General features: G+C 38.4%; 1 protein-coding gene and 1 pseudogene across 2 annotated transcripts; both read left to right on the plus strand.

The window, feature by feature from the left end:
• Positions 1–4,908: 4,908 nt before the first annotated feature.
• On the plus strand, positions 4,909–65,171 carry LOC149812574 (uncharacterized). 2 transcript variants are annotated; one of them, XM_089991449.1, is made up of 5 exons: positions 4,909–5,017; positions 5,185–5,498; positions 5,628–5,751; positions 63,400–63,567; positions 63,649–65,171. In XM_089991449.1, the coding sequence occupies exons 2-5, from the start codon at positions 5,311–5,313 to the stop codon at positions 64,555–64,557; spliced, it is 1,389 nt and encodes a 462-aa protein (XP_089847575.1). In that variant the 5' UTR covers positions 4,909–5,017; positions 5,185–5,310; the 3' UTR covers positions 64,558–65,171. The 2 variants fall into 2 exon arrangements, with proteins under 2 accessions (XP_089847575.1, XP_089847576.1); XM_089991450.1 differs by having other exon boundaries at positions 4,982–5,050.
• Positions 65,172–104,141: 38,970 nt separating this feature from the next.
• On the plus strand, positions 104,142–105,449 carry LOC149812575 (scarecrow-like protein 18 pseudogene; annotated as a pseudogene).
• The last annotated feature ends 30,520 nt before the right edge of the window (positions 105,450–135,969 follow it).

Consider the following 135,969-nt stretch of genomic DNA (forward strand, 5'->3'; position numbering starts at 1 on the left):
AACCCTAAACCCTAAACCCTAAACCCTAAACCCTAAACCCTAAACCCTAAACCCTAAACCCTAAACCCTAAACCCTAAACCCTAAACCCTAAACCCTAAACCCTAAACCCTAAACCCTAAACCCTAAACCCTAAACCCTAAACCCTAAACCCTAAACCCTAAACCCTAAACCCTAAACCCTAAACCCTAAACCCTAAACCCTAAAACCTAAACCCTAAACCCTAAACCCTAAACCCTAAACCCTAAACCCTAAACCCTAAACCCTAAACCCTAAACCCTAAACCCTAAACCCTAAACCCTAAACCCTAAACCCTAAACCCTAAACCCTAAAACCTAAACCCTAAACCCTAAAACCCTAAACCCTAAACCCTAAACCCTAAACCCTAAACCCTAAACCCTAAACCCTAAACCCTAAACCCTAAACCCTAAACCCTAAACCCTAAACCCTAAACCCTAAACCCTAAACCCTAAACCCTAAACCCTAAACCCTAAACCCTAAACCCTAAACCCTAAACCCTAAACCCTAAACCCTAAACCCTAAACCCTAAAAACCCGAATAACCCTAAAAACCCGAATAACCATAACCCCTAATAACCCTAAACCCTAATAACCCTAAACCCTAAACCCTAAAAACCCGAATAACCCTAAAAACCCGAATAACCCTAAACCCGAATAACCCTAAACCCGAATAACCCTAAACCCTAATAACCCTAAACCCTAATAACCTTAAACCCTAATAACCCTAAACCCTAATAACCCTAAGCCCTAAACCCTAAGCCCTAAACCCGAAACCCTAATAACCCTAAACCCTAATAACGCTAAACCCTAAACCCTAAACCCTATGCCCTAAGCCCTATGCCCTAAGCCCTAAGCCCTAAGCCCTAAGCCCTAAACCCTAAGCCCTAAACCCTAAGCCCTATACCCTAAACCACAAACCACAAACCCTAAACCCTAAACCCTGAAGCCTAAAAACCCTAAACCCTAAAAACCCGAATAACCCTAAACCCGAATAACCCTAAACCCCAATAACCTAAACCCCAATAACCCTGAACCCTAATTACCCTAAACCCTAAAAACGCTAAACCCCAAAAACCCTAAACCCTAAAAACCCGTATAACCCTAAACCCGAATAACCCTAAACCCGAATAACCCTAAACCCGAATAACCCAAAACCCTAATAACCCAAAACCCTAATAACCCTAAACCCTAAACCCTAAACCCTAATAACCCTAAACCCAAAGCCCTAAACCCAAAGCCCTAATAACCCTAAGCCCTAATAACCCTAAACCCTAATAACCCTAAACCCTAACAACCCTAAACCCTAACAACCCTAAACCCTAAACCCTAATCCCTAAACCCTAAACCCTAAACCCTAAACCCTGAACACTGAAACCCTGAACCCTGAAACCCTGAACCCTGAACCCTAAACCCTAAACCCTAAACCCTAAACCCTAAACCCTAAACCCTAAACCCTAAACCCTTAAACCCTAAACCCTAAACCCTAAACCCTAAACCCTAAACCCTAAAACCCTAAAACCCTAAAACCCTAAACCCTGAAACCCTAAAACCCTAAACCCTAAACCCTAAACCCCAAACCCTAAACCCTAAACCCTAAACCCTAAACCCTAAAACCCTAAAACCCTAAAACCCGACACCTTAAACCCTACATCCTAAACCCTAAAACCTAAACCCTAAATCGTAAAACCTAAAACCAAAACCCTAAGCCCTAAAACCCAAACCATAAGCCCTATAGCGTAAATGCTAAAGCCTTAGCCCTAAAACTCTAAACCCTAAACCCATAACCCTAAAGATCTAAACCCTTAACCCTAAATTCCCGAAACCTTAAAACCCTAAATCCCTAAACCCTAAACCCTGAAACCCTAAAACCCAACACCTTAAACCCTACATCCTAAACCCTAAACCCCAAACCCTGAATCCCTAAACCCTAAACCCAAAACCCCTAACCCTAAAGCCCTAACCCTAAAACCCAAAACCCAAAACCCAAAACCCAAAACCCTAAAACCCAAAATCTAAACCCTAAACCTCAAACTCTAAAACCCAAAACCCCAAACTCGTAACACTAAACCCTAAATCCCAAAACCAAAAACCTACAACCTAAACCCTAAACCCTAAAACCCTAAACCCTAAACCCTAAACCCTAAACCCCAAACCCTAAACCCTAAACCCTAAAACCATAAAGCCTAAAACCAAGAACCATAAACCCTAAATCCCAAAACCCAAAACCTACAACCTAAACCCTAAACCCTAAAACCCTAAACCCTAAAACCCTAAACCCTATACCCTAAACCCTAAACCCCAAACCCTAAACCCTAAAACCCTAAAGCCTAAAACCTAGAACCCTAAACCCTAAAACCCTAAACCCTAAACCCTAAAACCCCCAACCCTAAACCCTAAAACCCTAAACCTTAAACCCTAAACCCGAAACCCTAAACCCTAAGCGCTAAACCCACTACCTAAACCCTAAACCCTAAAAATCGTAAACCCTAAACCCTAAGCCTTAAACCTTAATCCTTAAACCTTAAACCTTAAACCTTAAACCTTAAACTCTAAAACCCTAAAACCCTAAAACCCTGGACCCTTAACCTTGAACCCTGCACCCTAAACCCTAAACCCTAAAAATCGTAAACTCTAAACCTTAATCCTTAAACCTTAAACCTTAAACCTTAAACTCTAAAACCCTAAAACCCTAAAACCCTAAAACCCTGGACCCTTAACCTTGAACCCTGCACCCTAAACCCATAAACCTTATACCCTAAATCCTGAACCGTGAACCCTGAATGTAAACCCTAAACCCTCAAACCTGAAACCCTAAATCTCTAAACCGTAATTCCTAAGCCCCAAAACCCCTAAACCCTAAACCCTAAATATATATATATTTTATCGTAAAACTTGCAACACGAACAATTTGTGAAACTATATATATGACTAGGTAAATGTGAAAATCTAAAGATTTCAAGTAACCTAAAACTACGCAAGTTATTGCAAACCTTCCTCAATAAGCTTGACATGGATAATACTTTGCCGACGATCTAAATACGAGTGAGGATGTGTGTGCTCACCTTAGGTTCTAGTCTGATAACGATGATGATGCCGATGGCGGTGACTGTAAAGGGGGCAGGAGCCGAGCTCTGGCTGGGGCAACAAGGGCTGGGCGAGTCGCTGGTGGCGTCGAGGCTTGGTTGACCCGAGTTTTGCTCGATCGGGCTAAGCTTTGCTCAGAACAGTTGGCTCATACTTTCATCCTATTGTGATGAATTGACCCACTCTTTTTGACCAACTTATCAACAGCTTGCAGAAGAGACAAAGCTTGTTGAATCATAATTTTGCAATTGCCTAAAGTTGATCATCATCACAGTCATGCTTTGTCTCCATTACCAACTGTCTGGGTAGGGGGGTCAAAATCTGACCCGACCCGCCAACCCGCTTCTTAGTCGGGTTAGGGTTTGGCTTAAACGGGTTCGTATCATAAATGGGTCGACCCGCTTAACCTATTTATTAAATGGGTCGTGTTAGGGGTATGCCAACCCGCCAACCCGTTTGACCCGTTTAATAAACGGGTTAGGCGGGCGGGTCAACCTGTTTACACGAACCCGTCAACCCGCAACCTATTTTTATATATATATATATATATATATTAACTTATCTAACCCTAACTCCTAACTTTACACTTTAGTCACCCACCTAACTCCTTCCTACCCATCCACTGTCGAGAGCCCGAGACCTCCCCTCTCCAGTGGTGGTGTGCGCCTGTGTGGTTATCGTGTTGAACCATTTAATAAATGGGTCGCCGTGTCGTGTAATCGTGTCATGTCGATCCGACCCATTTATTAAACATGCTAACCGTGTCGTGTCGGGTTACCCGTTTAATAAATGGGTCACGTTCGTATTTGCCATATCCGACCCGTTTAATAAATGTGTCGTGTTCACGTTGAGGTATTCTGACCCGCCAACCCGACCCGATTGCCACCCCTATGTATGGGTATGGAATTCGGAATCCTGCGTGCATCTCCAAAGTCCTTATTCTTGATTTGACTTTGCACGAACAATGTGAAAACAAACATGTTGCTGTAGAATAGTGTATAAAATAGTGGCAAAAGTTAAAGATGACAATTATTAGGCTGTGAGTTTCACGTCAATTTTTGTAGTTTTTGTGTTTTCACAACAAAAATTTGGAAAATATAAAACATTCAAATCTAAAGAATTAAACAAAAAATGTAAATGTGAAGAAGTAAAATGATAGTTTCATTTGAACCATAATATGATAATGTTTACCAACGGGGGCTCCACCAGATCGTGCACGTCACCTTGTCATAGGAACTGGTAGGGGTCTGCCTAACCCCAGCTTGCCTTTCAAAAAAAAAAATGATAATGTTTTGAAAATATCGCTATACTCTAAACATTTAAAAAGCATGTTGAAATATGACGCCTGAGAGAAATCTTTTGTGGGTGAAAAGTGAAACCGTGAAATTTCTGGAACGATGAATGATCGAGGAGGGCCCTCTTTGTTTTCATTTGCTGCCACACAACACAATGTTTAGTGATGGCGTGTGAGATAAGGATCCCTTCTTTTACTCACTTGTTTAGTGATGGCGTGTGAGCTTGAAACTTGAAAAGAAAAAAGGGAAGGAGAAAATTCCGGAAGCAATTGTAGCCTTTACTCACTTGTTTAGTCAGGTTTGTATTAAATATTCAATCGGAATCAGAATTTTTAGATATGAGCATGGAAAGTGCTGAACCTATATATATATATATATATATATATATATATATATATAATAAAAATAAAAATTTAAAATTCTAAAGACTGGGGTTTGAGATAATTATCGTCGTTGACCTGGCAAAACCATGCCAAGTAATTTATTATTTGTGGATGCATCCTGATGGATCGGGTACCGGAACCGTCCAGCCTTGCCCCTCCTCCCCACGACCCTTTATTTTCCTTCTTATAGCCTCTCTCTCTCTCTCACGCACACAGACAGCAAGGGCTTTCCGGCAGGTGAGCATCTCCTGCATTCTGGTGGTCAGAGGGGTCTCTCTCTCTCTCTCAGTGTGTTTTTTGTTTTTCTGGGATTCATCACTCGTGGATTCAAAACAAGGGGTTAAAACCATTCGGTTGCTTGTAGTTTCAGTTATTTACGGTCGGCTCATCAATTGACTCTGCAGGGCGGCGATCGACCCTTTCACCATCTCTTTCTCGGCTCCCGTTGTTCAGCCCTATCATATTCATATCAATCGGGAAACACGTGGAGGCGGGTGGAAGGAGAAGGAGGGCATCTTTGATCTGCGGTCATGGCTCTCAAGTTTCTGAACAAGAAGGGATGGCACACGGGGAGCCTCAGGAACATCGAGAACGTTTGGAAGGCGGAGCAGAAACAGCAGGCGGAGGAGAAGAAGTTGGAGGAGTTCAGGAAGCAGATCCAGGAAGAAAGGGAGCGGCACGAGTTCCGCCTCTTGCAGGAGCAGGCCGGCCTTGTCCCGTATGTCCTTCCTTCTTTGCCCCTCTTGCCCTAGCCCAATCTCTCTCTCTCTCTCTCTCATATGGCTAAACATCCTCCTGGTCAAATGCTAATGATTGTCCTTTCCATCACTGTTTGAGAATCGAGCAGCAAGCAAGAGAGGCTGGAATTCCTTTATGACTCGGGATTGGCTGTGGGAAAGAGCGGTTCTGATGGGTTCAAAGCGCTCGAAACCCTTCCTTCTGCTGCCGAAACTTCAAACGATGCTTCCGCGGTAAGTTCTCTCTTCTTTCCTTCTTTTTCTTCCTTGCTTCCTCATGTCGTTTCTCTCCTTCATGTTTTTGTTGCTGAAGGCATCTGTTTGACCAGGGAAGATCTGGTGCAGATCTCTCTAAATTCTAAAATGTTGTTGAGTAAATCCTGACTTTAACTACGTCTTGCCTCAGAGTTCATTGTCATCCGTAGAACTAAATGCCCCTCCTAACCGATTGGAGTTCCTTATTATTTTTCCTCTTCCGTTTTTAATACCAAAGAACATACATAAATTGAGAGCTTGGGGCTTGTGAAACCAAACAAATAAGACACAAAAGAGAAAACAAGAAAAAGAAATCTTAGATGTCTTTGTTTGTAGAGATACATAAGTTTTATCTAATAGTGGCAAATGTTGTTCTATCTGACTTTTTTTTTTCTGTTCAAAAATTGTTTTGAGAGACACTTTGTCCTTGTGAATAAATTGTGGGGCGATGTATCACGTTTGTTCTGGAGAACCTATTTTTGTGTTACTCCTCATCTGAGGATAATCATAATCTATGAAGTACAGATGGTTCTCCCATTCCAATTGCAAATAAAGCGGATCATCACTCCCTTCAATTCATTCATGTTTCTAACCTTAGTTCCATCATGTGAGCATCAAGCTTCCTGTGTGGCCGTTCATATTCTCTAACTGCTTCCATGGTTACTCCCTCTTATCTGAATATCAGACTTCTAATAATGACACCACCTTTCGTCTACCACCTTCAGTCAGTTCCAATCTTACTCTACCTATTGCTACTTGGAGGAAAAAGAACCATTTATTGCTAGGCAGGGAAAATGTAGAGAGAGAGAGAGCCAATTCCTAACTCTAGATGCACTAGAGAGAGGCCCAAAGACTACTAGGAGTCAATTCATTAAGCAAATGATAGATGTATGATACAATAAGTATATGAGCCTATTTATAAGCTCCGTGGCTCTATTACAATGACCATTATACCTTTCACCCGTAGGCTAGTGTCTCTCATGTACATTTGACCCAATACCCTTTCCAATTGTTGACCCAAACCCATAAAAAGTATAGTCAACCCTCTCAATGAGCCTTAGGCTTAGTTGTTAAAAGCGATGCTTAGCCGCTGCCTAGGCGCGTTAGGCATAGGGCTATCACCTAGACTTATGGTTCTAGGCGCCAGGGTCCTATTTTCCCGCCTAAGAAACGCCTAGGCTTTAGGGACATGGTTAATTTTTCTTTTTTTTTGTCTTTCTTTTTCCTTTTCTTCTTCCTCTCGCTCCAAATGCTCTATTTTTTCTTATCTCCTTTTCTTCTTCTCCTTTTCCTTTTCACCTTATTTTCTTCTTCCTCCTCCTTTCACCCCGTAGCTTCTCTTCTTCTTTTTCTTTCTTTCCTTTTTTCTTTTTTTTCCTCCTCTCGCCCCCTCCACTATCTTCCTAAGTCACATGGGTACATGTGCGGGTATGGAGGGTATGACACGACAATTCCAAAAATTGTGGGTATGGGGACATGGCAGTATATATATTAAATATTACATAAATATAAAATAAATTCCAAAAATCAAAATCTATTATTCCAACAAGACAACGTAAATTAATTTAACTTTTAAACAATTAACATTTAACAACCAACTAAACTAGTAACAAAACAAGCCGATGTTGTTAAAAGCACGCCTCAAGGCGCCAATCTAAGGCGTGATAGTAATAATAATAATAGTAATAAGAGGAGGAGGAAAAAAAATTGAGGCTTATGCTTTACGCCTCGAGGCTTACCCCTCACCTCAGTTTTTGGTGGAGCCCTCAACGCTTTTCATAACATTGGAACAAGCTAAAAACTTTTATTCAAAGAATCAAAATTCAATAACAAGTAAAGCTACAACTACACCAAGTGATTACTGTTTAGAACATCATCAAGAGTAACCCCTCTCTACATGAGGGACAATCCGTTGATAGGAATATGATCTCTGTCAAGAGGGAGATAGAGAGGCGAGAGGCGAATTGAGTGTAATGAAATGGTGGTCTTTAACAAATGCACAAATAACTCACAAACAAGTGTCTATTGGAGACACTACAAGCATGACCCTTGAAAGGGTATAAAAGGAAGAACACTTGAAAAATAAATAATACTTTATTCATGAACAAAATGCTTAAGAAGCATGGTAATTTACATTGAAGGGGTTCACCCCTATATATACAAAAAAGTGGGAGAGAGGAGAGCTCATTTTGAGCTCTCCAAAAGAGACGTTGGATTCCAACGTCTCTTAATATAGCTGTTGGACTACAGTCCAACAACATTTATTATTATAGCTGTTGGACTATAGTCCAACAACATTTATTATAGCTGTTGGACTACAGTCCAACAGCTATTTGCACAGTCAAGTTCCAACAAGAACTTGACTGGATCAAATATCTAGTTTCTATTGAACTAGATGCTAAAAAAGAAAATAAATAAAAATAAAAAAAGAAAATAATAAAAGAAAATATAATAATATTAAATAATATATATATATATATATATATATATATATATATATATATATATATATATATATATATATATTACAGTTTACATTTTAACACTCCCCCTCAAACTTACGGTACAATGAGTGAAAGTTTGTCTAAGAGGAAGTGAAATCTGGGAGCAGCGAGAGGCTTGGTGAAGAAGTCTGCTAATTGATATTCTGATGTAACATATGGCAGATCAATGGTTCCATGTAAATATTCCTCTCTGACATAGTGACAGTCTATCTCAATGTGTTTAGTGCGCTCATGGAATGGCCGGTTGCTTGCAATGTAGATCGCACTTTTGTTGTTACAACACATCTTTGAAGCTTGCGTTGCTTTAGCTCCCATATCCGCTAGCAATCGTCTGAGCTCAACAACCTCCATAGTGGTGGTTGCCATGGCTCTGTATTCAGCTTCGGTGGAGGAAAGAGAGACTTTTTGCTGCTTCTTGCACCTCCACGAAATTAAGGTTTCACCTAGGAACACACAAAAACCAGTAGTTGAGTGTCTATTATTGGGATCACCTCCCCAGTCAGCATCAGTATATGCAATTAAATTTAATGAAGATGAAGCAGACAAGAAGAGTCCTCGTGAAAGAGAGGATTTTAAGTATCTAATAATACGCAAAATCGCTTCCATGTGCACGGAGGTGGGAGCATGCTGAAACTGACTGACTGTATGAACCGCATGAGTTATATCTGGCCTAGTAATGGAAAGATAAGAAAGAGCTCCAACAAGCTGTCTATAAGGAGTAGGATCATCAAGAAGTTCTCCATCGTCAATTTTCATTTTAACATTGACAACTTCTGGAGTGTCTACTTTCTTATCATCTGTAATTCCAGACCTGAAAACGATATCAAGAGCAAATTTAGATTGAGATATCAAATACCCCCGAGGGGAATAAGCAACTTCAATGCCTAAAAAATATCTTAATAAACCTAAGTCAGTCATTTCAAAGTGAGTTTTAAGAAGAGATTTGATATTTGCAACTCCCTGTTTGTCGCCTCCGGTGATGATCATATCGTCCACATAGAGAAGAAGAATAATGATGCCTGCATCAGATTTCTTAACAAACAAAGCAGTGTCAGATAATTTTTGCATGCCCTATCCTCCATTCTTTCCATTTCTTTTCATAAGTGGCTAATGCCTTACTCTTCTCTTCTTCCGTTAGAAGAACCTCTTTATCACCCTCTTTCTTGGTAAGAGATAGTTTAGGTTCCAAATCGGAACCATCCACTATACCCCATAAACCTTTTCCCCAAATGTGGTGCTTCATAATCGAAGCCCACATTACATAATTAGTATCATTTAGCTTCATAGGAATGATGGTGATCTTATCATTGTCATCCATCTTTTACAAGGGTAAGAGAGGAATAAATAGGAGGAGAGAGAGAGAGAGAAAAATAAAAAGAAAAGAAAAAGAGTAGACAAAGGAATAAGAGAGGATACAAAACCAAAATTTTTTGTAGCACAAGTTCGCCTTTCTTCAAACAAATATTCTTGAGCCAAGAACAAGGTGATGAAACACCTTTTGTAAATGTGGCACAAAAATCAAGGCGGAAGCACTTCAAGATCTAAGGATTTCGTAGCTCTGATACCATGTAATGAAATGGTGGTCTTCAACAAATGCACAAATAACTCACAAACAAATGTCTATTGGAGACACTACAAGCATGACCCTTGAAAGGGTATAAAAGGAAGAACACTTGAAAAATAAACAATACTTTATTCATGAACAAAATGCTTAAGAAGCATGGTAATTTACATTGAAGGGGTTCACCCCTATATATACAAAAAAGTGGGAGAGAGGAGAGCTCATTTTGAGCTCTCCAAAAGAGACGTTGGATTCCAACGTCTCTTAATATAGCTGTTGGACTACAGTCCAACAACATTTATTATTATAGCTGTTGGACTATAGTCCAACAACATTTATTATAGCTGTTGGACTACAGTCCAATATAAACTAGATATTTGATCCAGTCAAGTTCCTGTTGGAACTTGATTGGATCAAATATCTAGTTTATATTGAACTATATGCTAAAAAAGAAAATAAATAAAAATAGAAAAAGAAAATAATAAAAGAAAATATAATAATATTAAATAATATATATATATATATTACAGTTTACATTTTAACATTGAGAGGGAGACCGAGAGAGGGACATAGATGAGAGGGGTATCTGAGCTGCGTAGAGAGGGCGACACTGCGAGGGGCTGAGAGAGGCGATGCTGCGAGGGGTTGAGCGAGGCGGCGCTGTGAGGGCGGAGGCGGCATTGCCAGGGGCAGAGAGAGCCAAGAGAGAGCGAGTCGGGGGTTTGGGCAAAGAGAGCCAAGAGAGAGAGAGAGAGAGAGAGAGAGAGAGAGAGAGAGAGAGAGAGAGAGAGAGAGAGAGAGAGAGTTGGGGGGTTAGGACAAAGAGAGCCGAGAGAGGGAAAGGGAGTAGGGGGGGTTCTTTAAAAAAACATGGGTTGGTTTTTCTGGACTCGACCCGATGCAGTGCGAGACCTAATCTGCGGCGTACCCGCACTGTGTTTGGTGGCAATACCCTTGTCGACACTGGTGCGACACCCCAAATGGAGTGTTGTGTTACATAGCTTTCTTCTTTTTTTTTCTTCTTCCTTTTTTTTCTTTTTTCCTTTTCTATTTTTGTTCTTTACATGTATGCCTGCATTTTTTGTATATATATATATATATATATATATATATATATATATATATATATATATATATATATAATGGGGTAATGTTTGCTACCCTCGTGGGTAAGAAATCCCTTAGTGAAAAGTCTAATATTTTATTTTTCTATGTTTTTTTTTTCACATTTGACCCTTCAGTTGTGATCTATATATTTAGTAGAAATTGACCTTTAGATCAGAGTTACCAGAAGCATCACATGGAGTGGGGAAGTGCGCTTCCCCAAAGCGCAAAAAAAAAATTTTGGGAAGCAACTTTCTCCTTTTTTTCATTTTTTTGTATTTTTATTTATTATTTATTTTTTTCTCTTTTTTTTGCTTACCCTCGCTTCCTAGGTCGCTTTTGGTTCGCTCCCTAGGTTGATTCCAGGACGATTCCTGGTTCGCTTCTAAGTCGTTCCATGCTTCCCGCTTCTTAAAATTTTGAAAGTGCCTAACTTCCCGCTTCTGCTTCCTCAACTGGCAACTCTGCTTTAGATCATGTTTTTCTGATCCATATGTCAGATTTTATGAGGGTTTAGGGTTATGATGCACCAAATTTCAAACCTAAAAAAATATATATATTTTACGCTAAAAAACTATGATCTAAAGTTCTATTCCTACTATTTTGACCATGTTGAACACATCCATGAGGTCAGATTTGGTGAAAACAACTTTCCCCTATGAGTGGTAACTAAGGGGTTCCTTAGTGACGAGGGTAGCAAATGCTCTCTCTCTCTGCATATATATATATATATATATATATATATATATATATATATATATATATATATATATATATATATATATATATATATATATATATATATATATATATATATATATATATAGTGCTTTATGTTCAATGTTATGCAGTTTTATGAACTTTAAAATATGCTACATTGAATTACACACTTTATTCATAGTTACATTCATTTGTTTGTTATTAAATCTAACTAGTTATTGTAATATTTTTATTTTTCTTGATGTTTTATTTTTTGATCCCGCCTAGACCGACTAGTCTTGCTTAAGCCCTGACTAGTCCTTTTAGGGGTCTTCCGCCTAGGCTCCGACTAGCTCTTTTGACAACTAAGGCCTTAGGTGAACTAGGCTAGCATAGTGAGCTTCTCCTGTCACGGGTTGCTATCATTCCACCATGCTTCCAATAGCCTTGTCCTCAAGGCTAGTGTAGTGGTAGTAGGAGGAGGTTGTGTTTAGCTGGTCCTTTATCTTATCTTCACCTTCTTTTGGGTTCACTTTGGCATCTTTTCCTCATGTACAACTTGAGATCCTTCCAATTACATGAGAATTTCCCCCATTATAATATTTTCCCTAATTACAAGGAATTGCCTCAATTTAATTTCATGAATAACTCTTAACTCATAATCTTTTGTATAGGATATGCGACTTTAAAGTCATTAGATTATTTCATATACATGATCTTTTATTTCTTTGAGAGTATTCATGATTAGTTGTACTTGTGTATGCTCTTGGTTTTCTTCATAGTTCTTCGAAAAATCTCTATATATGTTTTGATCCATTTAATGTTAAAAATCACCATTGTCTCATAGATAGACTTATAATCTAGATTGAGCTATCTCTCTATATAGCTTGCTTATATAGGCCATGCTAATCCTTCATTGTTATTGATGTAATCTTGTTTCTTGAAAAATTATCAATTGACATCTTGTTGTGCACATGATTGCACTATATTCATTCTAACTTTTTCATCCATCGTTATTTGATTTGATTTGAAACTTTATTTTTTCAAATCGGTTCTTATATATGAACTCACTTATTTGAAAATTGATTTTCGTGAGTATTTATTGCCTTATAGCATTTGGTTGTCCATCGCAAAATTTTATATGATGCATTATTTTCTTTTGGCCTTTTTGTTGGGGTGAGTTTGTTAAATAATACCAAATCATTGTAATTCTATATATATTTTATATATATAGGAAGATACATGCACATATATATTTCATATATATGTACATACCTACGTATATATATGTATAATATTTATTTCTTGTAATAGTTGTGGGGGTATTTTAATCATTTTATGCATATTCATATTATTGAATATGTTGTAATTATTTTCCTTTTTCTTATTTTATTTTTATCTTATTTTCTTTTTAATTTTAGGATATCGTGTACCTTGGGGGGTCCACCTTCTAGTCGTTGGGCCCCTCCAACGACTAGAAGTGGAGCCCCTCCAAGGTCTCCACTTCTTTATTTAAGGGGGCTCTCTCCTTGTGTATTTTTATGGCTTTGAGACAAAGCCAAAGTATTATCTAATAAAGTTTTTCCATTCTTTTTATGCCTTAGTGCATTTGTGAGATATTGGGGGTTGTGCCTTTGTGCACAAGTGTTCTAAGAGTTCTTATTGTGCATTTGTGTACACGTTTTTCATCAAGAACTTTGTGTCTTGATCGTAGTGTCGTTTTTGAAGACACTTTTACATGGTATCAGAGCAAGGTTGAAGAAAGAAGATCATGTGGTTCCTCACATTTTTTGAGTGCCTCGTAAAACATGCCCTCAAATTTTTTGGTGATTGGCGTAGATTCTTCTCTTCATCCAATATTTTAGAAGCCTCTTTTACCAAGAAAGATCTAAAATTCTTTTGTGGTACGTATCTTTTTCTTTCATTTCTCCTCTCTAATGGGTGAAAAAGACTCCCATTTCTCTCTTGATTTTAAACTTACTGGCTCCAATTATCATGTTTGAGCTAGAAACATGGAGGCCCATATTAAAGAAAAAGGGCTTTTGGGCTATGTCCAAGGCTCGACTCTGGAACCGGAGCCTAAAATCACGTTGATGGAAAAAGGAGAAAGAAAGATCCTTGAAGGAGAAGAAAGAGCCAAGGCTCTTGAAGACTATAGTAAGAGACATGAAGAGTGAGAGATGAAGAATTTCAAAATCCTATCATGGATCTTCTCATTCGTTGAGATAAGGATTAATGCTAACATCATCAAGTTCAATAAAGCTTCTCAAGCGTGGGAATACCTTGAGAAGATGTACACCTCAAGGGATTTGTCCCACAAGTATTATCTTAAAAAAGGGCCTTGACCCTTCAACAAAACAAAATGACTATTAGAGAGTATTTCGCGAAATTATCTTCTACTTGAGCCCAAATGGAGTGGAGAGGCTATTGAACTTAGGCATAAACAATTAGAGGATGATCATTTTTTTTAACTTTTTGAATGGGCTTAGACCCAAATTCGATCCTCACTTCTATCCTCTTTCACTTCCCCCCTCTCTTGAAGATGTAATTACAAAACTAAGTGGGGAAGAGACTCGTATGGGTATAAGCAAAAATAACCCAAGTGTTCTACCAACACCTTCCAACCATGAAGAAAGTGAAGGTGTTAATGCCGTCTCAAGACCGGGAAACAACTTGAGAACAGACAAACCTCCCCACTTCAAGAATCAAAGCCAATGAGCAAGTGGTCAAGGCGGAAAAAGAGATTATAGCAAGCTTGTGTGCCACTTTTGTAAGGAACCGAGGCACATCAAACCGATTTGTCCAAAATGGAAGAAGTTGTTAGCTATGGCTACCACATCTCAACCTCAAAAGGAAGAGTGCTCGTCATCTTCAAATTGAGCTCTCTCATTACAACAAATTGTGGATGCACTTCAACATTTTCTTAAGGGGGCAATTTTCGGAGCCGCCATGACAACCTCTTGGCTCTTAGATTCGGGTGCTTCATTTCATATGTCCCCAAGTATTAGTACCTTTTTCGAATACTCAAACAATCTCTTTCTATCCTTTGTTTCAATCGCGGATGAAACTTCTCTTGAAGTAAAAGGAATTAGAAATTTCGAAAAACAAGGGTTCTTTATCTCAAAAATTAGGTTTATAACAAAACTAAACTTAAACTTGCTTTCAATTTCTCAACTTTCGGATCATGGGTGTGATATAAATTTTTCATCGGGAGGTTGATTGAGGAAGGCTCTAGGAAGTGAGATCTATACTATGTCGATTCCCTTCAAATCAAGGTTTTAAAACCTGTGACTTGGAACTCGACTCGTTCTTTATTGACTCGTGACTCGGCGGGTCAACTCGGTGACTCGGACCGGGTTTTGTTAACTTTTGATTTTAAAAGAAAAGCAATATATAAATTATCATTTAAACATATAAAAGTTTGTAGAATGACTTAATTACTAGTGTAATTGATTAATAAGTAAAATAACATCAAGTAAAACTATATCTAACTTATAATTACTCATCTAATAGCAAGAAATCGAACAACCAGGCAAAACAATAATTCAATATTTCAATATTTCAATAGAAACAAACCCTAAAGTAAAGTTAAGTTAAAAACTTACAAGAGTAAGAGTAAAAACTAAAGTAAAGATAATCATACTTGAGCAATCTGCCAATGCATCTCAACAATCAACTTTCGCATCTCAGCAATAACCATACTAGACCCATGGCCATATAACAAAATTATAAAGTTCATAAGTATAAAGTTAACGATCATAACACAATGACAAAATCAAATTTCAAACATCCAAAATTCATCCACTTTTACAAAATATGATATCTCAATTCTCAAGTCAAGAGTCAATGACTCAAATCTCAAATAGAGGCGAAGTGCTATTATTTGGAACTTCATTTGAATAAATTCTTGAGTTGGAAGTAGAAATTAATGGCTGAATTGGAGTACTAGTGGTTGCATTTTCCCTTGCATCTTCATCTTCAATTCCATTACCACCTTCGTCATCAATAAGATTAGTTTCTTCAATGTTTTCAACTTCCATCTCCAAGTCTCTTAAGAAATCCTTCATTCAATAAAATATGACACATTTGAGTTAACATGCAATAGAGAAAGACAAAAGACTAAATTAAATTTTTTTTAATCAAGTTAAAATATCAAACAAACTTTTACGGTTTTACCTCATCTCCATCTAAAACTCCTTCTTGCATGACCCATTCATCCATTGGTGTTTGCAAATATATATTGTCCAAAGAAATTGGGTCAAGACGTGTTCTCTTTAATTGCTTTTCTCTCATACATAAATTATAATGGACAAACACTAAGTCATTAAGTTTCTTTTGAGCTAATCTATTTCTTCTCTTAGTGTGAATTTGATCAAAGGTACTCCAATTTCGTTCACATCCAAATGAAGAACATGTTTGACTAAGTATACGAATAACAATTTTTTGAAGATCGGGGGCACATATTCCATGCATTTTCCACCACATTGCTGTATAAAGCCAAAACACAAAAAAATGAAAAGTTGATTAAATAAATATTCTTTTGCACAAGACAACAATAATGTTAAAGATAAATCACCTGACTTATGCTCATCTCTAGTCATAACAACTATAGAAGTACCAAAATCTGAACTTGCGTTTTCAAATAACTCAAGTTGCTTGCATGCTCTTACTCTAGCTGAAATATTTGGCTCCAACTTCTCAATGCATTTAATTAAACCACGCCTTACTTCAGGATGTTTTGTGAATTACATGAAATAGTGCAAATAGTCAAATACATTAAATTGATAATTGATAAAAAAAAGTTCATATTCAAATTTTAAAATAATTAATAAAAAGATATAAACAAATACATACCTTAGAAAATTGTGGACTATAGTGGTATTTGGGATTGAGATAGTATGCTGCTGCATGAACAGGGTGATGAAGTTGATTTTCCCAACTATTGTCAATTATTTTCCAATAAGGTTTATACTTTTTCTCCTCATTGTCATGAATTTCTTTTATAGCCTCTTTGGCTCTATCCATAGCTTCATAAAGATAACCCATTGTAGGATTTTCTTCTCCATCGACCATTCTCAAAACTTTGACCAGAGGTTCTATAGTTTTAACAGTTGATTCTACGACTCTCTAAAAATTACTATTCAATATAATATCCTCCATCTCTTTCCCCTCAGCAAATGATGAATATTTTGAATTGTTCCATTCATCTGATGCCATCATTTTTCTAAGACCACTTCGATGTTCTAGCAAAGATTGAAGCATGATAAATGTTGAAAGACGCACCCAACCCTAGGTAGAGAGATAGATAGAGGGAAAGATAGAAGAGAGAGTGAGTGAGAGGGAGAGACGGCTGCACAGAGAAAACACTCCTTACATTATTAGGGCTTCTCTCTATGCTAAATAGAGAGAGGCTAAAAAGAATAATTACATCTTAGCCCATCATGAAAACATATTTTCAAATAGCCTCTAATATAAAAAGACTTAACTTAAAACCACATATTCTCAACAATATCAAATAAACTTAAAACTTAAAACCTCTTAATCTCAACACTCCCCCTCAAGCTGGAGCATAGATATCAATCATGCTCAGCTTGTCACAACATTTTGAGAAATTTGGTCTCGCCAGGGATTTGGTAAAAACATCCGCTACTTGATCTTCGGAAGATACATGATCGGTGCAGATAAACCCAGCTTGAACCAGGTCACGAACATAGTGACAGTCAACTTCAATATGTTTAGTCCTTTAATGAAACACTGGGTTGTTGGCAATATATGTAGCAGCCCTATTGTCACACATTATCAACATAGGCATGGGTACTTTCTCCTGAAGCTTGATCAAGACTGATTTTACCCACATAATCTCATCTGCAGTCTAGGCCATTGCTCGATATTCAGATTCAGCACTCGACCTGGCTACAACGGTTTGTTTCTTACTCCTCCAGGTAACAAGATTTCCTCCCACAAACACACAAAATCCAGATGTTGACTTCCTATCTTCGACAGATCCTGCGTAATCTGCGTCAGTTTAAGCAACCACATCCAAAGATGGATTTCGTTTAAACAACAGACCTTTACCAGGAGATGACTTTAAATACCGAAGAACCATCATAGCTGCATCCCAGTGAACTTTTGTAGGTTTGTCCATGAACTGACTGATTTTACTCACGGCTAATGAAATGTCAGGTCTAGTAACAGTCACATATAGCAACTTACCCACCAAGGATCTAAAGCTGACACTATCCACATAGTCAGACTTCTCATCGAACATGTGAGTTTTGGGATCCATTGGAATATTAGCTGGCTTAGCTCCTAGCATTCCAGTCTCTTTTAATAGGTCCAACACATACTTTCTTTGAGACAACACTAAGCCCTCTCTTTTTCTTGCAACCTCGATACCCAGAAAATATCGAAGGTGACCAAGATCTTTAGTAACAAAGTGCTTCTGAAGATGATCTTTTGTTGCAGAAATATCTTGGGCACTGCTTCCTGTTAATATGATGTCATCGACATATACCACCATAACAACAATTCCAGTACTGGTTTTCTTGATAAACAAGGAATGATCTGAAGCTGACCTGACAAATCCAAAGCTCGACATTACCTCAAATAATTTGTGAAACCATGCCCGTGGACTCTGCTTCATGCCATAAATGACCTTCTTAAACTTACACACCTTCTGACACTCCCCCTGAACCTCGAAGCCTGGGGGTTGTTGCATGTAGACAATTTCATGCAAATCCCAATACAAAAAGGCATTCTTGACATCCAACTGAAATAAGGGCCATCCATGGTGCACATCAACAGAAAGAACGAGACAAATAGTGTCAAGACGAGCAACTGGGGAGAAAGTTTCAAAAAAGTCAATCCCGTAAGTCTGAGTGTAGCCTTTTGCAACCAACCGGGCTTTGTACCGTTCAATCGACCCATCCGAGTTATATTTAATGCTATATACCCATTTGCAACCTACAATATCTGCATCTGCGGGAGGATCAACCAAGTTCCAGGTGCCTCGAGACCATAGGGCATCCATCTCATCACGCATAGCCTGCATCCAGTTGGAGTCGACTAGAGCTTGACTGTGATGAAGCGGAACAGACAAGACAGACAGAGCAGAAATAAAATTCTTCATAGATGCCCCAAGATTAGCTTCTGATACAAATTGCGTGATGGGGTAAAGAGTGCACTGTCTCTTTCCCTTGCGCAGAACAATGGGAAGATCAACATCAGATGTAGGGGCAACAATTTGCTCAGAAATACTTACCTGAGGAGTAGGAGGTGATGGCGGCATGGAGGTAGGAGGCACCCTGTGCGTGTATACTATGGGAGGGTTTCGGACGCGAGACACACCTGACACTGGAACCAAGGACTGAGTAGGAGGCGACTCTAACGGAAACGGAGGAATCGGCAGAGGAAGGATATCACCAAGGCTCTCCTGTAGTCTGGGAGTAGAGCTTGAAAAATAAGGAATAAACTCAAAGAAGGTAACGTCCGCACTAACATACTCTTTATGAGATATAGGGTCGTAGCAACGATATCCTTTTTGGTTCTTAGGATACCCAAGGAAAACACATTTAATAGACTGAGCAACAAGTTTATCTCGATCCGGACCCAGCTTATGCACAAAACACACACATCCAAAAACTTTAGGGGGATAGGGAAGAGAGGAGCCTCTGGATGGAGAATTTGAATAGGGATCTGGTCTTCTATAGAGCTTGACGACATGCGATTTATCAGAAAACCAGCTGTCAGAACCGCATCGCCCAAGTATGAAGCAAGCATATTGGATTGAATCATAAGGCACCGAGCAACATTAAGGATTTGTCTATGTTTCCTCTCAGCCACCCCATTTTGCTGGGAGGTATGGGGGCATGTAAATTGAGGTTGAATCCCATTACCAGAATAAAATTGAAGTAAGTCTTTGGATTTGAACTCAAGAGCATTATCAGTGCGAACAATTTTAACACATACATCAAATTGAGTTTTTATCTCGGCAATTAAAGATTTAAGAATGACAGGACCTTGAGACCGATCTTTTAACAGGAACACCCACGATAACCTTGAGAAGTCATCAACAATAGCTAGATAATAACGACACTGAGACCTATTCGGAATCCTACTCGGACCCCACACATCGACATGAAGAAGATCAAACAATCCTTGACTTGACAGACTCTGACTAGAAGGGAAAGAGCTTCAACAATGTTTTCCCAATTGACATGTTTCACACTGAAAAGAAACTGAGGGAGGTATATCAAGAATGACATGACGAAGTTTTGTCACTGGAAGGTGACCCAAACGATGATGCCACAATAGAGGACTTGAGGATGATGTACCAGCAGAATAGGCCGAAACTTCTGGTTGGTGTAGCTAATACAGACCACCTTCCTCATAGCCCCCACCAATCTTTCTTCCCGTCAGCAAGTCCTGAAAGGTGCACCCCATACGATAAAAAATCACTCTACAATTCAAATCTTTTGTCATTCGACTGACAGATAGTAAATTTTGTGGAAACGAAGGAGCATGAAGAACATGCGACAATTGAAGAGTAGGGTTAATAGACATGCTTCCTTGCCCTACAATTGGGGAAGAACTACCATTAGCAAGACGTACCCCTTTTTGACCAGTCACAGGTTTTAAACTCAGAAAATTACTCGAATTTTCGCACAAGTGACCAGAGGCTCCAGAATCAATGATCCACCTATCACCTTGACTAGATAGGCCATCACCTGCTGAGCACACAACCTCCGCAACAGAAGACTTCGAAGTGGATGATCGTAAAGCAAGGAACTTGTGATATTCAGCCCTGCTAAGAGTTACACAATCATTGGAGGAATCTGCATCTGATTTAACCACTTGAGCCATAATATAAACTAATTGGCTGGATTCACAAAATGAAGAAGCAACCACACGCGCACACCCACAATCAACTACGAACACGACTGTATCAAGTTTTGACTTCACCACTGAAATCTGAGAAACACGACCTGCGACTATTCAGATCCAAACTTATTTTTTTTTAAAGAAACTTGATCAGCACCTTCCACCTCAACTGCGAATGGCTATAGGTTGCAAATCAAGATCACACATCCAACACGATAAAGATTTGTTTGGTTTTCAGACTATCACACATCAGTTTTCCGCGACTACACAGTTTTCATACCAGAGATAAAATTTGGACAAGTTTCAAGCGACATAGGGAATAGCGTGTGTTATCACCACGCATCAGCCTCTAAGACAACCAGTAGCAGTACTCAACACAGAATCCCTCGACAAAAAAATTCCCACAAACAAAATATTTTCCCACACTGCAGGGAATCATGCCTGCTGCCAAAAAAAAAATTAACATGCTGCTTTCACAGTACACACGTTCCAAAGATATTTCTGTAATAAATTAACATGCTGTTTTCACAACACACACTTTCCAGCCAAACAAATCACGACACAGCAGGGAATCACGGTAGCTAATATTCATCTTCTGAACTCGAACAACAAAATAGAATCTGAGACGAACTCAACACTCAGATTCACAACCAACTATAGTATGAGCACACATAAACATAGAACTTCAACACACTCGGCAACAATACAGTGCAGGAACCACGATACTCCCAACCATATAATCACAGAAACCACGACAATAAAGAACTCGACAACAATACAATGCAGAAAATCACGACATCACGGCAGAGATAAACTCACAAGAATCACGACAGGGAATCACAACAAGGTTTACGTGGCGCTGATCAGATCTGATTTAAGAAAAGGGCTGCGACATGCAGCTTGAAACCCACAACCGTAACAAGAAGTTTATAACCACCCAAAACTGAACACAGACTTACCAAATCGACTCCAAGCAGCGACTGCAATCTTGGTTTACATACCCAATGATACCAAGTCACAGCTTCATATCACTGGTTCACGAGCAGCAGCCTCAGCACAACATAGTCACGGTCACAAACAGATCACGATACACAGGTTGCAGGCTGATCACGATCCAGCGCCACCACTCCTGCTTCACACTTCACTACCAACATCATCCTTGAGCAACCTCAGCAGCAATGTCATCCCATAAGGGAGACCCGCTCTGATACCATGTTGAAAGACACACCCAACCCTAGGTAGAGAGAGAGAGAGATAGAGGGAAAGATAGAAGAGAGAGAGAGAGAGAGTGAGAGAGCTGCACAGAGAAAACACTCCTTACATTATTAGGGCTTCTCTCTATGTTAAATAGAGAGAGGCTAAAAAGAATAATTACATCTTAGCCCATCATGAAAACATATTTTCAAATAGCCTCTAATATAAAAAGACTTAACTTAAAACCACCTATTCTCAACAATATCAAATAAACTTAAAACTTAAAACCTCTTAATCTCAACAATAAAATTAGTGGCAAATCTTGTAGTAACCGGTCTTAGAATTTCTTTCTTATTAGAAAATTGAGTCCTCATTAGGTTCAAAACAAAAATATGATTGTAGATGAACTTCGTGATCCTTTTTTCTTTTTCCACACATCCAACTATGCTTTTTATCTTAGACAAATCTTCAAGCATGAGATCTATGCAATGAGCTGCACAAGGAGTCCAAAATATGGTTTTCCTCCTATCCTCCAACATCTTTCCAGCTGCTTGATAGTTGACTGCATTATCTGTGATTATCTGCCATTTTTTAATTTCAAAACATTATTAACATACTAGACAAATTATAAATATCAATGTTTAATAGAAAATTACAAAAGAACAGAATAATATACCTGAACAACATTCTCTGCACCTACTGTTTCCACCACTTCATCAAATAATTTTAATAAAGTTTCTCGATTCTTCACGATACTTGTTGCATCAACTGATTTCAAGAAGTAAATACCCCTTGGACAATGAACCAAAAAATTTATCAATGTCCTTTGTGTTGCATCTTTCCAACCATCAGCCATAATAGATTAACCCATTTCAGCCCAAGACTCCTTATATTCTTTGAAATAATCATCAAATTTTTTAATTTCTTCTTGTAACAATCTTCCAAAAATCTCAGATGAAGAAGGCGGCTTCAATCCCATTCCTACTGAGGAACAAACTTCCATCATCTTCGTAAAGTAAGGAGAATTGGCTGCGTTGAAAGGAATGGCTGAATGATAAAAAAATCTCGCAATAGCTGACCATAACCTATCTCTAGCTTTTTTATCCAAAGCTGCTTTTATTCCAAGTTGTTTCATTGATGAAGACCCTGCCTTCACTTGAACAAAAACATCAAGATTATGCTTTTGGGCATCATTCATAATTTTTTTTCCCTTTATATATCTTTTCTCAGAAGACTCATCACTTTCATCTGACAAGTACATATCATTATCATTTACTTCAACAAAGGAACCAATCTCATTTACAATATTTCTCTTATATAATTTGTGTTCCTTAAATGACTCCAAATTCTTACGAATTTTTTTTCTTACAGATTCTTCGACTTTGTCACATGGTTCCACCTCTCCTTTAATACCAACAAGATGATACTTAAGTCTATTAATGCCACCACTCATTTGTTTTGTACTCCAAGTACATTGTACCCTCTTTTTTTTCTTATCAAGTGTTAAACCAAAATCCCACACAGGGTCCTTTCCTTTAGTGAATGTTGTTGGAGTCCTTGAAGATCCTTCTTTTGACATTTCATCAATTTTTATGCTTTTGGGCATTATTCATCAATTTTTTTCCCTTTATATATCTTTTCTCAGAAGACTCATCACTTTCATCTGACAAGTACATATCATTATCATTTACTTCAACAAAGGAACCAATCTCATTTACAATATTTCTCTTATATAATTTGTGTTCCTTAAATGACTCCAAATTTTTACGATTTTTTTTTCTTACAGATTCTTCGACTTTGTCACATGGTTCCACCTCTCCTTTAATACCAGCAAGATGATACTTAAGTCTATTAATGCCACCACTCATTTGTTTTGTACGCCAAGTACATTGTACCCTCTTCTTTTTCTTATCAAGTGGTAAACCAAAATCCCACACATGGTCCTTTCCTTTAGTGAATGTTGTTGGAGTCCTTGAAGATCCTTCTTCTGACATTTCTTTGATAATTTGATAAATCTAAAACTGTTAAATTTGAAAAGTTAAAAACATACGTACGGTTAGTAGATTAAGCACAAACCCACCAAGGAAAGTTAAAAACATAGTGTCATACAAGTATAAAACTAAAACTATACATGGTACACTACATAATGCACACAAACTGAACATTGTATATGCTAATCAGCATAAGCAACTTATCATTTTTTTTACTATTAACACTAGCAGGATCAAGTTATCAACAAAAAAAAACCATTAGTGCATACTTCGTTGCCAAAAAAATAAATTATACGAGGAGAATCCAAAATCTAAACCAAATCAGAATCCTAAAAACCTGTACCCGTTACCCAAAACCGACAGATTTGGACTTTTCAGAAATCATGCCCCTTGGTCTCTAATATTCTTCATTAATTGTTTTTGTGTTCCTTGGTCTCTGAAGAGAAAAACGACCTAAACAAAAAAAAAATCTTAGTGATGCATATAAATATTTTTTTCTTGGACATATCAAATGCATACATGCAATAGAACTATCATGAAACTATAGTTTTTCAGCAATGCACTTTTGGGCACATCTCTTACTTATATACAAGTATATGTAAATTTAAGTTAGTTATACTAATGCAAGATTTTTAGTGGTTTACCACCACACAATTAATCGGGAGCTATTAATGCTATTGAAACTTGCATCAAACATTTAGCTGAAATCATAGTGAGGGCAATCCAAACAGTGATATATTTGAAATTATTTTAGATAATTATGTATTCAAAGCAATTCCAGAACGCTTCAGGTACCGAGGGTGCGCCTCGCCTGTGAGGCGTGCGCTTCAAGTACTGAGGCGTACACTTCTCACAACACTGGTCGCAGCAGTCGAAGGACCATCTTGAATCCTTGAATCATTTACAAAACTCGCTGGAAAATCTTGCCGAAAATTATCGCAGCGGCAGAAAGAAACACAAAAGGGGAAAAATTGAAAAAACATACCTGGTGGTGTCGAAAAATCTTGCCGATGCACTATTTTTGCTGGAGAAGACACGTCGGAGCTGCGACAATGCCTTACTATTCAGTATTCACCGTCGATGTGCCTTCGTCGGCGTCACTGTTCACGCCAGAGTTATTGTTCGCGATGCAAATACAAAACGCAAAAAAATAAACACTGTTCACGCCGGCGTCACTGTTCACGTCGGCGTCACTGTTCACGTCGGCGTCACTGTTCACGCCGGAAACTCCTTTCCGGCGTCGCTTTTCTCGCCGGAGTTCTCGTTGGATGGCTGGAGCTGCAGCCGCACCTTCTCGGCTTTTCCTCTCTTCAGTAGAGGGTTGAACACAATGAACAATGAAAACCTTAAGGGTTTTCGACTTTTCGTTAACAACTTAAAGGGTAAAAGAAACAATATTGCAAAAATGCCATTAACACAAACCATCCGAGTTGTCCGATTCTATATGACCCATGACTCGTCCCGAGTCGCGCGAGTCCAAGCGATCCCTCCAGCGAGTTTTATAAATCCGAAAACGACAGAACTCGCCCAAGTTCTACGTGACTCGTGACTCGGCTGAGTCAAGCCGAGTCATGCCCGAGTCTTGGCAACCCGAGTATGCCTTACCGGGTTGACTCGTTGGAGGGCCGAGCCGAGACGAGTCAGCCGAGTCAACGAGTTGACTCGGCGAGTTTTTAAACGTTGCTTCAAATTCCAAAGAACCCTTTTTATAATGTTGTCCAACAAAAAGATATTAATGTATCACACAAGAGACTTGGGCATCCAAATGTTGTAAAAATTTCCTATTTACCTTTTGTTAAACACCTATGTAAAAGTGATTTCACTTGTAACAATTGTATTCTTGGGAAAATGGAAAAATTACCTTTTTGTCAAAGATCTATGTTTACAACAAGACCTTTTGAAATTGTCAATTCGGATGTATGGGTACCGACACCAGTTTTATCAAAAGGGGGTTTTGCGTATTATGTAATCTTTGTTGACGATTACACAAGATATTGTTGGATATTTTTTCTTAAGCACAAATATAAAGTTTTTTCGACTTTCAAAACCTATCATATGATGATTAAAAATCAATTTAATTGGAACTTAAAAATCTTTAGAACTGACTATGGGGGAGAATATCTTTTAAGTGAATTAAAAAATTATCTTGAAAGTCATGGTATTCTTCACCAAAGATCTTGTCTGAAAACTCCTCAATAAAATGGATTAGCCGAAAGAAAGCATAGACATATCATAGAGACAACTCAAACCCTTCTCAACTCGAACCCTTCTTATTTCTCAAAACATCCCGAAAGGTTTTTGAGCCGAAGCTGCTTTAACATTTGTCTACCTTATAAATCAGCTACCATATAAAAATTTGAACAAAATCTCGCCTTTCGAAATGTTGTATACCAAAGAACCTGACTATAGTCGGTTGAGAATTTTCGGTTGCAAATGCTTTGTTCTTACTGACAAGAACGACAAACTCTCACCAAAAGCCATTACATGTGCTTTCCTTGGATACTCCGAAACCCAAGGGTTATGATGTTATGAATGACAAGTTATATGTTTCTAGAAATGTGAGTTTTTTGGAAAATGTTAATGGTTTTAAAGGAAGTGAACCTTATAAAGAAAATATGGATTATTCTTTTTTATTTGAGTTGTTAGCTAAAAATGATGATAGTGATGATGGACTCACTCATAATGAGGCTAGTGATAATGAAGATGAGAAAAATATTTCCTTCCATCCATCTACCTACTAACACAGTGATGAAGGAGCATCGAGAGATCCTATAACATATACTCAGAGATAAAAGCAATTTTAGAAGTGCAATTGAAAAATACAGGGAACCTAGTAGCTCCACTTCAACAAATGAAGAATACCTATGAAGAACTGAGAGAAATAGAAAGGTACCTTCTAGGTTCATCTCATACGATCTTTTACACCTAAACATAGAGCTTTGTCTCAGTGCCATTCACTCCTACGTAGAATCTAGAAACTTCGAAAAAGCTAAAAAGGGTGATGAATGGTTAAAAGCGATGGATTGTGAACTTAGAGCCCTCAATAAGGTGAAAACTTGGGAATTCCAAGATCTTCTCAAAGGTAAGAAAACAATAAGGTGTCGATGGGTATTTAAGGTAAAAACTAAGTGCGACAGATCTCTTGAGAGATATAAAGCTCGACTAGTTGCTAAGGGATATAGTCAAGAATACAGGATTGACTATGAAGAAATATTTGCCCTGTGGCTCGAATGGTCACTCTCAGATGCTTTATCATTGTTACTTTAATTAACAAATGAAACATCTATCAAATGGATGTTAAAAATGCCTTTTTAAATGGTGATCTAAATGAAAAAGTATATATGGATGCTCCGCCAGGAATGAACTCTCAAGAGAAAGGTGCTTCGTCTTCGAAAAATATTTTATGGTCTAAAACAAGCTCCCAAAGCTTGGTATGATAGATTTAATTCTGTAATGTTAGAAAATGGATTCTCATCCCGTTTCACTGACACTACTTTGTTTGTTAGAAAAACCAACGCAAGGATAATAATACTCTTTTATATGTGGATGATATGCTAATAACTGAAAGTGATACTAAAGGAGTTAAAAGCATAGAATCAATTTTAAAGGATAAATTTGAGATGTCTGACTTGGGATTTCTAACCTATTTTTTTGGGTATTGAAGTGACATACTCTCATTGAGGGTATTTTTTATCTCAAACTAAGCTTGCTTTTATGATTCTTGACAGGTCATGTATTACATATGATAAAGTTTGTGAAACTCCTGCTACAGTTGGAGCCAAAATGAAAATTGATGATGGCATTCCCCTCACAGATCCCACTCCCTACAGACAACTTGTGGGATCGTTGATGTATCTAAGTATTACTAGACCAAATATTTCTCATGCAGTTCATGCTGCAAGCCAGTTTCAACATGCACAAACATCTGTTCACATGAGTATCATTTTGCGGATCATCAGATACATAAAGGGTACATTAAATAAGGGAGTATTCTTATCCTCTTCATCTGAATTAAAATTAATTGCTTATACTGATTCTGACTGGGGAGGTGACCCAAATAACCGTCACTTCACCACTGGTTTTTATGTGTTTTTAGGAGACTCGCTGATCTCATGGAGATGTAAGAAGCAACAAAAAGTGTCTTTATCTTTTACCGAAGCTGAATATCGAGCCATGTGAACTACTACCATGAAAATTGTATGGATTCATCAGCTATTAGAAGACATGTGGATCAATGTAGAAGGGCCCACCAAGCTATGCTGTGATAACAAGACTGCAATTTATATTGCCAAAAATCATACATTTCATGAGCGGACTAAACACATTGAGATAAACTGTCACTATGTTCGAGAAGCATATCTGAAAGGAGTCATAGATCTTCTGTATGTAACTTCAAAATATCAGTTGGCAAATTTCTTCACCAAAACACTGTGTTCTCTGCGGTTCAACTTCCTTGGCAAACTTTCGGTCATCATGCCCTAAGTTTGAGAGGGGGTGTTAAATAATACAAAATCATTGTAATTCTATATATATTTTATATATATATAGGAAGATATATTCACATATATTGTAACACCCCAAATATTTAACTCAAAAATTTTGGAATAATTTTTTTTTTAAAACTACAACGGGAATATTTTATTAATCCCTCGGTCAAATAATTTGAGTGGGTTATAAGTGAGAACACAAATTCAAAATCATTAGGCGAATTTAAGCTTTGCCTTGAAATTTTACAAGTCATAAATAATACAATTAATGAATCTAAAGTCAGAGTTCCTCAGAACATTCACAGAAGATATGGTCTCATGGCACTGACCGCTGTAATTGCCCCAATATCTTTATTTGTTTTCTGAAAAATAATAATTCAGATGGGGTCAGACTACACCCCGTCTGAGTAAGAAACATAATATCAATATGTATGTACTCAGTACAAGTATATATGTGCAACACATTGATATAAGCAATGCCAACCATTCAAACAAATTCTGAATGTATAGTTCACTCAATACAAACATTTCATGATTTATTTCATAAAGGAAAATATCAATGAATGACACATCATATGAATGAATCACATTTAGGTTATCACATTTTGAATGTAAAGGAAAACATTGCTAAGCTATGCATCACACGAGTGAATCATAATCATACTATAACAAATGCAACATCAAGCATTGTGTGTATACTTGAAGACTTTCAAAAGTGTACTGACTTTATATTTCTCTTGTTAATTACCCAGTGGGTACACACAGACATTCGACATCGTAGCGGGCCGAGACCATACAGGAGTCTATTATGCTTTTCAAATTAATACCCCATATGACTAGCCGTACGGATATCCAAAGGAGACGGTTCACGACCGAGAGAGTACTCCCCAATGGCTAGAACTAGAATTAGGATGCACAATGTAATTTCTGCAGAAGACTTGAATCTACCACCTAGGGCGTATTGGTAGTCCTGGCCACCTAACTCTGAGGACTGGGGACTGGGTGAGACACCTCGCTCTCACAAAACAAAATTGTCCCACGGAGTTTATACCATCTACCCTCTCTAAGGTAGACCATGGGTCCGGTAACATACACCGTTTTTCAGGTGTACCCAGAGCTCTGGGAAACCAATAACATATACTGTTTTCAGGTATACCCAGTATCCCAAGAAACCTGTAACATATACCATCTTTCAAGTATACCCAAAATCCACACTTATATTATGTGTGCATATTTTTTTTTCTTGTTTGTTTTTGTGTGCAAGTCATAGGAAATTTCCAAAATCCCGACCCACACTCGGGGTGATCTCAGTGTATGCACATTTCTCAACTTAGTGTGCAATAGGCACCAATACAGTTTTTCAGAATTACGATTCAAACTCAAGCCAATTACTTGTATACACATCATCTTAGCTTTTATTTTTGAGCTAGGGTGTACGTATAGTACCCCACCCATTTATGCCCCCACATGGCATATCACAAGTTCAACATTTCATAAGGGCATGTATAGCACCATAAGAATTCTGCGAAACCGCAAGCTCAATTTTTAAGCTTTCACTTAGTCATGGCATGTCAAATGTCTTTTATTTAGCTATTTTTTTGCAAAACAAGCATATATAAACGGGCACTGGTCATGGTAATAACATTTGCATGCAGCCACAATTTAATTTATACGCAAATCAATTAGTATTGTAAGTGCCCACATGGCACCCCAAGGGTTTTGCATGCAAATGTATCACCATGTTACTGTAGTTTTTCTTAATTGAGCAATTATAACCAACACATGCATTTAACAACAGGCGGTTCATGCATTGCACATGGGTCATAACATTCATATATCAACCACATACAAAACCATAGTCAATATGACTACATCATTGTTATCTCAATCATTTACCATATTCATCAATACGTAACCTTCTTTCCCTAAGTAGACAATAAAATCATTATGTTGTTTAAACACGTGCACTGCAGTGAGGTGTGCCATAACCAATGTAGATCTACCTTAGTGACTTTCAGACCTACTATGAGTATGTGCATAGTAGTGAACTTCCAATGTAATACATATATCATTTAAAGGGGAAGTAACATGTGAAATTGCCATTTTTATTTATTTTACAAACTCAAAAATGAGAGAAACATTCATTTTAGGGAAAAGTATGTACATTGTACACGATGATAGTCAAAACCATTCAATTTCTATATTTCTTTAGATTGTCGAATAAAACGAGGGTATGTATAAAATTTGAGGTTTTGCGAATTCGAGCATTTAACATTTAAAAATCATGCCAACCCTTTGTCTCTAAAAAGGTTTTAATATATATATATATATATATATATATATATATATATATATATATATATATATATATATATATATATATATATCCTCTTGAGACTATAGTCGGGTCGCGATGAGTCATTGACCTGCTGCAAATCCGCTGCAGCGCCAACTGGGCATAGGCAGATTTCTGGAAGCCTTGCTGCTGCATCTGCTAAGACTACACCAAACCGCGGGTGGAGTCAATGTGACCCATCTGACGGTGCACAACAGAGTGCAAAATATTCTGCTGTGCAAAATGGCTTTTAGCCACTGTAGTGCACAACCAGCATGTTGGGCTGCGACAAGTCAGTGACGACCTTGCGGCCGCTGTAGCCATGAAATTTGCATACCAGTGGAATTGTGCACCTTGCTGGCCGCCTTGGTACCGAGGAGGAAGGAGGCTGATATATAGCAGCGCTGCACCCAGTCGCTAGCTCCCAGCAGGGTACAGTGCACCGTGCAACACCCTATGGAATTCAAATCAGGGTCAAACAGACCCTGCCCCTGCGGGAACAGTCGGGACTGACAACCAGTGAATATAATCAGACATGGTGAGTGGGCTAGGATCAGACAGACCCCTACCCGTTTCCAAACACAACCCCACATCATGCATATATATATATATATAACAGAAAATAAATGAGCAATATCAATCGTATGGTTGTCAATGCATTTCTCTCTCTCTCTCTATATATATATATTAACTAATACAAGGAAAAATCTTTCCGAACCGTGCAAGGTGAACAAGTGTCCGTGTAATCAATATGACATAAGAAGTACATGGATGTGAAATCATGTATTCATTCTTTTGAATCTAAATACAAAAAGATTGAATCATGTAAAATACATGAACATGGTTTTTTTCAAACTCATAACCTGTATACATAGATTTACATAATATATATTTCATATATATGTACATGTATCTACCTACGTATATATATATATATAAAATATATATATTTATTTCTTGTAATAGTCGTAGGGGTATTTTAATCGTTTTGCGCATATTCATATTATTGAATACGTTTGTAATTATTTTTCTTTTTCTTATTTTATTTTTATCTTATTTTCTTCTTAATTTTAGGATATCGTGTATCTTGGGGGGGCCACCTTCTAGTCGTTGGGACCCTCCAACGGTCACATTTGTGACCATTGGAGGGTCTCCAACGACTAGAAGTGGAGCCTCTCCAAGGTCTCCACTTCTCTATTTAAAGGGGCTCTCCCCTTGTATATTTTTATGGCTTTGTGAGACAAAGCCCAAGTATTATCTAATAAAGTTTTTCCATTCTTTTTATGCCTTAGTGCATTTGTGAGATATTGTAGGTTGTGCCTTTGTGCACAAGTGTTCTAAGAGTTTTTATTGTGCATTTGTTCACACGTTTTTCATCAAGAACTTTGTGTCTTGATCGTAGTGTCGTTTTTGAAGACACTTTTACAAAGTTATGTGCACCTCAGTTTGTGTCAGTTTAGATTGTCAGTTTGTAGTTTGTAGTTTGGCTCTAACTGATGATTGTTTGATCTCTGGTTCTATGAGTGTATTTTATCACTCATTTGTTTATTTGCTCATTGTTATTATGAATGCTTATAATTATGATTATCTGACTTTCTATTTTTGAAACTACGGTGTTTTGAAAGATTATTAAAATTGATATCCTTGTTTTTCTTGGTGACATTAGTTTGTTTTCATTACAAGCTCTCCTTACCTCGTATGTTCTTTCCCATTATGCCTCTTATTTAAGTGTCATTATATATAGACAATAGATGTTTATTCACACTTTTGCGTGTTTTGTTTAGCCCATAAGTGACATGATTATTACTCTTGTTCTTGTAGCTGATACACTCATTTTGCGTGTTATTATACGTAGACAAGAGATTTTGTTTTCAATGTGATGAGTTATATGCACCCATTGATTATTCCACTTTTTGTGTGTTTGTTTAGCCCATAAGTGGCATTGTGATTATACTCTTGTTCTAGTAGCTTATACACTTATTTTGAGTGTCATTATATGTAGACAAAAGATGTTTTCAATGTGGTGAATTATGTGCACCCATTGATTATTCTCACTTTTTGTGTGTTTGTTTAGCTCATAAGTGACATTGTGATTATACTCTTGTTCTAGTAGCTGATGTACTTGATTTTTGAGGATTGGAGGTCTAGTGAGGGGATTGCTTGTGGTGGTTGAACTATTGTTGAGATTTGTAAATATCATTCATTGTGTTACGTGGGATTTGTAAATCCCTCCATAAAATTTTAAAATTTTTACTACTCATTTATCCTTGGGAAATGGTTATTGAAATATTTTTATGCATTTTGCATTAAATATGCTTTAATTACATGATTAAGGATTGATTGCCGTGCATGTTTTGCATATATATTGATATTTGCAAACTATCATTTCTTGATATTTGTGGGATTTTAAATCTCTTCATATTTTCTGTAAGGTGTCGTGTCTTGAAAGTTTTTTTGCTTCCCCCTTGCTTCTTAGGTCATTTCTGGTTCGCTTCTCTTTGCAAAACTTGATACAAGTTGTATGAATAAATGATTTCATTCATAATGAACAAAAATACATAAAAATAAATAAATGCATAAGGGCCTCACAATATTAAGTTCACATCATACTAAATTGTCATAAGTCATAATTAAATTTTGGAAGTGCCTCGCTTCCCTCTTCTGCTTTTTGAATCGCTGACAACTGTGGTATTGACTTTGAATAATGCATGTTTTCATAAAATTTTAAAATAATTAATGATTTATAAGCTTATTATCTTTGAGATATTTTATGCATGCATTTCTCTTTTTGATAATATGCAATTATGTTCTCTTATGAATTAAGAACTGTGATTTCTTAAAATTATCTATTGAAGTGAGTCTCTCAATGACTATTGTGTTTAAAAAATTAATGAATTTTCAAAATTATTTTTTAAAATGATTTTGAAAAAGATTAAATTGTCTTATTAAATATTTTCTATATATTGTATTTTTGGTGTGTTTGACCATCCTCTTTCTATAATATATAACTGATACAGTTTATTTTTGAAATCTTTTATGTTTTATGATATATATGTGTATAGTTGAGATGTTTTATTAACTTTATTTACAGGTTCTCAAATATTGATGATATAGAAGGTTCCAAAGACCCTTTTTATAATAGAGCATTCTTTAAGGAAGCAACACATGGAAGAACTTGATGAAGTCAATGAAGACATTTTATGTTTTAAGTTATCATAAGTCATAATTAAATATATAGACACTTCACTTTGCATGTGTATCCTGTGTGATGACATGACACAACACAGACACACCATGACACATCATGGACATAGTCAAGTCACTGTCAGACAATCAATATTGTGCCATTAACTATATCTATTTCCTTTTATGGTCTTGAGTGTTTATTTTCTATTCATGTGCATCTCTTCTTTTAAAATTTGTTCTCAATCTTATTACATTTCAATATTTGATGTTTTAATTATAATGATGTAGAATTATTGCTCAAGAGTTTGCACTTGAGATGATATTCTTGTATCATTGCTTTAGGTAAGATATTATTGCTTTAGGTAAGATATAAATATGCATGCATCTATATGTGTTTATGTGTGTATATGGTTGTGTCCTCGTGTAACATACCACCCTATTTCCTTATTTATAGGCCTTAATATTACTTCAAATATAATGATTTATATAAAAGTCAAACCTAGGTCCTTATTTGTCCAAGTACTGTGAAAGGTGCCCATAACCGGAAAATATTTTTAATAATTAAATTATGAAAGCTTTTTTCTAGGTTTTTTATCACAAATTCACAATATGCAAAGATAATTTTTTTTTATAAATATAAGAGCAAAGAAATACTTAAGATTTTAAGAGACAATTTTGGACCCATATGTAAAATTTTGAATTTTTACTGAAACCTGAAGTTGACGTTTTATTCTTTAGGAAGTTGAATTTTTAACTATTTTTAATGGATTCAAATAAGGGGGTATTCACTTATTTACATGTTAGATCTTAAGTGGAGAATAAAAAGAAAATAAAAATAAATGAGGACATTTACTTAAATGGTATTACTTGTAAATAAGATAGAAGTTGGGGAAAAATGCTAATTTTACCCCATGGCTCACCCCCTTTGCTGCTTTAGCCTCTCTGTAAATACGCCTAGGGTGTATGGAAAAGGAGAAAGAAAGAAAGGGAGAATGGGGCCAAGGAATGGAGGTGAGAGGATGACATGAGCAGTTCATGTAACTAGGTAAGTGATTAATTATAGTGTTAGTAATGAAAAGGTTTTTTAAGTGATTAGTTATGATTTTAGTAATTGGATTTTCTTAATTTAATTTTATAAATAATTAATTATGGTTTTGATAATTAAGATTAGCTTTATTTTCATAGTTAAAGTTAGGTTTTCTTAAAATTAGTTTTGTAGCTAGGTAACTATGACTTTCTAATATTAGATTTATTCTCCTATGAGTGATTAGTCATAGCTTTCCATAATTAGACAGATTCTAAGAGTTAGTTTTTTGCTTAAGTAGATTTTAGTAATTAGTCTGGTAAATTCAATAACTGATTTTCAACTTTCATATCTTTTTCCAAATTACCGTTTTTCATAAATCACAAAGTTTTATTGTTATTAAATGTGGTTTAACAATCTCTTTTAAGTTAAATTATTTTTCCAAAATTGTTTTAAAAAGCCATCAGATTTCCTAAATTGCTTCAAAAGTGGTTAGATATATCTTTTATGAACTTAATTATTGTTTTAAGTGTCATTCTAATTTTACTTTACCGTCTTTAAGTTGATTTGAAACCGTGTTATCCGAAAAATCAGATTTGACATTAAAAATCAAATGAAAATTCCATTTCAAATGATTTCAAAATTCTTTTATCCTAAAAGAACATTGTTCTTATTGATTTTAATTGTTTTGAATTTAAATGTTTATGTTAAGACGTGATATGGATCTGGACCCACATCCAGTCCATATCCAGTTGCACCTTTGTATCGTAATTTGTATCCTTATTCAAGGACATTATTGTCCATCATGATATTTTATAAAGTGTTGAATACAAATTTAAGCTTCTAGGTCACGATTCTATAGATTAGATGTGATCTTTGTGCAGCCCCTTAGTCTCCTTTCTTCTACCTTCTTGCTGGAACATATTGACGTGTGTCTGGAACCCTAAAACTATCATGGTATCAGAGCAAGCGATCCATGGCCCTTGCTATCTTCAGTGCTGAGTAAAGGTGAGTTTGTCTTTTCCTATTCATCTCTTCCTACTGATATTCTTCTATTCTCATCTCCTGTTCTTCTCCTCTTCTACCGATATTTCTTCTCCTTCCACAAATCTCTATCCTGCTATTATCCTCTCATTCACCAACTTTTCTCCTTTTAAATATTGGGCGATCTAACTTGCCCCATATTGCTCTTCTCTTCCTCTTTTTGCTTCTTTTCTCTAGATTGTTATATCATCTCTCAATTTCTCTCAAAATAATCTTTTTTTTTTCTGCATCTTCTTGTTGATGGGTTGCTTTTCTGTTTGACGTTACCTTCTTGGGAATCATGTCATATATTACTTTGACATTTTGGACTATTATAAAAATATGTGCTGCAGTTCTGGTACACAACCAGAACTAATATCTCAAAGTCTGTGCTGCGATTCTGGTGCATAACCATAACTAATATTTAAAAAAAAGGGATCGATCCCTCCCTCTTCAGCACGATTGAATCTTCATTACTTCTTTGCTGTCTTCTGTTTTATTGACAGCTGAACGCTCTCTTTCTCTTGAAATCCATAATTAAAGGCATGGATACGTCTTCCACTCATTCAGGTATTTCCTTTAGTTTTCTAAGTCAACTTGTGTCTGAAAAACTCAATCATTCAAATTTTTTGACTTGGAAAAGACAAATAATTCCTTTCATACGAAGCCAAGATCTCTTTGGGAATTTGGATGGATCAACTCTAGGCCCACCTCAATTTATCGCGCAGGAAGCACATGACGATAAAGGGGTTGTCTCATCTAGGGTTGTTCAAGATCCTGATTTCACGACATAGATGGAAAGAGACCAAGCATTAATCACATACATCACTTTCACCCTATCTCAGGAGGTATTAATTGCAATCTCAGATGATTGTTCAGCTGCCGAACTACGGAATATGTTGGCTCAGATTTATTCTCAAATGTCGGAAGCACGAGTTTTGTATCTCAAGTGGGAATTTCAGTCATTAAAGAAGAGTACCATGTCAGTCATGGAATATATGAACAAAGTGAAGAGCGTTTCAGATCAGTTCGCTCTTGTATGTGAGGTCTCAGACAGAGATAAAGTGCAGCAAGTTCTAAGTGGATTGGGGCAGACTATCATGTTCTTGCCATGTCCCTAACATGTTTACCCATTTTACCCTCTTTTGAAGATTTATGGGCCAAACTTTTACACTATGAGATTAGTTTGAAGAGCCTTTCTGAAGATGACAATGGACGGTCTGATTCACAAAATGTTCTGGTTACCAGATTGGCTTATGGACAAGGTCGTGGTGGAGGAAACAATTATCAAGGAGGTAGAGGCCGTGGACGATATGGACAAGGGGGGCGTGGGCTGCTTCCTACCCCCAAACATGTCTCCTATTTCTAATGCAGGAAATCCAAGAAATGTTCCCACATGCTTCTTATGCAATAGGAAGGGGCATATTAAAGCCGATTGTTGGTTCAATCCTCAGAACAAAGGAAATAACCCTAATATTCAGTCAAAAAGAGAGACTGAGGGAGGTAAATCTAGTGGAGATGTGCAACAACTCTTATTGGCAAGTCTCAAAGATAACAATAACACAAAATGATAGGAGTGTGGTATACAGAAGATGCAGGTAAACTCTTGAACTTATCTCCTTATTTTGATAAAGGCAGTATTGTCACTGGAGATGGAATTCATCATTCCATTTCTCACATTAGAAGTGCTATACTACCCCTCTTAAATTCATCCATAAGGTTGTCTCATGTTTTACTTGCTCCTAACATCAAAATGAATATTGTTTCTGTATCTAAACTTGTTGATGATACACATTCTTCTGTCGAGGGAAGCGATGAGGAAATATGTATATTTTCAAGATCCTTTTGTTCATGTTCCTGTCGTCTTGAAGCCTTCATTCGAGTTCGATGAACCTTCTTCATCTAAATGTCTTCTTAGTTTGACTAAATGTAATAAGTCAACTCTTTGGCATGGTCGACTTGGTCACTGTAGTCCTTTTATTGAAAGACTTGTAAGAGATAATCTTATCTCCTCATCAGGTTTGAGTCCTACTTTTGACAATAAGAAATGTGCAAGTTGTCAATTGTGCAAGAGTCATTTTCTTTCTTTTAATTCAATTAATAAAAGAGCTTCAAGACCCTTTGAGATTATCTATTCTGATGTATGGGGCTCTGCACCTATTTGTTCATTTTCGGAAAGTCGATATTATGTTGTTTTCATTGACGGCTCGTTACACCTAGATATATTTTATGAAACACAAATTTGAAGTATTTCAATTATTTAAAACCTTTCGTGCCTTTGTCAAAACTCATTTTTCATCCAATATTATGAATTTTCAATGTGATGGGGGAGGTGAGTACTCTTCAAATGATTTTATTGACTTTCTTCATAATAATGGGATACGTCACAAAGTTTCATGCTTGTACACACCACAACAAATTGATGTGGTTGAACGAAAACATCGTCACATTGTTGAGAGTGCGATGAGCATGTTGCATGACAACCATATTCCCATTGAATTATTGACAGAGGCTTTTCATTCTACGGTCTATGTTATAAATCGTTTGTGGATGGTTATTTTAGCGAACAAATCTCCTTATTACACTCTTTTTGGACAACACTTAGATTATGATGTTTTGCGAGTTTTTGGCTGTGTTTGTTATGTGCATATTGACAAATCCTTGAGAAACAAGTTTCAGGATAAAGCCTCTAAGTGCAGATTTGTAGGATATGCGGATGATCACAAAGGCTATCAGTGCTATGAACCTGTGTCCAAGCGTGTTAAGATCTCCAAAAATGTTGTATTTGATGAGCAGGATTTCAAAAATGAGCACACATTTTTCCTAGAATACGCCTCACAACTTTGAAGTTTATCCTCCATGGTTGAATGCCGGTTTGTTCACTAACTCAAATGGAGAGTGCTTGTCAGGTTGTAGTGCTGCTCCCATGTCTGCCGTTGTGCCAAACAAAACATCTTGTATAACTCAGACTAAAGTTGACATTTTGCCGTCTAAGAAGATTAAGAAGTTTTCAAGACCAGTTTATGTGAGAAAAGCAACAGAAGTTATTCCCACCATTACAGTTGAATCTGAGAATCAATTGTCCGTCAGGAGATAAAAAAGAATTCAGCATCCAATTCAGAGATGGGTTAGTTATGATAATTTCACTTTGGATTTTCAATTATTTCTGTCGCAGGTTAAAAAGATGAACCTACTACCTTCTATCAGGCAGGCAAGTCACACAAGTGGACAAAGGCCATGAATGACGAAATGGAAGCACTACATGAATATGGGCACGAGGTTTCACTCAAGAATATGGGCAAGATTATGATGAGACATTCAGCCTTGTGGTTAAAATAGGAACAATTCACATCATATTATCTCTGACCATTCATCACAAGTGGACGTTAAGTCGGATGGATGTGAAGAATGCTTTTCTTCATGGAACCTTAAAGAAGAAGTATATATTGAGCAACCATCTGGATATGCAGAAGGAGATCCTAGGGCATATGTATGCAAATTAAAGAGAGCTCTTTATGGCCTAAAGCAAGCATCATAGTCCTGGTTTGATAGTTTTTCTCTCAAAATTCTAGATCTTGGTTTTCGCAGGTTCACCCTTGATCACTCACTATTTGTCTTCAAAGATGAGCATACCACCACATTGGTATTGATCTATGTAGATGACATAATTATCACGGGCAACTCTTGCAACCATATTCAGGAAGTCAAAGAATTCGTAAGTCAGAGTTTTAAGATGAAGGACCTTGGAAAATTGATGTATTTTCTTGGCATAGAAGTTGACAGAAAAGATGATATCTTGACTCTAACCCAACATAAATATACCCTTGACTTATTGGGCAGAGCAGGAATGAAGGATTGCAAGCCCTTGGCCACTCCAAGTGTTTTACATCAGGAGTTGAGTTTTCAAGATGGAGACTTGTATGACGATCCCACCAGATATCGGAGTATAATCGGAATGCTTCAGTATCTATACTTTTACTAGACCAGACATTGTTTATTTTGTAATTCAAGTGTCTCAATTTATGCATGAACCTAGAGTTGGGCACATGAATGCAGTTAAGCGAATATTGAGATACTTGAAAGGCACGGTAGGAGATGGACTTGTTTACAAGAGGAATCTTACAGATAATGGAGCTCATAAAATTCTTATCTATATAGATGCGGGCTGGGCATGAGAAGAGGTCAATTTCTGGCTATTGTATATTCCTTTGGCGACAACATTGTGTCTTGGAGCAATAGAAAACAAAAGGCAGTTGCTAGATCCTGTACTGAGGTTGAATATCGTTCAATGGCAGCTGCCACAACAGAAGTTACATGGGTTAGATACTTGCTAAGACAATTGGGAGAGTCTATCTCGAGATCATTGTTACTCTGTGACAATCAGAGTGCTATAAATATTTCCTTTAATCCCATTAACATAGTCGCACAAAGCATATTGAGATCAACATTTTGACTATCAGTTTATTCACATAAGTATAAGTTGACCGTCAGTCGGATGGTGTATCGACCCTTGATAACCTTATCGAGTTTACACGCCCCCTTTCTCAAAGAGTGATCAGCCTATTTGGCTTGTAATTGAGATTCATCATTCTAGTTGACTTAGTCTTGAGCTATGTCACATAGGTGCGGGTGTGGTGATGCAGCACTTTAAAAAAACTTGGGTGCGGAAGGGTGTATATATATATAATTTTTAACAGTTAACAGTAACATTAATGAAATAAAAAACAATTATCATAATATCATCAAAACCAAATTTCATTTTTCTATAAAAACGACATCAGTAAAGAAAATGACAAAACCTGTACAAATTAAATTTCCTGTAAATATCAGCAAAATCCACTCCTAGGTGGTTCTCTTCTTCAAGAGAGGTCTCCTCTAGCATCCATGTTGCTGGATTATAATTTATATGTATGTGTGTGCTCTTTGACCATAACCATCCTTTATCTTAGGCACACCTTCAATGACCTAATTTCATATAAGATCTCCTGTTAATACCATAAAGATCTTTTTCTTGCAAGTCATGTATTATGGACAGTAATCCACAGAAACATCGGTGTGCTCTTTTAACCATACATTATGTGTGTTATGGACAACCATGTTTTTCACCCTTTTGCTCTGATGTATATACCTCTTTGTCACTCTAGAGTGCCCCACAAGGCCTTACGACCTAAGAACTCCGTGTATTCGGACCCTCTCTCCCCTTCTTGATGTACTTTGCTTTCAAGTATCTATAAAGAAGCTTTTTGCATCCTTGTCTCTTTGCTCTCTTTGGGCATACCTGTACTCTTGCTTCCGCTCGTGTGCGTGTGCTGTGTGTTCTTGTGCGCCTAAAAGGCCTGCCTTCGGTGTTTGTGATTGCCCGAAGCTGCGTCACGAGGGCCTTCGCTTCTAAGCCCGTCACAAGTTGGTACCAGAGCCTTGTCGACATTGGGAGTGACAATGGCGCCAAAGAAGATTGCCATGACTCCTTCAAGCAGTATGGTTCCTGCTGAAGAGGACTTCATGGCCGATGATTGGGTGTCAGCCATCTCGCGTGATGTGGCGGAGCTGACTGGGTCAGTGACCAACATAGAGAAGTTGGTTAATGGAACTTGTGTTGCTTTTAATGATCTCAATGCAGAGATCAAGACAACAGTAGAGGGAGTGGAAGACTCGGTGAAAAGTTTTGCCACTAAACTTAACTATTCAGTGAAGAATTTTTCCACCAAGTTTGATGATTTGTTGGGTCGGTTCAATATCATGGCTACGGAATTAGATGTTGTTCGACGAAGGAATGAACAATTAGAGTGACAATTGAGATCTGCCTCGGCTGGCGGTGTTGCGACATATGTGGATAGACCACGTTACAGGCTACCTGAGCCCGCAAAGTATAAAGGTACGCGGGACTCAAAGGATCTCGAAAATTTTATCTACGAGATGGACCAGTTTTTAGAAGCTGCGAGGATAGAAGAGGACGCAGATCGGCTGCGGATCGTAACAATGTACTTTACGGATGAAGCGACCCTCTGGTGGAGACGTCGCTTGGGTGATGTTCGACGGAGATTAGTTGCTATAGTCTCATGAGAGGATCTCCAGAAGGAAATGCGAGACTACTTTCTACCTAAAAATCAAGAGAAAATGGGCCGCAAAAGATTGTTGGCATTGAAACAGACAGGGTCAGTGCATGACTATGTCAAGGCATTCTCTTCGATAATGTTGGAAGTAGAGAGAATGGATGATGAGGATCGGTTGTTTTACTTTGGCAACGGGTTGCAAGGATGGGCAAACCAAGAACTCATTCGGCATGACCCTGCAACACTAGCTGAGGTGCTTGCGGTTGCAGAGAAACTTGTTGAGCTGGATAGGAATGACCCTGCATTTCAAGGCAGACAACAGGGAAATGATCACAACAATCGAAGGGACAATTGAAGGAACGACCAAGGACAAAATGCTGGTCGGGAAAACCAGCAGAATCATTGCCGGCAAGATGGCCAAAATAATAATCAGAATTGGAATAACTTTCAAGATGGTAATTATCGTTGCCGTGACTGTCGCATCTGCCATGGGGATCATTGGCAGGATACATGTCCCAATAGAAACCTCGATCAGGGAATGAAGATAACCGCGCACCCTGAGTTGCGAATGCTGTTCAGGGTGAGGAAGATGATCAACCTGCAGAGGCGCCAACGGTTGACGCAATGCAGATGATGAATGCAGTAAAGGTCACAACCGTTGTGGAACCGATAGTTTGCAAAGAATTGATGTATTTGGAACTTCTGCTCAACGAAAGACTTACCAAGGCATTGGTAGACACTGGTGCCATGCACAACTTTATCTCGCGTGAAGAAACAAAACAGTTGGGATTACAATGGAAACAGAAAGAGAGCCACATGAAAGCGGTTAATTCAGAGGCTAAGGCCATCTACGGCGTCGTTCGGGATGTACCAGTGCAGATCCATAACTGGTCGGGAAGGATCGCATTATCAGTCGCACCCATGGATGATTTTAAAGTCATTCTCGGGATGAAATTCTTGAGAAGCAATAAGGCAGTGCCGATGCCCCACCTTAACGTTGTCAGCTTCGAGAGTGAGAGTCAGCCCTGCATGGTTACTGCGATGACAGGGAAGCCTTGTGAGCGCTTGGTGTCTGCGCTCCAGTTGAAGAGAGGCATGAAAAGCGGTGATGAGACTTTCTTTGTCACAATCTGCACCACGGATGAGGCAGAAGAAGTCGCAGATGTCTCAGAGGCCTTAGCGCCAGTATTGAAGGAGTTTGGCGATGTTATGCCCGCCGAGATGCCGAAGAAGCTACCTTCGAAGCGTAAGGTAGATCATCAGATTGAATTAATACCGGGTGCACGATCACCCGCAATGGCTCCTTATCGCATGACAATTCCTGAGCTGCAGGAATTACGCAGACAATTGGATGATATGCTTGAAGCATGAATCATCCAACCATCCAAACTTCCCTTTGGAGCGCCCGTGCTCTTTCAAGCAAAGCACGATGGGTCGAAGCGGTTGTGCGTCGACTATAGGGCACTAAACAAAATGACGGTGAAGACTAGGTGCCCGCTTCCTTTGATCGCAGACTTGTTTGATCAACTTGGAAAGGCTAAGGTCTTCTCTAAGTTGGATTTAAGATCTGGCTACGGGCAAGTCAGAGTTGCAGAAGGTGATGAGCCAAAAACTACCTGTGTAACACGATATGAGGCATTCGAATTCCTGGTCATGCCCTTTGGCTTGACAAACGCGCCCACTACCTTTTCGACCTTAATGAATAAGATCTTCTATCCGCACCTTGACAAGTTTGTCGTCGTGTACTTAGATGACATAGTGGTGTATAGTTACTCGATGGAGCAACATGTTCAGCACCTTCCGATTGTGTTTCAGACTCTGAAGGATCACGAGCTATATGTCAAGCGAGAGAAGTGTCTATTCGGCAAGAAGGAAGTCCATTTTTTGGGGCATATTGTGGGAGAAGGCACTCTCAAAATGGATCATAAGAAGATTGAAGCTATTAAAGCATGAAAGCCACCCTCTAAGGTTCCCGAGTCGCGCTCTTTCTTGGGACTTGTAAATTATTACCGACGCTTCATCAAGGGATACTCACAGATTGCGGCTGTGCTCACAGATCTGTTGAAGAAAGACAAACCATGGCTATGGTCTGATGCTTGCCAGAAGGCTTTTGATGAGTTAAAACATGCCTTGACAGAGGAGCCAGTGTTGAAGTTGCCTGACTGTCGGCAACCCTTTGAAGTGCAGACCGATGCGTTTGACTTTGCTATTAGTGGGGTGTTGCTCCAAGAAGGACATCCTATCACATTTGAAAGCAGAAAGTTGATCGACGCTGAACGTCGATACACGGTGCAGGAGCGCGAGATGCTGACGGTCGTGCATTGTCTCCGCACATGGAGACACTATCTCTTGGGATCACAATTTGTTGTGCGCACTAACAATGTTGCGACAAGCTACTTCCAAACTTAGAAGAAGTTGAGTCCAAGGCAAGCACGTTGGCAGGATTTCTTGGCAGAATTTGATATGGTCCTTGAGTATAAACCAGATAGGACCAATGTTGTGGCCGATGCCTTGAGTCGAAAGGCGGAACTTGCAGTTTGCTCACCTGGGATGACATTGTGAGCCAACCGACGAGCGATCTTCTTGAACAAGTGCGCGAAGCTTCAAAAAGTGACCCAATAGCTCAACAATTGATCACATTGGTGAAGGAAGAAAAGACATAGAGATTCTGGCTAGAGAATGGTTTGCTCCGCGCCGCGGGCGATCGTCTATATATTCTGCGACAAGATACCTTGAGGAGACTCTTGATACACGAGTGCCATGATACTACTTGGGTGGGTCACCCAGGACAACAGAGGACCTTGGCATTGTTGGAACGTGCATTCTACTGGCCGCAGATGCGCGATGACGTAGATGCCTATGTGCGGACTTGCTTGATTTGCCAACAAGACAAGCCCATCAATCAGAGACCCGGTGGATTACTGGAGCCCCTACCTGTGCCTAGTCACCCGTGGGAGTGCATAACCATGGACTTCATTGTAAGCTTGCCGAAAGCACAAGGTTGCTGTTCGATTTATGCGGTTGTGGATAGGTTCTCGAAGTATGCTATCTTCGTGCCTGCCCCTGCCACCTGCTCAGCCGCAGATACTACAAAGTTATTCGTGCGGAACGTAATTATGCATTGGGGAATTCCAGAGAGCATCGTCAGTGATCGTGATGCACGCTTCACTGGCAAGTTTTGGCAAGAAGTGTTTCGCTTAATGGGGACGAACTTGCATTTCAGCACAAGTTGCCACCCCCAAACCGACATACAGAAAGAATAAATGGCATGCTGGAGGAATACCTGCGACACTTTGTCAGTGCCAACCAAAGGGATTTGGTTGATTTACTTGATGCGGCTCAATTCTGTTACAACCTTCAAAAGAGCGAGTCATTCGGCTATAGTCCATTTAAAGTCGCAACTGGACAACAACCGCAGATTCCGCACTCCCTTGCTGCGCGAGGACGTGGAAAAGCACCTTATGCATACCAGTTTGTCAGGAACTGGCAAGATCACACAGAGTTGGCGAAGGCATATCTAAACATGACAACCAAGCACATGAAGAAATGGGCAGATGAGAAGCGTCGCCCAACAAAATTTCGAGTTGGAGACAAAGTGTTGGCCAAGCTCTTTCTTGACCGCACAACTATCTTTCGGGGCCACCACCGAGGCCTTATTCGCAAGTATGATGGCCCCTTCACCATTATTAAACATGTGGGAAACTTGGCGTATCGGTTGGACTTGCCAGCAAACTTTCAAGTGCACCCGGTATTTCATATATGCAACCTAAAGCCATTTCACGAAGATGAAGGTGATCCTCAACGAAGCATGCCTCAACGTGCCCCGATCCCGCAGCGAGCTCCTTCAACAGTTAGTGTACCAGGTAGAGATCCAAATATCATCCTCAACCATTCCAACAACTATCTAGGGGAAGTCAAAAAGTACTTAGTGTAGTGGAAGGGATTGCCAGAATGTGAAGCCACCTGGGAGAAAGCCAGCAACATGTTTCAGCATCGACAACTTGTAGAAGGCTACCATGAACAATTGGCGTCGAGGACGGCGCCAACTTAGGCGGGGGAGCGTGTTTCGGACCGCCATGTTTTTCACCTTTTTGCTCTGATGTATATACCTCTTTGGCACTCTAGAGTGCCCCACAAGGCCTTACGGCCTAAGAACTCCGTGTATTTGGACCCTCTCTCCGTCTCTTGATGTACTTTGCTTTCAAGTATCTATAAAGAAGCTTTTTGCATCCTTGTCTCTTTGCTCTCTTTGTGTTTGGGCATACGCGTACTCTTGCTTCCGCTCGTGTGCGTGTGTTGTGTGTTCTTGTTCGCTCAAAAGGCCTGCCTTCGGTGTTTGTGATTGCCCGAAGCTGCGTCACGGGGGCCTTCGCTTTTAAGCCCGTGACAATGTGTATGTGTGTGCTCTTTGATCATTTTCCAACAGAAACATCTCTGTGCACACACATCTATGTTTCCCTTTTCTGTCGTTTACTGTGCAGAAACATCTGTGTGCTCTTTTCATATAAGATTCATTTTTCTGTATTATACACACGTAATGTTAACTTAAAACATCATGTATTATGCACAGTAAGCAACATAAACATATACCACAAAGATCTTTTTTCTTGCAAGTCATATATAAAGGAGATCCTTTTGCCTTTTCTATCTTTCTTCTTACCACAACAATGCTGAGAATATGTTATCACTTATCAGGTCCTTCCATAAATCTATTCTTTTACATCATCAATACCAGTAATGCGTCCCCACTTCATACTTCTTCAATGGTGCACAGGGGAGAGAGATACGCAGAGGGGAGAGAGAGAGTGGTATGCAGAGAGAGGCGGGTGGGGGTTTAGTCGAGAAGAGCGAGAGAGATGGGGGGAGAGAGATTGAGAGAGAGAGATTGAAGGAGACATACCTAGAGTGGCCACGTCTGAGATGGCTCAGAGAAAAGGAGGCGTCGGGGTTGGGAGGGGGCGGGATTTTTTTGCCCTAATCCCCCTCCCAGCCCTATTTCATTAGTTTTTTTTAAAGTCCAGAATTGGACTGTTAAGACCCTGCGTGTGTTGACCGCACCCAGGGTCGGTTTGACTGCACCGGGTGCCACACCCGCACCCGCGTCGCGTCTCGTCAACGCGGGTGCGGCACCCTTCTGGCTGAATCCCTGTGACTTAGGTCTTGATAAATTAAGTGACCCTTTGACGTAGTCAATGGGAAAGGTGGAGTCTCCCATCACTGAGTGGCTCATTGGAGTTTTTGAAAGGGATAAAAGATTTTTGGCCCAATCGGATAATCTAATGGGTGGCGGAGCCCACCACTGGTAGTGTTATCAGCCCATTTGAAGTATAGAGGGATTTTATCGGCCCAAGTAAAATTGAGATTTATAAGTCTGTTGAGACTAAGAGGTTTTTAGTTAAAAGCTTTTCTAAACTAGAGGTTATTTGAATTTTAATATTTAATGAGGGACCTGGGTGTAATTTTGTTCTTTGGACTATCTCTATTTAATATAGAGATTAGCCCTAATCCAAGAGTAACGAGTTCTCTTTTCATTCAGCCGTCTCTCTCTCTCTGCCTCGGTTTCTGTATTTGTTTTCATGTCATCAACATGGTATCAAAGCAGTAGATCTCGGGAGCGTGATCGATCTACACCAACCAAGAAAAAAAACCCAAATAAAACTGAAAGAGGTGGAAACAGGTGTGCTGCTCTTTCTTCTCTCTGATGACAGACCTTTGACACGATGAGTGTGTGCCATTAAGATATGGATATGAAAAGTTTTTTTTGGTTGCTTGAAAGAAAAAAACAAACAAACGAAAGTTTCTGGCTGTCGTGATTTTTTATGGGAGCAGCTGCCGTGATTTCTATGCTTCTGCGTGCACCTGTTATCGTGGGTCGTGAATCTGGGTGCCGAGTTCTCCTTAAAATATATTTGGGTGTTTGATTTCAGATGTGATTCCTTGTTGAGTCGTGAAAATTTTCTTCCAGCAATAACATGCTGTCATTGGTCGTGAATCTAGGTGCCGAGTTTTTCTCGGATCTTATTTGGTTGTTCATTTTCAGAACATGAATATCAACAATCGTGATTCCTGCTGTGTCGTGAATTTTTTTTCAGTCGTAGCATGAGTGCTGTGAAAAACAAAATGTTGATAGCAATTTCTATTCGTGGAAGCAACATGCGTGAGCAGCAGGCTGTGTCGTAAATTTTTTTTTTCAGTTGAAGCAGTAGGCTGTGTCGTAAAAATTTGCGTGATTCCCTGTTGTGTGGAAACATATGTTGCTTGTGGAAAGTTTTTTTAATTAGTATTGCTGCTGGTCGTAGTATTGGCCGGTGTGTGAGTGTACCACACACTATTGTTTGGGCCATTTGTCATCTGTCAAGACTTCATTTCTGGTGTGACAGCTTGTGTAGTCGTGGACTTGCCTGACGTGGGGTTATAACACACGCTGTTCACGTGAGTAAGTCTGATTTTTTTTTGAAGCTGAAATAGGATTCAATATTCAGTATGGGTGAATCTTCGAAATGTGACTCCAAAATTGAACATATTGGGGAATATAAGGCTTTTGCAAATCCCTTCTCGTATGGTTCCTCTGTAAGGTTGGATGAAACTAACTATGCCAGGTGGTCCAGAACTTTTATGATGTCGGTATCTGGACATCGTAGAAAACATATTTTGTTGGAAGATGAACTTAATGAAAAGGTTGGAAAATATGTTACTTGGGATGAAGATAATGACATAGTTATGTCATGGATCATGAATAGTGTCGAACCCCATATTGCAGATGGTTTAATTTACTATCATACAACCAAACAGATGTGAGATAATCTTCGAGATGCGTATTCACAAGAGACTAATGTGAGCCGTATCCTGCAAGTCGAACATGAGATATATAATTTGCAGCAGAGAGATCAGACCTTGGCTCAGTACTATGCCTCTGTCAAAGTTGCGTTTGAAAGACTCAATGCTCACATGCATCTTTGTTGCTCGAAGCAAAAGGATCATCAAGAACAAACTATGCTTGCTCGGTTTCTTACAGGGCTCTCTTCAAAATTTTCTGTTGTAAAAGTCCAAATGTTGACTGGATCAGATGTACCTACTCTTGCTGATGTATACAATCGTCTGAGTAGACTTGCGATCTCTCTTCCACAATCTCAGCCTGTGACTCAGTCATCTGCTCTTGTTGTCTCGTCTGGTTATGGCGTGGAAATATTCAGAATATCAGAGGACGAGGTCGTGGACGAGGTATGGGAGGCAGAAAAAAACTTCAATGTACATTCTGTGGAAAATCTGGACATTTAGAAGATCGTTGCTGGGATAAGCATGGTCGACCAACCTCTTCTTCATCAAAGTCTTATGCTCCTAAAGCAAATGTTACTACTCTCGAGACAACAAATGTACATGATAATATCTCTGCAAGTGACAATAGTATCACCCTCAGTCGTGCTGAATATGATGAACTGATAGCTCTTCGCCCCTTGAGTTCAACTCCTCCTGTAGCTGGTGTAGCCTACTCAACAGGAAATCATCTTCATCCGACTGACAGTAAGTGGATTATTGACTCTGGTGCATCCCGACACATGTGTGGAAATTCACTTGTTTTTTCAGATCTAAAGGATATTACTGTTCATCGAGGAGTCTCATTAGCTGATGGGAGTTCCTCCCCGGTTGTTGGTCAGGGAAATATTTCTATATACTCCTCCTTACAGTTGAAAAATGTTCTTTATGCTCCAAATTTTTCTCAAAGTCTACTCTCTGTTAGTTGCCTTACAAAAGAACAAAACTGTAGAATAATATTTGATCCGATGGGTTGTCATTTTCAGGATTTGCTGACGGGGAAAAAGATTGGTGGAGGCTATGAAGAAAATGGAGTCTACTACCTACATCATCCAGTGGGCAATGTTCATGCTGCAGTGGAACACTCATTCAGTCCTGTTCAGTGGCATCGTCGTCTTGGTCATCCTTCATTGTCAAAGCTTCAGTCTGTCTTTCCTTAAATTCCTTCCACTACATCCTTTCAGTGTGAAGCATATCAGTTGGACAAGCATCATCAAAGTTCGTTTCCTTCGAGTCAGAGTCAGTCTAGTAATAAAGTTTTTGAACTTCTTCATGCAGATGTATGGGGTCCTAGTAAGATTCCTACTAGGATTCAGTGTCGATATTATCTTGTTATTGTTGATGATTTCTCTAAGTTGTCATGGGTGTTTTTAATAAAAGAACGACCTGAAGTTCCAAGTATTATCAAATCCTTAATTCTTGAAATAAAAACTCAGTTTGAATCTATTGTCAAGATTGTTCGCACTGATAATGCTCTTGAGTTTAAATCAAAAGTTCTGTTACAATTTTACCAAGATCATGGCATCCAACCCCAAACTTCCTGTGCCTATTCATCTCAACAAAATGGGGTGGCTGAGCGAAAACATCGGCACCTGCTTGATGTTGCTCGGACCATTATGATTCAATCCAATGTTCCTGCGTTACACTGGGGTGATGCGATTACCACTACTTGTTATCTAATCAACCACATGCCTTCATCTTCTGTGGGTGATCAAATTCCATTACATATCCTAAAACCTAATGCCGCGCTCTTCTCTTTCTCGCCAAAAATATTTGGATGTGTTTGTTTTGTACACAAACTTGGAGGACCTGACCGTGATAAATTAGCTGCTCAAGCTACAAAATGCATATTTATAGGTTATCCTAAAAATCAAAAGGGATATCGATGTTATGATCCTATTTCTCGCCGAGAGTATGTCAGTGCGGATGTATCTTTCTTGGAATCCACTCCATATTACTCTAGTACCGGTTCCCCGCTGCAGGTTGATCCAGCTGAGTCTTTTCCATTACCTATACCTCCTTTTCCTTTGGAGTCTGTGCCCTCATTATCGAACCAAACTTCATCCTCTTCAAGATTTAATGATCCTCCATTGGTATATGTGCGTAGAGCTCCACCTCTGCAAGTGCCTTCATCTTCTTCTTTCCCTGAGGTAAGTTCTACTGACAATAGTGATCTTCATGATGATGATAAGAGGCCTATTGCTCTACGTAAGGGGACACGACAATGTACCTTATATCCCATATCTCATTTTGTCTCTGATGTCAGAATTGGAAATCAGATGAAAACGTTTATTTCAGCCTTATCTGCTGAAACTATTCCTCTGAACTATTAACAGGCAGAGCTTGATAACCGCTGGAAGCTGGCTATGCATGAACAAATGAATGCTTTAGTATCTCAGCATACATGGGATCTAGTTGATTCCCCAGCAGATGCTGACATTGTTGGATGTAAATGGGTATATACAATAAAGTACAAATCTGATGGTTCTATTGAAAGGTACAAGGCCAGATTAGTAGCAAAAGGGTATACTCAGACATATGGTATTGATTTCTTTGAAACCTTTTCTCCTGTTGCACGGATGGGTACCATTCGTCTTGTTCTCTCAGTAGCTGTTCAGCATGGTTGGAGCTTGTGCCAATTAGATGTGAAAAATGCATTTCTATATGGGGATCTATCTGAGACTGTTTACATGCAACAACCTCCAGGATTCGAGGTTGAGGGGGAGTGTCAGAAGGTGTGTAGATTGAGGAATGCGATTTATGGTTTGAAACAAAGTCCTCGTGCATGGTTTCAGAAGTTGTTTGAAGTGATGTCACGCTTTGGCTTTAATAGGTCAGCGGCAGATCATACACTGTTTATCAAGAAAACTAATTCAGGCATAGTTGTTATGGTGGTATATGTGGATGACATCATTCTTACAGCAGACAATGTGAAAGATATTGAAGCCACAAAGGCTCATCTTCAAAAACACTTTGTTACAAAAGACCTTGGTTCACTTAGATATTTCCTGGGTATAGAAGTTGCTAGGAGCCATGAAGGGATGGTTTTGTCTCAACGGAAGTATCCTCTTGACTTATTAAAGGAAACTGGAATGTTAGGAGCTAAACCAGCAAATATTCCCATAGACCAGAAAGTTCCGTTGTTTGAAGAAGGGTCAAAACCGGTTGATAGCAAAAGCTATCGCTCCCTAGTAGGGAAGCTACTGTATGTAACTGTGACCAGGCCGAATATTGCTTTAGCAGTAAGCAAAGTTAGCTAGTTTATGGACAAACCAACTGAGGTACACTGGAATGCAGCTATAATGATTCTCAGATATCTAAAATCTTCTCCTGGAAATGGATTATTGTTCTGGAAAAGTGAAACTCTGGAGATAGTGGCCTATTCTGATGCTAACTATGCAGGATCTGTAGTGGATAAAAAATCTACCATAGGATTCTGTGTGTTTCTGGGAGATAACTTGATTTCTTGGAGAAGTAAGAAACAAAATGTGGTTTCTAGGCGAGTGCAGAATCAGAATATCCGGCTATGGCCCAAACAACTGCTGAATTGATGTGGGTTCGTACTGTTCTTCATGATCTTCAAGTGAAGGTTTCCTCTCCTATGACCATGATGTGTGATAACAAGGCTGCCACATATATAGCAAACAATCCTGTCTTTCATGAGAGAACAAAGCATATTGAAGTTGATTGCCACTATATAAGAGATATAGTGCAAGCAGGTCATATCACTACCAAATATCTAAAGTCAAAAGATCAAGTTGCAGATATGTTTACAAAGCCTCTTGCTAGACCAAATTTCTCAAAATGTTGTGACAAGCTGAGCATGATTGATATCTATGCTCCAGCTTGAGGGGGAGTGTTGAGACTAAGAGGTTTTTAGTTAAAAGTTTTTCTAAACTAGAGGTTATTTGAATTTTAATATTTAATGAGGGACTTGGGTGTAATTTCGTTCTTTGGACTATCTCTATTTAATATAGAGATTAGCCCTAATCCAAGAGTAATGAGTTCTCTTTTCATTCAGTCGTCTCTCTCTCTCTCTGCCTCGGTTTCTGTATTTGTTTTCAGGTCATCAACACAGTCATTCAAACCTTCAATGGGAATGTGAACCAAATATAAATGAAATTGTTTTCTAAAGGTTTAATAAAATAAAAAATCATATAATTGTATTGGATTTGAAAAGCAAGTTTTTCTGAAGTTGTATAGAGAGGTGTTTGTGATCTATTTTATTGTGCTTTATATGTACTATATTTTGAAAAGAAAGTTTCATGAATTCATAAAATGGTTTATAAAGTGTTTTAGAATCAGTTTATTGTCTTTTATATATGTACAACATTTTGAAAAGCTGGTTTTGTTGTTCAAATGAAGTTTTCAAAGGTGTCTTAAGATCTATTGTGTTGTCTTTTCAAAAATATTCTTTTTCAAATGTCTATTTTTTTAAAACACTTAGAAACATCATACTAAGCATGTAGCTCATAAAATGTTATTATTGTTTTCCAGAGTGAGAATTTTGATAAATTAGCAAGAATTTAGAGAGACGCTCACATGATATTTTGATGATGATATCAACAAGGAAATCAAGCATCTGAACCATAGTAGAGTTATTAATTTAAACTTTTAAATGACATGATAGCAGTGTTGTGAAAAGCGTTGAGGCGTAGCGAGGCGCTCCACCAAAAACCGAGGCGAGGCGTAAAGCGTAAGCCTCAAATTTTTTTGAAAACTTAAAAAATATTATAAAAAAATATCTAAAAATACAAATAAATAAAGAAATGCTTTATTGATTAAATTTCAATCAATAAAAAATATAAAATCTCAAATAAGTACTAAAAAATATGAGATTAACATATAAAAGTAACTAAAAAACTGATTACATAACTCAAAAATATATGTGATTAACCAAAAAATGTTAAAATATACTAATAAACTGATTACATAACTGAAATAACTGGAAAATATATGAGATTAACCTACAAAAGTTAAAATATATGAGATTAACATATAAAAGTAACTAAAAAACTGCTTACATAACTGGAAAATATTTGAGATTAACCAATAAAAGTTAAAATATATTAAGAAACTGATCAGTTGTGGAGCCTGATTCATAGTTTTTAACCTTACAGAAGGGGGGGGGGTCCGGGGGTTCCCCTCGGTGCGGGCCCCGCTGAGCAGTCAGCGGGCGGGGGTCCAGGAGGGGCCGCCCCTGGCGGGGGTTATAGGGGGGCAGCGCCCCCCTAAGATTTTTTAAAAAAATTCCGTAGCCCATTTCATAGGGGAAAAATAAAAAAAAAATCCAAAAATGGACCAAAATGACCTTGGGTGCGTTGACTGCACCCAGGGTCAGGTTGACTGCACCGGGTGCCACACCCGCACCCTCACCCGCATCACGTCGATGCGGGTGCGGCACCTGTCTGGCCGAATCCCTGTGACATAGTTGTTTGTTTTCTCTTTCAGGGAATTTGAACCCAAGATTCCTTGGTTAAGATGCCTAATTTTCAGCTAGAACTTTCGGGCTTTATATAGCATGGGCACTTCTACTAGGCCCTATACCTATGATGTACCCATGGCCAGTAATAGGTGGTACTCACACGGATCAATCGAGTTTTTTATGTAGGTCGACCCAATTTATCCATCTTATGATCTGATCGTTGTATGGTCTATGCTTGGCAATAGCAGTGTAACTATATACTTGTTGATATTTTTTAGTTAACTATATACGTTTGACATGCTTCAGAATTTTACTTTGTAATTGATAATCTAACTTCATATCTAGAGCATTTTATAAAATATAAGATAATTGTGCATATATATAGGAAACTACTGTCAAATAGAGTTCTTGAGCACATGCATTTAAACTTGAATGATAAGGCAGACATTGTCCATCTGATGAATGACAATATATCATGGCATAAGTTCAACAAATGTCCTCTGCTGGTTGTAATAAAGAACTGGTGAAAAAATATGCAGCTTGCAGTGAGGCGCATACGCCTCACCTTGAGGCGCATACGCCTCACCTTGAGGCGCATACGCCTCACCTTGAGGCGCATACGCCTCACCTTGAGGCGTACGCCTCAATGCGTATGAGGCGTGCGCCTTAAGGCTTTTGCGCCTTATGCCTGCGCCTCAAGGCACAAAGCTCCTCGCCTTGAGGCGAGGCACGCTTTTTACGCCTTGAGGCACGCTTTTAATAACACTGCATGATAGTCATCACATAGTTGTATTTTATCTTGTAGTGGAGATCTTAATGAAAGATGAATTATTAAATAAAGTTGTTTGAATGATCTGCAAATGTTAATATTCTTGCTTTTGTAAAGTTTTGTCTAATTTATTTAAGACCTTAAGACAGATATGAACAACGTTATAATCACACCCATTATCGGTCGGTTTTGGGCATGGCACCTTGTCTCCTAATTTATGAAAATTATTGTGTCGTACCAAGTGATATTCCTTTTTTATATCCACATGATGTTCCTTTTTTATATCTATATTCATGTGAAATAACCCTTCTCCCTCCCTTTCCCTCCCCTCCTATTCAATATCAATTTCTTCAAATGCTTAGGTATGGATACTGATCCGATCATGTGAACACACACTCTATATATATAGGAAAACCTGTATCTTCGGATGGGTTTTCTTTTAAACTCGTTCGGACACGTACGCTGTGTCTTTAAAAAAAAGTGCGAAAAAAATAGATGACAACATCATTGTTTGGTCGCGCACGATCAACGGCGACGCTTCATCAAAACAATCTTCAAACACTTTAAGTGTTTGAAGATACTTGTTACTATATATATATATATATATATGAGAACTAGAAATATGAGAACTAATGTGTGAACTACAATTTTGACTGTCGCTAAAAGTCTGTAGCATGAAAAAATAGATGACAGCATTGCCATTTGGTCACGCGTGATCAACGGTGGCGCTTCATCCAAACAATTTAAGTGTTTGAAGATTCATGTTACTCTCTCTCTATATATATGCTATGTCACAGGGATTTGGCCAGACAGGTGCCGCACCTGCGTCGACGCGATGCGGCACCCGGACCGCACCCAGGGTCATTTTTTGGATTTAAAAAAAAAATTTATGGGCTGCGGAATCAAAAGCCCAAACTTTTTCGCAAAAAATGATCAAAAGAAAACTCACTAAATTCTGAGAGGACCATCAGGAAGATGAAGATGGAGGAGATGAGGGTGATGAGCCCTCCGGAGAGCATCCTGCTGTAGAAGTCCTCGTTGATCTTCGGGTAGGCGTCGAGATTCTGGAGCTTGTTCATCATCTCTATGGCCCTCCCGGCCGCCGGAAAACAGGCAAGTTGGGAATTCCGGCGAGGGAATCTAGGGTTTCCGCTCTCTCCCCACAACCCTCTTCCTCTCCCTCTTTATTTTGCCGGCAGAGCTACCGTGAAATACTCTCCTCCTATTTTTTTGTCCTTTTTTACATACGTAACTTCCTTTCTTGGGGGTTTATTTATTATTTGCCTTCTATATGAGGGTTGGCATTTTTCCGAACAGAACAATCCCGTGACGATGTATGACATCCAAAGGTCAAGTCCAAGGACTCATGAGTCATGACCAGAGTTACCGGAAGCGCCTAGGCAAAAGGGGAAGCGCGCTTCCCCGAAGCGCGCTTCGGAAGCGCGAAACGTCGCGCTTCCGAAGCGTGAGGGGAAGCGTCCCCCTTTTTTGGGAAGCGCGCTTCCCTTTTATGGGAAGCGCGTCCCCCTTTTATGGGAAACGCGCTTCCCATAAATGGGAAGCGCGCTTCCCCCACGCTTCCCCCACGTTTCCCCCACGCTTCCCTTACGCTTCCCCCACGCTTCCCCCTCGCTTCCCCATTTTTTTCATTTTTTTTTCGCTTCCCCTCGCTTCCGGTTCGCTTCCTAGGTCGCTTCCGGTTCGCTTCCTAGGTCGTTTCCGAGACGGTTCGGAATTTTCTTCTAAGTGGTCCCACGCTTCCCCGCTTCCTAAATTTTTTAAAGTGCCTCGCTTCCCGCTCCCGCTTCCCGTATCGCTTCCCGCTCCCGCTTCCTCGACTGGTAACTCTGGTCATGACCACAATTGTCATTGGTTGGTGGATCGGATATCCGATTCAGACACAGGAAGGTGTGAGCTCCCAGGTAGCACGCAATGAGGTTCAGATTCGGGTTCGAATTACATCGGGTAGAGGAGACCTTCAAGGCAGCTCAAACTCGTCCCACGTAATTGAAAATAAAAAGTATTAAAATGTATTATTTCAATTAAAAAGTTATATACATAGCTCACAGGGGCTATCCTTTTCTGACTAAGGGCTACCATAGTTGTCATTTGACATGGGATGACCATGGTACATACGGGTGGGCAACCGGCCCAGCAGCCTGATGGGCTAAGCCTACCTGGGCTCAGGCCCGGTTTGGGTCATGATTTTAGAAACCCCATCTGTTATATACGTGAGATGGGCTAGGGCCAGCCCGCAGGCTATCGGGGTAATTTTGGTCCATTTTTTGGATTTAAAAAAAAATTTCTGGGCTGCGGTACCCTCGGACCCCCTTATATATATATATATTTTATTTTTTTTTGCCGCACCCCCGCACCCAAGGTTTTTGAAAGTGCCGCACCCCCGCACCCGCACCCATGTGACATAGTATATATGAGAACTAATGTGTGAACTGCAATTTTTATGAATTTTTATTCTTTTCTCTTGAATCTAACAGTACAAATGTGATCTACATGCTTGGTTTCATAAGAAGACACTCTTGAGTCATCCGGTTTTGATGCATAAATGAGATTTTTTCAAGGCTTTAAAATTAATGGCTCACATTCTTCATAAATATTCAAGCATTCAAAAATCATATTTTTTTCATCGAAAATACACAATCCAATGGTTGATTCCTAGCAAATTCATCATGCCAAGCACATCCACATGGTTGGATTTGCAAAAAAAGTGTTGGAGATGCCCATATTTGCGATTCTCATATTTTGGTTCCCATATTTCAGTTCTCATATTCTAGTGACTCTCTCTCTCTCTATATATGTGTGTGTGTGTGTGGTGTGCCTTTGAAGGCACCAAATTATATGGTACTATTAAGCTGAAAATCATACATTTTAGTTTTTCTTTTAAATTAAATCTTATGGATGGGATCTACAATTTTTATTTAGTGGGAAATGAGTTTTCAATCATATGATTGTGACTCATAAGCAGTTTTTTTAAGGGCTTACAAAATGAACGGTCTACAATGCGCTAACGTTTCATGACTCAAAAAATCATATTTTTGAATCAAAATAACACAATCCAAGGTTTTAGCCTTAGCAAACAAACCTTCCTCAACAGATCTATGTGGTCAGATTGAGTTGATAAAGCTTGAACCTATGATTTTCAGCTCAATAGTTCCATATAATTTGGTGCCTTCAAAGACACCAAATATTAACCCATATATATGGTTACAAATATTGGTCTTGGCTATATCTTGACGAGGCAAAATCTTGGAATATTATATGTTTCTCAATAATTCTAGGAAAAATGTTGGTATTTAAAATATAAAAAATTGAGAAAATAGGAAAAAACATAAAATCTACAGATTTTAAACAAGCTTCCTTCTTTCCCTCATTCCTTCTCTCCTTTCCTTCTTCTTTCCTTTTCCCCTTCTTCCTTCTTTCCTTTTGTTCTCTTTCCTTTTTCCCTTCTTCCTTATTTCCTTCTTTTCTTCTTTTCTCACCTAACACTGTGACAAAAGAAGCACCATCTCAGTTTGTTTTTCATATAAAGATCCCCACACGTTTTCCCTTATCTAGGATCCAATTCATGTGGAGTTCCTTCGTAGAAACAAAAAGAGGAAAAAGAAAAAATATGCACAAGGGCTTGTTTGATCAATTAATTTAAACACTGAAATTAAATTATGCCTTATAGCAAGAACTACAAAGCTATCTGACTAATTTGGATTTGTATATTGCATGGGTGATGAACCTATCCCACAACTAAAAAGTTGGCTTTGGTTCTTGCCCTGTTGCAATTCAACCTTGCAAAATAGTTATTTGCTCAAATTGTACCTGTACCAGATGCATCCACCATGATTTCATGATGGAGCATAGTTGCCAGAGATGGGTACGGGTACTGGTACTGGTACTGGTACTGGTACTGGTACTGGTACTGGTACTGGTACTGGTACTGGTACGGGTACGGGTACGGGTACGGGTACGGGTACGGGTACGGGTACGGGTACGGGTACGGGTACGGGTACGGGTACGGGTACGGGTACGGGTACAGGTACGGGTACGGGTACGGGTACACAAGGCCCTCAAAAGTTTCGGGTATGTTTTTATTGAAACGTTGTATCTAAAAATTTTGATACGAGTTTCTAATAGACATTGATACGAGATTTTGGTACCTGGTTTCCTTGATGATCGTACGAGTTTCTGAAAATTATATCTCATAATTTATGTTATAAGAATAATACCATCGTATATATATTATGACAAAAGAAATGCCAAAAAAAAACAAAAGCACTAAATAAAAAAAATCACCTAATTTCACTATGTATAGCTATAGCAATGGGCCAATCTCTCAAGCAACATGTAAATCGAAATATTGAAAGCAATATTTTTTAAGACTAACTAAATAGAAAAAACATAGAACAATCTCAAGCTAATGATATAAAGGTTGCCTCTTACAAGAATTTATTAAAAGTATATGCAAGTATGAGAATGATTTCTTGAATGTCTTTTCAAATCTCATTCATGAAATCGATATAAAAAGTACAAAAAACATATTTAGATTAAAGAAAAAGAAATAACCTCCCGTGGTAGCCTCAATGGAAGTGAGAGAAGCCCGTTGATGATTTTAATGAAAGTAAGTTAGATCCACACATATAAGAAAGGTGTAGGAGGGGGCTGCAGAGGTCCTATTATCCCATGGCTTACCATATTTGAGAGGGATACAATTATTTCCACCACCATAGATGAAATCAAGTTTGGATTTGGTTTCTCTTATATAAGAAACTGGTTTCCTATATTTTTAGGGATGACTTTCATATGAATTTATAGATAAAACCAAGTTTAGTACTGATTTCACTTATATAAGAAACTGGTTTCCTACATTCTTAGGGACGAGTTTCATATGCATTTAGAAATGAGGTTCTTGGTGTTTCTGAAACTGGTTTCAAAGTTTTTGAAACCAGTACCAGGTACTGGTACACCTGAAACGGGATACATAGGGTGAAATATGGTTTCTATGCAACTATGTGATGGAGCTGTCTTCTTTCTTATCTGAAGACAGAATGTTAAACTTAGCATCAAATTCTAGGAGCATGATTTAATCATATTGAAAGATGGTCGAGGAACTCACCTTGTGTACATTGCTACATACTTATTATTTTGAAACTTAATCCTTTTATATTCTGATTCTGCAAGCAAATATCTTCGTATGATATAGAAGTCCCAGTTTCTGTCAGTCAGTCACATACATTATTCAGTTGAGAAAGCTCGATACATTATTTTATGTTGCATATCTTAGGAGAAGATATATGCATACCTGTGGGAATCTGAAATAAAACTTTATGAGATAAGGTTGTCATCACATACACAACTACAGATTGGTCATTCTTGCACATTCTAACATAAACTAGATTCTGCAGTTGAACTCTTGCTGGTCTCCTATTGTAACCTCTCGGCAAACACCAATGGCATATGTATAGTACTATAGTTCGATCAAGGTGACCATTGAATGATAGCTTCTGATAAATGACTCATTATTTTTTTCATGTAATAAGATTGGATCTGTCCAGCCTTTCAGTAGTTGATTGACTGAGGAAGAATTTATGGGATTGGTAGTGGAAGAAGCCATAAGAGTGACTCATAGGAAAAATGAGCAAATGACAGGCTGGAACAGTCCAGAAAATATATTGCATGTTCTTTCCCCTTTTTTGAATATTTTAAATTTAATAGGAATGGTCAGTTAGAAGATCTAAACGAAAATTTAAATACAGTCCAACAACTTTGGATGTGGGATGATGCTTTCAGGGTTATTGTCTGCTTGCATCAGGAAAGTGCCAATATCAAAAAATGTACAATGTATTTATGATGCCATCCTTCTTCTTCCGTTGATTTTTATTGAGAGAGAGATTTGGAAAGAAAATTGTCTGTCCATGAGGCAAGCCTGTCATGAGTCACATGCTTTCTAGGACATCCAACAGGACACTACCTTTTTCATGTGTAAATTGCATTTATTGTCATACTTTTTTTAGAACTACAATGCCGGTTTTATTAGGGAAAGTTAAATTTCAAAGCATACTCCAACACCGTAAACTAAAAGACATCTTGAAGTGCTTCCGGATGCCACCGAAGTTCTAGAATTTCCCGGTATTTTCAAATTCCTGATTAGTAAGGACCTGAAAAAGCTACCATTAGGAAACATCTGACCAAATTTATAAGCAATTGAGAAATGAGAATTCTGCAATGATCACCGACTGAAATTGTACAATCACATTGCACCTGATCTCAATTCCTATTTTTAGGATACAGCCTGTTGGTTGTGGGAAAAATGGAGGGTGATCAGATGCAGCAGCACACTAAAAGTATGCAATTGCATCACACCTGATCCTCCCTCAATATTCCTAGCACCCCAATGCATCTTGCAGTTCAAGCACTCCCAACCGGATCTGAAATATTGGGTTCTTGACCTGATATCCTTCAATCTCATGTCAGTAGATTTATGGTCCGACCCCTTCCCTCCTCCAATTGGACTAGAAATCCATGGATTTCTTTGCATTTTGAGGATATTAAATGCACATGAAAAAAATAAAACACCCTAGCTATGATTTTGACGAAGATATCATAAAAGCACTCCTAACCTATCTCTCTTGCCCATGTAGGTTGTTGAAGAGCCAGAGGCGATTCAAAATGCTCTGAATGCCAGACAAACTCTCAGAGAGAGAGAGAGAGACCAAATGATATGATCTATTCGGTTCTATTTCTTTTCCTTGTTTCCTTTTATTGGTGGAAGAAGAATAAAGTCGACTTAAACTGCATATAAGGAACAATTGGAAGAGAGGGCATGGAAAGCAAGTAAAAATAGGCTTCAGGAAAGGATGAATGAAAAACATAAAGGTGAGGATAGAGGAGAGAATATTGGAAGAGGATAGACAAGTAAAGAAATAAAGAGAAAGTAATAGGGAAATCAACCAGTCACAGATATCGGCAATATTTTCAAAATATTGCGATATTAATGTTGTATTTTCAGCGAACAATATTATAGGCAAAATATCATGATATTTTGAAAATATCACCAATTTAATTATATCATGATATTATCAATTACTTTTACTGTTTTTATTTATTTCCTACGTCTTTAATATGTTTTTCTTCTTTTACATTTTTTACTTGTTTCTTTTATTATATATGTATTTTATTGACCAAACATGATATTTTCTTACTTTTTTTGTTATATATATATATATATATTTTTAAGCATCCAGATTTTCCCGAGATTTATCACCAAACCTATAATATCGCCAGAAATTGCCTTGCTGCGATATAGCTGATATCAACATTTGTAACTATGGAACCAACAACCTTGATTTAATCAAGACTTGCTGCTCGCCCATCACTAATACCTTGGGAAGATTGCCTAGAAGTATGTGCCTTGCAAAAGAGCGAATAGGAAAATACAAGGATGGGAAACACAATGCAACAAAGGATTGATCTACACATCATTTTTATGTTGTTGACATAGTGAGTAGAGTTACAAAAATACTTCGCTACATTTTAGTGTTACAACAAATGGAAAATTATAGACGTACCATGAACTGCAAAATATATTACTGAAGAACTATTTCACGCCATCCTCCACAAGATTGTTTCGAGTAGTCCTAGATGCTATTAACCCCATAACATAGTGTTACATAATTCATTAATTCAAGAGATTTTAGAAATGCTCATTGATATTTTGGATGTAATCTTCCAGTTGAAGTACATCTTGGCCAAGATTGCCAAGGAAAGTATTAGTACTGAAGCAATGTGGGAAGTGGGATGAGTTCATTTAGGCTCATATAAAGTGGGACATGAGAAGAGGCTGGGAAATGTCTGCGATGTGAGTTTAAAAGTTTTTGAGAATTTAGAATTAAAAGGAGTCAAAATTATCACGCTATATGGTACTACTAATTAGGTAACTTGTTTGCCTTCAAATCTTTCATGTAATCTAAAATTTATTTCTCATTATAATTATACAAAATTTGATATGAATGGTCTTAAAAACAAACAAAAATCAATATTAATAATGTCATAAAAATTGATGAGGCAACATATTAACTTTTGTTCTTATGTGACACCATTAACTCCCCTTATTCTTTTAGGTGAATTACTAAAAATCTGTTTAATAAAAAATACATCTTTTTTTTGTGTTAATGAAGTTAAAAATGAGCTATCATTTATAATTTGCCTTTCAATTCAATTAAAATAACTCTTATTATTGGGATCATAATTCTTTATTTGTGTAAATTGGTTGCATTTTTAATGGAAGTACTTTTGTGTCTGAAATCTTGTCGATGAATGTGCTTATAATATGTGAAGTGAACTTCAAAAGCATCTAGTTTCCGGCTTCCAAAACGTCTTCGTCTTCTGTTGCATATTCCAAAACTTATAATATGTGAAGTGGTTCCTTCCAGTACTGCATTTAGATAGCAATGCTGCATATTCATACAGTCCAGAGATCTTTTTTTAAATCATTCTTTTACTGGATTTTAGGGTGGCCTTTACTTTCATCTTCTGTTGTCTGTATTAAAGTGGTTGTTTAATTGTTTCTGCAGCAATCATCTGTCCCGGGAGCTTTATTCTCAGCCGATAAGCCTCAGTCTGCAAATGATACCTGGAGAAAACTGCACTCTGATCCACTGCTCTTGATTCGTCAGAAGGAGCAGGAGGCCCTGACAAGGATAAAGAACAATCCAATCAAGATGGATGCCATTAGAAAATCTGTGAATTCCAGTCCTAGTCCATCTAAATTTAAGTTTTTCAAAAGAAATTCTAATAACATAAAGCTGTTTCTTTTCTAACAGTTGAAAGAGGAGGTGAAGAAGAAACGACATGAGAAGCATCAAAAGAGGTCAGGTCATGACAAGCATTTAAGGGATGGGCGGTTAGGATCCGAAATAGATGACAGCAAGGAGGAGCATAGGAGGAAGAGAGGGCAACATGATGATGATTACTCGAATGTATCTAAGAAAAACGACCGAGAAATGGATGGTAACAGAAAGAAAGAGAGCAAGAAAAGAGGCCAACTTGATGGGTCAAGCATTGTTAGGAAGAAAGATATCCGAGAAACATATGAAAGCATGGGGCAGAGGCAGCATCTTGTTTCAAGAGATAATGAGTGGAAAAGTAACCAAGAAACTGGTAGCAGTGAGAGGGAACGGGAAAGGCGATGTCAAGATCTTGTTGGATCCAGTGTTGGTAGGAAGAAGGAAAGTCAAGAAACTGATCATGGTGGAAGGAAAGAGAGTAGGAAGGGCAGATTTCATCGTGATGCATCAAAATCCCATGGGAATAGAGATAACCAAACAAGAGAATCTCATGAACGAGCTGTACACCCCAGTCAGCATATTTCATCTGATAATCGTCGTGTGGCGGACGGGTTGAAGACAGGGCATCCCCACGCTCATCAAAACAAGCTCCAATCAGGAAAACTTTCCGAAGAACAGAAGGCAACCCGGCTTCGTCAGATGCAACTGGATGCCGAGACGCATGAAGATCAACGATGGAAACGTCTTAAGAAAGCGTCTGAGGTGGATGCCCGGGAGGAAATCAGCCAAAGGGCTTCTGGCCGAAATTTCTTGGATGCAGCTCAAAAGAGCATATATGGTACAGAGAAAGGGGGAAGGTCTACTATAGCAGAAAGTGTGCGGGAGCGAACTTTCTACCTGCAGGGCCGGTCAGAAACTGAGGAAGGAAACACTTTTAGGCGGTGAACAGTATCCAACAAACTGCAACTTTGTGAGCAAGTATAATTAGCAGGTCGATGTCAAGTGGCTTCCAAACAAGTTGAGATCCTAACTCTCACACTCGGTGGATCCCTTGGGGTGTCATCCCTGAGTTGTGCCCAGTCCAACCTGACCTGCAATCCTTCTGCACTAAGGGGAATCAAGATCAGTTGAACTGTATTTAACTCCACGCTTTTCATGTAATCCATGATCTTATGGCTGTCTGGGCAGATTGTGTATCCAAGGAAATTTTATCACTCCAGGCTGCCCCCTACTCGTCTTGTAAAGATTAGGAATTTATTTGGGCTGTAGTTTGAGGACAGTAGAATAGTAGGAGTCGGACGGGGGTTGCCTGACATTGCCACAGCATGACTGAGTGGTCTTACCTTACATCCTTAAGGGTGCGTTTGACGCCTGGGAGTGAGGCCCACGTGCCCAAGCAAACACGGATAAATTTCCCCTGTGCTGGGGGGAAGTTTCTCCCAAAACAACAGGGGACTTTTTCTCCCGGGGAAAGTTCTGCCTGCCCGGCAGAACTTCTCCTGGGTGTCAAGCGTGCCCTAAAAGTGGGTGGTCGGTTCAATAAAATCAAATTTTAAATCTGGTTTTTTGCACACTGATGGTTCTGGGCTCTTGAACAAATTTGTCTGTTCATGGATTTTCCAAAACCAGCCTGATCGCAGGTTTGATGCAGGTCTCAGGAGAATCTGCGGGTGAACTTGTGGTACATCTCTGAAGAGTGTTTTTCACAACCGTTAACTTGTTTATTTTAATTTCTGAAAGCTAGTGGAAGAATAGGATTTGCGGTGTCTACCGCCATTTTTTGCCTTTTTCTTTGCTCATTTGTTAGAAGTCATTGGATATTTGATTCGGCGTAACTGGCTGACGCTCTGGAGAACGGTGCAGACGATAGAGAATCATCATGGGACGTTGAAGGAGATAAGAATGTAATGTAAGCACGGTGTGCATGCCAAGAGGGTTGTGGATGAGATGCGGGCTGTGGACCTGGGTTTGATCAGCATGATATGAAGGGGAAACGGTGGTTGTCCTTGTTTTGTAGATTAGCTCTCTCTCTCTCTCTCTCGTTAAAGCAGCATGATCAGGGGAACATGTGTGGCCTCAGGCATGTCACTCCGGTTCCCAGGTCACCTTGTCGAATTTTTTATTTTTTTCCAAAGGCCTTTTAGGGTACAAAATCCCGCTTGGGTTTTGACCTATTTACAAAAACACTGTCTAACCTTTCAAATTTGACTGATACCTGCCTGAGTTAAGAAACTAATTCTCAAAGACACGCCTCCTTCACTTTCACATAACTGGCTTTACCATGATTAAATCATAGTTTGATATGGAAAAATTACTCCATTGCCCTTTCTCGTTTAATTCTAATAAACTTGGGTTGTCTCTCTCATTCTCTCTCCCTTCTCCCTTAAGCTAGATTATGTCCCTCATCCTCTCCAATCACCTGATCATAGGAAGAATCCTGCTTGAGCAAGGTCGAGCACGCAGATCACGTTATTTGCTCTTGGCTGGATAAGTCATAGTTCTATTGCTTCCACCCTAAAAGTGATGAGCTGACATTCTTTTTGGGTTTGATTTACAACAAAGGTGCCAAACAGAGTCAAATAGTCAAAGAATTGGAATTGGAGAAAATAAGCAAAAACGGAAGAAAACCAGCAGTTCTGCGATAAAAAAAGGAATAAAGAGGAAAACGATGTTAATGGATACCCACTATTGTATCATATCCTAAATATTCTTTTCCATTTTGTGGGTTTCCAGTTAGGGGTGTCAACGGGTTGGGTTTAGTTCGGACCCAGGTGGAACCAGACTTGGACCAGATTTTTGAGTATGGTATCGGGTCTGGACGTGGGTCTAATCGGGTCTACTATAAGAGAAACCATACCCAGACCCAGACCTGATAAGAACTACATGAACCAGACCTGGATCATTCCTGGTAAAGTAGTATTTTTTTTTATCATTTTTACATTGAAAAATTGCGGGTCTTAATCAAAACTCGGGTCGGGCTCAGGTTTGGTATAAAATTGCACAAACTATACCCGGGTCCATGTATTAATTGGACCTTCAAGTCTGGACCCAGGTCTTAATCGGGTCTTATTTGTCAACATACTCATACCCTATAGGGTTTGGTCCGAGTAAAACCGACCCGTTGACACCCCTAGTTCCAGTGTTATATTAAAGAAGAATAATAGCCACACTCGTTCAAGAAAGAATATTGACAAGGTGTAGAAAGAAGAAAAACAATATCTCAATAAGGGGTTGAACCTCCAACCTGTGAAGACCACATGCTCTGCCATTGAGCTATCCCGATCCCCTTCTCCTTTGTGATGAATATCTCAACCCCTTCTATAGAGAGCTCTTTCATTTTGTCGGCAAAATCTTGGGAGTAAAAAACTTGGGAGATTTTGAAATTTCAGCATGTGGGATCTCAACTGGGCAAAATCATGGGGGATCTCAAGAATAAATCTCGCATTTTTTTTGACAAAATCTCAACAATAAAAATTAAATTAAAAAATATAAAAAAATAAATTTTATAGAAAAATATAAATAAAACACATTTTAAAATGAAAATCTAGTGATAAATATTTGCTAAAATGGTAAATATCGTGATATTTGTCATGGATTGAAAATCTCACGAGAAATTGCTGTTTTAAATCTTAAGGAAATTTCTCATGATATTATCGCGAGATTTTTATAAATCTCACGATATTTGTTACAAAGCTGCACACCAAGGATCTACTATCTTGGTGGTTATTGGATTTCATTTTGTGAGACCCAATGGTCATATTTAGATCCAATAAAAGATCTAACATCTCTCACTTGACCATAAGGGCGAACAAATATATTATATGACAATTGGTGCATCATGTATCATATATAGCAAAACATGCACCAAGTGCCCTTGCACAATTCTAAGAGTTATATCAATATTTAAGTGTGATATTTTCCTTACATGCTATGTTATGAGTTATTTCTTATATAAACATCTAATTTTTTCATCATCATATGAACCATGATTCTTTCCACATATAGTATGAGTTTCATGACATCATGAGGTTTTACATATACTAATTGGACTTTTTCTTTATGATATATCCTTATCATGAAGATATTCATAAACTAGGTTGATTTTCCATCATGATCATTTCATGCACTCGTTTTACATAACTATATGGGTTTCTTATCATGTTAAAATTTTTCAATCATAACCCTTGATTTGCAATTTTGTTTTTGACATTCCAGTTTGTAGCAAACCATAGTGAACCATTCTAGTTTGTAACATAATGAGAGCCTCATTTTCTTAGATAACCATGGGGTTCATATTTCTCTTCCATGACTATGCCATAGGACATCATCATATCTTAATAACCTTATAGAAAATTATCATGCACACTAGTGAAATATTATAGTTTTTTATCATCCTATGAATTCATAAAAATTTAACATCCCATAGATTCATAAAACTTGATTTGCCAAACATGCAAACACTCACTTTTCAAGATTTTACCATAGATACTCTCACTATCCATGTGCATCATTACTGCATGCAACATGCTTAGACTCTCATCAGATTAACCATCACCTAATCAATTTGGATCAATATATTTAAATTCAAATAGTAGTAAATATGATTATAAAAAGTAAAAATGAATACAACTATGTAGCATATCATTCGTAAAGTTTTTAATGCATGAAAACTATAACACTCTAAAATTTTAACTCAAATATAGAGCAAATTTTTTTATGATGCAAGGCCTTATCTATAGTATTATTTCAACCAAACTAAGCACTAAGAGACCTACTTATGCGCAAGCGCTAGCATATATTATCCCACTAGAACTAAGTTCATGAAAGAGACAACCAAGGACAAGAACCCTTTATCAAAATAGAAACACAACATAAAACATTCATTTTGGTTTTGTTTAGAATTTTGGGCGGGTTACAAGTATTCTAACATGGAACTGGATCCCATTCTCGTATTGAACTTGGGTCTAGGTCCAAGTCATGAATCAGTTTCAACTCAAGAATCTGAATCCAAGATGTAACAAAGACAATACAATTCATAAACCAACTTAAATCATTTAGCAATAAATGAATTGTTTGTAAACAATTGTCAAAACAATTAACAACTCTTTATTTAAGACTAATCCCAGATCTAGATAGTCGGTTCTTGACACCACCCACAATATCCCGTCATCGCTCCAGCTCATCTATTCATTACCTGAATGGTTATGATATAGGGGTTAGACTCATCAAGTCTCAGTAGAAACACAATAACAATATAAGTATGCAAAAAATCAAGCATACATGATAATATGCATTCTTTTAAAACATGCACATTGCAATATCATATCATAATACATTTTAATGGATAACTGCAATAATTAAATCCACGCAGCATATATCAAAACATGAACATATCCATGCTTAGGCATTTGCATTAACATGGCATATTTTCAATACATGGCTAACACAAAGTGAGTCTATTCAAGTGTAAGGCTTTTGTTTCTCTTGCTTACCTTCTCACGGGTACTTGCAAGCCATTGTCATCGAATTAGAAGAGATCACTCAGGGGTTTCTTACTCTATACATTGTAATAACCAGAGTGACTTACTGAAATAGATCCACTAAGAGTGCTCCATAACCGAGAGAAATCCCCCAGTGGCTAATGAAAACCAGGATGCATCCTAAACTTCTGTAAAAGACATGAACCTATCACTTAGAACACATTGGTAGTCTGACACCCTAACTCCAAGGACTGAAGATTAAGTGACATGCTTAGCTCTTATAAAACAAACATAACGGTCCAACGGACTTTTGTACCACCTACCCTCTACAAGGTAAGCCCAAGTATGAATGGGTTATTGAGTATTCTTATTAAAGCAAGAGTTTATTGAATTTTATCACATGTGTCATATATCATTCAACGCTCCATGACTCAATACCCTAAGTACCCTTCCAGTGTGAGTTTCCATATTGTCTTTCATGGCATGAGCATCATACTACCCATTCATGGTAGTTACGCATTTTAATTGTTTATTCATATTAATAACACATTCAATATGCTCTGGTGCCTTTAAACTAATCGAGCATCCATATGCTCTGGTGCCTTTAAACCAGTCGAGCATTCACTATGTTATGTGTGCATGTATATTCTTTTTATATCTTGATGCACTTTTAGCACTCCATTAGTTCTTTTCAATCACTTACTCGTTCATGAGAGATCCCATATGCATGCATGCTTTCCATGCCTTATTGCACTTTATCATCACATGTTACACAATATATTCGTGTACTTATGACACTACATTAATTTTTTTAAACCACAAGCTCATTCATGTGCATGCATACTTTTCATGTCCTATAGTTCATCATAACATCATGTTGTACATAACAGAAATTTATAACATATCATTCAAAAGATGTTCACAAGTGATGACATAATCACATTACCTCAATAGACCCACATATTGTACATCAATATGTCATGTGTTCATCTAGTTCACTTCTGCAACCATGCCATGTTCATCTGGTTCACTTTTGGAACCATGACATGTATTCAAACACAATTTCTCAATTTGGGACTGTTAATACAAAATTTACTTCATTACAAATTTTGCCATAAATCATACAAAACCATTTTTGACTCTGAGATTTTCACAGAAGATTCTCATGTGTTATATGCATACTGACAAAAACCCATAACTTATGTAATTATGGAACAAAAATTAAAAATTCTGTAAGCATAGATTGTTTTTTGTTCACAGAACAATCTTGTCTAATACTGTCTTTCCAATGAAAATCAGTTATAAATCATACAAAATGAATTAAATGTTGAGATTTTTTTACTGTGGATGGCTTGATGTGTCTGATTAAAGCTCCAAAAAATTTAAAGTTAAATTCGATTCCAGTAGAGAGCTAAAAATCATGTAATATCTATTGTTTTTGTTATTAAACATAATGTGGTATAGAAAATCACAAATTCTAGAGCAAATTTCCTGATTTTTCATTTCTAAACTATGAAGAATCAACCTCCAAGATTTTAATCATGTATTCTTACATATCCAGACTAACATATCTTAAAATCTCAGCCCCAAATCCCATATATTCTAGGAGATATAATTTTTATAAAATTTTTCTATCTCCATAGAATCTCTGTATGGAAAAAAATTCTTGTGTATATTTGCAGAGAGCATAGCTACCAAATCACAATAATCTGAGTCTGGGATTTGGGCTGAGATTACTTCTATATATTTGAAACATCCTTATAATTTTTTAGGATTTATAGATTCATAGTTTTGGAGAACCAAATTTATCATTAATAATGGTTGGATCAAAATACACAAAACAACATGCGGTTTTTCAAAAATCAACAAGAACTTCATGATTTCAACTATAAACATCAAGAAAATACATCCAACAATTTTGATCCTTCAAGAACACATCAGATTCATGCATATAAACATTTAAACATGCTGTAAATACAAAAATATAATATATATCATGAACTAAACACAAGATCTAATGTTTTTTCATAAGAGAACACATTTTTCTCAAAAACTAGTTTTTAAAAATGATTTTTGGTTTTTAAAACCCTCATGCTCAAAACTATATCATTGCTTATGTGAATCTAGGCTGATATATATGCTAATATGCATTCAAGGATCATCTCATGATATGCTCATGTACTTTAGCATCATACACACGTATAAAGTTATAATGTACTTATATCGAAATCAAAAAATCTACCAAAAAACTCTCTCAAAATCATATTCACCAACAAATCCTTCCAACGATGTGCACCACCATATTGATGGTGGTCATACCAAACCAACTCCTTCTTCAACAAGGAGGGGCATGTGGGAGGAAGAAGAGGGAGAGAAAAATAAGGAAAAAAAAAGGAAAGAGAAGACTAGGGGGCATGTGGAAGGAGGGAGGTAGATCCTCTTTTAAATAGTCTCTCTTATGAGTTTTTATATGAAATAAGGAAAATTCAACTTAATCTCATTTAAATTGAATTTTATTTAATTTAAATGTCATCCTATGAATCTTAGTTAATTAAGACTCCTACACAATAAGGAAACTATTAAGTACATTAGTTAACTTGGTCTCTTAATTAACTTTTTGACTTAATTAAAATATATAAATTAGGAAATTAATCAACTACATTAACTAAGTTTAAGAAAGTGGGATTAAGCAAGTAGGTGGAGACGTCCCACCCTTGGATTGCCTTGTTTATGGTTGAGTCCATCCCACATTGGACTTCCAAATATCCAAGAGGGACCCACATAAAAAGGCGTCACACCCTATGGGTCAAGTTTACCAAATTAAATCTAAAATCAAATCTAAATTAAAATTTATTCTAAATTAAAATTTATTCTAAATTAAAATTAAATCTCAAATTGAAATTCAACTCCAAATTGAAATTCAATCCCAAATTGAAATTCAAACTCTAAATAAACTTGTTAAATTGAAACATAAATTTCATCTTTATTATAGAAAAACCTCAGGTGTTACAAAAACGTCCCTTTGTGCATTTATACAAGCAACTACGATAAAAATATCTATATACATATGTAAGTAATGATTCAACTCACACTTTCTAATGCATTACAATGCAACATTTTTCTTGCATCTTATGCAGTAAAAAAATTCATCTCACATCGTAAGTACAAATGACCAACCTCTACTAACCACATGAGCTCTAGGAAAGGTCATTATGACCATCAATTCACCCTAAATATCATTTTTTAGGAGGAATACATGGTCCTTTAATAACCATCCATTGACTGGCTCCAAACTACTCACATTGCTCACCAACAATAGGTTGTTTGCTATAATGCTAATTAATTATACTTCAAGAGTTGATTCATTGTTAAACTGTTTATCCGCCCATTGATGCAAGTTATCCATTTCAACATCTATATTGGTAGTAATTTTTAAGCATATTCATGCTTAAAAGCAATACTAGTGGACCCCTATCTGGAATCAAATTAAAATTTCAGTCATATTGCATGCAATTTACACCTATAATCTTTAAATATATCAAACCAAACTTATTTAATCAATTATTTAAATATGGCAAATGCTCCCACTTTTCATGTGCATTATTAAAACCATAAGCATGTTCTTTATTAAACATACAATTAGAGATACATACTTTTACTTTCTCAAAGTGAATCACAACTTGATCTCAACCTAATCATATCAGCTTTGGATCCATGTATTTAGATTCAATCATTATATTTTGTTATAAAAAACCATGATCAAAAGTCATGCATTAAGCATTTGAAGTATGTAAAAAATGTTCAATCATGCTTCCATCCAAATTATTTATTCAGGGAGTATTTCAATCATAATTCTACTCCCACCTTTCATGTATATAATGAAAAACTTGAATATATTTATTTTCAAACATGCATATTTAGACTCATGCTCTAATTTTATAAAGTGATTCACAACATCAATATATCAACCTTGAATCTATATATCCAAATTCAATTTTTATCCAAGCAATACGGTGGTGCCGAAACTGCATTATGGAAGTTGAGGAATCGATGAAAGAACAAAAAGAGAAAAAATCTGGTAAAGAGGGATTAGGGTTTCAGAAAAATTGAGAACCCTTGTTTTTTTCTTTTATACACTTTTGAAAGTGATTTTACTTATCTTCTCCCTTCCTTTTTAGTTAATGAGTTGTCTTTAACAGTTAATAAACCCGATCCAAATATATCAATATGTAAATATGTATGCTATACAATATGCAAGCAAACAAGATCTCAAATCTTCTTTTCTTTCGTCTATAAAACTAAACAGTTCAATCTTTCTATGGTTGGATCCATAATAAACCCATGGATCCTTGGGATTGGTGGATCATTTTATGTCCTCCCTAGTTGTGGACCATAGATCAAGCTAAGGGTCACAACTCTTACTCATCCTATATATTGCCCTTTTCGTTTCATGTTGCAATGTAAACTAATATTAAGAATAAATATAAAAAATTCTTCAGAGGAGGGAACAAATCTTTCTTTCTAATGAGTATTTGTCTACGACATGGGAGAAACCTCTCTTTTTAATTGATCTTTATTTATTATTGAAGTGAAGAAAATATTCCTTTATATATATATATATATATATATATATATATATATATATAAAGTGTAGTGAGTGATACTCTGAGATACACGTTGCACCACAATTTTGAATCAGAAGCAAGATTTCAAGAAATGGCAGATCTATTCACTATATCAATAATTGAGCCTGATCTGGTGTATCATAAGGGATTTGCCTTTTCTATGGATTCCTATGGGTTGGATCAAATTTATTTTTTTAATGAGGTATTCAACTCCAGGGATGAATAAAAAAATGACTGCTTGGGTGAAGAACAAGAAAGATTGAATGTCCATTAAGTCATTGGAAGCTTGATGTATGTTATGCTATGCATGAGACATGATATCAACTTTACTGTTGGCTTTGTTAGTCGCTACAAGAGTAATCTTGGTTGGCCTCACTAGCAAATAGTAAAAAAATTATTTAGATATTTGAAAAGGACTAAAAACTTGCAATTGTGTTTTCAAGATTATAACTTAGAACTGACTAAATACTCTAATGTTGATTTTGCTGACAACAAAGATGATAGTAAATTCACTTGGTTATGCAAAAAAAAAGGTTGTGTAACTCAGCATACCCAAGAAGTTGAGTATGTTGCTTGCAATGATGTTGTTACCTTTTCCATTTGGATAAGCCACTTCATCAATGATTTGAAGCTTAATACATTCAACATGCCAATGCATATTTATTGTGACAATCAAGCAACCATCTCTCTTATGAAGAGTAGAGCATGGAGTTTCAAAAGCAAACATTACAAGAAAAACATTAATTAGCGATGAAAATTGGTGATGGATTATTTCCGTCGTAAAGTTACGACAACTTAGCGAGAGAAAAGTAGTCATCGCTAAAATTGAAATTTGCTGCAGATTTAGCGACAGAAATATTCTGTCTCATACTCCATCGCTAATTAGCGACAGATTAGCGACATAAAAGTTCTGTGTCAAACTCCGTCGTAACTTAGCGATGAATTAGCGACATAAGTTTTCTGTCTCTACGAAAGTTGCTACATAGCGACGAAAGTTGCGATGAAATGTTTCTATCATAAATTCCATCACTATTTTTTGATATAAGCCCGTCTAAGTCGCGACACTCTCTCTAATTTCCCCCAAATCGAACCCTAACCCTCTCGTCTCCGTCGCCCGTCTCCGCCGATCCTCCTGTCTGACCATCGTCGCCCCTTTTTCAGTAGCTCCACCGGTGCCTCCTCACTGGACGACCAACCCCGTCCGGTCACCTCACACCCCCCCTCCCTCCCTCTTGGTTTCTCTCCCTCTCGAGCCTCCTTAGTCGCCGGAGCCCCCCCTGTCCGCGCTCCCTCTCCTTGCTGGAGCCTCCTGTCTGCGGTCCCTCTCCCTCAGGTGATCCCTTTCTCACCCTGCATTGTCTCCTTCTTCTTCTTTTTTGTCTTGGTCCGGCAGGGGCCATTGGCCCCTGCCTCCTTCGCCCCCTACCCTTTTTTTTGTCTTGGTCCGACAGGGGCCTTTGGCCCCTGCGCCCCCACCCTTTTTTTTTCATCTTGGTCAGGCAAGGGCCATAGTCTCCAAAGCCCCCCTTCATTTTTTTTTTCGTCTTGGTTCGGTAGGGGCCATCAGCTCCTACCCCCCCCCCCCCCTTTTTTTTCTTGGTCGTATATAACAATGCTTTGCAGGTGTGTAGCTGAGCTAATTGCGCGATGCTTAGTGCTAAGCATTGCATGCGGTTAAAAATAAAATGCAAAAAGATATAAAAAAAATGCAAAGGCAATAACATGCAAATTGGGTAAATATCCATGGTGAGTAAGTGCTGCAAGCACATCACATGTTATTTATTTTCTTAGATGCAATAATTTTTTGTTCACAAGCTCACTTAGTTGTGGATATCTAGGTCTGCTTTGATGGAGTTCAGAGATCATGTTGAGCATGATTTTAATGTAAGAAAATAGAAGTGCTTTTATTTTTGGAGTTTGGATTTCATGCTAGTTATGGTAGTAGTTAGCGGGATATTGGAGTGCATTTGCTGCAGGTACATGTTTGACATTGTTTTGATATGATTAATTTGAATATATTGCAATGTTTGATGTAACTGTATCCATGCTTGCATGCAGTTATTTTCAATTTGATTATGCCTTCCATGTGAAATTATATCATGAAAACATATTTCAAATGAATATATCATGTTATGAATGAGTTTGCACATGAAAATGAATGATAAGTTATCAATGCTTTAAACATGCTTCAAATGAATGGTTTTGCACATGAAAATATTAAATTATCAATGCATGCATCATTGTTCTTGTGATTGAATGACATCATATATATATATATATATATATATATATATATATATATATATATATATAAAATCATTCAATCTACCACGAATGCATGATAAATTTGATATTTTCTTCATTATAACATTTTTATGATTCTCTTTTAACTGGTTAGGATAATATCCGTAACATCATAGGACAAAATGACTGCAAACCATAAATGGATGTACCGTGGGATAATTGACAATAAGGTATCGCTTGAATATATAGATAGTGTTGACAGTTTTATTGAATTTGTAATGGCAAGTGTCAGTACAGTGGATCCCACAAGTCAGATCAGGTGCCCCTGTACGATGTGTAAGAACAATCGATTAGCAGAACCTCATGGCGTTAGACATTACCTATACATGAAGGGTTTTGTGAGTGATTATCAGAATTTGAGGCTTCATGATGAAGAATTTTGGAACAATTTTAACCAAAGGCAAGGTACGTGCTTGGACCAGATCAAGTAAAACATGTATGCCAGTGGTTGAGACAATTGAGATTTTTAGATGGATACGTCTCTAACATTGCTTGGGCTGTGAAGATAAATAAGAGACAATTATATGGGTTGGAGAGCCATGATTGTCATGTTATCATGCAACGGTTGATTCTCCTAGCATTCCATGATATGTTAGACAAACCTATATGGGGGGTATTATCCGAGTTGAGTCGATTTTTTAGAACATTGTGTGCATCAGAAGTTGTGGTAATTGAGGTAAAGAATCTAGAGGATTCTGCCGTCACTACTATTTGTCAGCTAGAGAAGATCTTTCCTCCCGCATTTTTCGACGTTATGGAACATGTGATCATACACTCGACATATGAACTTAAGGTTGGTGGTCCTGTGCAATATCGGTGGATGTACCCATTTGAAAGATATATTTTTTATATATTTTTCTCTTCAATGCTATTGAGAAATTATTGTATTACGAGATGTATATTATTGACAGATGCGTGTTTGACCTAAAAAAAAAAGTTTGGAATAAAGCAAGAGTGGAGGGTTCTTTTTGTGAGGCATACACTTTAGAAGAGATTTCAAATTTCTCATCTATGTACTTTGAGGCTCACATTCCAACACATTATACTTGCCCACCTAGTAATGATGATGAAGAATAATTTACTGTAGCTGACAAACTATTGATATTTCAACCACATGAGCATGCCTTTGGTAGTTGTCGGTCAAGACTCTTGGAAGATCAAGAGCAAGACGCAACATAAATCTATATCCTTTTTAATTGCTCAACGATCGACCCCTACATCAAGTAAGTATACATAATATGTTACACTAAGTTCTTTACGTACATGGTTCGATAATATAATTATTTGTTAAGTGCAGACGATTTGATCTGAAGTTGCGAAAAGAACTTTCTCATCTCACTGATTTAGAATTACAAAAAGAACATGAAAATAAGTTTGTGCATGGTTGAAAGAGTTGGTAAGAACAATGACATGCATTCTTTCCGTGTAAACAACAATATGTTACTTAATTGGTCGTGTTTACAATCATTGTTTATCCTTGTAGGTCCGCAATGGTGATGTTAATGACCAAGAAATATGCGATTTACAAAATGGTTTGACCAAAGTTGTGCAATGTTACAACGGATACATCGTAAATGGTTATCGATTCCATACAGAAGACTACAGTGTAAACAAGTCAATGATGAATAGTGGCATGTGTGTCAAGGGTAGCAGTTACAGTGAAAATGAACTTGACTTTATTTGTTAGAATATGGTTCGTGGAGGTAACAGTGGTCGAGGACCAAGTGGAGGTCGTGAGACATCATTAGGTAGATGTATTTGTGTTATATTTAAATATATGCATTCATTATGTTTTTGCTTATATGTTGATATAAAAATTGTTACTTGTTAATCATTTTTATATGATCCCAGCTCATTGATAGCCAGTCTCAGCCTTCGTCTTCACGTAATGCTTCGATAGATATATCATTTAAATAATTGTATACTTGATTAGTTTAAATATGCATTGTGTAAATTTCTAACTCATTGTTCTGTAGGTGATGTTTCGCCTACACATGACCCACCTACACCAACTACTCATACATATCACGAGACAACATCGGATGCAGGGTCTTCTCCGTCTGACACACGATGACTCATTCAAATAGTGTATATTGATAGTCAACCGTAAGTATTTCATTGTCACTTGTCCAATACTTATCTTATAAATAATGTATATCGACAATCGATTTTTAATGCGTATCAATTCATATGCAATGCGAGGTTTGGGCCACAAGAAGTAATATGAGAAATTAAGAAGTCACTACTTCAACATCTTTTAGAACCGATCACTCAATAGAAAGAGTACCCGAAGGAGGTGTTGGATAGATTATTGTCCTCATTCATGGTATGCAATCGTTTATCATAACCAATGTGTTTCATATTTAATTTTTTGTTATAGTCATGTGTGTTAACTTTTTGAAAGTAATTGTAGGCTTGGCATTGCTTTGCGATTGCGAACAAGGAAAATGATGCGAGGGTAGTGTGGCAGAAGGTGACTGCCAATCGATTTGCCAACATGCTGCACAATATCAAGACTGTAGCAATAAAAGTAGCTGGTGGGATAGATGATCCAATGCAGTGGACGAGCCATGGCCCTTCTACTATCGAGAGAGATTATTGAGAAAGAATGCACGACAAGTGGTCGAGCAATGAATTTTAAAACCGCTCAGTAAAGGCTACACAAAACCGAGCGAAAATGCCCGATGCCCATCATACACAAGTGGATCTAGGACTTTTGGGAGCCACAAAAAAAAATGGTAAGTCAACAATATATATTGTCAAATTTATAAGTATTTTTTCATACTTTTTAATTGATTTTTTTATCGTTTAACCTTGCAGGAAGCAGAAAAAGAAAACATTGTGCCTTACAAGGATGTGTTTGTTGAAACACATAAACATAAGAGCACGAGAGAGTTTGTATCAAAAAAAGCGAGAACGACATCGATATGTATTTATTGTATTAATAAACATTATAATATATAAGTTATTATGAATTATATTATCATAAATATTATAATTCTTAATTCTTAATTCATATTATAATCATTACTTTATAGGAGTTATACGAGCAACAAATGGTAGAGTGATATGACGATGACTCCACTCAGCATCCGCCTTTTGATCCTGCAGCATGGGTGGCTGCAACCGGTAAACCCAAAAAGGGCTGTATGTTTAGGTTTGAGAGTAACATGAACACCACACCAGTCGTTGCCTCTTGCAGCGAGAGCTCTCAGAGTTCTCCCGACAGCATCAATTCTCACCGTTCGATTGACTCTGCTATATCTTGTGATGGTGTCTGTCAGTGTCTTGAGGACAAAATGTGTAACTTTTTACATGAATCCATTTCCAACCTTGTCCATAATGAGTTGTGCAACTTTTTTTGAGATAGAAAAACTTCGTCTGCATTCAACATGAGCTCCGATGCCCATCAGGTATAAAAATTCATATAATTTGTTTCATGTCATTAGATTTCAAGCTAGTATATGTATAATTAAATACATATATGCATGATTGAATCACTATGAATTTTTTTGACACCTTTAGAACACATATATGCATGATTGAATCACTATGAAAGTTTTTTTACTGCCTTAGAACACATATGATTCATAGTAATGAAATCATGCTTATATGTGTTCTAAGGTTGTCAAAAAACTTTTATAGTGATTCAATCACGCATATATATGTGTTATAAGGCAGTCAAAAAACTTTCATAGTGATGAAATTATGCTTATATATGTTCTAAGGTTGTCAAAAAATTTTCATAGTGATACAATCATGCATATATGTGTTATAAGGCAATCAAATAATTTCATAGTGATAAAATCATGCTTATATGTGTTCTAAGGTTGTCAAAAAACTTTCATAGTGATTCAATCATGCATATATGTGTTCTAACGTTGTAAAAAAACTTTCATATATGTATGATTGAATCATTATAATTTTTTTTACTGCCTTAGAACACATATATGCATGATTAAATCACTATGAAAGTTTTTTGACAACCTTAAAACACATATATGCATGATTGAATAACTATGAAAGTTTTTTGACTGCCTTAGAACACATATGAACATGATTGAATCACTATGAAAGTTTTTTGACAACCTTAGCACACATATGAGCATGATATTAGCATATATAAAAGTTTTTTGACTGCCTTATAACACATATATGCATGATTGAATCAATACGAAAGTTTTTTGACAACCTTAGAACACATATATGCATGATTGAATAACTATGAAAGTTTTTTTACAGCCTTAGAACACATATGAGCATGATTGAATCACTATGAAAGTTTTTTGACAACCTTAGAACACATATGAGCATGATATTAGCATATATAAAAGTTTTTTGATTGCCTTATAACACATATATGCATGATTGAATCAATATGAAAGTTTTTTGACAACCTTAAAACACATATATGCATGATTGAGTCACTATGAAAGTTTTATGAAAGTTTTTTGACAACCTTAAAACACATATAAGCATGATTTCATCACTATGAAATTGTTTTACTGCCTTAGAACACATATATGCACGATTGAATCACTATAAATTTTTTTACTGCCTTAGAACACATATATGCATGATTAAATCACTATGAAAGTTTTTTAACAACCTTAGAACACATGTAAGCATGATTTCATCACTATAAAAGTTCACTACAACAAAGCAGCAGATTAGCGACGACCACATTCCGTCGCTAATCCGTCGCTAACAGGCGTAGCGACGGATTAGCGACAACGAGGCGACGGTATGCTTACGTCGCGAATATTTCGACGCTAACTGGCGACGGATTTATTCCGTCGCCAGGTCCGTCGCTAATTGCGACGGACTAACGAGCGCTGTATTCCGTCGCCAATCTGCCAGTACTAAACGACGACCACGGCTTGGCGACGGATTTACTTCCGTCGCTATGTCGTCGCAAACACGAAAAAAATTAAAAAAATTTATTTGAAAATTAAATACCGAGAACAGTACAATTATATTTCCTGTAAATAAAAAACAAACCACAAAAAAAAATTCTATATAACAAGAACCTACAACAATTAATCGTTCCACCTTAAAATTAACAAGTTTAATTATTTACAATTCAACAATTACAATTAGGAAACATAAAAAAATAGAACTTTCGTCAACACAGTTCTTTAATCATTGCCAAGATTTTATGCGTCGTCTTGTTCATTGTCTTTATCTGTCCCTTCAGCTCCACTATGCTGATTATCGCTAGCAGCCTACACAATTAAAGAACAGTCAGTATTGATAAACAAAATATAATGAAAAAAATTACACACTATATGTGATTCTATCATGTGCCCATGTGTGATCTAAGGCAATAAAAAAAGTCTATATGTGATTCTATCATGCTCATATGTGCTCTAAGGCAGACAAAAAGTTATATATGTGATTCTATCATGCTCATATGTGTGCTAAGGTAGTCAAAAAATTGAATATGTGATTATAACATGTTCATATGTGTTCTAAGGCAGCTAGAAAAACTCTATATGTGATTCTACCATGATCATATATGCTTTAAGGCAGGCAAAAAACTATATATGTGATTCAATCATGCTCATATATGTGCTAAGGCAGTAAAAAAATTGAATATGTGATTATAGCATGCTCATATGTGCTCTAAGGCAGGCAAAGCAAAAAAATTTATATGTGATTCTATCATAAATGATATATGTTCTAAGGCAGTAAAAAAACTCTATATGTGATTTGTGCATGCTCATATGTGTTTTAAGGTAGTCAAAAAACTGAATATGTGATTATAACATGCTCATATGTGTTCTTAGGCAGTCAAAAAACTGAATATGTGATTATAGCATGCTCATATGTGCTCTAAGGCAATAAAAAAACTCTATATGTGATTTTATCATGCTCATATGTGTGCTAAGGCAGTCAAAAAACTGAATATGTGATTATAACATGCTCATATGTGTTCTTAGGCAGTCAAAAAACTGAATATGTGATTATAGCATGCTCATATGTGCTCTAAGGCAGTCAAAAAAACTTTATATATGATTCTATCATGCTCATATGTGTTCTAAGGCAGTCAAAAAAACTTTATATGTGATTCTATCATGCTCATATGTGTTCTTAGGCAGTCAAAAAACTAAATATGTGATTATAGCATGCTCATATGTGCTCTAAGGCAGGCAATTTTTTTTATATGTGATTATAGCATGCTCATATGTGCTCTAAGGCAATAAAAAAACTCTATATGTTATTATAGCATGCTCATATGTGCTCTAAGGCAGGCAAAAAACTCTATATCTGATTCTATCATGCTCATATGTGCTCTAAGGCAAGCAAAAAGTTATATATGTAATTTGATTATGCTCATATGTGTTCTAAGGCAGACAAAAAACTGAATATGTGATTATACATGAGAGGGACCTAGAATCGAAGATCCCCTGTTCAGAACAAGATTGTTGATCTCATTTCGGAGAAAGGGGGCGACAATGTCATGGAAGTAGTTATTCAGTGATTCCGTAACGATCTGGCGTACATCATCACTGAAAAGAATAGTCTGCTGCTTAGAGATTATGTCGGCGCAAGAAGTCGGTGAGCCGTAACTGGAAGAAGCAATAACTGGTGAAGTGTTCATATTACTCCCAAACCCGAACACGCGACCTTTTTTGGGTTCACCTGCTGCACTCACTCATGCTGTAGGATCAAATGATAGATGCTGAGTAGCGTCATCGCCATATCGCTCTACCATCTGTTGCTCATATGCCTCCTACAAAATAATGTTTAAAGTATTCATTAATAATTAATGATAACATTATGATAACTTGCATATATATTGCAATGATTATTAATAGAATAAATACATACCGTTGTCGTTTTCGCCTTCTCTGATACGAAGACTCCCGTGGTCTTCCGTTTATGTGTTTCAACAAACACATCTTTATATGGTACACTACCTCTTTTTTCTGCTTTCTGTAAAGTTAAATGACAAAAGATTTAATAAACAAGTTTGCAACAATACTTATAAAATTAATATTATATATTGATGAGTTACCATTTTCTTCAGGTGACTCCCAAATGTCTTAGATCCACCTGTGTGTAGATGGGCTTCGGGCATCTTCGATCGATTTTGTGCAACCTTCGCAAAGCAATTTCTAAATGCATCTTCCGCCCACTTATCGCACATTTCATCCCAGTAGTCTCTCCTGATAGTAATAGGGCCATGGCCCTTCCACAGTAATGGATCATCTACTATGCCAGATGCTTTTTTTGCTGCAGTCTTCATAGTGTGCAGCATGTCTGCAAATCGATTGGCAGCCACCTTCTGCCACACCTTTCTTGCATCATTTTTTTCCACCGTAGTTGCGAAGCGATTAGAAGTCTACAAATATTTTCAGAAAGTTAGTAGACATTACTTAAATAAATTAAATATGAAACACATTAACTATGAGGAACAACTGTATACCATGAATGAGGACCACAATTTGTCTAACACCTCCTTTGGGTACTCTTTCCATTGAGCAATCGGTCCTGGTAGATGTTGAAGAAGTGAATTCCTAATCTCCCGTACTACTTCTTGTGGCTCAAACCTCGTGCTGCACATGAATTGTTACACAGTAAATATCAATATAAAATATTTAAAAGATATGCAATAATTGAAAACAAAATACTTACGATCGATTATCGATATACACTATTCGAATGAGTCTTTTTGTGCCAGCCTGAGAAGACCCTGTTTCCTGTGTTGGCTCTTGACTTGTGTGATCAACTGGTGTAGGTGGGTCGTGTACAGGCGCAACATCATCTGTAAAAAAATACGTTAGAAATTCTCAGAATGCGCATTTGAACTAATCAAGCATCCAATTAGTTATATGATATACCTATCATAGGAACCCGTGAAGATGAAGGCTGAGCCTGGCTACTACTGGATGAGCGACCACTATAACCTCCACGAACCATATTCTAACAAATAACATATGTCATACAATACATTCAAATAATTCACATAAAGTATTACAATGCATTCAAGTCATTCACATCAAGCATTGCAATGCATTCAAATAATTCGCATCAAGTATTACAATGCATTCAAATAATTCAAATCATTCACATCAAGTATTGCAATAATTCAAATCATTCGTTGCATAAATTATAATACATTCAAATAATTGAAATCATTCACATCAAGTATTGCAATGCATTCGAATCATTCGTATCAAGTATTACAATACATTCAAATAATTCAAATCATTCACATCAAGTATTACAATGCATTCAAATCATTCGTATCAAGTATCACAATACATTCAAATAAAATTTTTAATCATTCACATCAAGTGTTACAATACAACTCATGCATTTGCATCAAGTATTACAATACATTCAAATAATTCAAATCATTCACATCAAGTATTGAAATGCATTCGAATCATTCATATCAAGTATGACAATACATTCAATTAAAATTTTTAATCATTCACACCAAGTATTGCAATGCATTCGAATCATTCGTATCAAGTATTACAATACATTCAAATAAAATTTTTAATCATTCACACCAAGTATTGCAATACAACTCACATCAAGTACTGCAATGCATTTAAATAGAGGTTTGTAGTATAAGATTTTGCTCACTAGCTTGAGAATTCTTCCTCGTCACTAGTTTGACTTTCTTCTTCTTCTTCTTCTTCATTGTTTGCCCATCCACTTGGTACATCATTTGGATCACATTCCTCTTAGAATGTTTCATCGGCCAATGGAGATATGACATGCATATCATGCACAACATCGTGACCATAAGCGAAGTCATAGACATCATCTGATTGATAGTAATCGCTGTCTTCAGCTAACTCATCTTCCTGTAACTGATCATACTCGGGGTATAGTTTGGACTTCACCTTGCAAACTGCCCACCATTCATTTCTATCTGACTTTTTTATACTCGGATATGAAGTATAATAAACTTGTTGAGCTTGCGAGGCTAATATGAATGGTTCATATGTTCCAAACCTAGATTTATGATTCACCTCCACAATGCCTGAAGCTTTGTCGAGTCTTGTTGCAGTTGGATCAAACCAATGACACTTGAATATCGTAACCCTGTTATTCATGCCTAAGTAAGTCAACTCCATTATTTCCTCTATAACACCGTAGTAATCATGTTCATTTTCACCGTAGCTGCTACCCTTGACACACACGCCACAATTTATCGTTGATTTGTTTATACCGTAGTCTTTTGTATAGAATCGATAACTATTTACGATATACCCGTTGTAGCATTGCACAACTTTGGTCGGACCATTTTCTAAATCACAAATTCCTTGATCTTTAACATCACCATGGCGAACCTACGCACAAACATAAACAATGATTGTGATCACGATCAATTAAGTAACTTAGTGTTGTTTATAAGTACAAAATTTATGTTAGCTTCTTTACCAACTGTTTCAACCACTCCACAAACTTAGTTACACGTTCTTTTTGTACTTCTGCATCAGTGAGATGTGAAACTTCGCTTTGCAACACCAGATCAAATCGTCTGCAAACCACAAATACTTATATTATCGAGCCATGTATCCACATATAGAACATAAAAGGATTTATAATTGAGTTGCATATACATATACTTACTCGATGTATGGGTCGATCGTTGAGCAATTAAAAAGAATATAGATGTGTGCTGCATCTTGCTCTCGATTTGTCAATAGCCTTGATCGGCAACTACCAAATACATGCCCAAGTGGTTGAAATATCGACAGCTTGTCAGCTACAGTTACTTGTTCTCCATCATCGTTACGGGGCGGACATGTGTAACGTGTTGGAATATGAGGTTCGAAGTACATAGATGAGAAATTTGAAATCTCTTCTAAAGTGTATGCCTCACAAATAGAGCCTTCTACTCTTGCTTTATTACGAACCTTTTTTTTTAGGTCGAACATGCATCTGAAAAGAATATACATTTCAAATTTTAAATATCTGTCATTAAAGAGACAAATATAAAAAAACATATATCTTTCAAATGGGTACATCCATCGATATTGCACAATGCCACCAACCCTTAGTTCATATGGCAGATGTATGATCAAATGTTCCATAACATCGAAAAATGCTGGCGGAAATATCTTTTCTAGCAGGCAAACAGTGGTGATGACAGAGTCCTCGAGATTCTTTACATCTGATACAACGACCTCCGATGCGCACAATGTTCTGAAAAATCCGCTCAACTCAGACAATACCCCCCATATAGGTTTGTCTAACATATCATGGAATGCTAGGGGTATCAATCGTTGCATAAAGATATGACAATCATGGCTCTTCAACCCATATACCTGTCCATCGTCAATCTTCACAGCCCGAGCAATGTTAGATACATATCCATCTGGAAATCTCAGTTGTCTCAACCATTGACATACATGTTTTATTTGATCAGGTCCGAGCACGTACTTTGCCTTTGGTTTCAGTACTTTGCCATTATACTCTTTGAGTTCCGATTCTGGTCTTTTACATATTAATTTTAAATCCATACGGGCCTTCGGATTATCCTTCATTTTTCCTTTAATATTCATTACTGTATTGAACACATTATCAAACACATTTTTTTCTATATGCATCACATCCAAATTATGTCATATCAATAGGGTCGGTCAATACGGTAGTTCCCAAAAAATAGATTTCTTCGTCCAATTGTGATCCTTCCCAAATCCATGGAAGGGTGTAGGACTGCGGGCATCTGTTAATACATCTAGAAAGTATCATAATCTTCTTAGAATCTCTATGTTGGACAATCTTGAGGATGGACCTTCCGTTTCAGTTGTGCCTGCTTTAAACACATTCTTTTGTCACCGGAACGGATGATCGCTGGGTAGAAATCGACGATGGCACTCAAACCAGTAATTCTTCCTTCCATGCCTCAATCTAAACGCTTTGGAATCCTCCATGCAGTACGAACAAGCCAACTTCCCATGTGTGCTCCAACCAGATAACATACCATATGCAGGGAAGTCACTGATTGTCCATAGAACAACGACCTTCATGTTGAAATTTTGTTTTTTGTGGGCATCATATGTGGTAACACCGTCATCCCATAGTACTTTTAGTTCATCAATCAATGGCCTTAGATATACATCAAGATTTTGGCTAGGTGAGGTCGGACCAGGGATCAACAGAGACAAGAAAAGATTTGGACGTTTCATACACAAGCTTGGTGGAAGGTTGTATGGAGTTACAAATACTGGCCAGCATGAGTATGGAGTTGATCTACCCCTAAATGGATTAAATCCATCTGTACATAGACCGAGTCTAACATTTCGCACTTCCATTGCGAAGTTCTGATGAGTATGATCAAAGTGCTTCCAAGCTTCAGCGTCAACAAGATGCGTGATTTTGTTTTCATCGTGTCGAACTTTATTTGCATATCATATTATGTGTTTAGCTGTCCTTGAAGACATATACAATCGCTGCAATCTAGGAGTGATAGGAAAGTAGCGGAGCGACTTGTATGAAACTTCCTTTGATCTCGTGCTACCATTGCCTTTTGTCTTTGGCTTGAACCGAGGATGCCCACATGACGGGCATGATATGTTGTTTTCCTGCTCCTTGAAATACAACATGCAGTGATTTGGACAAGCATCAATCTTTTTGTAACCCATACATAGAGCGTTGACCATAACTTTCGCACGATAGAAATTTTATGGCAATTTCTCATCTTTGGGCAACATACTCTTCACAATCATGCACAAACGGTCAAAACATGATTGACTCAAATTATACTCGGACTTCAAATTCATTAGTTGAAGAACTGCAGACAAGATAGTGTGACTCTCACAACCGTTCCAAAGTGGCTCATCAGCATCTTTAAGTAAATCATAAAATCTACTAGCTGCATCGTTTGGTGATTCTTCATCTATGGTAGTTCTTACATCACTAGAACTCATAGTAGAACCCAGTTCTGTTCCTGCGGCATCAAATATCAAATTCGTATATGGATTATCGTGCACCACATTCACCCGTGCATCAAAATCGTTTCTAAATTCTTCTCTATGAAACATCCAGTTCTGATAATCACTCACAAAACCCTTGTTGTATAGGTGATGTCTAACGCTATGAGGTTCTACAAATCGATTATTCTTACAAATCTTGCAGGGACACCTAATCTGACCTGTGGGATCTACTGTACTGACACTTGCCATTGCAAATTTAATAAAACTGTCAACACCATCCATATATTCATGCGATAACTCATTGTCCACTATCCTACGGTACATCCATTCACGGTTTGCAGTCATTTTTTTATGAAGTTATGAATAATAGCCTAACGAATTAAAAGAGAACAATCAGAATGCTACGATGAAGAACATATCAAATTTATCATGCAATATATGATGTCATACAATAACAAGAATTTTGATGCATGCATTGATAACTTAATATTTTCATGTGTAAACTATTAATGACACGATACAATCATTTGAATCATGCTTTCATTATACAATTTCACATGGAAGTCATAATCAAATTGAAAGTAACTACATGCAAGCATGGATACAATTACATCAAACATTGCAATACATTGTAATCATTCATATCAAACAAATGACAAACATGTACCTGCAGCAAACACACTTCAATATCTCACTAACTACTATCATGCCTAGCATGGACTCCGTACTACAAAAATAAGAACACTTCAATATTCATACATTAAAATCATGCTCAGCATGATCTCCGAACTCCAACAAAGCAACCTTAAATATTAACAACTAAGTGAGTGTGTGAACAATAAAGTGTTACATCTAATAAATTAAATAACATGTGATACGCTTGCATCACTTACTCACCACGAGTATTTACCCGTTTTGCATTATTTTTGTCCCTTACTTACCACAAGTGGTTGAGCACGAGCTGGTTCCGTTGAAAAATCTGCAAAAAAAAAATGATGTTTTAAAATGAAGTCACCACGAAAAAAACCCTTTCAAACTTAGGACAATAGGATCCTGCCAACTCATCCTTGGGCGGATATGGATCCACGAATATCATATTTGTAGGAATTGTGACTAAATTTGCTAGAAAAGTTATAAATTGGGGTCTACCCCACCAGTATTCCAATATATGAAGTATGAGATCTAGACATAACTACACTATTGAATTATCTGCACTAGACCTAATACCTCTAGCCTAGCTAAGCCAACTTAGCCTAGCATAGGAACCAAATCCCCTATCTCATCCACCTCTGGTGCTCACACCTAACTATAGTACTGCTCGAGTTTCACCACGCTGGTTACTTTTAGGTTCTATCCATTAACAACACATCACTGCTCATGACTTGAACCAGTTAGAAGTCATTCAGATGACCTCCCCATTGTAATGGAGAAAAAAACCTTTACAAAGAACCGATGAATACTAGGGATGGCAGAAATTGCCATGAGGAAGGTAAGAAGCTTGTTTCAAAAAACTTTTTTTATGCTTATAAAACCTTATAATGACACTTCTCAAAAATGAAAAATTTGTTTTTCTAAATGTGAAATCAAACTTTCTTGATGCTGAAAATGCACTTAACATTAGAACTTTACTTTTTTTAATTATATTTTTATTATCAGACCTAATGGGCAACACCGTTTGGAAAATGAGGTGTGGAGGGGCCCCGCTGAGCATTCAACGGGGCTCAGCTCTTGTGGAAGATGAGTTGAGGTGGCTCTGGCGATTGAAGGCACATGTAGGTGACTCCGATGAGGCTCTGACGGACATGGGAGAGGCTCAAGAGGCTGCGGATGGAGAGGTGTGAGGGTTGAACTCGAGCGCAACGAAGGAGAGGGTGCAATGGGAAAGGGCTTTTCCTTGCCGGGGTCGACTCCCTAACGGGGTCGCGCGCCTGCCGGGGTCGACCCTCTACCGGGGTCGACCCCTTGCCGGACATGACAAGGGGTTGACCCCCTGCCGGGGTTGACCCCCGGCCGGACACGGCAGGGGGTCGACCCCCTACCGGAGTCAACCGCCTGGCGGAGTCGACCCCCTGCCAGAAAATGCAGGGGGTCAACCCCCAATCCATTTAACGATGGGGCCCGGAAATACCTGCGCTTCCTCCGGGCGGCGGCGGCGCAAGGTTGACGGAGATCGACTTTCGGCGAACGGTGGGGGTCGGCAGAGAGGTCGACGGGATGGATAGGGTGGCCAAAGGAAGAGGGCGGCAGGAGGGAGAGGGCGGCGGGCGGCAGCAGCGAAAGAAAAAAGGAAAAAGAGGGTTGCAATTAGGAGTAATGCGACATTTCGCGATGGATTAATTCCGTCGCTAAGCCATCTTAATTCAAAAAATGAAAAAGGCGACAGAAAATATTCCGTCGCCTAGGCCGTCATTTTTTCGCGACGGAATTTTATCCGTCGCGAACTGCCGTATTTATTGCGACAAAATATTCTCTCGCAAAATCCGTCGCTACTTAGCGACGAATTTTGCGAGGGAATATAATCTGTCGCTAGTTTCGTAAAATTCTCCAATTATAGCGACGGATTCATTTCTCTCGTTAATCCGTCGCTAAGTAGCGCCGGCATAACGCCGTCGCTAATCAACTGTTTTTTTGTAGTGGTTTTTTGACTGACTTATAACACATATATGCATGATTGTGATACATAACACATTTATTTGACAACCTTATAAACATTATATGCATGCGTGAATCACTGTGATATTTTTTTGACAACCTTAGAACACATATCCGCATGATTGAATCATTATAATTTTTTTGGTAGTCTTAGAACACATATCTGAATTCTGTTATTGTCATTCACTTTATTGCTTGTCTATGTGTCATTCAACCATTTACTTTGATTGCATTAGATTAGGTGCATTGCATATAATTTATTTAATTATATTTTGTTTATCAATACTAACATTTCGGTTCTCTTGTAGGATGCTGGAGATGATCAGCGTAGAGGAGCTGATGGAGGCATGAATGAAGGGGCGGATCAAGACAATGAAGAAGATGATGCCTCGAATCTTGACGAGGATTAGATTCATGTGTTTAATTTGTTTCACGTACTTGTAACCAATTAGAACTTGGAAAGGACTGTACTGAGTTGTTAAATTTATTTAACTTATAACTTGTGTTAAATTTGTTTCACCTGCTTTGTATATGTATTTTTATGTGTACTTTGTTTTTTATACACATGTTATATAAATTGTATAACGAGAATTTTTTCTCTATATTCATATTTCAAATTTTTTTAAAATTTGTGATGGATATTATCCATCGCCAATTTAAATCAATCAATGTTTTGCGAAGAAATGTATTCCGCCGTTATTCCGTCGCTAAATATTAACGACGAATACCTATTCATCGCTAATCCCTTGCTAAAATGGCGACACACATTAGCGACATATAGGTATTCGTCGTAAAATTTTAATGATGGATTAGCGGTAAAATACATTCCTTTGCAAAACCAAACCAGTCCTTATTTAGCGATGGATTAACGACAAACATGATCCCTCTCTAAACCATCGCTAATTAGCGATTGATTAATGACAAATAATTTTTGTTGCATTTTAGAGATCAGGATTATGCGAGAGATGCTTTCCGTCGCTCATTCGTCGCTAATTCGTAATTAAACACGTTAGCGATGGATGAACGATGGAAAGCGTTCGTCGCTAATACATATTTTTCTTGCAGTGAAACACATAATGGTAAAATATAATTATATTCATGACATGATTGAAAATAATAAAATTACAATTAGTTACTTACCTTCCTATGATATGATTGTGGATATTTTAACAAAAGGCATATCTGATAAATTGTTTTCAAAACATGTATCCTGTATGAGATTATGATATGTCTAATTGAAACATTTAACTGGATGAATAAATATAAAAATACATCATTGTTAGATCTTTGATGCAAGTGTAAAACCTCAATAGTGAAAGAAAAAATCCTGCATCATGATTCAGTTGGCATGGCCAAGTAAGAGATGTTGGTCATATATGGCAACCAGATGACCATGCATGAACTCATGCATTAAGGAGAGAGGTGGTCCATTTAATGCATGGGTTGCCCATGTTCCGGACCGCCATGTTTTTTTCCTTTTTGCTCTGATGTATATACCTCTTTGGCACTCTAGAGTGCCCCACAAGGCCTTACGGCCTAAGTACCCCGTGTATTCAGACCCTCTCTTCCCCTCTTAATGTACTTTGCTTTCAAGTATCTATAAAGAAGCTTTTTGCATCTCTCTTTCTCTTTGTGCTTGTGCATACGCGTACTCTTGCTTCCGCTCCTGCGCGTGTGTTGTGCGTTGCTTGTGTGCTTAAAAGGCCTGCCTTCGGTGTGTGTGATTACCCGAAGCTACGTCACGGGGGCCTTCGCTTCCCAGCCCGTGACAAGTTGGTACCAGAGCCTTGTCGACATTGGGAGTGACAATGGTGCCGAAGAAGATTGCCATGACTCCTTCAAGCAGTATGGTTCCTGCTGAATAAGACTTCATGGCCGATGATCGGGTGTCAGCCATCTCGCGCGATGTGGCGGAGCTGACTGGGTCAGTGACCAACATGGAGAAGTTGGTTAATGGAACTTGTGTCGCTTTTAGAGATCTCAATGCAGAGATCAAGACAACAGTAGAGGGAGTGGAAGACTCGGTGGAAAGTCTTGCCACTAAACTTAACTACTTGGTGGAGGACTTTTCCACCAGATTTGATGATTTGTTGGGTCGGTTCAACATCATGGCTGCTGAATTGGATGTTGTTCGATAAAAGAATGAACAGTTAGAGCGGCAGTTGAGAACTGCCCCGGCTGGCGGTGTTGCAACATATGTGGATAGACACGTTACAGGCTACCTGAGCCTGCAAATTATAAAGGCACGCGATACTCAAAGGATCTCGAGAATTTTATCTACGAGATGGACCAATTTCTAGAAGCTGCGAGGATAGAGGAGGACGCAGATAGGCTGCACACCGCAACAATGTACTTTGCAGATGAAGCGACCTTTTGGTGGAGACGTCGCTTAGGTGATGTTCGACGGGGATTGGTTGCTATAGTCTCATGGGAAGACCTCCAGATGGAAATGCGAGACTACTTTCTACCTAAAAATCAAGAGAAAATGGCCCACAAAAGATTATTGGCATTGAAATAGACAGGGTCAGTACATGACTATGTCAAGGCATTCTCTTCGATAATATTGGAAGTGAAGAGAATGGATGATGAGAATCAATTGTTTTACTTTGGCAACAGGTTGCATGGATGGGCAAACCAAGAACTCATTCGGCATGACCCCGCAACACTGGTTGAGGCGCTTGCAGTTGCAGAGAAACTTGCCAAGCTGGATAGGAATGACCCTGCATTTTAAGGCAGACAATAGGGAAATGATCGCAACAATCGAAGGGACAATCGAAGGAACGACCAAGGACAAAATGCTGGTCGGGGAAACCAGTAGAATCATGACCGACAAGATAACCAAAATAATAATAAGAATTAGAATAACTTTCAAGGTGGTAATTATCGTTGCCGTGACTGTCGCATCTGCCATGGGGATCATTGACAGGATACATGTCCCAATAGAAACCGCGGTCAAGGGAATGAAGATAACTGCACACCCCGAGTTGTGAATGTTGTTCAGGGTGAGGAAGAGGATCAACCTGCAGAGACGCCAACAGTTGGCGCAATGCAGATGATGAATGCAGTAAAGGTCACAACCAATGTGGAACCGACAGTATGTAAAAAATTGATGTATTTAGAACTTTTGCTGAACGGAAGACTCACCAAGGCATTGGTAGACACAGGTGCCATGCACAACTTTATCTCGCGTGAATAAGTAGAACAGTTGGGATTACAGTGGAAGAAAAAAGAGAGCCGTATGAAAGCGGTTAATTCAGAGGCTAAAGCCATCTACGGTGTCGCTCGGGATGTACAAGTGCGGATCCATAACTGGTCAGGAAGGATCGCGTTATCAGTCGCACCCATGGATGATTTTAAAGTCATCCTCGGGATGGAATTCTTGAGAAGCAACAAGGCAGTGCCGATGCCCCACCTCAACGTTGTCAGCTTTGCGAGTGAGAGTCAGCCCTGCATGGTTACTGCGATGACAAGGAAGCCTTGTGAGCGTTTGGTGTTTGCGCTCTAGTTGAAGAAAGGCATGAAAAGTGGTGACGAGACTTTTTTTGTCACAATCCATGCTACAGATGAGGTAGAAAAAATCGCGGATGTCCCAGAGGCCTTAGCGCCAGTATTGAAAGAGTTCGGTGATGTTATGCCCGCCGAGATGCCGAAGAAGCTACCTCCGAGGCATGAGGTAGATCATCAGATTGAATTAATACCGAGTGCACGGCCACCCGCAATGGCTCCTTATTGCATGGTAATTCCTGAGCTGCAGGAATTACGCAGACAATTGGATGGTATGCTCGAAGTAGGAATCGTCCAACCATCCAAAGCTCCCTTTGGAGCGCCCGTGCTCTTTCAAGCAAAACACGATGGGTCGAAGCGGTTGTGCGTCGACTATAGGGCACTGAACAAAATGATGGTGAAGAACAAGTACCCACTTTCTTTGATCAGAGACTTGTTTGGTCAACTTGGAAAGGCAAAGGTCTTTTCTAAGTTGGATTTGAGATCGGGCTACTGGCAAGTGAGAGTTGCTCAGCCGCGGATACTACAAAGTTATTCGTGCGGAACATAATTAAGAATTGGGGAATTTCAGAGAGCATCGTAAGTGATCGTGATGCACGCTTCACTGGCAAGTTTTGGCGAAGAGTGTTTCGCTTAATGGGGACGAACTTGCATTTCAGCACAAGTTTCCACCCCCAAACCGACGGACAGACAGAGAGAATAAATGGCATGCTGGAGAAATACCTGCGGCACTTTTTCAGTGCCAACCAAAGGGATTGGGTTGATTTACTTGATGCGGCTCAATTTTGCTATAACCTTCAAAAGAGCGAGTCATCCGGCCATAGTCCATTTGAAGTCGCAACTGGACAACAACCGCAGACTCCACACTCCCTAGCCGCGCGAGGACGTGGAAAAGCACCTTATGCATACCAGTTTGTTAGGAACTGGCAAGATCAGACAGAGTTGGCGAAGGCATATTTAAACAAGGCAACCAAGCACATGAAGAAATGGGCAGATGAGAAGCGTCGCCCAACAGAATTTCGAGTTGGAGACAAAGTGTTGGTCAAGCTCTTTCCTGACCGCACAACTATCTTTTGGAGCCACCACCGAGGCCTTATTCGCAAGTATGATGGTCCCTTCACCATTATCAAACGTGTGGGAAACTTGGCGTACCGGCTGGACTTGGCAGCAAACTTTCAAGTGCATCCGGTATTCCATATATGCAACCTAAAGTCATTCCACGAAGATGAAGGAGATCCTCAACGAAGCATGCCTCAACGTGCTCCGATCTCGCAACGAGCTCCTTTAACAGTTAGTGTACCAGGCAGAGATCTAGATATCATCCTCAACCATTCCAACAACCATCTAGGGAAAATAAAAAAGTACTTAGTGCAGTGGAAGGGATTGCCAAAATGTGAAGCCACCTGGGAGAAAGCCAACAACATGTTTCAGCATCGACAACTTGTAGAAGGCTACCATGAACAATTGGCGTCGAGTACGGCGCCAACTTAGGCGGGGGAGCGTGTTCCGGACCGCCATGTTTTTTCCCTTTTTGCTCTGATGTATATACCTCTTTGGCACTCTAGAGTGCCCCACAAGGCCTTACGGCCTAAGTACCCCGTGTATTCGGACCCTCTCTTCCCCTCTTAATGTACTTTGCTTTTAAGTATCTATAAAGAAGCTTTTTGCATCTCTCTCTCTTTGTGCTTGTGCATACGCGTACTCTTGCTTCCGCTCGTGCACGTGTGTTGTGCGTTGTTTGTGCGCTTAAAAGGCCTGCCTTCGGTGTGTGATTGCCCGAAGCTAAGCTACGTCACGGGGGCCTTCACTTCCCAGCCCGTGACAGCCCATATGTGTGGGCATATCCAAATATGCCCCCATTTGGATGTTATCCATAAATTGTTTTATCTTTTAAGAGGAAGAACCAGATGCATGGCGAAAACGCAGGGTAACAGCTACACAGGAGAGGCAAGTTTATCTCCACCCCCAACTCTCTCTAGAAAGAGAAACAGACTCGATTTTGAGACAATATCTTCCCTGAAGCAGGCCTTTAACCACAACTCTTTCTCTCTGCGCACATCCAGGTGATCCTACGCAGCATCTACAAAATAACGGAGGATACGGCTAGATCCACCAGTTTTTTTAAGTCTATAGGTTATGAAATAAAACGTGTGCGCTCTTTTTTGAGTTTTTGAGAATTTTGTTTAAGTTTCTTTTGGCTGGTGGGAGTGGAGTAGATGCTGGCTAATTATATTAGTAATTGTTAATACCGTGATGATGAGAGTGGGCATCGGAGGGATTTTTAAAAACGTTTGCGTTATCAAACACAATATGCCCAATTGACGAATACTAGTAACGTGCAGCTGGATCCGTAGACATAAAAAAAAAAAAAACAAGAAAAGAAAAAGGTAGCCATGTTAAAGGAGGGACGGGTCATAGCTGAAAAGCGAGGAGAAAGAGTGTTTGAGGCAAGCGGTATCTTGTCCGTCATCATTTCCACTCTTCACCTCTTGTCGTCCACCTTTTGTTGGCCTTTGTATCTTAAACCCCTTCTCTTTCAATATTTATTCAATTATTTGCTGCTTATTGTCATTAAAATCAGATGCCGCGAGAGCTGTCGGTCATTGGCTGCTACGAACGCGTACGACTCCACCTTTCACTTTAAAATGACCTCGCTGTCTCTGGTGGGACATACCCATCCATCTTCAAGTTGTGTTCTCTTCAAACACATATGGTTCCAATTTCCAAAGGGTTGGACCCAGGCACTAGTTCTGATAGATGGGTGCCTTTCCAACCCCTAACAGCCGAGAGAGAGAGAGAGAAAACCGGGGGTTAAAAAGATTTGCATGCGCAAAAGAGAATACTTGGCCGTTTGAAGTTTACTTCATTCAGGCGCAGTGGAGCAAAGCGAAGTCTGTCTACAAATTTTAGTGGCGCGAAACATGCTATACTTGTGAAAAGTAGGATACCATGACATGGAATATATTTTTAATCGTTTTCTCAATAAAAGTATTTCCTTGAATAATAAAACACACAAATGATTTACAAGTGGTAAACCGTGCCCAGCAAGTCATACTGTGTCACCAACGTGTCGCTCCGTGTCCTGCGAATACGAGACGTCAACTGACACGTCCATGTGACAAAGCAATTGAAGGAACTGGGTTTCTGTTGTCGCTGATTAATATGATCATTTTATTTTTCTTTCTGTTTTAAATTATAAAATGAAAAGAAAAGAAAAGGGTGGCGGATTCCGCAAGAACATTGACGAGACGGTCGACAGGCGTCCAATCCTCCCCAAAGTCATCGTTTTGCCTTGCCTGTGAACGTGTGGTTTCATCCATGTGCACGCGTAGCTGACACGATGGTCAAGGATTTTCAGCATCATACTCCCATTCGAACGAGGAAACTAGAGGACAAACCTAGCTAATGCTCGCTGATTAATAGAAAGTGTTAATTATTTACATTTTTTTTTTGAATTTATAACCCAAAAAAAAAATGAACCCAGCATGAAGACCTGGTCTCGTGTTGGCTCGGCCTGTCATACCTACGGTCATCATGCCAACAGTGTAAAACTTCGATACTAAGACCCCAGCCCCCAAAGCCTATGCTATGCATTAGCTTGCTGAGAAGAACGATGCTCGTGTGATTCTAACCTTGACTGACGGTCTAGCCACCAAAGGCTCCACCCCAATACACTAACTCCGGTTGCCCGTCTAGCAGACAAGGCCCCACCCCACTACGCTATAACCGCGGTTGGTCCGGTTCCTTCCTAGACTGGAGTAGAGTTGTTAGACTTAAGAGGTAGCATCTCGGTAATTTGTCAGACCGAAAGAGCAATTATCCTATTCTTGATCTATATATTATTAGGTCCTGTTCTTTGTTTAGTTGTTATATAAAACTCTTTTGCATCTTAGAGGCCTAGGCCTAGTTGTTATACAAAAGGAAAGGAAGTAGGGCTCCGGGAAGAATCTTAGAGGCCTACTCTATCTCTTGCGTTAATAAAATCATCATAAAAAGCAAAAGCAAGTGGGATGTAAAAGAGAATACAAAAGCTATTCACGCAGCATACTGCTCGTTTTTTCCATTTTAAGTGGGGCCCTCCCTCATTCTCTTCGCAAAACAACAAACATTCACTTGTAAAGCCGAGGGCAGGTCACGGTTTATATAATCGATTCATCCGTTATATTCGATCTCCACCGCACATTTCACTTGACGGGACGTGCGTGGGACTCGTTCCAACTGTTTCCGCTTCCCAAGTGAGATTCACGGTTCCTAAGTCAGATGTGCGGTGCGGATTGAATATAACAGACGGTAGGTTACTTAGATACAACATAACGGGATCTACCCCTAGTAAAACCGTCCGCATCCATGATTTTTATATTTTATTTTTGAGATCTCCTTTTCTTCTTTACCAAGTGTCAACGGTTTACTCGGACCATACCCTAGGGATGGCAGTGGACCTGGGCGGGGGCAGGGGACAAGGTCTCCACCCCCGTTTCATGTCTTCCATCCCAGTTCAAACAGGAGTGAGGCGGGGCAGGAGCCCGTTTTCCCTCAGTCTATAGTCATTCTTTAAAGGATTGGGGACAGGGTGGGGTGGGAAAAGGCAGGGATTGAGATGAGGGTGGGGCGGGGGAAAGCGTAAGTCCATCTCCGCCCTTATCCCTGCATGAAGATAGATTTTAACCTTCATCCCCACCTCCATTCTCGTTTCATGCCCTTCATCCCCGGTCCAAACGGGGCAAGGCGGGGTGGGGCCCATTGTCCCCCGGTCCACTGCCATCCCTACCCTACCCAGACCAAACCCTATAGGGTCTGGGTACGGTGACAAATAAGAAGACCCAGGTATAGTTAATGAAATTTTTTAATATAAAAATGATAAAAATTATTATTTTATCCAGTATGGTTTCTCTTATAATAGACCCGATTAAACTTGGGTCCAGACCTAATACCATACCTAAAAATCTAATCCAAGTCTGGTTCCACCTGAATCCGAACCAAACCCGACCGGTTGACACCCCTAATCCTGTTCCACAATTTTCCAAAGAAATCAGATTTTTATGGAAAAGGAGACTGGTTGACTTGTAAGCCATAGCGGGAGCAATAAGCTAGGCGACGAGGTCCCATTCTTTCATTCAGTTTTTCACTTTTCTTATTTAAAAGAGGAAAAAAAAAGGGAAAGGGAGAAAAAAGAAAAAAAGAACAAAGAGTACAAACGATGAAAGACACCTATAAAACCAGGGGAAGAAAATAATATGCATAGAGACAGCAGTCAATCGGTTGTCATCTCAAACAGGGCACACGTACTCTAATATTTCAGAATAAAAATTTCTTATTCCCTTTCCATTCATTTCAGTGGGAAACCTTCCTCTTTCTTCACATATATATATATATATATATATATATATATATATAGAGAGAGAGAGAGAGAGAGAGAGAGAGTACAAATACTTTTTAGCTGAATCTCGGAGGTGTGAGTTTTATTTGGCCAATTCGACCTCACAAATGCATTTAGCATGATCTATTTACTGTGAAATACATTTTGGATTAGTTGGTTTCATTTTAAAATTGAGATTTTTTTAACATTGAAATTTTGAGACACTGTAGATCCTTGCATTTTTGTAGTCCTTAGAAAATCTGTTTATTCAGCATGGTTGGACAATTTAAAACACGCTTTTGACTAAAAAACCATATAGAGAACATCAGCATAGCTTTGACAAAAAAAAGAAAAAGAATTTGTAAAGGAATGATCGGTTTCTACTGGTGGGTATGGTATGGCTAATATTTTTCCTATAAAAAAACCTTCAATAGGTAAGCATTGGGTCGGTGGACACGACCATCCTATCTACTAGAAAATCATAGACGCTACATTCGCAAATACAGACGTATACCTCATTACAGGCGTCTTTCATAAAAAAATTAGCTGTAAAATGATAAGACGCCCTGCAGTTTTTTTCAGCACAAGTTGGCTACGGAGTGTGTTTTAATTTTCGGCGTTTTTAAAAAGAAACTAGACTGAGTTTCTTTACTGTCAAAAGAAGAAAAAAAAAAAACTATGACAATCATCTATGTGAAGAGTACGAGAACTACATGCCTAGGATATACTTATAGTCTGTTTTTCTCTTCGTTTGCAAAAAGAAAAAAAACAAACTCTCAGCCTCGACTTCCAAACGATTAAACACACAAATAATTAAACGAACCACGAGAACGAAAGGAATCAGATTGCCCCAGCCAAATGACAGGTCTGGTAATCAATGAGCTTGATATTTGTCATGTCACGCCATGGAAAAAATAAATACTAGCTTGCACGCTGCACTTAAGCAAACATTTGCCACCTTAAAAGTAGTTTCATTTTCTTCCTATACCAAAATTTTGGCGACCACGGTACTATAGCATATTATGCATGCCATTGGTTACAAAATTCTGTCTTGTTTACCGACAATTGAAAGAGATGAGTACAGTATGTGTCGCATTTTATTTTATTTTATGTATATATGGCATTTAAAACTTAATAATTTTGCTGCTTTTCAAGGGAACAACAACAACAATTATAACTACGCCTTCATCCCAAAACAATTGGGTCCCCGATATGAACCAAAAAAGAAAATCATTCTGGGTCTTTCACATGAATCTTTTTCCTCCCATCATTTCTATCCAATGCCATGTCTTCGGTGAGGTTTAAAGCATTCATATCTTTTCGTATCATCAGGGAATATGTTTGCAAATACAATGGTTGTAGAAGATGATGACCTTTTGGGGAAACACAACAGGGAATATGTTTGCATTAAGGGATTTCGATGGTACAAAAGTCTGCAAAGGAAAGAAGAAGAAAACCACACGCACAGTAGGGAGAAATCGTACCATCTTAAAATTTCTCTGGAAAATCATGTCTTGGAGATAGAAAAGAGAGTATTTTTGTGTAACCTGACACACATCTGTACTGATAGTTGCAATCGTTGTGAGTTCTCTTCACATGGATGGTGAACTGGACGAGATTAATGGAGAGAGATTATTAAATTTCACGGTTAGTCTCTTGCTGTTTGTTCCATTCCCATGTAAAATGTTTTTAATTTGTTGTGCAATGAATCCCGCGTTTGCTGCAAATTGCACTGGCTAACAGCCTAACGCTTTTCTTGTAGTGCTGTTTTCCTCAGGAAAATCAAGCAACAGTGGAGAGAGGGGAAATCACTAAGGTTTCTTGGATCGGAAAGTGGAAAAAATACAAGGACGATCTGCCTTATATGGAGATTTGATGCAGACATAAGAGAGGGAGGAAAAGATGATCGCTAAAAGTCTATGAGATCTCTCCTTGATTTCCACATTGTTTCAGTTCAGACACATTTGGCGTTTGTAAACGAGCCTTTTTTAGATTTATGATGTTCTATTTGTTTGTTGATGGCTGTCCAAAGATGCCCCCTCTTTACTCATTGATGTGAGACAACGAAGGGAAACTAAGAATGAGAAAGCCAGGTAAGGTTTTTCTGGATTGATGGCTTGTTCAGGATGGGATGAAATGAACAAAAAAATGGAACAAGAATATCTGTTCCTTACTGGATTGTGTTTCAAATGTCCCTTGTTTGATGACTATGTGTGAACAACTTGAAAAAACATGAATAATGGGTCAGATTAAGTTATTTTGGATCATATGACCATTTTACATGTTTTAACATGTTTATTAACGTCATTTTGGATCATATGACCCGATTAGTGTACTATGTGTAAACATCAGTGTGCAAGGTATACATAAAGTTGAAGGCCTCGTCATTTCCAACCCTGCAATACCGGAAGCAGATCAGGTCATGCCGACATCGTGGCTTTGTTGACTTTTGAGCTTTTTAAAATGCAAATCGGATGACCACGATGTCGGCATGAGCAAAAACGCTCATGTTAAGCATGACCTGATCTGCTTCCTCCAATACCCAGCTATCATTATGAAGTATAATTTGATTGGAATCAATGGCCTTCCTTTGCATCATCTCACTAAGGACTGTGGAGGCTGCCTCCATCTGTCCTAACTTACACAGACCATTGATCAATGCACCATGAATATGAGCATTTGGTGTCAAGCCTGCCTCTGTGCTCTTATCGAGGAGAGCAAATGCTTTCTTGATTTTCCCATGCTTACAATTCCCATTGATCATTTTATAGACAAACATCCCCAACTATGTCCCTGTTCTTCATCTCATCAAACAACTCTTCAGCTCTATCGATCTTGCCGAAATTGCATAACCCATTAATCATATAATCAAACACTTGTAGGCATACTGGGTCATGTTTTCATCCGAGTAAATCTTGAACAATAGAGAAAAACTTCATCCAGGCCTTCGAATCCTTGCAGAGCTCACCCATTTGAGCCTCTATAACGGAAAAGGGACAGTCATGATCAACAGCTAGAGATTTCAAGAGATCCTTTGCGGTCGAGGGACGGCCGTCCTCCTTGATCAATCTGTAGACGAGGGTGCAGCAGACGCTAGGGTGGTGCCTCTGGGCTAGTTGGTGGTGACCCAACCAGCTGAAGAAGCACCAGCGGTGCGTGATGTGGGGATTGATCGTGGACACCAAAGCGGAGCGGGAAAGTGAGCCACAGCCATGCTTTGCTATTGTCTAGGAGATTAGTTCAGCGAGTTCGTGAGACGAGGAGGAAGGTGGTGATGCGGAAGAGGGGGACCAAGGAGAAGGATGGGGAACGGAGGATATGTAAAGGAAGGGTTTTGCGGTTTTGATGAATTCCAATCACTTATGCTTTCACATGTCGATTCACGTTTCGCATCTGCGAAGCATTGTGGGCAATCTGTATCTTGCCGAGGGCGAAAACTCAGCAGCTACTCGGAGCCACCGCCACCGCCCGACAGGCCATCACAGCCTCCGCCTACTGCACAAGAGAGAGAGAGAGAGGGGGGGGGTCGGGTGCGCCCACCGAGAAACATTTTTTTAAAAATCTGTTCCTCTTGTCTCTGTTATTTTGAGGTGAAACAATTTTAACACTATGGATGCGGCAGACAGACTGGCCATCAAACAACACCTTAAGTTGGACGGAAGAAAAGGAGGAAGAAGGAGGAGAATTTGGAAAAGATGGTGGAGGGTTATTCTGGTAATTGGTAAAGATACGAAGAGGGGGTGGTTGTGGGGGTGGCGGTGGCGGAATGAGGTGTGATTGGGGGTGTGGTGTTGGGGAATGAGGTGTTGGCGTTTCATGAGATTGGTTGCTTGCTTTTTTCCTTCAATTACAGTCTTTTCCTGCTGACAGCAAAGAGAGGAGTCTGCAAGGAAGTTATCTGAAACCCATCAATAGAAATCCCCACTAGAGACAAACAAGGATGGGTTGAGTTTGAGAGGGTTGTGGCTTATGTTTAGTCCCTATTCACCATTTAAAGCTTTGCGTGAATGGTCCGCTGCACGGAAACAGAAACAAAAACAAGAAGGAAAAATACAAAAAATCCTCGCTCTCTTATCTCTATTCTTTCTCCCCATGTGTGCATACATATATCTGTAGGTACTGACTTCCTCTTTATCTATCTTGTCTATTTCTAACGCTAGAAAAAGGGGAAAAAATATTATTATTATTAGAGGTTTAACTGTTGGTGCTATTATCCCCTTTCATTTCAAAGTTCCTATCAGAGCCATAACAGCAGAACCCCCACCCCTCTCTGGCTCTCCAGATTCTCTTAAATTAATCTCTCTCACTAGCTTCCTCAGTGTCAATAAATACTTGTCTATTTGAGAAAACGAGGAAAAACCCAAGAAAAGTGTCATAAAATATAAAAATCAGGTTTTTCTCTTCTATATTTTTTCTGTCTAAAATAGGAACAGAGAAAAAGAAAAAGAGAAAAAAAGAAAGAAAGAAGAAAACCAAGAGAGAAGCTTGTCATGCTAACAGGGTTAAGCAGATGGCATAATCTTCTGCTACCGCTAGTTGCTGCTGGCAGATCATGTCCTGTCACACAAATTTCATTCTCAGATTTTGCTGTATTAAAGTAAAGGGATGCAATTTGCCTCTTCCCACCCGCTCCTCCCTCTCTTTTTCCTTCATCAGGGTGCAATTACTACTACTCTATCCGTTGTCACTCTTGCTACGTGAAATGCTCGGCTCTTTCGTTGGTGCTCATGAAGAAGATCACGAGGACAACGCAACAGCGGCAACAACACCTCCACCAACGAGTGCATCCGAGCTGGTGGTACGCCACCGCCAACCTCACCCTCGCCCAGCAGGCTCGGACACCCCCACGAGCCAACTTCGTCAGATCCTCATCAACTGTGCCCAGATGGTGGCTCGATCCGACTACCACTCGGCCGCTCCATTAATCTCCCTCCTCTCCACCTCCTCCTCCCCCTTAGGCGATTCCACCGATCGGCTCGTTACTCAATTCGCCAAGGCCCTGTCCTTTCGACTCCACCGCCAGCAGCAGCAGCACTATCATCAAAACTACCACCACCACCACCACGGGCACCGGGGGATCGGGATCCCAGTGCTCGACGACGACCCCCAGATCCTGCAATCCTCCTTCCTGTCCCTGAACCAGATCACGCCCTTCATCCGCTTCAGCCACCTGACCGCCAACCAAGCCATTCTGGAAGCCGTCGAGGGTCACCACTCCGTCCACATCCTCGACTTCGACACCATGCAAGGGGTGCAATGGCCGCCCCTCATGCAAGCCGTGGCGGAGAGGTCCAAAGGCAACAACCCTCCGCCGACCATCAGGATCACGGGGACGGGCACCGACCTGGACACCCTCCTTAAGACGGGGTCGAGGCTGGAGACGTTCGCGCTGTCGCTGGGCCTCCGATTCCGCTTCCGCCCTTACCTCATCCGCCGCGCCTCCGACCTCGCCAACCTCCCCTCCTCCCTCGACCTCTTCCCGGACGAAGCCCTCGCCGTCAACTGCGTCTTGCACCTGCACAAGCTCCTGCTGAGGGGGAACCCCCCCGACCTCACCCTCATCCTCCGGGCCATCAAGTCCTTGAACCCCAAGGTGTTGACGCTGGCCGAGCGGGAGGCCTGTCACAATCAACCCCTCTTCCTCCGCAGGTTCAACGAGGCGCTGAACCACTACTCGGCGCTCTTCGAATCACTGGAAGCCACATTGCCGCCAAGCAGCCAGGAGAGGCTCGCCGTCGAGCAAGTTTGGTTTGGTAGGGAGATCGCCGACATCGTAGCCGCCGAGGAGGAGGAGAGGCGGGAAAGGCACGAGAGGTTCGATAGGTGGGCCGAAATCATGAAGGCCTCCGGCTTCTCCAACATGCCCCTCAGCACCTTCGCTTTCTCGCAGGCCAGGGCACTCCTCAGACTTCGCTACCCCTCCGAAGGGTACCAACTTCAACTCTTCAACGATTCCTTCTTCCTCGGATGGCAAAACCGTCTATTGTTCTCCGTCTCCTCTTGGCACTGATCTGCTGATGATTTGAAACACCCTTCACCATTTCTTTCTTTCTTTTTTATTAGTTACTTATACCGACCTACCTGCCCGCCGCTTCGTTTCCTTCCCTCCCGTCTGCAAAATGAGCCCTAATTGATTTAAAAAGGAAAGAAGAAGGAAGGAGACCCAGCTAGCAAGGGAGCAACAACTCTCCCTCCCTCATTAGTAATTACTCCTCCCTTTATTCCTTATTAACAACCTCGTGGCTTCTTTAGTTTTATATGGATCTATATATGTCCATAAAATATCAAGAAGGTGGCGTCTCTTATTATCTGATTTTTGGTGATCTTCCTATCGAGACTTAGCTAAGGAAAGCGATTTGAAATTACGTGCGCAATACTCGAGCCTTTCGAGTACGTTTCATACAAAAATTTAAAACCTGCAGTAACAGCTAATTAATCCCTTCTTTTTCTCCCACCCATGATTTTTCTCCTCCTTCCTGCCTGCTTCTTGACATCTTTTACTTTCATCTTATTCAGCTATAGCACTGTCGCAGTCTTAAGTTGTTGGCTCTATGGTCGTTTTTCTTTTCCAGCTTTCCTGTCTGTTGGTGACAAGCCTTGAGATAAACAATCAAGTAACGTTGCTCGGGCGCCCTTTCCGCGGTTTCAGTAGCTACAACTGTGTGATCATGAATATTGATCTCCCTAGTTATTAATTCCATGGATGGATGGATGAAGTAATGAGAAAATACTGGTTTCGTAGTAGTAGCAGTAGTCTTTTGCTTTCCTTTTTTTTTTGCTTTCTTTTTCTTTTTGTTTATGTGAATGGTGATGATGATAATAAATGGGCCGGTGGATCACTCAGATTATTATGTTAATAACTGGACCAGATTTTATGCTTGGTTAATACCCTAATCACTATTAAATGTTTTTTTTATCAAGTTAACTATAAGGGTGCCATGGTGAAGATTTTTAATTGTAATTCTCTTTCCAGAGCGTAACAAGACACGATGCCATCTAATTTGGTTCCCCATAAAACTCCCTTTTTTGCCTCAACTTCCAAAAGCAGGCATTCCTAGATTATTGTTTTTCTTTGTTGGAATTATAAAACGCCCTCCGTAGATACCTCTCATTGTCTTGAGCCCACACGCTCTCATGCCCTAATTTCTGCAAATTGTCTCCCCTCCATTGCAATTGGGGTTGTAATCGTTACGCTTGTTTGCTGTTCATCATACCATGAGAAACATCCCTGCCGGGATCTTGCCCTTCTCCACGGTCGCCTTCGAGGATGCGCGCTGTCCTCAGCATTTTGCTTCATCATGTTTTTTGTAATTATGGCCGCCTTGTCCATAATATATATCATCCAAGTCCTCTCATCTTTATACTACAAAACCTCCATTTTAATCACAAAGAGATCGTGGATCATCCAAATCTTCTCATCCTTTTACTACAAAGCCTCCAATTTAAACACAAATTAAGACATCGTGGATCTGCACCCCGATATGCAATCCTTTTTGGTTAATAACAAACTGTAGTTCGCGCGAGATCCTTGTGTAAACTACTTGCTTGTGCACAACCTGCTACCTTTTATCATCGCTTACATGTTCAATTTTTTTATAAAGAGGATCAGATGGAGAGGATATTATGGCTTTTAAATTTCTCAACGTCGATATATACTGCAAGGTATCTGCTTCCTATCGACAGAGGTTCTCTTTCCTTTTTTAAGTATTTATCCACGGTGGGTACCTTTCAGATTTCCACTCAGTGACACACGGGTGTTGATGGCAACCATGTTAAATTGCCAACCCTCACACGAAACACAATTGGTTCCCAAATGAACCAAACTCCTACCTGAACTGGGTCCCCCAACTTAGTTCGATCGTACATTTAGTTTGCTAGTTTCTGGTTACCAGTTACTATATATATATATAGTTCCTTTCTTTTTGCCTTTCTTGTTTCTTGAGCTACCTAGAGATCACCTGGGAGGATATATTGATGGGGACTAACTGAGCAGGCTCTTGAATAGGGAATCAATAATATCTGCTTAATAATGATTCATTATGGTGGAAAATCTCTCTCTCTCAACATAGCGAGGAGTCATGTGCGGATATTTACTATATTGCCAGAGAAAACATGCTTTGCAAGCAAGCAGGACGCGGCCTGCCATATGATATCGCATCATTGCCAACGTACCCTTTTGATGCAAATGCAAAACACAAAATTGAGTCCGGATCAGGTGCAATCACATGGCACAAAATTTGTACATTAAGCACCTGATTGCCCTCCATCAGGCCTTGGGCCCCACAACTGTCCCCAAGATGGAGGGTGATCAGGTGCTTAATGCACAAATATTTGTGCAATCATATTGCACCTGATTTTCACAGGAATATAGCTTTAAACATGCTTTGCAAGCAAGCAGGACGCAGCCTGCCATATGATATCGCATCATTGCCAACGTACCCTTTTGATGCAAATGCAAAACACAAAATTGAGTCCGGATCAGGTGCCATCACATGGCACAAAATTTGTGCATTAAGCACCTGATTGCCCTCCATCAGGCCTTGGGCCCCACAACTGTCCCCAAGATGGAGGGAGATCAGGTGCTTAATGCACAAATATTTGTGCAATCATATTGCACCTGATTTTCACAGGAATATAGCTTTCAACAATATCTGAGAAACAGTCTCTCTCAAAAAAATTAAATTTCTCTCTCAAAATAAATCTGAGAAACAGGAATGTTCATCTGGAAACTTGACCTTGCTGATGTGCGTTGCTACGCAATTTTGCGTAATCAATATTTCCCATATACGATTGACGATTTTGCAAAGATATGGATTCAATATACTGCGGCAAGTCAGCCCAGATATGCAGGATGACAATCAATGAATCTGTTTGTTCTGTAAAATTTCCATGCATCTATGATTGCAGGTAATTTGTAAAAAATCATTGCGTTACCCAAAAAAGTCCATGAAGCTGTACTGTTAGCCAGGTCTTAAAAATAAATTGAAAAGAGAAGGGAGGGGATGTAGGAGTAGGAGGGACGGTTAGTTATTCTAAGCGGAAAATCCATATAATACGCCGATTGTTTTTGTCGATAACCGATAGTGAGATTAGGTTCCAATTCTCCACCGGGGCTTTAAGCCACTCCACAACAACTATAGTTGTTAGTAATATCTGAAAGCCTTTGAGGTCCATAAATCCTAAATCCTTTCCTTTTAGTACCATGTTGCTTTATAAAACTCAGGCAATACGCACAGACATGGACATGGACATGGACATGCTTCTTTCAGTTTGTATTAGTTTCACAGGCCTTAGCACCCTTTGTGCCTACAATTTTTCCTTTTTTGCTCTTGAAAATTAGTACCTATAGTTTTCAAATGAGAAGCTTTTTCGTGTGCATGTAAACTAGAGAACGAGGAACAAACGTTTACGGTGTGTTGCAGAAAAGATTTGCTTTGGTGCTGAAGTTTGAGTTAAACTAGAGGAAAAGAGAGTGGATAATGCGCGCCACTCTCATTACGGGAAAATCAATAATCATTCTTATAGGGTAACCTGCATGGTATTACCAGTGTGGTACTCTGCGCGGCAGACCTAAGAAATTTTCAAATAGAGGTTGACAATGACCATGATATCATAAAACAAAAGAAAAAGAAGACGAAACTGACTTGGATAGCTCAATTAAGACGTGGATGTTTGATGTGAAACACATGTACAACTGGAGGGAACATGTAGCAGTTGAACGGTCGAATATGTCTTTGGAAAAGAGATTGACGAGAGAATTAGTCAAATGATACTATCGACCTGCTTGAGTCGTGTTCATGCGCACGCTTGCATGTACCCGAGCTTATGTCACGCAATTTACCAGCTCCCCGAGTGCAAATTCGGGAGCAAGATTAAAAAGCACTTTGACAGACTGACTGTTTGACTGGCTGTTCGAGAAGAATTGGGAAGCAAAACGACGTAGATGAAAAGGCCCAGCATCTCATGTAGTAGAAATAAACAATACAAAATAAAACAGAAAGGCCTTAATATTATATATCGGTTTCTCTTATTCTTTAAAAACGAAATGTATAGGCCTCTATCTTATCCTTGGACACCTTGAGGACACTGAAAACACCAAGTTACGCAAGCAACTGAGTATTCCGTTATAGTGTATCTGAACTATGATGCGGTATGGTGGTACACACTTTTGCTTTTACACATTTGATTGCACAAATGTGCTAAACGTGATATGTTTACCATGTTAGTAAGTTTGATCATCTCTAATACATCATTAGATACAATTCTCAAGGTGGTGAAAAAATCAACAGCTCATAATTCATGAACAAAAGGTTTAAAACATCTTGGAGTCATCTTTCAAAAAGAAAAAAAAATTGGAGTCAATGAAGAAAGGTTAATTTTTTTATTTTTGATATTACATCTATGTAAAATAAGAATATACCAACACAAGTTATACTCGTTCAGTACCACAATAAACACACACTCACACATATGGGTAAATATTTGGCACTAATGAAGGTATGAAACTATTGAGTAAAAATCTCCTTATTTTTATAGTTTTCAGATGTTCTTATAGATTGGACCTTATGGCTGTAACAACAATGTTTATTTAGTAGGAAATAAGTTTTGAATCATGTGATTGTGACATGTAAGTAGGTTTTTCAAGGGCTTCAAAAATAGTGGCCCACAATCTAACAAAATTTTGCAACTTAGAAATTCATATTTTTATATAGAAAAATGGTAGAAGACTTGATCCTTAGCAAACAAATCATGTTCAATGTGTTTATATGGTCAGATTGAGTAGATACAATGTGCACCTATGATTTACAGCTCAATAATTCTGTACCTTCATTAGTACCAAATATAGAGCATATATATGGTACTAATGAAGGTATGAAACTGTTGAGTAGAAATAATCTTTATTTCATATTTGTATTCTTTTTATTAGATCTTACGGATGTTATCTGCAATGTTGATTTAGTAGGAAATGGGTTTTGAACAATATAATTGTGACATGTAAGCAAGTATTTCAAGGGCTTTAAAAATCAATGTCCCCATAATGTATCAAAAATTTTCAATTTAAAAATAGAAAATGACTATTGTACGACAAAAATGACGCATTTCCAAAAATGCCCCGCAATTTGCCAAATCCGCCAAATGAACAATTTTGTAGGTTCCCAAAAATTTTTAGATGCTTTTACCCCTCGCTGGTACAAATTTTCAATTTGCGTACGTTATGATGCTAAAATAATACACCCATAGAACTCGTCAACAAAATTACATATGAGGTTGCAATTTTTCAAAAAAGATTGCGAAATTCCAAAAAAATTATGAAACTCATGATGAGTTTCACATGATCATATGTGGAAATCATAAATTTTGCAAAAGTCCAATAATTATGAAATTACAGATGAGTATCACATTGCACCTGTATTTCAAAATTCCTTTTTCTTGCAAAATTCCATCACATATAAATGCACGTTTATGTTTTTTTCTTTTTCTTGTTTGTATATGAAAACAACGGTAAACCCCAATCCTCCTCCTACTTCTTCTAGAATCCCAACTCTTTTGGCAATTCTCATGAAAGTTGCTTGCTTCACATTGTGAAAGTTTGCGGTATCCTTCTCCTCCACTTTTCCGGTTAGCTATTAAGGTGAGTTTCATACAATATATCTATTGTTTTGTTGTTTTTTTCTTTTCTTTACAAAGTAGTTTTTCCTTTTTTGTTTGGTTGTAGTTGTGGACTTATTATGTATATTTCACTGTCGTGGATATTACCCTATATAAACATGTAATAATTTTCACCAGATTTAATGTTTAGGGTTTATGATCTTTAGGGTTTTTCACATATAGTTACTTATTTTTGTCTGTTGCTTGTCAATATTTGGTGGTTTTGTCAACATTAGCATATATAAATACTGCATGTTCTTGTTTCCTTTAAGTAGCATTATGCCACATGAACAGAGGTGCAGTGAAGATATTGACATGTTAATTCCTTATTTGAATAATATTTACTGCCATTTTACCATAAAACTTTCCCATGAATAAAATACTGCATGATTTTGTGATCTTTTCTTCAATTGATGCATTGTTTTTAAAGAACATGGAAGTCATCTATCCATTAAAACACATGCATTTGATCAAATTGTGATTATACAATAGAATACAAAGTTCATGGAGAAATTGACTTTTGTCTAGCAAAGAAAAAAATGATCTTGATATTTATGTGACTAATAAAATACAAAGTCAATTAGAACACACACATTTGATCAACTTATTTTTTGCTTTTCACATAAAACTAATGTTGTTTAATTTATAAATATTCATGAAAAGGTTGAACTATTTATCTGCTGAATGCCCTTATTGAATTTTATTTTTCAAATATTGGGTTACCCTAGCAAACTTTTGTAGTTTTCATAATATTTTTTCAATTAAATGCTTTATTTTTCTATTATATGCAAGGTATAATGTCAACTATTTAAATCATAGGTAACTCGTGATGTCTAAATGCGGTGAAAGCAAAGAAGTCAACGACCAGTCACCCGACACAATTGTGGTGGTTGAGACTGAAGAGGAAATGACAAAGCCAAAATATAGTAAAGTGCTGCTATTTTTCGAATAAACTTTTTTGGTCAATGAAGTAAGCATATTATAAGTTTTTTTAGGTGTTTGTTTGTTCTGATCATATGTGGATTCTTTTGAAAATAACATGAGTGTATTTACCTATTTGATGCAACACATAAAAAGATTCATATTTAATCTTAATAGTTTTTACTATCATAAAATGACAGAAGTACAAGATCTATCGAAGACCATTTACATGACTCCATACTTTTTTGTGAGTTTATAAAGCAATGTTTCTCTTCTTTTCTTCCTTCTAATAGAAACTAATCAGTAAACACTGAAATTCAGAGCAAATGCTTGAAACTCCCCTACATCAAGATGGGGCACACACATGCTTGGACCTCGATCATTTGTCATATTTGTTCTATGAATATGACAGGGTATACACTTACATAATATAAAATTCAAACTGCACAACTACCTTAAAATCGATTGATGTTGTAGATCTTGATTCCTATCAACTGGAGCAATTATCACTGGATTATTTGGGAGATAAATATGGAAGCGAAGGAGTTAAGGTTGTACAATTTGATGGAGACTATAGAACTTGTTGATATTAACATTGTAGATATGGTATGCAATGTTATTGCCTATTCAATATTGTGCTTCTTTTGTTTAAGTACTCATTCAGTTTAATGGATGGATTGACTACGACATTTACGAAGAATGGTCAGGTACTATTGTGCAAGACATTCTTAAGCAATCAAACTGGTAATTACTTTTCTATATGTTTATTAACTCATTTTGTACATGTTTCTTTATTTGGTATATGAATGTTACAAGCATGATTATGGAATATATGTCTTTATGTATATACAATACTTAGGATTAGGCAAACCATTAAATTTGACACAGATACACCATGCTCATGTTTTTTATTTATTTATTGCACCTTTACTGAGTAACATTTTTCAGGCTAATGTAACTATAGTTAGGCGTCAATTGATAAAGGTCTATAAACATGAAAACAAGATCGTCCGTGAGGAGTGAAAAAAGAGAGGGTTAAGCTTGCGACAATAAAAGTTGATGAAGAGTCCAAGTTGAAGGATGCCCTTATGCTTGATAATGTAGAGATGACATCGAATAATGAGGTGTCGGATGTCGATGAGAGATTACAGGAACTCTGGGCAATCATGAGTATTATTTGCTGATGGTTGTATATACAATAAGGACCTTGCAGTTGACTATGTGGATTTTAGACTATGAATGCAGCCAATGTATTATGTATTGACTATGAATATAGACAGGGTACTATGTATTTACCTATTTATAACAGGTGATTGATTTATTTATGAGAATGAATTATGTGTATAATGAAGCAATGAGACAATGACCAACTCTTTTTTATGTTTTTGTAGTTGGGTAGGGTTTTTTCAATTTTATTTTATTGCCTTGCCAGCCATGTGTAAATTCAAGTCAAGGGTACTTCTGATGAATTACCTTTAGGGGTCACTCTGATGCCATTCATGTATGTAATAAACGACATTCTAACCTAATCATGGTTAGATTTCATAAGGTACATGTGAATTTTCAACAAAAGAATGAACACCTCTAACAATATACATGTAAATTTTCTTTTTGATTGAAAAAGAATGAACAAAAATTTGCACGTACCTTACAAAATTTCTTTTTTGTGCGAAAAATCACCAGTTGCAAACACTTGTTCATTCCCTATTATATTCATATTATACACAATTGAAGTGACTGAAAAAAATCAATCATTTATTATATAAACAACATATATCAAATAAAAAACAAGAATCAAACAACTTCATTCCTTGTTATATACACAATTCATTGATAAACAACTTTATCACCTCTCACACACACAAAGTTCAATTAATGTACATAACAAAATTTCATAATATATAAAGTTTAATTGATGTACATAACAAATTTCAATAATCTATAAAGTTTAATGATATACACTACAAAATTCGTTGCTTTAGTAGCTCCTTGATATAATTTTGCAAATTAGAGATAAGTGCACCTTGAGAGTTAAGCATCTTCCTCAACTTGGCAACTTCTTACCTTGAACGGACTATTTCTATATTCGCTCTGGTAGCACTTGTTGTAGCCCCAACTTCCTTCTCGATATGGACGTAATCTTCCCCTCCATCCCTATGTACATCTGTCATAGATTATCTATTGATGTCTTTCCCACCGTCATACCAATCTTCTATTTCGTATTCAAATAAAGTAAATTAATCCTTTCTTTTATCCTTCAGTGTGCCATGAATTATTTTACTAACTACTATAAGGTGACATGGTATTTACTGAAGAAAGCCAAACTGCTGAACCACTCGGCTTGCTAGTTGTTGTTCAACTTTGTTCATGTTATGCAACCAAATGTCACTCCTTACAAGGTCTCTCACGTGCACAACTACATCCTCACAGTCCTCATCTACCATGTCTACGTAGGGGCATCACGTTACCTAAAACATAACAAACATCATAAATACCTCCAACAAAAGAATGAACACCTTCAACAAAAGAATGAACAAACTTACATGTGCTTCAGTGATGTTCTCTAATTGTGTTATGCAATACGCCCTATTGATATTAGGACCAAACCCTCTTCGATCATTTCTATCCTCATAGTCATGTGTCTATCTCCACATAATAGTACATGAAAATTCATAAAAAGAGTTACGTTTCAAGGGCCTTCCAATGAATATGTACTCCCATATTGAAACATGTAAAGATCAATACAAGAATTAGTATCATATCAATAATTTATAGATAATGAATGTAAAAAAATATCAAATAGAAAATATGAAAGAATGAATACCTATAACAAAACCAAAATGCTTGCAATATTTTTGCTGCTAGTCTTGCACTCAGACAAACCTGCGTACATATTTGCAAGAATGGTAGCTCTCTATGCATATTCATTGATGAAAGTCAATAGTTGCAATAATTTCAAGTACGATCCATGGATGGTCTTTCCATCTAAGCCGATGAATAAGCATGCACCAAAAAAGTAGAACAAAAATGCTCTAATGTTGTTATGTAGATTCTTTCCGCCCTTCCCTCCAAAAGTCAGCACCAACTTTCCACCAAAACTCAACGTGGGATCATAGTGGTTCCTCAACCATGATAACTTGACCCTAGCACCATCCTATGCCTTATCATTCACATCTATGAGGATACAACCCAAATCCTTGAATTCTTCCCAGCGATGTCCAGTCACTGGCTTCCCATGTCACTTTAATCCAATGATTCATGCCACATCTTTCAACATAATTGTCATCTCAATATCTTAGAAGATGAATGAGTTTGAAGATGGACTCCAAAACTGCACAATAGAATATATGAGACTATGGTCGATGTTGCATGAGGTGATCTCCAAGAATTTTTGAAAATGGATCTGATCCAGCAAATCCTTGTGGGACTCCGTCAATTATAGAAACCACGAGTGTGCTTTGTGCCAGAAGAATCAATGCACGTAGGGTGGTGGAGGCTGATGTGGCTGCTGCACTTACATGTACATATTCAATAGTTATAACATTTTCATTTATTGAAATGCAAGTACACAAACACATAAATAAAAATATGGTTATGCATAGCATGCATGATAGATATATATATGTGTGTGTGTGTGTGTGTGTGTGTGTATTGTGGTACTGAACAACTATAACTTATGATGATATACTCTTGATTTACATAGATGTAATATAAAAAATCAAATATTTTTAATGGATGATCTAACATCAAGTGGCCGTTATATACAAAATAAATATAGAAAAGTGTATATTCCTCAACAGACATTGTTTACTATTGTGATCTCCTACTCAAAGCATGCACTCTCACTCTTCTGCCTGAGGATCCCCCATCATAATTGCCCCAAACCCAACCTCACTCTCCTCCACATCTAGGTAGCCACTCTTCTTCAATTCGCCACTACCACTATAAGTGGCCTCATCTCCATCGAGATTGGCAACGACCTCACTGTGAGCCAATGACTTAAGCTGCTTTATAAATGAGTCTCCCCCCTCCCCCCCCCCCCCATAATTACATCTTCTCACGGATTACAAAAATGAGAAATATATTTGAAGCAGAGTTCCAACCATAAGAAATAAAAACCATTCCATGCATTGTGAATAAATCAAAGCTATCAAAGTTTATACATCATTAAAGGTTTAATAAAATCTCTCATTAAAACATGATAATTAATAGTTGGTTTCAAGATCAGAAACGTAGTTAAGGAGGTTTGGATTAGGGCCCCACCACGCATCGAGCTCTTACATTGCATCATTCTTCGTTACCTACACCCTATAACAATAGGGTCAAACTCTTTCGAGCAGGTAAGCAAACTTAAGCATCATGCATTATGATAAGAAATCAAATATCTATCATATTCTCCGATATGCAATATCAATATAACATGCTAGAAATATGAAATGACATGTTTATAAGCTTGATAACAATATCAATAGCATGATCATAATAATGAGATATCAATAAGAATAACATAATCTTAAAAATAACAACATAATCTCAAATAAATTGCAACTAATTATATTAGTGAGTTGGCAGGGTTAGTATTAAGTTTCAATAGTCTTACTCCTCTAGGTACTTAGAGGTGTTCATCGTGATAGTGAGAAATATTACGGTGTTCATTATGCAAGGTGGCATATTTGCTATAGTTTCTGCTGACCGGATCCCCAACCCAAGCCGCGACCTCTCAAAGGATTGAGAGATGATCAGTGCATGGTATATTCGGATTGCAATCCTTATCACTGCAGCAACTAAGATCTACCCTTTATCTGGTGACTTGAACTTCCCTGACTTCGAGTGACGGAGGTCTGAGGATGCTATGATCCTCATTTTTCAAGTCGGTATGACATGTAGTTTTAAAAACCTACATGCGACAATTGTCATTCGAGGTTGTACCATCCACCCTCTCTTGGTGAACCAATTTGTGAATGGGTGACATGGGCGACTCCATCTTCATTATGGATAATGTTAGTAGTCATGCTCTCATGTCAGACAAGGTGTTAAGGCTTAATAGCCCTATACTCTCCACAGGACAATATGTCATGACAAGGTCTATGCCCAACCCAAATCACGTGCCCCTTCGAAAAGTACATTGCCAGTGATGGCATAAATATAAGATTAGATGTGTGGAAGCTAGTACAAGTAGTGAGACTTCTTCTTATATTGTGGGGTCATGGTCACCCAATTCTCAATAGAGCACTTAAATGCCTTTTTGCAGTTAGTTTATTCCACACACATATGAGATGTTCATCATGTCTCAATGCATTAATTAATAGCATAATCAGTTGGACACAACAATATTGTTGTTTTACTAAGGCATCATATATGAGAGCATGAACATCAATATCATTGACCAATATGCAACATATGCATGTATTTGTCATATGCACTTTCTTCGCCTAACCTTTCATTTCGTAGGCAACATAACACACTATCATACAAGTGTTGTATACATCTAGATGACATTCGGCCTATACATAGTCATGTATGAACCAAAATCAAGCATAAGTTTGTTAGTCTAAGTTAATGCACATTTGTCACATTCATGAGCATATGTATACGATTCTTGTGAGTATTTGGCGCATCGTATACATAATTTTGTTGTTTCATCGCCTAGCTCTTTCCATGAGCTTCATAGAATTTTGATCGTGCCTCTTACACATGCATAGACTCGTGAAGTCTCTCAAGTTGTGTTGGCTAGAGTGTCTAGTCCTCTTAACTTTGTGAATCACATAATGGTTTAACCATAATCTATTGATTTAAGTCAAATCAAGTATTGGATATGGACCTTTTGCAGTATCATCCTTTGAACACCTTATTCATAAAGTGTATTAATATTATTTCTAAGAATTGCATAAGACTCAAGCTTTTGAAAAGAGATCTCTTGGTAAACCATATTTGACATTTTCTCAAGGACAGATTCTTGGTTTTCTTTCATTGTGGGGGATTCGAATAATTCTTTTCCAAGAAATCACTTTGTTATATTCGGCAATCTTCCAAGTTTTATTCTTTGAGAGAAGCATAATTTATTTGATTTTCAAATCTATTATCATTGAGTGAATCCGAATTTTCAAGAATCCATTTAAGTGAATCTGAATTTTCAAAAATCCATTTGAGTGAATCCAAATTTCCAAAAATTCATTTTAGTGAATCCAAATTTCTCAAAATCCATTTGAGTGAATCCAAATTTTCAAAAATCCATTCTTTTATGGAATGATCACAAATATCTGAATATCTTCACATCTAATTTCATTAAGTGAATCCAAATTATAAAAATCTAATTTTTGTTGGATGAATCATAATTAATCAAATTTCTTCAAGTCTGATTTCTATTAAGTGAATCCGAATTTCAAAAATCCAATTTTATTGAATGAATCATCATTATCTGAATTTCTTAAAATCTAATTTCATTAAGTGAAATAAAAATTCAATTTTATTGAATGAATCACTGTTATCCAAATTTCTTCAAATCTAATTTCATTAAGTGAATCCAAATTTCAAAAATCCAATTTTATTGAATGAATCATCATTATTCAAATTTCTTCAAATCCAATTTCGTTAAGTGAATCTAAATTTCAATTTTTTTGGATGAATCACAATTATCCGAAAATCTAATTTTTATTGAGAGAATCTGAATTTCAAAAACCTATTTCTATTTAGATGAATCACAACTATATGAATTTTTTCAATTTATCTAAATTACTTTGGACACATTTCCATTAATCACGGTTGTACAGTTTTTCAAAAATTGATTTTTTCCCAATTTCTTTTCTTCACTTCATACAACTTTGAGAATACAATTTTTTATATCCACATAAATAAATTTCAAGAATGCATTTCTCATAACCAAGTCATATCTTTTTCAAACAAATTTTCATAAACAAAGATTCTAATTCTCATAATCACATGGATTTCTAAAAAATCCTCTAATTTAGAGTGTAGCATGATTTTTCTTAGGTAAGTTTAGATGAAATCAAAATTCATGGAATTGGTAAATTCTTAGAAGTAAAAACTCTATAACATCCACTAAATTTTTTCATGGTAAGAAACTATCATTGGAATTTGAAATATTCTCTTTCCAAACATGAATATGGCAAAAATCGTGTAGCTTAAGAAATAGATACAATATAGAAAGAATAGCAATATGCATATCCCTTTTTCATATCTACATGTGTTATGAAAACACATGTTTATATAGTTGAGGAGAGAGAGAGATTAAGAGAGAGAAGAAAATTGAATAATTATCAACATGCATAAATAATAAATTTACTTACCTTGACTTGAGAAACTTAGGCTTGAGCTTCTCATTTTCTTGGATCTTTTAAAGCACTAAAAGGGTAGAGAAGAGTTCCTAAGAGTCACCCTTCACTATTCCTAAGTGAAGAAAAAGAAAACCCTAAAAATGTTAAAGGAGAGAAAAACAAGAGAGAGAAAGAAAAGAGATGAACTCTTGGATGCTTCAACCTTTCCAATTAATGAGGTATTTATAGGAGTAAGGTAGTCATTACTTTTAAGATGAGTGGCTTGGATCAAATACAAGGAACAAAGGGTTGAGATTAGATCATCTCAATTCTCAAAAATTTTCTCCCAAACATAACCTTTGACCCTCACATCACATGTTGAATTTTTCTAATACGAAAACCTATGCAAGCTAGAGATTCTAGCTCTTTTACTTTATTTGTTTCACCTATGATATATTTGAAAATTCACATGAGATATAGTAAATCTTATTTGGATTTCAAAAATCCAATATCTAATCATTATGAAAAATTGCCCTCCCTTAGTGTACTTGCTTCTAGTTAAATTCAAACTTGTCATTACCATATAGTTGTTTTTTCTAGTTACTTTAACTAATTATTATTTTATTATTCCATTTGATTAGATTCAAACTATCATTATTACTTAGTTTGTCTTTTTCTATTTACTTTAACTAATCATTATTTTACCATTTATTAGATATTCCATTTGACAACTTCAATTAATACTAATTCCATATTGGATATTATTTTCTTCAAAATTTTATATCAAATCTTCAATTTTCCAAAATTCTATTTCAAGGTTATATTTTTCTAAAATTCTATTTCAAGGTTGTATTTTTCTAAAATTCTATTTCAAGGTTATATTTTCTAAAATTCTATTTCAAGGTTATATTTTTCAAAAATTTTATTTCAAGGCTATATTTTTTCCAAAATTCTATTTCAAGGCTATATTTTTTTAAAATTCTATTTCAAGATTATATTTTTTTAAAATTCTATTTCAAGGTTATATTTTTGTGAAATTCTATTTCAAGGTTATATTTTTTCCAAAATTCTATTTCAAGGTTATATTTTTCCAAAATTCTATTTCAAAGTTATATTTTTCCAAAATTCTATTTCAAGGTTATATTTTTCTAAAATTATATTTTAAGGCTATATTTTTTTAAAATTCTATTTTAAGTTTATATTTTTTCTAAAATTCTAAAATGACTCATCAAATTTGATCATTTCTACCATCTTAGCATTCTATACTTTAGAGATATAAGCAGTAGGCAGAATCAACATTTTCATATTAAGAATCATATTAAAATACCTAAAAATTTGTGGGTCTTACAATTAAACTTGATAATATATATGAAAAAACAAGTCAGCTGAGAGACACAACTTACATATACAACCAATTAAAAAAATAGGTTTTTACCAAAAAAATAACAGTGGAAAACTATTCATCAAAAAACCTAGCCGTTAGTAACTTTATAAAAAAAACTCATTTGAGGGATGCCAATGAAGTCATTGCCGATGTTTTTTACTAGAATATTCACAAGAGATTCACTGGAATATTCACGGAAGGGGGACCAAAATTCAAGGTTTTGCCACTACTAGTGAACCACCAAATATGAGAATTTTTTGCAAAGTTGCCAACTGTCAGAATATTTGTCGGAATGTCATTGGAAGGATTGGGGACCACAAAAAATCTAGGGTTACGAAAATAGGGAATCTGGATGCAAAAAAGGGGTTGAAAAATGAAGCGTTATTTATATGAGATAAAATTTTGTAATATTGAAATTTCATAAGGTTTTCATAATTTCACAATACTTCATAAGATACTCTTTCAAAATTTCACAAGGTAAGGACTTTCACAACACTTAAAGGATTTTCATAATGTGCCTTGTGATATGCGTCTGGAGTTTCACAGGTGTTTTTAAAATTTGTAATCTTTTTTAGAATATCGCAACCTTAGATGCAGTTTTGTTGATGAGTTTCATGAGACTATCAACTTTTAACGTCGTGATGTGCGAAAATAAAAAATTTGCACATGCGATTGGTAAAAGCACCCAAAAAAATTTGAGAACCTATGTAATTGCCCATTTGGCAGATTTGGTAAATTGTAGGGCATTTTTGGAAATGTGTCATTTTTATTGTACAGTACGATCATTTTCCAATTTAAAAAACCATTTTTTTATAGGCAAGTTGGTGTTAGCAAACCCCTACTAGTTTATTAATTAAAAACCAATTTATAATAATCTTCCTAAAAGGAAGCCAATTCATAGGATACAAAGAACAATCCAAGAGATAAACCTTGAAAACAAAAATCCAATACCAAATTCAATCTTAATGATTTACTCAGTTTAGACTTTCATTAACTGTGAATATTATTGTGGACGACCCATCCTGGATCCGATTGGTGATGTTGGATCAGATCTACACCAAACCAGCCACATGTTATGAAGGAAAGTTCTAGCAACTTAGAAGATAACAATTGCTATTTTGGTGATTGTACAAGACAAGTAAACTTCCTCAGAATCCAAATAATGAGAAGGAAGGCCAAGAAAATTGTCCCTACAATCTAGCTAAGGAGAAGGAAAGAAAGCTTGGCTCATCTAGATCAGCTTAGCTCTCGAGTGGCTGAGGTGGAGAGGTACCACCTTCAGGATGGGTTTCAATCTTGTGTGAGAGAGAGAGATTGGGAGTCTTCAAGAGTCAGAGAGCCTTGGTAAGATTCAACTTGCATGAACTCGGAGTGGGCAAAATGCCTTTGTAAGATTTTTTACATCTTTTGAACGTTTGTCTGGTAAGACTTTTGTATAAATCTTTAAGTTGTTCCATAAAGAAATGAATATGCTATATAATGAGATTCAATAATTTGATATTGGTTGATATTGTCTATTAACTTAACTAAAACAACTATTCATGGGACACTATTTTTTACATCACTGGTCAACTCTATATAGAAACCCAAGACCATGACATCATCTTCATCTTTTGTTGTTGTGACTTCTCATGGGTTCGAAGGGGACACTTGTGTTACATCAAAGTATATAAAGTAATGAAAAAATTTAAAAATAACATGACACATCATATGCAAGCATCAAATACAAGATGCTCATACAAGTTATAACATTTTGACCTCAATGAGGTCGCCCTTCTCCTTGGCATTCACCTTTCCCTTTCCCTTTCCCTTTTTCTCGGCATCAGTCTTTGCCTTTGCCTTTTCCAAGGCACCAACATTTCTTTTGCCTATATATGACACTAACTTCTTGTATATAGCAGTTAATACATAAGTATGAATAAACAAAATAATCAATATAATGATACAATATAAAACTACAACCACAAATAAAGCATTGATACAACTATGAAACCACACCATAAACTAAATAATTTGTTTGTTTTATATTTATCACTTTTTCTATACCTATCCTTCTCCATGACATGTCCACCTATTGTGGTCATAATTATCACACGTAGTACACTTATATAGTATCTTGTCAGGTATGTTTGTTTCTCTTCTTTTGATTTTTTGTTGCCCTAGTGGACATGTCAAGGCAGACAACATTATGACCATAAGTTAATTAAGTAGAGCCTCATAAGGAATGTTATTTGACATTTTTATCAAAGAGAAATTGTTGTATATCTTCTTCTACTTCTCAATTGTGAATCACTCATCATAGTATTTTTTTGGTCATTCATGCAAGTTGGATATGCAAGCAATCACATGAGCACATGTAATTCTAGTGTATTTCCACTCCACATGTACACTTACGTCTCTCAAGGTTGACTCCATACATGCAAGAACACATACATGCTTTAAAGCATTTATCTAATGTAGGTATAACATCTACACACAATTTTGTAGCCTTTCTCTTCAACTCTTTTAACTTCTTAGCCACACTTGGTATAATAATGCCTATTATTTCAACTACTATGATTGGTTAGAGTTTTGCTATGACATAACCAATATTCACATTTACTATTTAGTAGTGAAACTACTAACTTCTAACTTATTAGCCTTGCCCTTCAACTCTATTATTGCATCTCGTCTTAAATTTGACCTTGTAATTTTGTTGTATTATATAATTTTCAATTACTCTCAACAACTCTTTATATCATCATATTTTTGATCAATGCAAGGAGCGTTGACTACTAATGACCCAATTATAGTTGAAAAAATGGGCTTTTTCACATTCTTCAAAACATTGATCTATTTTTTGAACAACACATGCATTTACCATTGAAATGCTCTATAATCTGTTTCACTGCAAAATCCACATCACATTGCTGCAAAACATTAACCATGTTGAGAATTTTCATGATGTTGTATCACAACACAAGATGTTCATACATATCATATAATCATACCGCGTGCTTTGGGCTCCTTGGTTTGCATTTTGCACATTCCTTTCATCTTCATCAATATGAACTTCTTCACCGTCATCTTCACATGTGTTCGGCATATTATTATATAGCATATCATCAAAGGTTTAGAAGGATGGATTTCTTCTACATGTAAATAAGAATTTAACATGCATACTCATCATAAATGATGTTGAATGTTCAATCCAATTATAGAAGGCATTCCATAAACTTGTTGGGCTATCAACATCACTCATTAGTTCATTGATACCGAATGTGTTTCATGTGCACATCTGTTTCACTTGTAACATGCATACTCACCATGAATGTGTTTCATCTGCCGTATTGTTCATGTGCACGTCTATTTCATTTGTCACATTATTCATGTTCCTAGCTTTATCAAGTGTCATATTCAAAATATGTGACACATTATGAAGTTGTATTTGACATGCAATACCCTTTGCAATTAGGCTGCCCATCTCATGCATCCCTTTAGGGTATGCAACTTTATGCAGTTGCATACCCTCCACAAGTGCTTACATGTGCACTATTCTCATTATGTGCATCCGTTTCTATATAAAATGGATATTCATCATTAAAATCATCATCACTTATGTATTTCGTTGTGCTCTTATGCACAACTTTTTTTACGACTGCATCATTAGAGACTTGCACTTCTTTGCTTTATCCATCCTTGTTGACAACTTTTTATCATATGCAATCCTTCGCATGAAAGATGGGTCTTCACCAGCAACATCATTTTTTGATTCAAAACTTATGTGTTTTGATGATGCCTTATTGAGATTTCTTGTCCTTGAGGTGTGCTCACTTGGTCAACATCTTTGTGCTTCTTCAACTTGCCATCTCTATCACATGAAAGCACAAGATAAATATCATTGCCGCTCAATATTTGAAGTCATGTTATCATCATCTTTAACGTGCATCATCCTTATTGTTCCACCCTGCCATGTTGATTCCTCCTTGCCCTGATGTAAATACCACTTCAGATCTCTACATGTGCATTATAAATGGCCTTTGGCCTAAGATCCCCCGTTAACCAAGAAAAGTAACGGGTCCCTCCCCCCTCTCTCTCTCTGTTGCTCCCCCCTTTTATAATTTCCAACTTATGAATGGAAGTTGCTTTCTTTGTCTCTGCTGCTATCTCTCTCTCTCTTTGCTGCTCTCTTTGAGATTGTGTATGCTCGGATGTGATTGGGCACCCTTGTGAGGGGTGTTTGCGTGCTTTCTGAACTCGGAAGGCTGACCTGGTTGGGTTGCCAAGTGCCACACACGGCTTCCAAAATAAGCCTGTGACAACTGGTATCAGAGCCTAGTTGAGAATTTGGGAGAAGAAAGGAGGGGCACTTGCTGAAACCCTCGTGACGTTCAAGAATGGATGCGAAGTTTGGTGAACTCGTCGGAAAAGTTCGCAAAGGAAAAAAGGCAGAGAAGGAAAAATCTGTCGTAGAGTCGACAGAGATGTCTCACCTTGAGGAAACGGTTGGCCCTCTAGATAAAAGAGTGACCAAGATGGAGAAAAAAATGACAGATTTGACAAGTAACGTTCGTGGTTGCTCCTCTGCGCTAGAAAGTGCACATGACGATTTTGAAAAATTGAATGAGGATGTGAGGACTGAGTCCGAAGAGCTAAAGGCCACAGTCCAGGAATTGTCTGATCGGTTGGATGCTCAAGAAACTGGCATGCGGGAACTTCGGGAACAATATGGAGTCCTAGAAAGACTATTGGGAAATGGGATTGGTGGCGTGGCCAATGTCGAGAATCGCGGTAATAATTCGCAAGGGGGTAATACAGTGATGTTTCATCGTGAACGACCGAAATTGAAACCAGTAGAACCGGCAAAATTCAAAGGTGAAAGAGATGCCAGGATTGTGGAGAATTGGCTATGGGATATAGAACAATTCTTCGATCAAACAGAGATTGACATCGATGTTGATCGAATACGCACGACAACCAGGTACTTGATTGAGAGTGTCGCTGTATGATGGAGGATGCAATATCGTGGCATGGAACGTGGAAGGGTCTCAATTGAATCATGGGATGACTTTAAAAAGGAACTCAAAGGGTATTTCCTTCCACACAACGCTGCAGAACTTGCTCGTGACAAACTGATGGCTTTAAGGCATACATGAAGTATTTCAGAATACGTAGCGACATTCTCTGCAATGATGCTTGATATAGATGATATGTCGGAAATGGATCACATGTACTACTTCAAAAAAGGGCTATAGTTCTGGGCTCAACAGGAATTAACTCAGATGAGACCGACAAACTTGATAAGTGCAATGACTATAGCGGAACAAATAGTTGAGAACCCGAATCGCGGGGGCCCTCAGGGACGGCCAAATCGAGGCAATGTTGCAGGAGGTTAAGTCGGGAACCGGTATCGACCTCCTCCTCGAGATCAGAGAGATCAGCCCCAAGCACGACATGAAGGGATTCTAGGGAACAGGCTGATACACCCAAATCTTCAATGTTGGTATTGCAGTGAAAATCACTTTGCTCGAAATTGCCCTAATCAGAACGCGGGGAATGCAGGAAGAAGGGCGGCTAATGCCATTGAGATGGAAGAAGCCCCGGTGGAAGAGGACGTCAGGATGGGGGCGGTACAAAGGGTAAATGCGCTAGGAGGATCTTCCTCTGCAACCCCCATGGTTAAAAAGGAACTAATGTACCTGGAGATGACCATCAATGAAAAAGCTACTAAGGCAATGGTCGATACAGGGGCTACTCACAATTTCATGGCCCAAGATGAGGCCCAAAGGTTGGGCCTACAATGGGAACAAAAAATTAGCCGCATGAAGGTCGTGAACTCCGCAACACAACCTATTCTGAGAATCTCTCGAAATGTGGCAGTTGAGGCTGGTCAGTGGGTTGGCAGAACAAACTTCTTTATTGTTCCGTTGAACGATTTCAAAGTCATTTTGGGGATGAAATTTTTACAAGCAAGCAAGGTTGTGCCTATGCCTCATTTAGATGTTGTCAGTTTTATGAGTGAAGAATCGCCATGTATGATTCCTGCCTCGATGTTGGGGGCACCGAATGTTTGTTTGGTTTCTGCCCTACAGATTAAGAGGGGCCTCCAACGAGGTGATCAAACATTTCTAGTGACAATGCGAGAGGAAGCCAGTAAGAAACTTTCTGCAGAAGTGCCACCACCTATAACTGCAATTACTCCTTGGAAGAATTTCAAGGAGTAATGCCGCAGGAGTTGCCGAGAAATTTGCCACCGCGAAGAGAAGTAGATCATCAGATTGAGTTGGTGTCAGGTGCAGGACCCCCTGCCATGGTGCCTTACAGAATGGCCCCACCCGAGCTGGTTGAACTCAGAAGGCAGTTAGACGAAATGTTGGCTGTCAGAATCATTCGCCCCTCAAAAGCCCCTTTTGGAGCCCCTGTCTTATTCCAAACCAAGCATGATGGGTCCAAGAGGCTATGCGTAGACTATCAGGCTCTGAACAAGCTGACTGTCAAGAACAAATATCCCCTTCCCCTGATCGCTGATTTGTTTGAGCAATTAGGGGAAGCCCAGGTGTTCTCAAAATTGGACTTGCGTTCGGAATATTGGCAAGTTAGGATTGCCGAAGGAGACGAAGCCAAAACCACCTGTGTGACAAGGTATGGTGCCTTCGAGTTTTTGGTGATGCCGTTTGGCTTGACGAATGCTCCTGCAACATTCTCTACACTGATGAATTAAATATTCTATCCTCACTTGGATCGTTTCGTGGTTGTATACCTCGATGACATTGTGGTGTATAGCCAGGATATGGAAGAACACATGCGACACCTGCGCATAGTGTTCAAGATTCTAAAAGACAATGAGTTATGTGTTAAAAGGGAAAAGTTTATGTTCGGCCAAGATGAGATAAGTTTCTTGGGCCACGTGATTGGGAAAGGTTGCCTAAGGATGGATAGCCAGAAGATAAGAGCTATTCAGGATTGGGGAAGTCCAACCAAGGTTCCGGAGCTGCGATCCTTCTTGGGTCTGGCAAACTACTACCGGCGCTTTATCGAAGGATATTCAGCTATCGCTGCGCCTCTAACTGAATTATTGAAGAAAGACAAAAAGTGGGAGTGAGCAGAAGAGTGTTAGCGAGCCTTCGAAGATCTAAAAGACGCCATGGCCAAGGAACCAGTGTTACAATTACCAGACCAAGGAAAACCATTCGAAGTCTATACGAATGCGTCATATTTTGCAATTGGAGGTGTACTAATGCAAAATGGTCACCCAATAGCTTTCGAGAGTCGAAAGTTGAACAATGCTGAGCAGCGATATGTAATGCATGAACGAGAAATGACCGCCATAGTCCATTGCTTACGTGCCTGGAGGCACTACTTATTGTGGTCGACATTCATTACCTACACCGACAATGTAGCCACGAGCTACTTCCAAACTCAGAAAAAGCTTAGTCCAAAATAAGGTCGATGGCAGGACTTCCTAGCAGAATTCGACATGGTTTTAGAGTATAAACCTGCAAGGACTAATGTAGTGGCAGATGCCTTGAGTAGGAAGGCCGAACTGGCAGCCTTGATGGAAGATGCTGGTAGAAGTACTGGACCTTGAAGTGACCTCCTTGATAGAATTTGGGAGGGCTTACGAGAGGATCCCATGGCGCAACAACTGCTTTCCCTGGTGAAAGAGGGGAAAACCAGGCGATTTGGGGAACAAGACAGATTACTGATGACAGTCGGGGGCCGAGTTTATGTGCCCCGGTGGGGGGCCCTGCGACGAGAAATATTGAAGGAGTGCCACGACTCCCCATGGGCTGGTCACCTAGGTCAAGAGAGAACATTTGCCCTGATAGAGCGAGTTTACTACTGGCCGTAGATGCGTGACAACGTAGATGGGTATGTGCGCACCTGCTTGGTTTGTCAGTAGGACAAGGCCATGAATCAAAAGATAGCGGGATTGTTGGAGCCCCTGTCTGTGCCGAGTCGACCTTGGGAAAGTATCTCGATGGATTTTATTGTCAGCTTACCAACAATTGAGGGATGCAGTATCATCTTTGTCATGGTTGATAGATTTTCAAAATATGCAACATTTGCACCGGGCCTGAATCATTGTTCAGCAGAGGACACAACTCGACTTTTTGTGAAGCACGTTGTGAAGTATTGGGGAATTCCGGAGAGCATTATTAGTGATCGAGATGCTCGGTTCACAGGTAAGTTTTGGAGAGAAGTCTTTCGGTTGTTGGGATCCGAATTACACTTCTCTACCAGTTTTCATCCACAATCTGATGGTCAGACCAAACGTATTAACGAAATGTTGGAGGAGTACTTGAGACACTTTGTGAATGCCAATCAGAAGAATTGGAAGGATCTACTCGATATAGCTCAGTTCTGCTATAATCTTCAAAAGAGTGAATCATCAAGGCATAGTCCCTTCGAGATTGTGACAGGACAGCAGTCTCAGACACCGCACTCCATAGTTGCTCGAGGTCGAGGGAAGCCACCCTTTGCCTATAATTTTGTTAAGAACTGGCATGATCAGACAAAACTAACAAAGGCATTTCTACACAAAGCAGCTAAGCGAATGAAGAAGTGGACATATCAAGGATGACGGGCCGTTGAATTCCAAGTCGGGGAGAAAGTGTTGGTCAAATTATACCCCGAAAGGACAACTATATTTCGGGGACAGCATCGGAGACTCATTCGAAAGTATGATGGACCCTTCCCCATTGTTCAGAGGATCGACAAACTAGCTTATAGACTAGATCTCCCTCCCAGCTTTCAGGTACATCTTGTCTTTTATGTGTGCAATCTGAAGCCATTCAACAAAGATGAAGAAGATCTGAGCCGCAGTCTGCCTCAATGGGCTCTTATTCCTCAACGAGCCCCCTCTACAACAGTGTCAGTTTCACGAGAAGTTGATTTTATCATTGATCCTGTCCATAACTATCTTGAGGAAGTAAAAAAGTATCTGGTGAAATTGAAAGGTCTACCAGTGAGTGATGCCAGTTTGGAGACTCCACGAAACATTCGTCAGTTTCAGCAAGAAATCGAAGATTACCAGAAAAAAGATGGCACCGAGGATGGCGCTAGTTTGGGCGGGGGAGTGTGTTTCACCCTGCCATGTTGATTCCTCCTTGCCCTGATGTAAATACCACTTCGGGCCTCTGTAGGTGCATTATAAATGGCATTTGGCCTAAGATCCCCCGTTAACCAAGAAAAGTAACGGGTCCCCCCTCCCCCGCCCTCTCTCTCTCTGTTGCTCCCTTCCTTTGTAATTTTCAACTTATGAATGAAAGTTGTTTTCTTTGTCTCTGCTGCTATCTCTCTTTCTTTTTGCTGCTCTCTTTGAGATTGTGTATGCTCGGATGTGATTGGACACCCTTGTGAGGGGTGTTTGCGTGCTTTCTGAACTCGGAAGGCTGACCTGGTTGGGTTGCCCGGTGCCGCACGCGGCTTCCAAAATAAGCCTGTGACACTTATATAACCATCAAAATTCTCTTTTCAAAAGCTAAAGCAAAACCTTAGATTGTCCCCAACCAATCTAGTTTTTTGTTTTATGGTTTCAAAAACATCATTAAAGTTGTTGCTTCTTAACAATAGTAAAGTTTGCCAATCCCCATCATCAACATAGCAGAAGTAAACCCTACCATTTCGGGATCTATCGTAACTTAACCTAATAACTCAAACCATTTATTATAGTGTACTTGACATTACAATCTTGAGCAACAAGTACACTTATAACACAAAACATAATCGGATGTCATGTTAATTGGAATAGCATGACAAAAACAAATCAATAATACAATAGTGAAAAGGAAAAATACACAAAGGGTATGGTCATCAAACACAAATAAATACAGATGAAAATATAACAATGTTTGACAATCTTTTACATGATTACATTGAACAATTTACACATGCATATACAATCACTGATGTTATTGCACATCCTTGTCAGAGATAGGGTCATCCGAGCAGTACATCACATTAAGAAAGTATGAATTTTTAACTTAATAATTTTTAAAACATCAACAACAATAAGAATAACTTGTATGCAACAAAGGCCAATTAAATTTTATAAAAGGTCGACAACAATTCGATGAAACAGGGCACAAAAATGTGAAAAAGTAGAATGTCGGCATCTATTATGGATAGAAAATAACATTCCATGAGAAAATATAGATGCATCTCTTAAAAGAAATCTCACAAAAAGAGGTTGACAACAATTAGATGAAACAATGTATGGTAACTTAAAAAATAAGAATGACGAAAACCATCGAGAGAAAGATTCCATGAAAAAGTGGAAAAGAACACCGACCAAAGGAGAAAATTGATGGAGAAATGCACCAGAACAGTTGCCCAAAAGACACTGAAGAATCTTGTCGGAAAAGGTGTAGGGAGACAGACCAGAAGAGAAAACCTTCTCGACTCTTCATCAGGAACTAGTGTGTAGTAGACCAAAAAGTAGGTTTTCAAAGTCTGATTTTATACCCAAAGGAGTTTCTTTAGGATCTTAGCTTCGCTGAAATTAAGTCCCGCTTAAAGTATAAAGGCCGGAGAGTTTCGCTAGTGATTTAAAGAGATCCGCTAGAAAGCGGGTTACAATAAAAAGTCGATCTCCACTGTAAATTTAAATGCTAGAGAGCTCTGCTAGTAGGTGACCCCAAAATTTTGAGATTCACGTCTTTTTTTACAGCGAAATCTGTTGTTATATTTCAATGGAAGGGTGTTATCGCTCTCTTCTGTACTTTTATCGTTTTGTTCCCTAGGCGAATCTTAGTTATGCTTTCAAGTAGAGTTTCACTAAAACAGAGTTTCATACGAAAGCCACTTTTTTATGTTCTAGCAGAAGGGTAAAATGGTTAGAAATACCCTCAAATTCAGCAAAAATCGAGTGGGTAGGTATCCGAGAAATATTGTGATATCTTGTAACTATTTTGTGAAATAACATTGCTTTCAAGGGTAGTACATTATCTATGCTATAAAGTCCAATATGCTTTATAAGATTTGGTGCTAGAAAGCATGGGAGGTCAGGGTCCTGGCTCCAAATTTATCGTCATTCCCTGTGAGATGTTATGTTTATTGGCATAGGTTCACATGTCATATAGTTTTCATCTTTAGGTAATTAAAATAGCTCCACCTTGTTAAGCATTGAAGTGGACTCTTCAGTAGTTGTGAGGATAGATTTAATGATATATATTGCTCACTGTAAAAATTATGGCCCCCTTTGGATGATGGTTTGGAAATGTCAGCTCGATCAAAACAAATTTTTATCTGCATGTGAAGAGACTTGTGTGCCAAACCGTTCCATAACCATGCACAACCAGCTCAAACGAACATCCGTTTATAGTGAGCGACCACGTTTGAGAATATGTATGATGGCTGAGAGATGTAACTTGACCCCCCTAGCGAGGTGAACCTTGGATATGTAAAGTTTCTAAATACGTTGGTGCACGCTCCCAAGGAAGGGGAACACACACCACACGTCCACATAGAAAATACAAAGGCTTAACATGACCTACGTCCACAAATTTTCTCTCTCTCTCTCGCTCTCTCACACGACAGAGAGAAGGAGAGGGCCTCTCTTCATTTATATTATTGTATACAAATCCAACATTAGAGAGAGTTCTTGTGGATTTAACTCTCTCAAGAGTACAACTGGTTTTATGAAGCATACAAGACTCTTTCACCTTGAGGACTCTTCCTTGGTCATTATTGAATGAGGCACTCTTGGAGAGAATCCTCTTGCATGAGCTTCTATAAGATGTGTCCTGATTCTTGGACTCTGAGTGTGGATCCCATTGCTCATGAGACGTCCATGGATCTTGGGATGTTTTTGGATCTTGGATATTTTCTTTAACATGATCCCTCAAGCCAATCTCTGTAAGATTGAGCTTGTCTCTAACGAACCCAAACTTAAGTCCGAAAAGAGGCTCAGTGAGAATATTAGCAACTTGATCTTGGGGCAGAACAAACTGAACAAAAATTTCTTCTTTAAAGACCTTCTCCTTAACAAAATGATAGTCGATCTCAATGTGTTTGGTTTGAGCGTGAAATGCAAGATTTGCAACAATATATGGGGCATCCAAATTATCGCACCACAATAATAGAGTTTTGCACAAGACAACATTCATCTTTGTCAATAACTGCTTGAGCCATACCAACTCAGAAATTGCTCCTGCAACTCAACTGCTTTATACTCACTTCAGTGCCTGATTTGGCTATAGTGTGTTGTTTTGTTAAGCTCCATGACAAAAGATTTGTTCCCAAATAGGTTAGCCATTTGTAGATTTTCGATCATTAGCATTAGAGAATTCAAATAAGCAAAGGGTTGAGTCCCCAAAGGTGCACGTCCCCAAAGATCTGCATAAATAAGCTCTATTGGGATTGTAGCTGAAAAGTCAACTTTATGGAAAGGTGACTTATGAATTTTGCTCACACCAAAAGAAAAACATAACTCACGATTATTATTGTTCAAAAATAAAATAGACTTATTTTTCACAAGTTATTCCAAAGTCTTAATACCAGGATGACCCAGTCGACAGTGCCAAACTTCAGCAGAAAATCTAAATTGATTAGTTATTAAAATGAGCAAAGTTAACTTCAGGAGACCGGATTTTTTTAACAAATTGCCCAATCGACCACAAATATAAACCCCCTCTTAATAAATGGAACATGAAGAACTCCCTTTAATATAAACGTCTTATTCTAATGCTTTAAAGAAGGATTACCTGAACAGACAATAGGCAAGTGTGAACCACTTCCAACCATTACTCTATCTGATCCTTGATACTCTATCTTACTTGTCATGCCTTATGTGAGGCTCTAGTATTAGGATACCAGGATGAGTCATGCATGCTATTAAGAGTCGTGGCTGCAAAACATTTTAGGATGTCATAACAAGTATGAGCAGTATAATTTCGGTGCACACAAAACTGGCAAACAACTTGTCCTTTTTGTTGGGGACGGTTAGTGTCACGGGCTAATTTTTCAAGGCCAAATTTTTCGCTTTTCAAGCCAAGGAAGGCCCGTGCGGCACTAGGTCTCACGGCCTAGTCAGCCTCACAACACGTGTTTCCCACACGTAAACTTCTTACCCAGCAGAACGTCAACTTAACAAACCCTTCTTTTCAAGATATTCTTCCGAACATGGTCTATCGTGCATCTGATCGCCACTTACGTGCATAGCCGTCCCATACCGGCTAGCACCTTCAACCACCAAGCCAAACGTGCCTTACAACTCCCACAAGCAAGCGCACGTTGACAAAGGTTGAAACGTGCCTTCGCAGCACTACCAACTTAACCAACATCCAACACGGGTCATGGGGAGCATAACACATCCCAAAGCCTTTACCGATGCATGTCATGCCTCCAACCATCATTGCAAGCCACCTCTCCTCAATTCCAGTCATCCGAGCCAACAACGCACGGATGCCTTAGCCTCGCGTGCCATGGAGCAGATAGCAGCCTTATGGGCACGCCCCCAACATAACCTCACCACCGAAGGGACCAGGTCTTTCGACCCCCAATCCGAAGACCAGTTGATGATTCCATGCCATAGCGATAAGCACCACCCAAACTCATTCGCTGGCGCTGTGCACTCACTTGCACAACCCCGTGCCACCATGCACGGTTGGGACCGCACCGCCGCACCAAGAGTCACCTACCCGCGCACCCAAGGCCTTTGCCAACGTCCCATGGGGGATTTGCACTACACACGGACACCCCCATGCACTCCCAGTGCTGCCCGTGCGATATAGGGGGTGCCTATGCCAAATTGCTGCAACATGTGCCAGACAGCTCAAACAGGAGGTCCCCTATATAGGTATTTTAGGAGCCAGGCCCCTGCCAGCAAGAGGAACCCGAATAACACTTGGGGAACCATAAATTTCTCAACTTCGAAATTCTTCAAATCCGCCTTCACCCACGCGTTCCCCATAGTCCATTTACACGGTGAATCTTCGATCTTGGCCCCAAACAACTTTAAATGCTCATTGGATTATCGCCTCCAAGATTGTGCACGCAACTGTGCCCACACTGTGCACATTGCTGCACATGCCAAGCTTTGACCATGCTCACCGCAACTACGTGCCCACCGCATGCTGTGCTTCGCACGCCACATGCACCACACATGACAATGGTCTGTGCAACACACGACACCACTGTTCTGCATGTGCACCAAACTCTGCACACATGGGCAAGGCCTGTTTGCCACGGGGTTGGCCCGACTGCCTCATGCACGCCGCAACCAACCAATCCATCACTCTTGGGGCACTTCCACCGCACTCCACATACATCCGTGCATCTGTTGCCGCATTTGCACTGCACCACACCTGTGCACATGCCACACTCCTTGCACAGCTCTGTGCCCCACTCCAGCACAGGACACTATCTGTGGCATGCACGCACCTCTTATGAATGTGCACTGCACCCTGCCAGTGCACATGTCACACACTCCTTCCACTGTCTAGTGCCAAGCTCAGGCACATGATGCAATCAGTGACATGCACACACATTTTCAGCACCTGCGTTCCACCAACCCATGCACATGCCAGACCCCTTTGCACAGCCCAATGCCAAGCTCAGGCACACGGCACTATCAGTGGCATGCATACGTCTCTTCAACCCCATGCACCGCACCAAGTCCCATACCTATGGCACATTGCAAGGCTCTCCGAGATTTCAGGTGCAACATTCTCCCCCACTCAAGCCATCGTCGTCCTCGACGATCTCTTCGCTTTACATCTATGGAGTTCCCTTCGACAACGCAATTCATCCAAATGATGTGCACCTTCCCATTCAGTTCCTTTTCTCTTTTCATAATCACGGGACCCCAGCGTAGTCCCCATTCTCAAGCGGGTCTCCCATGCCCGCACGACATCTTGCCGTCTCAGCACGCTTTACACGTGTGCCCTCATTGCACACCACCAAGTTCACACTCGGGCGCCCCCATTCGCCCCAACTTCACCACTCGACCATGCGGTTCATACACAGACCGCCAAAACAAGATGAAGCCCATTCTGGAGGTTCCACTCACTTGGCTCCCCCGTAAACCCTCATTGCCCACTCATTGGCTCGGTCACTTCAGGTTGCGCCACTTCGTCCATACTCGGTCTGCACACCACCTGTCATCCTGACTGTGGTCCGTGGAGAGTATGCCGGCACACACGAGCGACAACCGAGGCACTCCCTCTCGCGTTGCCCTCAACCAACTCACTTGACTCCCCTATAAGCCCTCATTGCCCACTCATTGGCTCGGTCACTTCAGGTTGCATCACTTCGGCCATACTCGGTCTGCACACCACCTGTCATCCTGACTGTGGTCCGTGGAGAGTATGCCGGCACAC

This window comes from Nuphar pumila, chromosome 16 (assembly GCF_984573655.1).
Source record: "Nuphar pumila chromosome 16, dmNupPumi1.hap1.1, whole genome shotgun sequence".
Taxonomy (NCBI): Eukaryota; Viridiplantae; Streptophyta; class Magnoliopsida; order Nymphaeales; family Nymphaeaceae; genus Nuphar; species Nuphar pumila.

What these genes read in the sequence shown, in the direction of transcription:
- LOC149812574 (XM_089991449.1), top strand. Translation starts at nt 5,311, where the DNA reads ATGGCTCTCAAGTTTCTGAACAAGAAGGGATGGCACACGGGGAGCCTC. An exon ending in GAGCAGGCCGGCCTTGTCCC is followed by an intron (nt 5,499 to 5,627) that starts GTATGTCCTTCC and finishes AGAATCGAGCAG; the next exon opens with CAAGCAAGAGAGGCTGGAAT. An exon ending in CTTCAAACGATGCTTCCGCG is followed by an intron (nt 5,752 to 63,399) that starts GTAAGTTCTCTC and finishes TTGTTTCTGCAG; the next exon opens with CAATCATCTGTCCCGGGAGC.